The following is a 144179-nucleotide window of genomic DNA, read 5'->3' on the forward strand; positions in this document are numbered from 1 at the left end:
GGTGTCATTGAAGTGCCTTCTGATGAGGAATTAGCTCCGGGCTTGTGAATTTTTTTTTTCAAATGCACTCTTCCTTATCTTGCAATGGAATGTACTTTTCTTTTGGTTAAGTGTTGGTTGTTCTTTCTCCCGAACTGACATATTTGCCGAACTGACAATATGCCTGATCTGTTTCTTGCCCGGGTTATTGCACTTGCACGACCTGTTTCGGAGTTTGATACTTAGTCTGTGCTTCGCCTGAGTCTTTTGGCTGACTTTTCTTTGTTTGCCTATGTCGAGGTTCCTCCGTTAGCTCGACATCCTGGCCCTTAAGATTTTGTAGTGATTTCGTCCAGTTCGCTTGGCGGTCTATAGGTAGTATCGCCTTAAGCTAACGATGTTCCACGCTCGTGGTACTTGTTTGCCTTCTAAGGTTTCGAGCTCGTATGCCCCTTTGAGCACTCTCTTTACTATGTAGGGCCCTTCCCAATTTGGTCTGAGTTTTCCCATGCCAGGTTCGGGCACCATAATATTACGGATAACTAGGTCGTCGACTCGGAAGCTTCGCTTCTTTACTCTAGCGATGTAGTACTCAGCTACTTGCTGCTGGTAGGCCACTATCCGGATGTGCGTGAGGTCTCTTACCTCGCCCAGTAGGTTGAGGTTGGTACATACCTCGTCTTCGTTTGTCTGATCGTCATATGCTTCTAGTCATAGTATAGGTATTTCGGTTTTCGCTAGGATCACCGCTTCAGTGCCGTAGGTGAAATTAAAGGGGGTCTCTCTCATGGCGGTTTTTTCTGTAGTTTGGTGAGCCCATATAACACTTGGTAGTTCATCCGCCCACAACCCTTTAGCTCGGTCTAGTCATGCTTTCAGTCCGCGGAGGATGGCCCTATTCATTACTTCTGTCTGGCCGTTTGCCAGCGGGTGTGCGACTGGTGTGAAGTTCTGACGAATTTCCATATTTTGGCACCATTCTTGGAACTTGATGTCCTTGAACTGTTTGCCATTGTCGGAGATCAGTACCCGAGGTTGCCCGAAGCGACATACTATGTTCTTCCAAAAAAAGTTATGTATGTTTCGGGCAGTAACTATTGCTAGAGGTTCAAATTCTATCCATTTTGTGAAGTAATCTACTTCTACCACTAAGAACTTTCTCCCACATGTTGCTGGCGGGAATGGCCCCAGGAGGTCGATGCCCCATTGCGCAAATGACCATGGGTTGGTGAGATATTTGAGATCGGAAGCAGGCTGATGGTGGATATTGGTGTGCTTTTGACATTTGTTGCATTTTCTGACGAGCTCGACAGCTTCTGCCTTCATCGTTGGCCAGTAGTATCCTTGTCAAAGTGCCTTTTGGGCAAGGGCTCTGCCCCCCAGGTGTCCGCCGCATAAACCTTCATTAGTGTCACGGAGTACTAGCTCGGCTTCGACAGGTCGCAAGCAACGCAAGTAGGGGAGCGTGTAGGACCGTTGGTACAACTGTTCGTATATTACGACATATTTGGCTATCTGGCGCTGCACCCTCTTGGCTGCATTGCGGTCCACAGGGAGGGTTCCATCTAGCAAGAAGCTCACGAGTGGGTCGATCCAGCTCGGCTCTGCTTCAAGGACGGGAGTGACCTCCTCTGCCCCACTGAGAATACTAGGCCGAGGTAAGTCCTCTATGTACATGGTTCTCATGGTGTTGTGATTTGTGCTGGCTAATCAGGACAGGGCGTCGGCCTTAGTGTTCTCTGACCTCGGGATTTGCCTAATGAAGTGTGACTGGAAGTTGAGCAGAGCCTCTTTTACTTTTGCCAAGTATGCGATCATAGAGAGCTCGCGTGCTTCGTACTCGCCCGTAACCTGGTTGACCACGAGCTGGGAATCACTACAGATGACTATGTGCTTTGCTCTTACCTTTTGCGCAAGGTTCAGCCCGGCTATCAGTGCCTCGTTGTTGGATGCCGCGAACTCAAAGCATAGTGTGTATTCCGATTTTGTGCCACCCGGGCCGCACAAGACTATTCTAGCCCCGCTACCCTACTGATTCGAGAAGTCATCTACGTGAAGGATCCAGGGCTCCTCATCCCAGTTCGTGCTCAGCCTAACCAGGAGAGATGCCACACTAGCTGCTACTTCACGGGGTTCAGACTCTATTGGCTTGGGAGCTCTGGGTTCACCCGAACTGGGGATCTCGGGCTCAACCGGCCTAGGGGCTTCAAGGCTGAATGTGCACTCGATGATAAAATCTGCTAAGGCTTGGGCCTTAATGGAAGTCTATGGCTTGTACCGGAGGTCATACTCATTGAGCTCGATGGCCCACTTCGTCAGCCGACCTAAAACCTTGGGCTTGAGTAAGACTTGCCTCAAAGGTTTGTCAGTCAAAACGACGACGGTGCGAGCCTGGAAATATGGGCGGAGTTTCCGAGCTGCAATTACCGGTGCGTACGCTAGCTTTTCTATCTGCGGGTATCTCACCTCTGCTCCCTACAGAATTTTACTAACATAATAGACGGGCCGCTGGACCTGATCTACTTCCTTTATTAGTACCGATCTGACCACCTCGTCGCTCGCCGAGAGGTACAATTCTAAGACCTCGCCCTCCTCGGGTCTGGCTAAGGTTGGCACAGTGGTGAGGTAGGTCTTTAGCTCATCGAACGTGAGCTGGCAATCTCGGGTCCATTTGAACCCTTTGCCTTTGATTGCCTTAAAGAAAGGCAGACAACGGTCTGCCGATTTGGATATGAAGCGGCTGAGGGCGGCTATGCGACCGTTTAGCCTCTGAACGTCTTTTACTTTTCGGGGTGGTCTCATATCTAGGATGGATTTTATTTTGTCTGGATTGGCGTCAATACCTCGCCGGTTGACAATGTACCCTAGGAACTTACCCGAGGTGACACCGAAGACGCACTTGTTTGGGTTCAATCTCATGCTATATTGACGCAGAATTTGGAAGACAGAATCTAAGTCTTTTATTAATTCCTGCGAGAACTGCATCTTGACAACCATGTCGTCCACATAACATTCTATTTTCGTGCCAATTAAGGGCCGAAAAAGCTTATTTACAAGTCTTTGGAAGGTCACCCCAGCATTCTTTAGTCCGAAGGGCATGACCTTGTAATAGTACAGGCCGAACTCGGTTAAGAAGCTGGTTTTTTCCTCATCGGACTAGTCCATCTTGACTTGGTTGTAGCCTGAGTAGGCGTCCAAGAAGCTTAGCAGCTCATGTCCGGAGGTCGCATCCACTAGGCGGTCAATTCGGGGCAGGGGGAAGCAGTCCTTTGGGCAAGCTCAGTTCAGGTTGGTGTAGTCGATGCACATGCGCCACTTGCCGTTTGCTTTTTTCACCTGCACTGGGTTGGCTACCCAGCTCGGGTAATGAACTTTCCTTATGAAGTCCGCTGCGATGAGCTTTTCGACCTCTTCGTCGATCGCCCTCCAGCGCTCCGGGGCTAAGTTGTGTTTCTTATGTCTAATGGGTCTGACAGTTCAGTTCGTAGAGGCTCTTTGATGGAAGCACTGATCTGTAGTGTTCGAGCCGGATTTGTAGTTGAGGTCGGGATCGCGACTGTTTCCTCTGTGGGCCAAGCTCGTTCCTCGCCCTGCTCTGTAGGCCGCTCCAATTCGAGGTCGTCGGCCGCCTTGGTTTTTCCCTTTAGGGCGGCAACATAACACTTGCGGGACTCAAGCTGGTCGCCCCACGCTACCCCCACACCGAAGTCCGTGGGGAACTTCATTGCCAGATAGTAGGTGGAGACCACTGCCCACAGAATATGCGTGATTGGCCGCCCTATTATGGCATTGTATGGGGAGGGGGTCGTGACCACCAGGAAATCGTGGTTGAGTCTAACCGCACAAGGCCATGTGTCGACTTCCACATGTACTGTTATCTTCCCTAGGGGCCTGACTTCCTCTCCACTGAAGCCCACCAGAGGAGTGTTTGCAGGCTTCAACTCGCTTCTCTGCAACTGTAGTTGGTCAAATGCCGGTTTGAAGAGGATGTCCGCTGAACTACTTGAGTCCACAAGTACGCGCCGGATTTCAAAGTCGTTGATCCTTAGTTTTATGACGAGCGCGTCATCGTGGGGATAGTGGATACCTCGCGCGTCGTCTTCCGTGAAAAAGATCGATTCTTCCATCTTTGGCCTCTTTGGAGGGTTCTGCTCTTCTCGGGCTACCTCGTGAACTGACGTCCGTGCTGCTGCCGAAGTGCAACCTGCTACCACCAAACCACCCATTATCACATGGATGGTTCCCCAAATTGGCCTCTCTTCTGAAGGAGGTCGCTGCAAGACTTCGGCCGGTCTGCTGTTGGACTCGGGGGCATCCTTTCCGTGCTCCCCCTACCGACCTGCTTTATTATTATTGTCATTATGTTGTACAAAATTTCTCAAGTATCCCTGACGGATGAGTCCCTCTATCTCATCCTAGAGATTATTACATTGTTTAGTATTATGACGATGATCTCTATGAAAACTACAGTATAGGTTTTTATTTCTCTTGTTTGGATTACTCTTTAGGCGAGGTGGCCACTTTACGTAGGAGGCATCCTTGATCGTCATCAAGATCTCAGTCCACCTTGTGTTTAACGGTGTGTAATCCATCCGAACTACTAAGGGAGCTCAGGACGGCTGGCTCGGCTTTGCCTCTCGGGTCTGGTTTCTTCTATCGCCTGGATTGGAGGGCTCACCTTCTCTTTTTCTTTTCTCGACCCCGCCTTCGGGTTTTTGGTTGATTTCTTCCTCTGTTCTCATGAACTTGTCCGCGAGCTTGAGGAAATTGGCCACGGTTGTGGGCTGGCTGGCCACCATGTCCCATTTGAACTCTTTGTGCGTTACCCCTCTCTTGGCCGCCGCAAGCTGTACCGCGGGGTCTAAACGCGGTATCTGCAAGCATGCTTCATTGAACTGCTTGATGTAGCTCCGGATGGATTCCCCTTCCCTCTGGACTACCCCGAAGATACTTTCCTCGGTTCTTGGGCACCGTTTGCTGGTAACGAAGTGTGCGATGAAGATCTGCACGAACTGGGCCCATCTTCTTATTGACCCGGGGGCTAAGTTTCGGTACCAAGTGTGGGCCACCCCCTGAAGGTGGTGGTGAAGGCCATGCACATGCATGACTCGCTGGCCCTAGCGAGGTGCATTTGTGACTAGAAAGCGTCGACGTGGTCGTTGGGGTCAAAGGACCCATCATATTTGTCCAAAGATGGAAGCTTGAAGTCTCTGGGCATGGGGACTGCCAGAAATTTTGAGGCGAGGGGGGAAGGAACTGAGAGAATTGTGACAGTTTTTACCTCATCCGAGCTCGTCTCTTCCTTATCTCTGAGCCTGGGTAGGACATAGGTAGCAGTTCGGCGACTTCGTCGGCACCTTCGTTGAGCGGGCCTGGTGCTAGCGTTGCTGGCCTCCGTGTTGCCGAGCTTGATGGGCCCGGAATGTTGGTCTGCTGCTAGGGTGCTGAACCGGTTCTCCGTGAGTGGGAACTCAGGCTTGGAGCGCTGAGGTGACTTTGTGGGTGAGGTTCCCGACCCACCTGCGAGCTGTGAGGCGGGGGTAATTTTTCTTTGTTTTCGGCCTGGGGATGAGGCCTGACTATTAGGGGGGTTCTGGAATTGGGAAGCTTCTCATCGGTGAGGGTGTCCACCTTGAGGGGAGGCCTTAACCGGCTTCGGGACAAGGTGCCGGGGGCGGGGGAGCAATGACTGGTTTAGGGGTAGCTGAGGGAACTGTTGCTGATAATGGTGTTGGGAGAGGTGGTGTAGTACCTGGTGTTGCTGGAGTTGATGCTGCTGGAATTGTTGCATTTGGGTTTGCATTGCCCGCATGCATTGCATTAGGTCGTCTAACTGGTTCTGGCGGGTCGCCAGTGGGACAACAGTTGGTTCAGCGAGGGTTGTTTCGATAGGGAGTGGAAGAGAGGTGTTCAAGGCAAGAAGGTTCAGAGGCGCATTCAGGCTGGGGATCCCATCCACTAAAAGAGGGATGGTGAACTGCCCGATGCACACCACGGGAACCTGGGGTTGTTCCCCGGTGGTGTTCATTTCTGTGCCACGTCCGACATTGTTGGAGGAAGCCATGGGTGTTGGAGTTTTTTGGAAGAGAGTAGGTAAGAGAGATTTAGAGGGAGACTTTTAGAAGCATTCCCATAGACGGCGCCAATTGATGGTGCGCAATCCGGCCGGTCCTAGCTGTCAACGATTTTGCCTCTGACTGGAGCAACAGGGAGCCTAAAACGGAGAAGATGAGGGAACTCCGGGGGAACCCGGTAAGATAACTCTGAAGCTCAAGTTAGTATTCTCTCAAAGGCAAGATGAAGACCAGATGGCGCAAAGTTCACATACCTTGTTGTTGGGGGTAAGGGGCCTTTTATAACCACTTCGCGCACTCACTCTGAGGCCTCTGTCAGGTCGGGTATCATCCTTTCTGCTGGGACAGAACCACCACTACTTCTTGTCGGAGTCGTCTCTGTAACTGGAGATGGCGGTGTCAGGTGGCGGTGGTAGGTGGCTGTTTGAAGTGCTGCTGTCAAGCGTTAGATCCCAACTCAATTAGGTGCGTTGCCCCTGGATACGAACTTCCTCGGTGTCAGGCATGGTACGGTTTGTTCAGTTTTGCATCCTGGAGGCGAAGTACTGGAGTGGTGAGCGAGGTGAAATCTTGAGTTCGGAGGTATGTCCTGCTGCCATAGGGCAAGCCAGTTCGGTGAGGTGTGTCCCGAATTGCTATAAGGCAGGCCGGTTCTGTGGGATGTGTCCCGAACTGCTATAAGGCAGGCCAATTCGGTGAGGTGTGTCCCGAACTGCTATAAGACAGTCCAGTTCGGAGGTGCTCCGAACTGCCATAGGGCAGGCCAGTTCGGGTTTGGCTCGGGGCCTAAGGGAGTTTGATTTCCCAGTAGTGAGTTCGGGCTCCTAGTGGGGAGTTCGGATTGCTGGTAGGGAGTTCGGACCACTGGCTCCTCCCTTTGGTGCTCGCAGCTTAGGCGTGCTGTTGTGCCGAGCTGTTGCCTTTGCCACGTTTTGCGTAACTACGAGGTCGGACCAAATCTTCCTTCATCACAACTACTAAGAAAGGTAATGAATGATCAAATTTCTAAATATTGATACGAACTGATACATTGGTGTATCGGCCTATGTTAGTGATTTTTTATATGTTTTATTTATTTATTTATTTTTAAATCGGTTTAGAGGGATCAGTTTAAGGCTCAATTATCTTCTGAACTAGTGGCTGACCTGATACAACTCCTATAAGGGCATATCAGGAAGCCAATGGCACGATACTTATCAACCAATACATGTCGATACTTAGAATCTTGGTAATGATTATATTTTTATGGTGGTAAATAAGTTTAACAAGATGCAAATTATGGTTCCTTGTAGGAAGACTTTAGATGCCAATGGAGATGCTCATTTGTTATTATTGCATGTGTTTGTGCATTTTGAATTGCCTAGAAGTATTATTAGTGACTCGGATAAGTTTTTTGAGTAAAATTTGTAATGCTTTGTGGGGTATCCTAACCCAAAAGGGGGTGAACAAGTTACAATTGATCTCATTCTAGATAAGAAGACAAGAATAACTAGAAATGGGGAGTAGAAATTTTTGTGGATATGTCCCAAAGGGCAATTTCCCAATTGAGAAAAGTGGTATTCTATTAAACACGTAGGGACAAAAGATATGGTATGGAAAGACTTTTTATCAATCAAAATTTACTCATGTTTCAAATTTTTAAAGGAAAAATAAAAAAATCGTAGAGGAAGACACCTGCCCCCCCTGTCTAAATAAGAAATGCATCGCCACGTGTCAAATGGATATAGAAAAGAAAATTCACCTTGAAACCCGGTCGTACAACTATTCCTTTCGGTGGTTCATTGCTGAGAACCCCCGGCACACTGTCCTACTATTCATATACGCGCAAACGCATGCACATGTTCCTTTTCCCTTCCATTCTGGGGAAAACCAAACAGAGCAAAGCGAGAGAAAGCCGGAGTAGCAGCAGCAGCGACGATCTTGGCTTTTGTCCAAACCCACCTGCCCCAGTTGAAGGAAAAGCCTCATTCAGAAACAAACTAAAAAAGAGTTATAAATACAATGCATACAGAGATGATGAAGTTCAGTTGAGCTTGAATCCAGAAGTTACAGAAAGAGAAGAAGAAAGAGAAATGACGAAGGTGAAATCAAGAACATCGTTGGGTCTCTTGACCACATTAATGTTTATAGTCATCTTCGTCACGACAAAGCTCCAATACGAGCACGTGAAGGTAAACCCTCTCTCTCTCTGACTCTCTCCTCCCATGTGCACAGTATTCTCCAATTCCATGTATTCCTCCTGCCTGCATTGTTAATTTACCTATTTTCTTCTTTTTGAATTATAGATGGAGAATCGGTGGCACCCTTTTGTCTCAACCAGGGGGAGCTCAGGACTAGCAGTAATGATTAATTGATATTTGTGATTCTTTTGACGTCTCGATAAATTTGTTCTACTCGATTCTTTCATCTGTTAACTGCGCTTTGGATCTTCATTGAGGCATTGCATTTATTGGGCTGTTACTAATTTTTTATTTTAAGCAGTCAGGGGAGGATCGGTTCGAGTCATTAGACTCTCTACGTCAGGGCGTAGTTGAATGGGCATCGAACTTGGAACTGAAGCCTCTCTGGCAAAGCTCAAGGTTAAAAGTAACTGTTCCAGTTCCTTTCACCACATTGCCCCTTTCATTTTATTGTTCTTTTATTTATTTATCTATTATCTACTTTTCGGTGGTTGTCTTACAATTTGTGTTGCAAAGAAATGTTTCTACTCAAATGCTTATATGTTTAATTTTGTTCTTTCATTCCTTTCGCTTGCCATTGTTTCAGCTGCTCTTCTCAACTACTAGTACATGGGCAGCTCTGTGAACTTTTCGATTCAATTAGAAACTTATTTCATGAAAAGTAAACAACTTGCAGCTCCACATTTCTAAGCTTGTGCCATCAAAAGAAAAAAAAGCAATTTCACATTTTGGCTGCGTTTGGTGGATGTAAACTGAGGGAATATTGAATTGGCTTCCTTAGAAAATGATATTCAATAGGAAAATAAATCAAATTCCTAATTTTCATGCGTCTTTCTTTACTTATTCCATGCATAAGTTTCTTCCCAGTGCATGCAAGTTATTTCATTCTGAGTCATTTTGGTTGTTATTGGCAATGCGACCACTGAATTAGGAATTAGTTTGTGGTGAGAGAATTTTCAGTATGATTTGTTCAAATGGTTGTTATGTATGTTTTGTGCAAAGTGCCACCTTTGCATGGTTGTAAAAATTGTCATGTTGTACAATCTTTCTTGTCGGGCAGCAGTTTGAACTGCAATGCTCTCTTGGCAATTCCCGTTGGAATCAAGCAGAAGAAAAATGTTGACATTATGGTTCAGAAGGTACTTTCGTAATATTGCATTCCCAGTTCTTGTTTCCTTGAAATTAAGGGTTGATAAGTATTTAACCATTCCTTTTCTATTTCAGTTTCTCTCAGAGAATTGCTCCATATTACTGTTTCATTATGATGGGAGTGTTGATGGATGGAATGATCTTGAGTGGAGTAACAGGGCAGTTCACATACTTGCTCATAACCAAACAAAATGGTAATATTGAATTGATTGTAAATTTTGTTTCTGTATTATTTAGTTGCGAACTTACTTATTAGTACCATGAAATAATTCAAAATCTTTCTTAAGATTGTAATACAACATGGCTGAAATCATTATTAACATCAGTTTATGCAAAACATATTTGACATAGCTTGCTCCTTTAGAACTAATGGATCTTGACATGGCTTTTGCACCCTAACATATCCACCTAATCAAGGTTCAAAGTATCAATACACCCCGATATGATGGAAGGGGTGAAAAGGCAAAGGAAATAGTAGAGGATATCAGTTGTCGAATTTTCTGTTCATCCATAGATGTAGAAGGTTCACCCTTAGCAGAGGAATCACCCTTGGTAGAAGAGATATCAGTGGTTTGTCCCTCAGCCACTTGATATGCATGTGGCTGGTTCTTTTTCTAAATACCCTTAGATGATAACCATGCATTCTAGAATGATGTGACTGTTGTTTACAATAAGTACAAACATTCCTCTTGTAGTGAGAAGCAATGTGTCCAAATCCTTGCACTCGTAACACTGTGTTTTGGAGAAGTCCTTAGAACCAGATTTCTTACTTCCTTGAACAATAAAAGCAGTGTCAGCCCCTGAATCAATTGATTTCCCATCAATACTTGCAGTATCAGGAGTCTAGTCTCCTCCCTCAGAAGTTCACTCATCACTGAATCCAAATCCGGAAGATTTCCTCCACTCAGAATTTAGACCTGATTATCTCATATTGGGGTCTGAGTTTCATAAGAAATTGATTCACCTTCCTCTTCTCATATTCTGCCCACACATCAAGCAAGCCAACATAATATTCCTGAATCTTCCTATCTCCCTGGCAATAAGCAAAAATCTTAGACTCAATCTGATACTGTCTTGACATGTTGTATTGATGGAATACTTTCTTCAAGTATGCATACATCTCATAGGCAGTATGCATTCTTCTCATGGGTACTGCAATATGAGATACCATCAAACTGAGTATCCAGGAAACTATTTTCCATTCAAATATCCTTCCAGACCTTTTCCTTCAACAAAGAAGTCAAAGTGGAGCTTCCAGATGCTGTAGTTAGTTCCATCAAACTTTACGGGAATGATATCAGCCTTCTCAGCCATTCTGGATAATAACCACAGTTCAAAACAGGTTAACAATGCTGAAATCAATGCTAAAAGGAAGAAGAACCAGTGATTAACCCCCCCAACTTAAATAAAAAACAGTTCAATTACAATGCTGAAGTAATACTTCACTAAGTAGAATGAGATTACACTGCATAAATCTCACTACAGTAGATTTAGATCGATGACAGTCCAAAAAAGGAATGTTCCAGGACTGTTGATCACAAGATGGGATCAAAACCCTACCAAAATCAAACCAATCTTCAAATCAGATAAAACAAACAGTGAAAAGAGGCCAGGGAGAGGCCAACTCTAGAGTCTTAAGATGATTGGATCACCTGATTTGGAGAAATCAGGAAAATACTAACCTGCTGGGTGTCATTTTCAAAAAAACACACCTGTTCAGCACTTGTACGAAGGTGCTAATCTGAACTTGACTTCACAGCATCGAACAGAGGAGTCTGCACCAGCATCACCCTTCTCCGACTAGGGTTTTCTTGCTATTATGGCTAAGAAAAAGAAATCACAAAAGCTGCCGCCAGAAACTGCTAGGGTTTCCCAAAAAAAAACTACTGCCAGAAATTGCTAGGGTTTCTGTAGAAACAGCTGCTAGAAACCAGCTAGGGTTTCCGCAGAAACTGCCACGTCCAAACACTTTTTAAGAATAGGGCAGGAGGGATCATAGGTCTTTTTCAACCTGGAAAACCTGCTCTGATACCATGTGGTGATTTGTGGGGATTGGGGAGAGAGAGAGAGAGAGAGAGAGAGAGAGAGAGAGAGAGAGGTACGGTTGAGAGGAAAAAAGTAACTACTGGCTGCCACCAGTTTTCTATTTATATTAACTTCATAAAAGAATCCGAAATTACAAGTATGCCCCTGACGGCATATCCTAGAATTAGAATAATAAGAAAAAAGAAAGAAGAAAAAAGAAACAAGTAACTGTAATTGACCAACAGCCTACTAACAACAGCTATAAAGTAACAATTAAGTAAGTCTTACAACAATCTACACATCAGCCACATGAGTTCAGCCTAGCCTTTGTTATAAGGCCTGACCGAATTCACTGTTGAATACAGTGAACCCTTGAGTCCATCACTATGGGCTATTAATGGGCCCAACATTTACATTAAATGGTCCTTGGGTCCAGCCATCTTATGAAGGCCTAAGTACTGTGGGCAGATGCTAGATTAGCCCATCAGGTATAATCCTCAGTGGTCTTACACTTAACCTCTCAGCCCATAATGATCAAACACTGCCCGACAAGAGAGGACCTCTCCCTCGGTTGCAAGGTGCAGTGCTGCACTCTTTACTCACATGGATCCCGGGAATTAAAACATTTTGCAAACATTTTGAAACTATATATATATATATATATATATATATGTATATCTCTATATAAATATAATTTGCAAAACAAATTTCAACGGTTGAAATCAACTGTTGGCAGTTTAGGTTTCCATATGAGAGAGTGCATCCCCGATCATTCACTTTGCCCGACAAAGGGGTTGATCCTATCACTATGATTACTCACTCAGAAGAATTCTCGGATTGTCCCAACATACCCAGGTTTTGACCCCCTCTAAGGATCTCACTGATTGACATATCAAAGACAGTCCAATCCGACACCTAGTGCAGTATTATAATCGAGTATAGGGGTCAGGTGTAATATTCCAGTTTCGCCCATCTATCTCCAAGGTCCAGGGCAATATTGGAATTTTGGTCCAGTTCAGGGTTTCAAGAAAACCCAAACTGCATTTAGGTCTCACTCTGGTAGCTGAGACAAGCCACCCCAACCAACTTGGCGGTACATCAGTGTCAGCCTTGGTAGGATAAATATCCCCAAATCTATCCAACGGTTGTGAAGATTCTAAACTAACACGAGTCTCATATGTGTCCAGTTTAAGGGTATTACACAGAAACACACCATAATAACATGAATCAATTATGTACTTTATTTATTTACAATAAATGTCATAATGTACATCATGCTGATTGAAACTAAGGGCATACACTGTCTAACACATCATCCCTTGTTTTAGAATCTATATTTGTCATTTTAGATAACCGATGCCTACACAGAAGAAGCCAATAGTTATCAGTGTGCCAATATAGATGCTAAAATAACATACAATCACTATACTAACAAACATTTTGGTATTTGTCCATGTATTAGAAATAATCATAAAGCTTTATATTTGTGGATACAGGTGGTTTGCAAAACGCTTTCTACATCCAGATGTTGTATCTCCATATGATTTTATCTTCCTTTGGGATGAAGACCTAGGGGTGGAAAATTTTCACCCTGGAAGGTATGCTTTGGTCCCTTGCTTATGATTTGGTTGCACATTTTTGGTAGACAAAATTATTATTTGCATAGATACTCAAATATTTTGGACAAATTATTTTTAATTTTTCTCCTTTCCAACCTCAGCAGATCTGTTTGTTTTGTTTCTATATTATGCATGCACCAATGTTTTTTTTTTCTTTTTCTTTTCGAGAAAAGTTGACAATTTTATTGAAACAAGAAACAGGAGTACATGAGAGGATGTACAACCATTGAAGAGACTTCACCAAGGAGATTACAAGGGTAACATGAAATCACAAAACAAAAAATCCCTGCGAATCCCTGATTTTACTAGATTGTCAGCCACAGTATTTAGGGCCCTAGGGATCCATCTAAGGCTTACATTTAACTGAGCCATAATATCTCTTGCTTCGACCAGGTGGTGCATTAAGTGCCAAGGGCCACTATCCTTCTTCCCTATCCATTTAATGGTATTTGCAGAGTCTCCTTCAATGGTTAGGGATGAAACTTCTTAGCAATTTGAAGGCCTGTTAAGGCAGCCAAAACCTCAGCATTTGTAGAGTCTGCAACCTCTAAGGGTCCACTGAAAGCCCATTGTATATTCCCGTCTTCTAATCCCAACTTCCCCTGAATTGCTTACTGCACTACTGTCAAAGTTCATTCTTAGGTTCATCTCCTCCCTTGCCATGGGAATTCTAGAAGCTGAAGTAGTCAAGGGAGAGGAGAATAGTACTTCCACCAAACTCCTTTAAAGGTATGACAGGGTGACACTATGAAAATCACTGAACCTGTCATCCAACTATTGCATAAAAAAGTTATGTAGGAAATGAGATCTTCTGTTCTTCTTTCTTCCCACACTCCCCACATTACTGCATGAATTAAAGTGCTCCAATACGCTTTCCCTTTCTGACCCAATCCCCTTCAATGCCACTGTCTAATGAAATCCAGAACATGCTCAGGGGAAGCCCAACTATACCCTATCATATTCAGAAAGTGATTCCAAGTTTTCTTTGTCTCGGGTGCAATGAATCAGGATGTGCTCTATAGACTCACCATCATTGAGGCACGAGATACAAACATGCAGGGAGATACATAGTGTTTGCTGGAACACGGTAGCCGAAGAAGAAGAAGAGAAGAAGTAGAGGAGAAAGTTTAAGAATGGCGACTCAAAACCTTTCAGCCGACCCTACTATCTTATATATATGTTTACTACATAGTGTTACATGAAAGGACTAGAATGCCCCTAATTAGTGATGGGACACCTAGACAAATAAAACATTAAACAAGTTTAGGCCCAATAACTAATGACTTAAGACCCAACAATGACAAACATATACATTAAATCTACCGAACCAACACTCCCCCTCAAGCTAAGCATGGATGTCAGTCATGTTTAGCTTGCCAAGTTAGCCCAAGTATTTCGTTGAAGCTAGTCATTTTGTTAGCACATCTGCAATCTGCATCTCGGAAGGAGTATAAGGAATTCAGAGTTCCCCTGAGACTATTCTTTCTCTAATGAAGTGTCGGTCAATCTCAATATGTTTCGTCCTATCATGTTGCACTGGGTTATTTGCAATGTTGATGGCAGCCTTGTTGTCACAGTACAATTTGAGAGGACACTCGATCTTTATCCCGAGTTCACTAAGAAGGGTCCTAAGCCATAGAAGTTCAGCAACACCATGAGCCATAGCTCGATATTCAGCCTCTGCACTTGATCAACAACCACATTCTGCTTTTTACTCCGCCAAGTAACCTGATTCCCTCCAACAAACGTGCAATACCCAGAAGTTGACTTCCTGTCCCCAACAGAACCGACCCAATTTGCATCAGTATATGCTTCAAATTCAATTTTATTGTATTTTTTGAACAGAATTCCTTTTCCTGGGCAAGTCTTCAAGTACCTAAGAATCCTTTCCACTGCTCTCATATGAGGGATCTTTGGAGAGTGCATGAACTGGCTGACAAAATGTACAGCATAAGCAATGTCTGGTCGAGTGAGAGACAAATATATCAACTTTCCTACCAGCTTTTGGTACCTCTCTTTATCAAGGTAGTCCTCTCCTATTGATTCCTGTAGACTATGGTTCTGTTCTATTGGAGTATCTGCTGGCCTACACCCCATCATACCTGTCTCTTCTAGGAGGTCAAGGACATACTTCCGCTGACATATATAGATGCCCTCTTTTGACCTAGCAACTTCAATCCCAAGGAAGTATCTCAGATGGCCCAAGTCTTTGATCTCAAACTCAGAAGTCAAGAACTCCTTTAATCTTTTTATCTCTTCCAAATCATCCCCAGTAATCGCCATATCATCCACATAGACAATGAATGCTGTAAGTTTGCTATTTTGTTTCCTTATGAACAAGGTATGATCTGTCCCATTTTGAGTGTACCCCACTTTCTTCATGGCCCCACAAAGCTTCTCAAACCAAGCCTGAGGAGATTGCTTAAGACCATATAATGCTTTCCTTAGTTTACAAACTTTCCTATAAAAAACATAGCCTGGTGGAGGATCCATGAATACCTCTTCATGTAGATCACCATTTAGGAAAGCATTCTTCACATCCAGCTGATGTAGCTCCCATGAAAAGTTTGCAGCTATTGACAATAGAACCCGGATTTTGTTGACCTTCGCTACTGGAGCAAAGGTTTCTTTGTAGTCAACCCCTTCCTTTTGAGTAAACCCCTTTGCCACAAGTCTGGCCTTGTACCTTTCAATGGACCTGTCCTCCCTATGCTTTACAGTGAACACTCACTTGCATCCAACAGTGCTCTTCCCTTCTGGTAGATCCACTAATTCCCAAGTCCTTGTTTTCATTAAGCTTTTCATTTCTTCATTCAAAGCCTTTTTCCATCTTGGGTCAAACACTGCCTCTGAGTACCTAGTAGGGACATGCATGGAGGAGAGAGCTGACACAAAGGAATGATAACGAGGAGATAAACGTGAGTAAGAAACAAAATCAGCAATGGAGTGTCAGATAGTACAATAATGGGTAGAGTTACAAAGAGCAATAGGAAGATCCAAATCAGAAGTGTGTGTGATAAGATTACTGGAGTTGCTAAGACAGGTTGATCCGAGTCCGATTGGTTGCTGCCATGAGTTAGAGTGCCCTTTTTCCTTCTGTTGTAGGATTCTTATATCTTTTTGTTGCCTACTGGAGTCCTCAGAAACATCTACAACATCAAGAGTGGTAACAGGCACAATGGGAGCCTCACTAGGTTCACCCGGGATGCTACAACTAGGAGGAGAAGATGGGAGGCCCGAGGCAGAAAGAGGCACAAAAAAGGAGGGGGAAGAAGAATCATCTTCCATCCCACTAGTCTCCCCTTGAAGAGGATTCTGGGAAGAATGAAAATAGGATTGAGATTCAAAAAACACATCTTTTGTGACATATTTCTTCTTGGTGACTGGATCATAACACTTGTAACCCTTCTGTGTTGGAGAGTACCCTAAAAAGATTCCTTCAGTAGCCCTAGGATCCAACTTGGTCTTCTTTGGATCCTTTACATGTATAAAACATACACAACCAAAGACTCTAGGTGGAAGAGGAAAGTCTAGAAGATTAGGACAAAGGACAGAGAAAGGAGTTTTCATACCCAACACCTTGGATGGCATTCGATTTATCAGATATGATGCAGTAAGGACTGCTTGAGACCAGTAGTTCTTGGGAACCTTGTGCTAAAATAGTAAGGCTCGAGCGGTCTCTAATAGGTGTCTATTCTTGCGCTCAACAACCCCATTCTGTTGAGGGGTACTAGCACAAGATGACTGATGTAGCATGCTAGGAATAGCTTAATCTTCTTGTCAAATTGTGTTTCAATCATTTTACAAAATGCCATGGTTATCCGTGGCACTTCATCACGTCCTTTTAACAAGTAGATCCATGTGCATCGTGAGTAGTGATCAATAAAACTGATAAAGTAACGAAAGCCATCAACAGAAACAAGAGGTGAATGGGCCCAAACATTAGAATGAATCAAATCAAAAGGAGCTTGAATTTCATTACTAGAAACTGGATAAATAGTTCTACATTGTTTTGACAACTGACACACTTCACAAACTAATCTTTGACTTGAAATACCCTTAAATAGTTCAGGAAACAACCCTTCCAATGATGAAAAAGGTAAGTGACCTAGCCTAGCATGCCACAAATGTAACCTAGCTATTGACTCCACATTATTCTGACTACTAGCAGCAGATGTTTGTAAGGCCGAACTGGTGTCTGCATCAAAATAGTAGAGACCTCCATACTCATGAAAGACACAATGAGTAGGAAAAAAGGTTATGCTACAATTCAAATTCTTGGTAAGCTTTGAAACAGATAATAGATTGGAAGTAAGATTGGGAACATGCAGAACAGATTTAAGAAAGAGGTCTTTGCTTAGGTCAACCACTCATTTCCCAGAGATGGTTGAGGGAGAACCGTCAGCAACTCTCATCTTCTCTTGACCAGACAATAAGTGATAGGAAGAAAATAAAGAGGACATATGTGTCATGTGGTCAGTTGCACCGGAATTAATAATCCAAGAAGTAGAGTCAATAGAACTAGTTGCATTAACAGCAGAGACAATACCTGATCTGGTAAGAGAGGTGGAAGCAAGAGAGTTAGTCCCTAGACGGGTTAAAGCCCGGCTAAGGACCTCTACCTCATCAGCAGTGAAACCCAAGGACCCAGATACATAGGAATTAGCAATCTGTCCCATGGGAGAAGAAGCAACTGTTGATGTGTTCTATGTGCTATCACCAATGTGACTAGTAACAAGGTTCCCACTTGCTGCTTGACCCTTTTGGTGTTTCTTGTCTTTCCTCAAGGCAGCAGGTTTCAGATGAGGATAAAGAACCCAACACTTCTCTTTTACATGCCTTTCACCTCCACAATGAGTGCACTTAAGGTGCCTCTTGTCTGAATACTTGTTCCCCTTTTGATTTGAAGAAATCAGGGCTGAATGGTTGTATTAGAGTGTCAACTTGCATTTCTTTCCTCCTGACCTCTTCATTCCTTACTAGATAATAAACATGATGTAAATCTGGCATTTCATCCCTTCCCAAAATTTGAGACCTTATGCTCTCATACATTGGGTCTAAACCAGCCAAGAACTTAAAGGCTCTACCCTCTTCAATTTGTTTATCATGCCTCTCCTTGTCTCTGGCATTCTCCCAATCAAGAATAAGGTGGTGATCAAGCTCTTCCCACAGTCCTTCTAGGGTTGCAAAATATGTTGCAACTGCCATATCTCCTTGTTTCAAGGCAGCAATGTCTTGGTTTAGCCTATAAATTCTGGCATTGTTCTTTCTCTATCCATAAGTTTTAGACACTTTCTCCCAAATCTTAGCAGCAGTGGAAAAGTGTTGAACAGTCCTGGCTACTCTTGGAGTCATTGAAGCAAGCAGTCAGGACATAACAGTAGCATTCTCCTTACGCCAAACTGCGTACTCCACACTACCCACTTCAGGTTCCTTCTTCTACCCGTCTAAATAACCCGTGAGTTCCCGGGAAGTAATGAAGAGCATGGCAGAAACAGACCGTTCTCTGAAATTGTATTCATCCAACAACACACTGGTGATCTGCAAACTGTGCGGATTTGGATTCTCTAGATTAGGAGACCTCCCACCAGATCTATTATCCCTAGAAGACACTTCCGTGGATAATGAAGACATCTCCTCCCTCTTACAATGATCACGATTGCAAACTCAGTACAAAGAATACTGTTTCAGACATACCGAAGTTGTTACAGTCCTGAGAACACGTAACAGATCTGAAACCAAGAGCAACCCACCGCTGCACTGTGCTGACTTCTGCTGTCGCTGTAGTGACCCCTACGACCAGTACTAGGACTGCCGAAATCAGTCCTCCACCTGGATCTGTTCCACACAGATCTCTCTTAGCAGCCGAATGGCTACTACCTGCTGTAAGTAGTCTAGTAGGGCATCAGCTTCTGGGACAAACTCCCCTTGGGCCCAACAACCAAGGGAAACCCTAGGTACAGATTTTGCTGTGTTCTACGGCAACCCTAGGGTTTCTTCACAGCGACCAAGATAGGGAAGGAAAAAGAAGGAATAGATAAGAGTAGAAAAGGTGGCGGCAGCTGTAACCAGGAGATGGATTAAAGCTTTGATACCATGTTTGCTGGAACACAGTAGCTGAAGAAGAAGAGGAGAAAGTTTAAGAATGGCGGCTCAAAACCTTTTAGCCGACCCTACTATCCTATATATATGTTTATTACATAGTGTTACATGAAAGGACTAGAATGCCCCTGATTAGTGATGGGACACCTAGACAAATAAAACATTAAACAAGTTTAGGCCCAATAACTAATGACTTAAGACCCAGCAAAGACAAACATATACATTAAATCTGCCGAACCAACACATAGTTTCTCTTGTACTTGGGTAAGTCTGAACACTCAGGGAAAGGTTTCAGGTAGGGATTGGTTCCCTCACCAGAGATCGGTCCAGAACTTAATCTTGTTTCCATCTCCCATCTCATATCTAATAATAGAGATAAAATTAGTGTAACAAGAAGAAATACCTTTCCAAGGGTTTGGTGCATTCTCTCGGGTCAGGTGGACTTTGCTATCCCAACCATTGGTAATTAATCCATTTTTGCTTTTGATAAAATCTGTCCAAAGAGAGCTTGATTCTAGAGGGAACCTCCACAGCCATTTACCAAGAAGAGCTTGGTTTCTTTCCTTAAGATGCCCAAGGCCCGAACCCCCTTCCTCCCTTCGTTTGCAACCTTGCTTCCAGCTTACGAAGGGATCTGCTACCTTCCAGCTTGGTTTCTCAATTTGATCTGCTACCTTCGAAGGGATAAGGAACACAGAAAGGTAGTAAATGGGCATATTTTCTAGGGATGCTTTAATTAGGGTGAGTCTCCCCCCTTTCAAGAGGTAGATCGTCCAAGTGGCTAATCTCTTTCACAGTTCTCAATCACCGAGTCCCAAAATTGAATGTTCCTTGGGCTCCCTCCTAGAGGCATCCCTAAATAATTTATGGGCAAATTCTCCACTTTACAACCCAACACTTCCTGGATTCTGTCAATGAGTCTATCAGCAATATTTATCTGGTTATCCCGACCTGCTTTTGGAGAAGTTCATAGAGACTGGACACCATTTCAAAACAACACCCTTTTCAAATGTGTAATATTCTGTAAATCAGCTTCTAGGAAGACAATTACATTGTCAGCAAAAAGAAGATGAGAGACTTGTGTGGCTTGTCTTCCTACTTCGAATCCACTTATCAATCTTAAAGATTTGGCCTTCTCAAGGAATTGACTAAGAATATCTGCCACTAAGTTAAACAGAAAAGGGAAAAGAGGGTAGCCCAGTCTTAGACCTTGACTAGCTTTGAAATAACATTTGTGTTCTCTCTTTATTAACACCAAAAACCAAGCTGAACTAATACAGCCTTTTATCCAACACAGCCATTTGTCACCAAAACCTTTCAGCTTCAAGATACTCAGCAAGCAATCCCAATCAACATTGTCATAAGCTTTTTCAAGGTCAAATTTGATTACAACATTCGGCTGACCTTTTTTTTTTCCTGTCCTTGACACTTTCATTCACCACTAGAATGTTATCAACTATTTGGCTCCCTTTTATGAAAGCATATTGATTAGAGGTAACGATGTCCCCCACCACTTCCTTTAGTTTTCTTGCGTAGACTTTCGCCAAAATCTTATAGAAGCTTCCAATCAAACTGATGGGTCTGAAGTCCTTTGTTTCTAAAGTGCCATTTTTCTTGGTGATTAGTCAAAGGAAAGGTGAGTTATTACCTTTATGTTCAATGGCCAAGTGGTGAAAGTCCTTAAAAGCCTCCAACAAATCCTCTTTAATTATTTCCCAACGGGGCCCGGTCTCTGTCCAAACCAAACACCACTTGTTTAATTTACTCAAAGTCTCTTTCCAACCAATCTCTCTCTCTCTCTCTCTTTTTTTTTTCGATAAATAAATTCATCTTCCATTAAATTAATGATTGGTTACAAGAAAATCCCTTTAGAGGTGCGAGGTGCCGCCTTCCTAACAGCAAATACAAGAACTATAACAGAAATTACATGAATGTTGATGTTAAAACAAGAGTAACATTTGTGCCCAGAACAATGTTTCCCTCTTTATCCCTTGTTTATCCAAGACATCTGCAAATGCATTAGCTGATCTCCCAACTCACTGTAATGTTATAGACATATTTCTTGTCAGCCATTTGAATTTCTTTAACTCATTTTTGTAGCCCCAAGTGACATCCTTCGGATTATTTAACCAGTCCACCACTGTCTTAGAATCCCCTTCAATCAGAAGCTGCTCCACGCCCACTTCTTTTGCAAAAAGTATTCCTTGTATTGCAGCAAACAGTTCTGCCTGGATAGAGTTCCCAACACCTAAAGGGCCAGAGTGGAGTAAGACAACCTCTCCAGCCTCATTCCTTAGTACACCTCCCATCCCAGAGGGACCCGGGTTACCCTGGCTACTCCCATCAAAATTCAGCTTCAAAGAACCAAGAGGAGGGGGGACCCAGCTAGTCAATACCCTTACCTTGTAGGAGGAACAGCTTGCTACCAATTTTCAATCCTTCCAACAATCAGTAAAAGAGAAATGGTTAAATAATTCTAGAGTCTTTAACCAATGTATTGACCTGGACATAATGCAGTCCAATCTCTCTTCTCAATTGATAGAATGTAATTGCATCTATTTCACCCATCCCTAGGCCCTGGATAGCTGGAGTGGACCAACATTGGGTAATGGCCTTTATATCCATCTGTATATTTATTTATTTATAGACTTCTCTTGGGATCTTTAGGCCAAGGTAGAACTTTTTGATTGACTTTACTATCATGAATAAGTTATATGACTAACAGATTGCTTCAAGTTTATTAAGATTTAATTACAGATTTAAATACATTAAGTATAACATTTTTTGTTAGTGATTTTTTTTTTTGTATTAGTTGGTTCAGTAATAACTTAAAAGATAAGATATAAAAACATGCATATATACATATGCATGTATGTAGTATCTAAAAAGACAAAATTATATTATAAAAATGCATGATTTAAAATATATGATAAACGTATGAATTATGGTAAACATAGTTATATATAATTACAAAAACATATACCAAATGCGTATAATTACATATCTTGTCTTAAAAATATGTATACGCAATTTTTTTTTTCAAATTTAACATTATTTATGCTGTTTTCATATCTTGAGTACCAGAATCAACCTCAGAATTCTTACTAGAAGCAATGATGTATCAATAAGCAGAAACCAGCAATGTTCCATATCAGCAACCAAAAAATTTACTTGTAATACACCATAAATCTGTCTCTTATGTCTAGATGTATCTATGAATAAGTTGAAGCCTTGAACTAAAGGTTAACCAAAACAACTTCTACTAGACATTCCTCTCTGAAGTTTTTTTTATCAGTAAAGAAGAAAGTTTTATTAATTCAAAGAGAAAATTTTAGTACGTCTGATTAAGATATTACAACCACCCAAATACAAAAGATTTGCATTAGTGCCCATAATAGCTGATGTCCATTTACCCCTTGTTTTGATAATGAATCCACCATCCTATTCACAGATCTTCTGACCCTTAAGTAAGAAGTGTTTAACTCCCTTGATAAGCAATCAATCTCGTTGAAGACATGCCTATAAATCCATTGTGCTTGTGGCATATGCCTTTTGCCCAAGTTATGATTAACTTTGAGTCCCCCTCTACTTCCAGATTTCAAAAGTCTAATTACTTTGCTAGGCCTTGCAGTAAGGTCATCAACTTAGCTTTCAGGGAATCTCCACTTGCTGACCCTGGGTTATCCATAGAACTCCCATCAAAGTTCAACTTTAGTTTATTGTTTGGAGGAGATTGCCATTCTATAACCAACTTGTCTTTTTCCTTTGAGGTTTGTGCTACTTCTGCCCATTTTCTTATTATATCTTTCGTTGAAAAATCTTAGAAAATTTCCATAGTTTTTACCCAGTGTGCCACTTTGATTTTATAGAATCTACTAATTCCTTGGGCCTACTTATTTCATTGAACATTCTCCCATTTCTTTCTTCCCAAATAGTCCACACTACTGCTGCTGCTGTAACTACCTTAAACATCACTCTTCCTCTTTTCTTTGGCTGCCTTAGGAAAGTTGTGTGAAAGAGACAACATTTTGAGGAGGGAGTCACTTGCACCCAAAGAGAGAGCATACGTATACATAAAATACAAGCAGGAAGGAAAGTAGTAAGAAGGATCAAATTTCACTGCTTGCTTTTCATTGAGTCCCCCTCTTTGATGTTACATCATACAACGTGCAACTAACCACCCGAGGGACTGGGATTGATAGTCCAAAATGTGGAAAAAAGGGATTGGCAGTAAATATGGGAGAATAAAATTTTTAACAAATTAAAAACCCTTCTAGATCAGACAAGATAAAGTTTTTCTAATTAAGAAATATTCCATAGGTCAAATTCAACATGTCTTGGACAACTGAGCCACCTTGGGAAAAATCTAGGGCCAAATAACATTAAAGTTGATCTATTTTCACAGAAAGATCTCAAATTTGTTACTTATCTTCATCTTATAGGTATAAAATCTATATCAAAGACTCCTTGAATGAAGGGCTACCGACTGATAAATTTTTTGTGTTCCTAAGTGGGTGCCTTCGATTGTTGAGGTCACTTGTATGACAGGATGATGTCAGTAGGTCATTGATGTTCCAGGACCTCAGTTTGTAGATGTGATACTTTGAAACCAAGTTGAAGATTAGATGATGATTCTTGGTTGTATTTGAGTATTATTCAAGTGAGAAATAAGAGAGACAAGGAAGACTGAAAAAAAAAAGAATGGAGAGAGATTGGGCTAATCAGCTAAATCCTAGTAGCCCCACTAAACATAGTACATAGTTTTCAAGGTGCCAAGGTGAGGCTAGATGACAAGGGGCATCTTGTTGCTTACACACCTAGGCCTTTTTTTTTAAAGAAAAAACATGAATCCTATAGTAATTCCTCAGGTTCCATAGCAACCAACAGTCATCTTTCACTAGTAATTCTATAATCTTCACAAAAAAGGTATAGATTGTTGATCCTATGTGTTTTGATGATAGCAAACTCATTGAGAGTGCTAATGGTGTGTTAAGCATGCGGCTAACTTAAGTAAGCTTCTCAGAGACTCAATTGTTTTAAAGAAAAATTGCTACAAAAGATGAAGAAGTCGAAGCTTTGCTTGATTCAACTGCCTTAGTTTCATTTTCTCAGCACCATCTCCAAGTTTCTCCATTGAGGATGCTCCAAGCAAATTCAAGCATGATAAAGCTACTATAAGAACTCAAGGTTTTGGAGCTACTCAAGGGGTTGAATGCTACAACAACTCATCAAGGAGGAAGACTACGTTGAGCGATGTTTGAAATGTCATATCTTTAGGATCTTGATGTAATAAGTTGCATGAGATGCACTTTTTTTTATGCTCAAAAAAACTATTACTTTAGAGACCAATGGTTAGAATAGGCTTAGCTGATAAAAAAAAAATGGTTAGAATAAGCTTGGTTCCTAGGCTCTCTTGGGCTTAAACAAATTTTCACAATCTTATAAATCTATTTTAAAAGCCCAAAAGAAGAGTTCCCAAACCTTTGGATGAATATTTCCAAGGTTTTTAAGTGTTGGAGATGAGGCAAGATTGCTCAAGCTTTATAGTAGAGTCGATTACCCAGAATTGTATAGTTGACTAACTGTGACAGTCGAGGCATGATATGCCTGACTGTGAGACATAGTTGACTACCCCAAAAGGCATAGTCGACTAACTTTGACAGCTAAGCATGAAGTGCCTGATTACGAGGCCTAATCGATTACCCTAAAAGGTGTGGTTGACTACTTGTGACGGCCAGGGCGTAAAAAATGCACTATATGAGAAGAATAGTCAACTACCCAAAAATGCATTGTCAACTAACCCAGGCAAACCAAGTTTAAACTAGTATCAATCAACTGATAGGAGGAACTAGTGGATTAGAAGAGGAAAAAAGATTCCTCCATCTAGTAGGCGACTACCAAATTTGGTAGTCAACTACTTTGAATTTAATTTTGACCGTTTGAAGGCTTAAACGACTATTGCTATCTTTGGTAAGTCTACCATGTTGGAGCAAATTTGAATCATTACTAAGATTTGCAAGTCCCTTCAACAGCCAAAAAAACATTTGCTCTCCAGACCTTAATAAATAGAGGTCACCAGCTTGAATCAAACATGAAGAAGCACGCCAAGGGAAACAACCTGTGCTTTTAGTGTATGTAGTCTTTAGTTGTTTTAGTAGAGAGCACGGTAGCAAGAGCCTTTTATTTTTTGAAGAGATTTCTGAGCTTTAATTGTTTCAAGAGGTGAGAAAAGTTGAGAAACCTTATCTCAGTCTCACCTATCTATTGAGAGTATGCTCTTAGATCTAAGCATCTTGAGGCACTCTTGTAACTGAATAGTTTTAGTGTTGTATATTGTTTATATCTGCCTATTTTAGAGGCTTGTTGTATCTTAGGGGGAGGGCGTGACATGGCTTTTGAAGAATGAATTTAGGAGATTTAAATGGCTACCAAAGGACAGGTTAGTTCGAGTGAGATGGGTGAGGAGAACTGCCAACAGCTTTACAGATAGCTTATCTAAGCAAGGGGTACAAAGAACACATTTGTTTTGGGATCAAATGTAAATTTGGATTGGGTCAGCTTTCTAAAGCTGGTTTTTTCTTTTCACAACTTCTTGTTGTAACCTGTTTTTTTTTTTTTTTTCCTATTTAATGAAATCTTTTCTGTGTTGCTGATAAAAAAAGGCTTGTTGTATCCTACTACTATGCTTCATTTGTAATATCTTGAGTGCAAGAGCTGTTTTTGGTTGAACACCATCAAGGTTCGATTGGCACCCGAAAGCCCAATTAAAGGTTTGGTAGGCACTTGCAATCTCTACCAGTTGGGTCTTGTTGGCACCCATAAGTCCAACTGTTAAGGTCGTGTTGGCACCCATGAGTCCAACTGGAAAGGTATTGTAGGCACCTGCAAGTCTTGGTTGTTGTAAGGCTTTTGTTGGCACCTGGACGTTCAGTTGGTTAGTAGAAATCCTTAGAGCTGGTTTGAGGTAGAGGACGTAGGCAAGGGTTTCTGCCAAACCTCTATAAAATTTTGTGTGGCTTGTCTCTGTGCTTTTATTGCTTTATCTTTTGTTTACTTTTCAAGTTTCTGCGATTATCCTGCTTCTAACATCAATTTATCATTTAACTAATTGCTTAAATTTGCATATCTGAAGATGTTGCACTTTTTGCACAATATCTTGTCTATTTTCATTTGAATTGCAAAATACAGATATCTTGGTGCAGTTACTGTGAAACTAACTTCACTAACCCTACTAACTGCACTAACATCTTGGTTCAGCAGTTTGAGTGCTTCATCGCTTACTAGCCTTTACCATTACTAACCATTTACTTTTAACTGCTTTGCATTTACTTTATTACAATTGTTTACATTCAATGCTTTATCTATTATTTAATTGTATTATTTACTTTCAGCAGTTAACTTGTCCTTGAGATTCCGATAGCAGTCCTCCTACTGTTTGAATCTTAAGTTGATTATTCCAATATCTGGTCCTTCTCATAGTAATTGCTTTGTGGTTGGTCCTACATCTCCATCTACACAAATTGGCACACACTTCATGTGTAGCTGCTAGTTACATTTTTGTCTATTTACTTTTATTCTTTACACTTAAATTTACTGTATGTTTATTCTTTATATTAACTGCAACTCCACTAACACTTTATAGCAGCTCATTTACTTCATTGTTACATTTTCTTTCAGCTGCTATTTACATTCAAACAGTTACTTGAGCTTATTGTTTTATATCTATTTAACTGCTAACCCTGTAGTCTCTGTGTTTATATTGCTTATTTGTTTGAAGTTGTAGTTCTTTGTTTAGCAGTAAAGTTAATCACATTGAGAGATCTTCTGATTAACTATTGAACACACTGACTAAGCCTTTATTCTCCTGCTACTTGAATATTGAATTGAATCTTCAAGAAGGCTTAGGTTCAGTTTTGAGGGAAGGTATTTGAGGTTAATCTACTCAGTTTTAATCTATACCTAATTCACCCCCCTCTTGGGTAAGCCATCATTCCCAACATAGACATATGTTAAAACATAGAAAAATCAACATATTCATGAGAAGAAAAGGAAGAAAGAAAAGAAAATAAAGAAAATATAGGGGCTGAAATGAGAAGTCTCTCTATGGGTGCCTTTTTCCATTTGTGCCTGCTTGGGCATTGCCTTAAGAACTATGCCACTAAATATATTTTATTAGGTCTAACATAATTGGGTAGAAAGGCAAAAATACCCATCTGTGAAGAATATAATGACAAATCTGGATTTACATCATAAAATTGTCAATTCAGTTCAAATCAGAGAAGAAGAACTTGGAAATGAAAGGGTGTGTTCTCTTGAGTCACACGCCCAGAAATGATTATCTTATATATGAAAGTGTACAAGGTTATGGAAAGGACAGTTGTGTCCTTCTCTCACAAGAAAGAATAAAACAAAAGAATAGTATACACAAGTTACAACATAAAAGAGTGGTCCCAAGATCCAAAAAAGAAAAACACACTGCAAACGATGCCGAGGTACGAGCATCAGTTTGTCAACTAGAAACTGGTGGCGAGCACGGGTCATAGCCTTTGTGAATAAGTCAGCAAGTTGTAGGGCAGAAGACACGTGCGGCGAAGTAATGTGTCCAACAGAAAACTGATCTCTAATGAAGTGGCAATCAACCTCTATATGTTTGGTTCGCTCATGGAAGACAGGGTTGGTTGCAATCTTGATAGCAATCACATTATCAACATAAATAGGAGATGGAGATGACAAGGAGATGCCAAGGTCATCAAGGAGGGCTCTTAGCCATATAATCTCATTGCAAATGGATGACATAGCCCTATACTCAGCCTTGGTAGAGGACTTTGTTGAAATAATTTAGTTATTTGTGTTAGGGTCTGTTTGGCTAGTTAAAGCCTTTTTTTTTATTTTCTGTTATTGTACTCACTTACAGAAGGGGCACAAGAGTCTTTTCCCTTCTTATTTTTGCCGCCCTATATAATATAATAGAAGCTGGCACCGCTAGTACTGTTCCATTGCTCCAAACCTTTTCTTCATTTCTTTCTTCTTCTCTTCTCTCTTCTTCCCTTCTCTACTTCTTCATATTTCAATCGGATTTATTGCCAAGATGGTATCAGAGCAAGGCTGTTGAATCTGGGCGACCAAGTTTTCTCTTCAAGTTGCTGAATCTGGGCGGAACAGAGGATTGAATCTGAGCTGATCAAATCAGATCTGCAATTGGTACAACCCTAAAGTTTTCTTTCTTCTTTTATTTCTTTCCTTGGTCTTGTACCAAGTGGAGAATAAATGAATCCAAACCACTGAATGTCAGCAGACTTTTGTGAGGGTTATACCTCTTTTATTTGTTGGATCATGTGATCTTGTACCTGTGAAAAGGTGACTGTAGGTCACAGGTGACCTATTTTTCTTGCTCGTTAGTCTGATTTCATGTGTGTTAAGATCTTTCTTATTGATTAATGCTGTGGTGGAACTTACTGGAAAACCAGTAGGCTGGGACTGTTCTTCATGCAGATCTGAAAATCAATCTTGTCATAGTTCTTCTTTGGAAATTGGTGCTGTTTTTTGTGCTCAGATTAAGTCCAGAACTGAATTGCTGTGTGTAGAGCTTTTGTCGATATAAGGAGGGATCCTAAGTTGAGAGTTTAGATAAAAAAACATTGCGTTTACCATGTCTGAGAATTCTGCTACTTCAGAGATTTCAGGAAGATGCATGGCTGTTATTCCCTTTGATGGTCTGAACTACCTTGAGTGGTCTAGGGGAATAAAACTCTACATCACTGCTAGGGGGAAAATAGGATACATCAATGGGAGAGTGAAGGAACCGAAGAACGGAAGTGTTGAATATGATAGGTGGAACCAAGAGAATAGTATGGTGATGTCATGACCCTTGGTTTCCATTCTGCCACAGGTAAGGAAGACTTTTATGTGGGATGAAATTGCTTGTGAGATATGGGAACAAGCAAAGTCCACCTATTCAGAGCAGAGACACTATGCCAAGATATACCAATTGCAAGCTGAATCCTCTACTTGCAAGCAGGGGGAGAGGAGTCTCTCGATGTACTATTCTGATTTGACATTGATATGGAAAGAACTTGATCACTACCAGAATGTGAATTGGAAGTGTGATGAAGATGCAAAGGCATATAAGTCACTTGTATCTCAGCAACGGGTATTTGCCTTCCTCCTAGGGCTGAATCCTTCATATGAGTCCATTAGGGTGCAGATCTTGGGTAGTAAAGACTTGCCATCAGTTCAGGATGTGTATGCCTTAGTGCAGTCATAAGAGAGTAGAAGTGTGATGAATTGTGTAGAAGGGGTGTCAGTTGCTCTAGTTGTCTGCGGAAATTCAGATACAAATGTCGGATGTGCTTTTAAGAAAGGTGACTCTCAGAAGAGAACAGATGATAAGAGTAAACTTTGGTGCACTCATTGCCAGAAGACAAGACACACCAGAGTTACATGTTGGGATCTCCATGGAAAACCTAAATGGGCACAGGATTTGGGTAGGAAGTCAACACCTAATCAGGGCAAGAAACCAAGTCAGCAGAATCAGAAAAAGTATAACTTAGCTAATATGGCATCTCTAGAGACTAGTCCATTGGTAACTCAGGAGGGGCATCCTAGTTCTGACCCTAAGGAAGAAATTATCAACTCCTTTCGTGACCATTTGGAATTGTATGGTAGGACTCTCCGCCAGATGGATTCTGGTCCTACTCCCTCTACCACTTTCACGTCTACATCAGGTAACGCTGCCACTGCCTTCCATGTGTCATCTCATACCACTGATTCTCCTTGGGCTATTGACTCCAGAGCCTCAAACCACATGACCGGTAAGTCAAATTTATTTCAGACATATAACCTTCTCTCTGTGAGAGATAAGGTGAGACTAGATGATGGTTCTTTCTCTACCATAGTTGGCCAAGGTACCATACCTCTCCCACTCGGCCTTACCCTTTCTAATGTACTGCATGTTTCGAAATTACCTATAAATTTACTGTCCATTAGTAGTATAACTCACTCCTTGAACTGTTTAGTCACTTTCTTTCTGTCTTCATGTGTGTTTTAGGATTTGGCCTCGGGGAAGACGATTGGTAGAGGAAGCATGGTGGATGGTCTCTACGTGTTGAAGAATAAAGCTGGTCTTGTGGCTACAGAGTCCATGAGTTTGTTTAGTGAAAGTCAAGCCTATTTATGGCACAGTCGTCTTGGTCATCTCTCTTTTGAGTCATTAAAAGTTATGTTCCCAAAGTTGTTGAGTCCTTGTCAGTGAGTCAGTTATAGTGTTAGACATGTCAATTGAATAAACATTGTAAAAGTTCTTTTTCTTGGAGAAATAAAAGATATGAATTTCCATTCATATTGTTTATTCTGATGTTTGGGGCCCTGTTACTCTACCTACAGAGGCCGGATATAAGTACTTCATTTCCTTGATTGATGATTACTCTAGATACACTTGGGTTTACCCTATGCGATCTAGAGATGAAGTGCCAAAATTTGTGAGACTTTCAACGCATGGTGTTCATTCAGTTCCAAACTGAAATCCATATCTTCCAGTTAGACAATGTGAAGGAATACTTCCATAGTGATCTCACGGAGTTTTTTGCTTCGAGTGGGTCACTTCAATGAAGCTCTTGTGCTAGGATACCCCAACAATACGGTATTATTGAACAAAAGAACCATCACCTTCTCAAAGTAGCTCATGGTTTATTAGTTCATATGAATGTGCCAAAACATTTTTGGATGGATGCAGTTTTGTGTGCTACATACATCATCAACCGTATGCCATCTCGGTTACTGGAGTATAAGGCCCCACATCAGCTTCTGTTTCTTACAGCTCCGTTGTCCACCACTCCGATGCATGTTTTTGGGTGTCGTTGCTTTGTCCATAACTTGTCCCCTACTCGAGGTAAGCTTGATCCTCGGGCTATTCCTTGTGTTTTCCTTTGTTACCCTTTATCCCAAAAGGGGTATCGTTGCTATGATCCTACCTCTCGCAAGTACTATGTCTCCATTGATGTATCGTTCTTTGAGAATCAACCTTTCTTCTCGGTTTCTCCTCAGGGGGAGAGTAGGGTTGAGGAGAAACAGGCGGCTCAAACTCAACTGCCTCCTTTACCCGATCCTCCTCCATTCCGTGTCTTTCATCGTCACCATAAAATCCAACAGAGTTCAAGAGCCGTGGAACCTGACACTATGCAACCAACATCATCGGATTCGCCAGAGGTAGATCCTTCTCATCAGCCAGATACACTTGCTCCCATTGATATGCCTGTTCCTCTCAATGTTGATTCCCCTGTCATCAATGATCTTGATGTTCCTATTGCTAAGAGAAAGGGTGTTAGATCTTGTACCACTAATCATCCTAGCTCTAATTTTGTGTTCTATGATCACATTTCACCTTCATTCCGTGCATTCCTCTCTTCTATGGATAGTGTCCCCATTCCTAAGAATGTAGCAGAAGCTTTATCTAAACCTGAATGGGCAGATGCAATGCAGGAAGAAATTGATGCATTACACAAAAATGGCACTTGGGAGTTGGTTGATCTTCTTGAAGGGAAGGAACCAGTGGGTTGCAAGTGGGTGTTCACAGTGAAACACAAGGCTGATGGAACTATTGAAAGGTACAAGGCTAGACTGGTAGCAAGAGGTTTTACACAGGTATATGGAGTGGACTATGCAGAGACTTTTGCTCTAGTAGCCAAGATGAACTCTATCAGGATTCTTCTTTCATTGGCAACAAATCTTGATTGGGAACTTCACCAATTGGACATCAAAAATGCTTTCTTGAATGGTGACTTGGAATATGAAGTGTACATGACCCAACCTCCAGGTTTTTGTGCCAAAGGCGTGAATAAAAAGTGTGTAGGTTAAAAAATCTTTATATGGGTTAAAACAATCACCTCGGGCTTGGTTTGGTAAGTTCCACTTAGCAGTTCAACAGATGTGGTTCAAACAGTGCTAGTTAGATCACACTTTATTTGTGAAAAAAGGTGAAGGGAAAATTGCAACTCTAATTGTGTATGTGGATGACATAGTGATCACAAGAGATTGGGAGGCTGAAATACAGAGACTAAAAAATTTCTTAGCCACTCAATTTGAGGTGAAAGATCTAGGCCCCTTGCGTTATTTTCTTGGAATTGAAGTTGCCCGCTCTCACAAGGGCATCTTTATTTCCCTACGGAAATATGTACTAGATCTACTAGAAGATACAGACAAGTTGGGGGTAAAACCAATTGACTCACCAATTGAATCTAATCATCAACTGGGAGACAATCAGGGAGAGTTTTTGAAAGATGTGAAGAAGTTCAGAGACTCGTTGGGAGAATCAGTGGGTGTCCTTAGTTAGTTCATGCACAATCGTAGGACAACTCACTTTGAAGCTGCAGAGAGGATCCTTAGATACCTCAAGAAGTTTCCCGGAGCTGGTTTGTTCTAGAAACATGGACACTTAAAGGTGGAAGTATATATTGATGCTGATTGGGTAGGAGCAGTTGATGACCGAAAGTCTACCAATGGGTATTGTGCCTTTGTAGGAGGAAACCTGGTCACATGGAGAAGTAAAAAACAAAGTGTGGTGGCTAGATCTAGTGCTGAAGCAGAATATAGAGCGATGTCTCATGGGGTTGCTGAAATCATGTGGATAAGAAATCTGTTAGGTGAACTGGGTTTTACAATGAGCAACCCTATGTCACTCTACCGTGACAATAAAGTTGCCATCAATATTGCTGCTAATCCAGTCCTGCATGATAGGACGAAACACATTGAAGTGGACAAGCATTTTATTAGAGAGAAACTTGTAAATGGAGAAGTGTGTACTCCATATGTCAGCTCAGAAGAACAACTTGCAGATATCTTCACCAAAGGTCTTCATCATGTGCGACACAATGATTTGTGTGACAAGTTGGGCATGATTGACATCTATGCTCCAACTTGAGGGGGAGTGTTGAAATAATTTAGTTATTTGTGTTAGGGTCTGTTTGGCTAGTTAAACTTTTTTTTTTATTTTCTGTTATTGTACTCACTTATAGTAGGGGCACAAGAGTCTTTTCCCTTATTTTTGCCACCCTATATAATATAATAGAAGCTGGCGTCGCCAGTACTGTTCCATTGCTCCACACCTTTTCTTCTTCCTTTCTTTCTTCTTCTCTTCTCTCTTCTTCCCTTCTCTTCTCTACTTCCTCATATTTCAATCGGATTTATTGCCAAGAGACTTGGAAACAATCGGTTGCTTTTTACACTTCTAGGATATGAGAGAGTCACCAAGAAAAACACATCAACTAGCAGTGGAGTGTCTAGTATTTGGGCATCCTGCTCAATCAGCATCTGCATAGGCGGATAAGCCAACTAATGTCCAACACGCTTAAACAAGTCATGTTATATAGTAATGGAATACAATGTGCGAGAAAGGACCATTGTGCCGTTCTCTAGTTTAAGAAAGAATACAAAAATAAAGAGATACTCTCAAATAAGAGAAACAAGAGATGAGCCCTTCTCACAACACCTCATAGGTGGCTGAGGATAGGAATCAAATGTTACAACCAATGGACCGGTGTACGACACAAATAGCTTGTTTCATCATATGGATATGGGAGGTTTGGATGGAAAGGTGTAGACATAGAATGGAGGGAGCTATGAAGTGTACTCAACATATCATTGCTAGGGTGGAGAGATGGTTCAGGAATGTAATAGTTTGTTTAAAGAAACCTCCCCCTATCCTTGAGCTTAGAAAGCTCTCTAGAGTGTTTGGGGATTCGACTATTACCTAGGAAGGTGGACAGATGTAGGGTCAGCACATGAATCTAGTGTACCATGGTTTCTACAAACTCAACGTTAATGGATCCCCCCAAGAAAAGCCAGGTTCAAGTGGTGGAGTGGTCGAGGATGGGATAAATAATTTTATGGTTGCTTTTAGTATCCATTTTGGTACAGCCTATAACCTAATGGATGAGGCCCTGATTCTTTTACATGGACTCCGCCTAGCAAAATCTATGGGTATCTCTAAGGTGATGGTAGAATTTGATTTGAAGATTTTGATTGCTATCTTGCATGGTAGATGCCAAACACCTTGGTCTCTTTGGTACTAGACATTGTTTTACCTAGAGGTGTGACACATAGTTCAGAATGTAAGAGGCATAAACCTCTGTGCCTCCTTATGGGGAGGGGGAGGAGGAAGAAGAGGAAGAACAAGACCCTCCCCTAGCACAAAAAAACCAAATTGGGGTGCATCAAAAAAGGGGTTGGGGGGCCCAAACTTTCTTTTACCTTCTCTTTCCTTCCCTCCTTTTTTTTCTTTTATCATTTTTTTTCTTTTTCTTTTCCTTTCCTTTCCTTTCTTTTCTTTTTTACTTGTCTTTTTATGTGAGTTGTGTGTGGTGTGCATGTGGCGTGCTGTGCACGCCTCATGCAAAAGGTGTATGAGGTGTATGAGGCATACACCTCTTGCACTAAGGCATACACCTCTTGCACTAAGGCATACACCTTTGGGGGATCAATGTCTCTGGCATACACCATGGGGCATTTTGGGGGCACCTCACTTGGAGGTGTGCCTCTAGGCATTCGCCTCCCACAACTTTTAAAACACTAGTACTAGATGGTAGAAGTAGACTCTTTCCACGATACTGGTATTGGGCTGCCTTTTTTTTACATATATACCGAGAAGCCAACTAGGTTGTAGATTCACTCTCTAAGATCAAAAGTGTAGTGCAAGACAGTGTTATCTACAACACTATTCAAGATCTTCCGAGACACTCGAAATGGTTGTTCTCCAATGATAGTACAAACATTCTTTTTTTTTGTGTTTTTCTTGATTCTTGGGGTATAGAGGCCATCCTACATTTCTTCTTTTTTATTTTATATTCTTATTGTCTAATGGATGGCCTCCATGTATTTAGCTTTTTTTTAGAGGAGTAAGGCTTTTAAGTCCCCCCTCATGGGTTTTATTCTTTTGTAATTATTTAAGGGTAAAATATAAAAACCTCCCTTAAGGTTTCTGACAATCATAAAAACCTCCCCTGATGTTTCATCTGCACAAAACCTCCCCTATAGTATTAAAGAACCTGCACAAATGCATTAGTTTTTCAAAAGTACCTATTTTACCCTTATCTATCAATTCAGATGGAAATTTATTAAAATACCCTTAAACAAAATTTTCACTTTTAATTAAAAAAATTCCCCAAATTAGATTTAAAAGAATAAAGTAATTTTACTCTTTAAAAACGTTAGATCTAGTGAAGTCTAGATGGGCAAATGTGGCATTTGGAATCATATTGAAAGATGCCCTAATAAGCTGTAAGGGTAATTTTGTAACTTTGAAGTCTTCATTACTGGAACAAAGATGGAAGGGAGGTAACTGCAGGTTTTTGTGAAATTACAGGGGAGGTTTTTATATTTTACCCATTGTTTAATAAGAATTTTACTGTGGCAACCCCTCCACCTGGAGTGAAGTATGGGATAAAGAGAAGAAAAGAACCAAGGCCCATTCGGCCCAGTATCTCTACAATAACATTGTAATTCCCACTTATCTAGTGCAACATGTAAATATGTGAAATTGAGTGAAGATGGATATGTTCTCAATTAGAAATATGATCTCTAATTTTTGTGATCTTGTTTCTACTTGCGTTTTCAAAATACAGATATTGGAGATTTCTGTGTTCCTGACTTCACTGTACAGTTGAAGACTTGAAATTTGTTTTTTCCAGTTATCCTTCCTTCTGATGATATTATTACCTTGTTCATATTCTTGTAGTGTTTATTTTTTTCACCATAAATTTTTGCATCAATTTCTGCTAGAGTTCTCCATTGGTTAGCTTTTTCAGGTTCTTGGAGATAATGATATCTGAAGGTTTGGAGATTTCACAGCCTGCATTGGATCCTGAACTATCTGAGGTGCATCATCGTATTACCCTGCGAAATAAAACAGTGAAGGTCCACCGGTAAAGGGTTATTTTGTGATACTTTCCTTTTATGTACACCTAAAGCCTATTTTGATAATTCCATTTTAAATATCAATTTCATGTCATTTGATTTCCAGGCAAGTTTATGTATCTCGGGGGAGTTTTAATTGTTCAGACAATAGCACTGGACCTCCATGCACTGGGTAAACTCACTAAACTGGGAAAATTATCATTAAGTCCTAGCTTATAGTTTATGTCAAGTTTAGTTACGAGTCTTCCCTCAAAACAAGTTTTTACATGTTTTTTATGTTTAGATATGTTTCAGCTTTTACTTCACTTGAGGAAGAATCACAAAAAAAAAAAAAGAGAATAAAAAAACCAGAGCTTGGGAATACTCATTAGTACTGCCATATTGTTTAAATTTTCTTTGCAATTTGAATCCTAACTTTTGAATAACAAAATGGGTAACGTGAATCAAGGTTCATGGTAAGAGGTGGTAGCTCCAATCATGTGAAATGGCTTAGAAGCCCGATTTGTAACCTCAATTGTTTGGAATAAGAGGGTGAAATAAAACTGCTTCATCAAAACTAGGTCTGATTTGGATGAATAAAAAGAGAAAGTAGACTACCCTGGAGAGAGAAGTACATACTTGGAGAATCTCAAACCTTGTATTTTCTCCTTTTGCCAATGGATAAACACTTTATAAGGGAAAGGGTGACATCCGGAGAAGTTTGCTTGCCATATGTTGAATCTGACTTGTAGCTTACTGATGTTCTTAAAAAAGGAGCTGCAAGAAACAAGCTGGAGAATGATCTATGCAAGTTGGGAATGTGTAACATTTATTCCCAGCTTGAGGGGGAGTGTTGAGTTTTGGGCTGATATAACATGCTTTTTATTTACATAGCATAGTTAGGGAGTTATTGGGCCTTAGGCCCATTAGTTTATGTTTTTATGTTAAGAGTGTTTTTAAGTTCTCACAAGTAGCCGACCTACTAAGGGCATACTTGTCTTTGTACTCTTTTATTTATGAGTATATAGCTAGACCTTATTCTGAGCTTCTCCCATTCTCTTTTTTCTTTTGATTAGTAAATATGTATTTTATTAAAATTCAGATTGTAAGCAGTTTATACAACTTGATGATGGGACTGTTGATCCCCTTTAATCACTCTATTCACCCCTCATTACAGTGTAGCCCAAAATAATTGCTGTCTCAATGCCTCTTGTTTTGCTAATCCATCAGCTATTCCATTTGCACTTCTTCGGACCTATTTAAATTCAGCCTCAACCTCCTTTGCAATCTTCTCCACTTCCCTAATCACATGCTCAAACGTCCATGGGGTGTGGCTGCTATTTGTTGCCCATGAAATTACTACATTTGAGTCCCGTTCCACTTCAACATGTCTGCATCCTTGTTGTTTGTCTATCTTTAACCCTTGTAGTAATGCCAATAGTTCAGCCTTCAGCGAGTTTCCATTGCCAATCGGTCCTGAGAACATACCCAATATCCTCTTGTCAGAGTTTCTTAATACTCCTCCTATTCCTGAGATGCCTGGATTTCCATATGAGCACCCATCAAAATTCAGCTTTACTTCATTGCCTTCAAGTGTTTTCCACTCCAGCCTTACTTTATCTCTTACTCTCGAAGATTGTGCTACTTCGAACCATGTTCTTGGAATATCGGTGACTGAAAAGACTTGAAAGCAGTCCAAGGGTTTTACCCAATGGGCTACTTTCACCTTTATACTATCAATCACTTCCTCTATTGTTCTACTTTTCTCCAAGAAGATTCTGTTGTTTCTCTCTTCCCATGTTACCCAACAAATTGCAGCCTTTGTTTCTTTCCACATTATCATCCCTCTTTTCTTTCTTTGTCTCAAGAAATCATGATTGAAGAGTCCTGCACATCTTGAGGGGGAACTCACCTGCAGCCAAAAAGAGTACAAAAGAATTCCCAAATTCGATGCTCAAAAGAATAGGATATCATTAAATGAGAAAGGGTCTCACCACTTTCCTTGCACAGTGAACACACAAGAGGAGAAAGGCAAATATATAGCCTTCTTTTCTGCAGAATATCACAAGTGTTTACCTTACTAACAAATACTTCCCAGCAGAAAGCTTGGATCTTCGGGGGAATAGACTTGTACCAAATTTCTTTCATAGGAAAAATGCCACCTAGAGGGTTGGGGGAAACAAGTACTTTGAAGAAAGAGGAGCAAGAAAAGAGGCCATCTCGAGAGCCTATCCAGATTCTAGAGTCTTGCAATGAAGGGTCCAAGTGGATCTACCCTAAGAGGTCCAACAAACGGATCAAGGATTCACACTCATTCTCCCTTAGTCCCCTTCTAAAGTCCAAATTCCAGTTCACACCAGTTGGACATGGTGATCCCAACATGGACATAGCTTCCTCCTTAAGGTTAGATAGCGCAAAGAGATCAGGGAATTGGTCTTTTAGTGGGGTTTTCCCTACCCATAGATCTTCCCAAAACAGAATTCTATTACCTTGTCCCACATTGAACCAGATGGAATTGAGGAAAGTAGGGTAGATTTCATGAATTGCTTTCCAAGGAGAAGCTGAAGACCTGTGAGGGGAAACTATTGCATCTCAGCCATTTCCAGCCACCCTGTGAATGTTCTCAATCACTTTGTGCCACAATCTGTCACCCTCAAAGGGAAACCTCCAAAGATACTTACCTAGTAGAGCTGTGTTCCTTAAAAGGATGTTCCCAATTCCCAAACCCCCTTGTTCCTTGGGTTTACTAACTTGCTCTCACTTGATCAAGTGATCCTTCTCTTCCTCTCCTGGGCCCCATAGGAAATCTCTCATATACTTCTCTAAGCACTTTGCTACCTTAGAAAGGATTCTAAAAGTTGAAAGGAAATAGGTGGGGTGGTTTGCCAGAGTGGCTCTAATCAAGGTTATTCTTCCACCCAAAGAAATGTAATTCCTCTTACAAAGGGCTAACTTCCTATCAAACCTTTCTAACACTGGTTTCCAGAAACCAGCTGATTTGGGATTTCCTCCTAAGGGTAAACCTAGGTAACTAATAGGCCAGCTTCTGATCTTACACCCCAAAATGTCCGCAAATCTATTAGTTCTCCTTCTTTCAAATTTGCCCCTACAATTCCACTTTTGGTCCAATTTATCCTCAACCCTATTACTCCCACAAAATTATTTTGTAGCACCCTCAAATTTTCCACCAAGTCCTCATTGTTTTCTTTACAAAAAATATGGTGTCATCTGCAAATTTGAGATGGGTAACAATCACTCGGTTTCTACTTACTCTCCACCATTCTACTTAAAAAAGAATGGGGATAGGGGGTCACCTTGCTTAATTCCTCTCCTGGCCAGGAAGAAATCATTTATTGTACCATTGATTAGGATTGAGTAGTGATCTGAACTTAAACATCCTTTGATCCAAGCCCTCCATCTATCTCCAAATCCGAGTCTTTCTAAAACTTGTAGGACTTCCCAATTAACCAAGTCATAGGCTTTTTCTATATCTATCTTACAAACCGGCCCCTTTTCTCTACCCTTTCTTCTTTTCCCTACGCATTCATTAGCCACCAAGATTTGATCCACAATCTTCTTTCCTTCTACAAAAGCTCCTTGAAAAGGAGAGATGATTGAGGGTAACACCTTTTTTAGTCTTTCTGCTAAAACCTTTGACAGAATTTTGTAAACACTCCCAATGAGACTTATTGGTCTAAAGTCTTTAGGAGTTTTGTCCTCCTTCTTTGGAATCAAAGTGATAAATGTGGCATTTGCTCTTGGTGGTACCTCCCCTTTGGAGAAAAATTCATTAAAGACTTCCAGGATGTTTGATTGCACCATATCCCAACACTCTTGATAGAAGGCAATGGGGATGCCATCCGACCTAGGGGCTTTAGATCTGTCCATTGAAAAAATAGCTTCCTTGATTTCTTGCAGAGAAAATCTCCTTTCTAGGGCATGAGATTGTTCTTCTGATAGAACAGCCCCTTCCATCTCTAGCAATTCTGGCAACACTCTGTGTGGGATTGAGAAAATTTCTTTAAAATGATTTACAAAAATCCTTGTAATCCCTTGACTTTCTCTTACCACTTGTCCCTCTTCCTCCACACTCAGGATTAAGTTCTTCTTTCTCCTTCCAATTGCAAGAGAGTGAAAAAACTTAGTGTTTCCGTCCCCCTCTGCAAGCCACTTGCACATTGATTTCTGTCTCCAACAAATCTCCTCCTTTCGTACTATCTCTTCTAGTTTTTACTTTTGATTCCATCTTTCCCCTCTTTCATCTTCTGAAATGACTTTGAGAGCCTCTTTCCTATCTAGCTCCTCAATCCTTTTCACCAAGTTATCTTTTATTTCCTCTACCCTTCCGAAATGGGCGTTATTCCATTCTTTTATTTTTTCTTTTAGCCTCTTCAGTTTTCTGGAGAAACCTACCATTTTTAACCTTCCCAAAGGTCTGAGTGCCTCCCACCACTCCTTTAGCCTGGTCTTAAAAGTAGGGTCTTCAAACCACATGTTCTCATATCTAAAAAGAGAAGGGCCTCCCCCTGGGATTTCTTTCTCGATACAAATAGGGCAATGGTCTGAGGTAACTCTAGGTAAGCCTCTTGCTATCAAGGGTCCCCACATTTCTTCCCACTCAGGAAATCTGTCTAGTTTGGAGCAGGATGGGGGGGGGGATTGAAAGTTTGATCAAGTATAATCCACCTAAAGCAAGGGGGGGGGGGTCTCTTAATTCCAGAGAATCTATTAGGCTATTGAATTTCCTCATACTAGTAGTAAATCCCTGGTTCGGGTTGTTTGATTCCCTCGAATATCTGATGACGTTAAAATCACCCCTCCGTCTGACTTTCTTTTAATTTTTAGGGAGATTGAATACTGGCCAATCAATTCTTCCACACATTCCATTTCCTTATTCCTCTATATGGTCAGAATTCCCCCTGAAGCTCCCAACGAGGGTGTATATGACCAGCTCAAATCCCTGGCTCCCCAAATGCTCCTTATCCACCTTCTATTCAGCTCTAATAATTTGGTTTCTTGAATCATGCTCAAGTCTTTTTTTTCTTTCCTGAAAACATTCCTGATTAACCTTCTCTTCTTGGCACTTCCTAATCCTCTTTCATTCCAACTTATTATTTTCATCTTAGTGATTTGTGACACCTCTGGGTTGGTCCTTCTCAACACTCCCCTCTTCTTTTCTTCCCATTCTCCTCCTCCTCATAATTTATTCCACTCTTAAGCTTCTCAATCTCACTCATTTTCCTTTTCCTTTGCTTACTCTTTTTGTAAACTTTCTTTCCTTCTGCCTTTGTACCACCCATCCTATCTCCTTCTAACCCCTCCTTTCCTTCCTGCCCATCTTCCTTTGGCCCCTCTAGGGTCTTGTTCTGGGTTTGCTTTGTCTGGGTAATGAGTGGGTTTAGGCTAGCATTAGCACTATCCATACCTAGGGTTGGGTCAGCTAGAACTTCCAGGACTAATGATACAAACCTAGCCCTCTCCTCCTCTACTCTGTCTCCCAGCAGATTCTTTGGCTCCAAAATTGTGGCACTTCGGATTGAGAGTTCCATAGTAGGTGGGGTTATGACAGGACCTGCACAGGTAGCCAAGAACAAATTAGAGACCTCTTTAGAAGGAAGCAAAGGAAAGGAAGATGGAACAGGAGATAAAGGTGTAGGGGTTCCCTGGTTCGACAAGTCCAAATCCTTCCTTCGGTCGAAGCTGGCTGATTGAGAGTCCTTGGCAGGTAAAGCTGGGATAGCATCTAAGCTCTGTTCCTCTTGTGTATTTGTGCTTCGGATAGTGCTGATATCCGGTTCTCTATCTTGGATATCCTGAAGTTGTGTCTCCCTAAGTATTTCTCTTGGATCACTGTCGGCTACATCTAGGTCCACCTTAGGGAATGAGGCAAGTCTCACCTCTATTTCTTTTTCTGGTGACAACACAAAGGTTCTAGAGGGTTCTTCAAACAGTATTTGCGTCCCTATTATCTCATCATTCCACAGATTGTAAGTTTTAGTGGGTGAAACACTTCCAATGCTGCTTTCATCGTGCCAAACATCTTCTTGCCTTGGATCTTCCCAATCGTCTTCTTTCTTAGAGTCTTCACACCCAGACTGTTAAATTTCGGGTTCGGCTTGTCTGGGGTTGTGGAGTTTGTTTTCGCAACCGGCATCCATTTCCAGTTGCTCTCTGACCGGTCAGTTCCTACTCCAGCGTCGCCGGATGCTTTCAGAGTGGTTCTGAAAAAGTTTTTCACAACCGCTGCAATAGAGGAGGTTGCAGGGATCGATTTGAACGATGATAGACCCCAGCAACCGTCCCCAAACCTTTGGGCCGGCCTGTGCACATGTGATTTTAAGTGGTCATGTGACCTACTTAAAATGTCTGGTTTGACTGGTTTAGACCCTGGGTCCAATTTTGGCGCCCTTTCAAAAAATTTTCCCTTATTTCTGCCCCCTCCAGCTGCCATGTCAGCATAGGACTTTTTCTTAACTCCTTGATCTTAATTCTAATCCTTCTTTAGAATTCTGACCGTCCTCTTTCGAATCTACAGTGCCCGTTTCTCCTCCATGCTTCTCCCATTTTTGACGTTTGCCACGTCATCATCTTCTACCTCATGCAGGCTTCTACAGAGTCTCTCCTCCACCGACGACAGCAACCAGACTACCACCTCATGTGTGTCGCCTACCTCCAATCTCACTGTTCTCGGTATTGATTCTACTTTAACTCCCCCCAGTTTCATCGAAGCTGCACTCATATTGCATACGTCCACTTCCTCCAGGACTCCGCTGCACAGAGCTGCGATTTTCTTGAAGTTTACAAGGAACCAAAGATGAAATGGGAGCCCTAGCACTTTGATGCGGAAGATTTCTGTCTGATCTACACGATTCGCATTCGGACACCACCAATTACTCCTTCAGAAGTCTGAATGGGAAGCGCATGTATTTCTTCCATCCAATTGTCTGCTTCTAGTTCTAGTAGTGCCTTACGGTCGAAGAGCGAAGCTTCCATCCACTTTCAGTTTTCTTTTAATCTTCTCTGCAACACATCCTCAACTGCCTACTCTTTTGTCTGCAAGTATCACATATTTTTTACGCCAGTTCTGGTATGTTTGATCTTCCTTCCCTTTAACTTCCTTTTCACCGACTAAATGTGATTGATTTTCTGGTGCTTAGTTGGGTTGGATTTTCCTTGGTTTGTTTTCATTTCTCCGTAAGAACATCTGCAACTCCTTCACTAACGGCATCCACCCCTTACTCTGTTTTCCCATGGGGATACAAATCATTTGTCTTCTATTCGCTGAACCATTCTGAAACTGTTGCAAACCAGCCCTTCCTATTTAGTCGAAGTTCAGCTACAAACTCCTTTCCATTGATTTTGATTGAGTTCTTCCAGGCTTGCGTTTTCCTTGACACTAAAGCCACATCTTGGAAACCTTTCAGCCATGCTGCTACCTCCCTTTGGAGATACACTGTGGCTCTTTTTTCTTCTCTTATCTTCAGAAACACCTGAGACCTCATTTTCACTTCTTCTAGTTTGTATTGCTTTGCTTTGAACGAGACTTCCTTTCTCCACCTTCTCACTACTTCGAACTCTCCCTCCATATAATACCTTGTTATTCAGACAGGCGAAGACCGGCCAGCGAATCTCTCTGCTGCTACTCTGTTACCTGTTCTTAACCTTTAATCAGATTATAATAATGAAGAAACCTAACTGAGATTAAATAAAGTGTAGACTGTGACAAGAAAATTGTTGGAATATAAGAATAATCATCAAAGAGATTGGAAAATGATTTTGGTCATGTCATTGATAGACAGTCTTTTGGCATTATTAGTTGGGTTATGCTTATCATATGCTTCTTTTTTTTGGTGAGAAAGGTATTGTATTAATGTAAAAAAAGAATAGACCATACACATCCATATGATACCATGACTATACGGCTTGATAGCAATATATCTCTCCCATTCTCTTCTATCTCTCTTCTCTCTCTTTCTTAGCTGAAGCCTTTTCTTCTCTTTCTTTTACAGTTTTTATATCAAAACAGGTTTTCCAAACATTTCTACTAAATCAACTATTTCCCCCTTCATTTCCTCCTGCATAGTTGCCTTCTACTCAAGTTTAGAGAGACTCACCAGATGCACCAGAAACACCTCTTGATTGAATCACCCTCTATAAAAAACTCTAGGAAGCTGGAAAAAGACGTAACTGCCCCTCTCAAGGTGAAAAAAAGTTACCTATTGCAGTGGTATTCTTTCTTTCCTTCTCTAATCCTTCCTCTCTTTGGTCTTTTCTTCAAGAAACCTCCTTGGGCAGAAGATCTACCAAAAAATCTAAGTAGCTGGCTCATCTCAAGACTGCATCAAAGGCACTTCAAGAAACCTTAAGTGCCTTTGATACCAAGGTGAAAAATCAAAGACCAAGAATTATCAGTGGGGGATAAAAGAAATAACTGTTCTGGTGAAGAAGAAAAAGAAAGAAGGAAGGGAATATAATAGAAGAACGTTGAGGAGTGAGGCAAAAAGTTCTACAGCCGCCCTCTCTCTTATTATTGATACTTTATTATAAAGTGTACAAAGACATAAAATCCCTTAATAGGGCGGCTACTTCTAAAACAACTAACAACTATGGCCAAGGCCCAATAACTACTAAAAGAAAGAAAATAACAACTCACAAAGAAAAGAAACATAAAGCCCATAAAACCCAAGGCCCATTAAGGCCTATTTACACTGTTAACACATTGATATGAATTGTGGTGGAGCAGTGGTACTAGAATGTTTTATATTGTGGGGTTATTGATGGTTAGAGCAAGTATTAACTGCATTGTTGCACCACTATCATTACCAGATCCTTGGCTAGGTATTTTACAGAATGATCTATGCCTACATGTTTCTAATTGTCAAGGAAAAAAATATTCAGGGACTAAATGCAGGTTTCGTTTCACTTGATTTCATTTTGTTCTAGTAGGTACTAGTACCAACCATGGATCATATTAATTGAATAGCAGGAATGCTCTTTCTTGGCTCTTCTCCTTTTCTGTCTTGATTTGTTTGCTTCATATATTTAGTTATTTTTTCTGTTTTGACCTATAAATTAGAGGTTATTTTATGTACTCAGTTCAGCCTTAATCTCAGTTATTTGTGGTTGGCTACACATATCTTGTCTCTCCAATGTGCTCACTGACGTACCTTGAAACTTTTAGTTCCTGTAGAGAGACTGGGCCGAATGGGCCCTAGCCCATTACTATCTTATTGTTAGTTCTTCCTTGTTGTTTTGTTTGCTAATGGGCCTTTTTTCTATGGGCTTTTAATTCCTTTTTATGCTTCCTGTTATGTTGATGAGCTGGACGCCCACTTAACAGCAGACTTGTAATTTGTTCAATCTTAGTAAGATTAATAAAAGATAAGAGAGGTGGACTTACTCCTGTAGCCAACATTATTAGATCTATTTTCTTCCACCATCTTCTCAAATAAGTCAACCAAAGACCCTTCATATGGTTAAAAAACCCATCATCATTGGTTCTAGACCTGTAAGATTGTTCAGAAGATACCCTAGGCCCATAGAATCGGTCACATTGTGAGAGCATAGTGAATAAACCGTTAGCTACCAACTGATGTAGGACCAGCTCAGTTCTAGTCCTTAGAGAATGTTGAATGGTCTTCATGGATCAGAATTTTATGGCTGTTGATGGCTGTAATGGCTTCTTGAAGGAATAAGAGAGAAATAGGGAGAGAAAGAAGAGGGAAAATACCTGGAATCATTCACAGGGTGCCTAGAATCACTCTAGGACCAGCTCAGTTCTAGTCTTTAGAGAATGTTGAATGGTCTTCATGGATCAGAATTTTATGGCTGTTGATGGCTGTAATGGCTTCTTGAAGGAATAAGAGAGAAATAGGGAGAGGAAGAAGAGAAAATATCTGGAATCATTCACAGGGTGCCTAGAATCACTCTAGGGCATGGGAATCACTCACCATAGCTTGCATAAGCTGAAGAAAACTCAATATATTTCATTGCCTTTGTGTAAAACGTCCATACATATTTATAGACTCTAAACTCATAATAATCCTAACTGTTAGACTCAATAATCCTAGTAGGATTCAAACTAAGTTGTCATATCCTATTTCAATTCAAAGAAGACTCAATAACTCTAATCCTACTTAACTGTGAAATTTTAAACATAAACAAACTATAACTAGACAAATTAAACCGTATCATTGGACCCCACAAAAATTGCAAAATGACAAAAACACCCATACTGCCTAACAAATACAGAAATACATAAAATTTCATAAAATTCCAATTTTGCCTCTTCAGCTCCTGCATCAGGTGGACTCCCTTCTTCATCTTCTTCTTCTTTTTCTTCTACTTGCTATTTTCTTCTTCTTCTTTTTCTTCTACTTGCTATTTTTTTCTTCTCCTTTTCTCTCCTTGTTATAATCTGAAAATGTTTTACAGATTTTTATTGGACTGAACCACATCTGTTCCAAAGAATTTCTCCATTTTTCTACCTTTGCATTTAACCCATCTTTAGTCTTATCAATCAATTTATTTCATTAGCCAATGACATACAATATTGGGATCTCTTGTAAATGTCTAATTAGTTCATTCATAACTAATTCAAAAAGATACAGATTAAGCACAGATATTGGTGTTAACCCATTGCTATTAGGCCATATAAAGTAAATTCTATTAATTTTTGTACCATTTAAGTTATTAACTTATTTGTTATGAAGCGATTGTAAGCTGTACGTTTCACAACTCATTTTCTTACAGATGGGTGGAAGGCATGGCACCTGTATTTTCTCGAGCAGCGTGGCATTGTGTGTGGCATCTCATACAGGTTCACATAGATCATTGGCTTCTCTACCTTTTATCTGCCAGTCTAATAACTAAGTATTAGCATTGTATAGTTTTTACTTTGGAAGTTGAGCCTATATTTTGTATTATTTCTGTAGCTAATGTTGTATCATATTCTAGAAACTATTCTTTTCATGGATGGGTTTATGATGATGTCTTTTGAGCTACTGAGTTGTCTTTTCTCAATTTCTCATTTGCTTGCTTTTCTAGGATTTATATGAAGATTTCTACTTACTAATTGATTAATTTGATTATGGTCTTGTGAGATTAGAGCCAACAGTGGGCAATAATACTGTACTATTGCAGATTGATCTGATTAGGGCTTAAGAGATGATGTTCTCATTGTGATGTACTGATGTTAGGACATCTACAAGAAAGGAATTGAGATGGTTTTTTTCCTGGCTTTTTTTTTTGTCTTTTTTTCGTCTTCTTTAGTAAGAAAGAGAAGTCGTGATTTAAAAAAATGACCTGGAAACGGAACCATTCCGGCAAGCGGTTTCCGGGTCGACGGTTCAACTGCCCAGTTCGAACAGATGGCCTGTTCTGACAAAAAATTAAAAATAAAAAATGGCCAAAAACTGTTGAATGGGTTGACGGGTCGATGGTTTGACCGCCCTGGTCAACGGGTCGTTGACTGATTCAACGGTTTTTGGCCAGGGACCGAGTTTGGGGTAAAACGGAACCGGTTGCCTGGACGGTTCCCAGGCCAAACGGTCTGATCGTCTGGGTCAACGGCAGTTCGAAAACCATGAGAAAAGTAAAAGATTGATTAAGCATGTATGGTATATCTCACCTTTTACATACCTCTCAAGATAATTTACTTTGGGCATATTGATTTATCCTGAATAATATCAAACAATATACCAATCTATCTATCTATTTATTATTAGATAGATAAGGACCATTGTCCAGTGATAGTTCTGATTTCACTGAGCAATAGCCCCCATCTTCTATGAATAAATAAGCCGACTTAATAAGAAAATGGAATATAATCTTTTGTCACTGAAACCTATCCATCTTAAGTTGCAAATACACGATTCTAGTAACTTTCTGTTCAGCCATCTTCACTAGGCTCCTTTTTCTCTCACCCCCGATTGTCCAGATGTTAGAAAAATGGATGACATTCAAATTAGTAAAACATGTGGACAATAATTTTCTTTTAAGTTTAATTTTCCTCCATTAGGCCTGTTGATTAAGTTTCAACACTTTTGTAGTTTGAGAATGCTTAATTATTCATTCACTCTCTCTCTATCTCTCTCTCTCTGGTTAGACTTGGGCCTAATTCATTTTTGGGTAAATGGAGTGGTTAAGTTGGTCAGCATGAGAGTTGACCAATTTATCCATGCTCGTTTTTTGGTATTAGTGGGTTCCACGGAAAAGAACGATTCCTGAGTGCAGCAGTTACCTGGGTAAGTATTACCCTCTGCACACTTGGGTAAATTATTTTCCTACCAGTGGAGAAAATTGCTAACACGTGATGGGACAACATTGCCCCTTCAATAATGACATTGGTAAATGCACTTTACCTGGGTAAATGGCTTCCGAGAAACAAACGAGGCCTTAATTTCTGAATGGCAGGCAAGTTAACAAATTTCTAAAGAAACCAGGACTAGAAGGTGTTTATTTTCCATTTGAAGATTTGTGAATGACTCAATGGAACTCAAAAATCTATAGGAAAAATTTCACCCTTTAACTTGAGAATGACTGCTTATACTGTTACCATAACATTAAGTCTAAGATAACAAAACCATTGTTAGTGTTGACTGTGTAGGGGTAATTTAGTCTTTCTATTTATGTTTATAACTGATGTGTAATGTTTATGTTAAGTGATGTGTCCCATACTTAAGTAGGGACATAATAGTCTTTTGTTATTGAATAGAAACATATAAATATAACCTGGCCGACTAGAGAGATCAATTAAGCTCTCTAGTTCAAACCAAATTTCTCTTCTCTTCTTGTCTTCTTCTATTTTCTCTAGTATCCCTTCTAATACCAGTCTAATACTAATACTAATAGAATTCTAGTGCATATCAGAATTTTATCATGGTATCAGAGCCATTGTGACAAAATCAGATCTGCTCAGAATTCTGTTTTTCTCGCCATTCAGCCTAGGGTTTTTATTTTTTCTTCATCATCTGTTGGAGATAGGGAAAGGGGCTGAAAAGGAGTGGTCGCCCTTTCCTCTTGGAGGTTTTTATGCCTCCGGTTAGTAGGTTGGTGGGTGTTTGCAGTGGTTTGTAGGAAGCCCCCCTAATCGATGGTGAGAAGAGGGCTGTTTCAGGTGGTGCAGTGGACAGTTGAGTGCAGGTCGGTTTTTTGGTGATTAGATAGGTGGGTATTTCAGTGTGGATCGAGTTGTTGGTGAGTTGCAAGTGTTATGGTGTGTATTCAGGTAGTTGTATGGTAGTTTTGTGGTGTGCAGAGTGAAGAATTCAGTGACGGGTATTTGCTGAGTTTGTGACTATAGGTGTTTTCTTTACTAGTGTGCAGTGTGGTGAGAAGTGAATTAAAGAAAAAAAAATTCAGATATGAGAGATAACAGTGAAAACAAAACTAGTGTGATGGTTCTCACTGACTACCTGAATGTTCAGATGACTTCTATAAAATTGAATGGGGAGAACTATGTGCCTTGGGCGAAATCCGTAGAGGTCTTTCTTATAGGTAAGAAGAAAGTGAAGCATGTAAGGGAAGAAAAACCCTCCATTGAGTCTCATGAGTATAGTGATTGGGAACAAGAGGATGCACAGATTATGACCTGGTTATGGAATAGTATGGAACCCAAGATCAGTGTAAATTTCATGTTCCTGGATACAACCAAGGAGATTTGGGACCATGCCAAGAAGTTGCATTCGGAACAAAACAACACCACTAGAGTGTATTAGCTTTATCAGGAGTACTTTAATCTGCAACAGGGTAATCGAAGTCTTGAGGAGTACTATGCTAGCATGAGAAACCTTCATAGTGAGTTAAATGTGTACCATCCCCTCACTTTTGATGTTAAAATTCAGCAACAGTAGAGAAAACAACTAGTTGTGACCAGATTTTTAGGACTGAAATCTGAATATGAACCAGCGAGAGCACAAATACTAGGAGGGTCAGCTGTTCCGTCTCTAGAAGAGGTATTTTCCCGTCTTCGGAGGATCTCTATTGGGCCTACAGAGAATTATAATATATTTGACAGGTCTGCTTTGTAGTGTTAAGAGGGGGAGGCTGTGGTGTTAGAGGTGGAGCTTGGGGAGCTCAATCTGGTCATAGTGGTAGAAGTGGACCGGTGTAGTAATGGTACAAGAAGGTGTACACATTGTGGTATGGAAGGACATACCATCAACTTTTGTTATGATTTGCATGGCCCACCTTCAACTTGGGCAAATCATGCAGTGGCCAATGATAGTGGTTCTAGACAAGAGGGTCAACAAGCTGATCAGATGCCTTTCTATATCTATAGATGTTTTCGGGAAGGAGATGATGAGTATTTCACGTAATGAGTATGGGCGGTTTATTCAGGCTACATCTCAACTGAATACAACCACTCTTGCACATTCAGGTATGGCTTGTCTGGCATCCAAACCCAACCCCTGAATTATTAACTTTGGAGCCTCCGGTCACATGACTAGAACTACATGTGTTTTTTCCTCCCTTTCTCAGTGCCCCACATCACACTCTGTTACTCTTGCTAATGGTTCCACATCTTCCATTTGTGGTGTTGGTAATGTTGACATAGACCCTTCATCCCTATCCTCAGTTTCGTATGTTCCGAAATTTCCTTTTAATCTTATGCCTGTTAGTAAGTTGACCAAGTCCCTTAATTGCTCTATTACTTTTTACCCTTCTTCTTGTGTTTTTCAGGATCTCAAGACGATGACGAAGATTGGTGGAGGGCATGAAGCTGGTGGACTGTATTATCTTGATGGTGGTGGTAGTTCGTCAACAACCCTTCAGACATCCCTTTCTCCTCTTCAGTGGCATTGTAGACTTGGCCAACCATCGCTTAAAGTATTGAAGTCTCTTGTTCCGCCGTTGTGTCATCTTTCTATTTTGGATTGTGAGTCATGTCAGTTGGGGAAACATCATCGTATTCCCTTTAGTCCTAGGGTTGATAATCGTATGTCGAGTCCTTTTTCTTTAGTTCATTCAGATGTTTGGGGTCCAAATAAAATAATGCCATACAATGGTTACAAATACTTTGTTATTTTTGTTGATGATCATTCAAGGATGACGTGGCTTTACCTAATGAAAGAAAGGAGTGAATTGTTTTCCATTTTCCAAAAATTTTATGCTGAAATTCGCAACCAATTTGGTGTACACATTAAGATTCTTCGTTCTGATAATGGGCGGGAATACTTTTATACACCATTTCAGGAATATTTGGAACAACATGGCATTATCCATTAGACTTCATGTACCTACACCCCATAACAAAATGGGGTAGCTGAGAGAAAGAACCATCACCTTTTGGAAATTGCTCAATCCCTTATGGCACCATATGAATGTACCTAAACATTTTTGGAGTGATGCTGTACTTACATCTTGCTTTCTAATTAACCGGATGCCCATGCCCATCCTTGAAGGTCATTCCCCTTTCACCACTTTGTTTCCTACCTTGTCTTCGTTTCCCCTTACTCATCAGATTTTTGGGTGTGTATGTTTTGCTCATAATCTTGGATCGGGAAAGGACAAATTAGATGCACAATCCACTAAGTGTATCTTCCTTGGTTTGTTAGACAGTTTTGTATGCCCTTAGCTTCAATCAAAATTGATGTACTTTATGAGTTTATTGTAAATGAATAAAAGTGCATGTTTGATTCATGTTCCCTTGGTTGTGTAATACCCTTAAACTGGACACTTTTTGAAACTCGTGTTAGTTTAGAATGTTCACAGCCAGTGGGTCGGTCTGGGGAGACCTATCCTGACAAGGCTGACACTGTGGTGCCACCAAGTCGGTTGGGGTGGCTTGTCTCAGCTACCGGGGTGAGACCCTAGGCACATACAGTGTGGGATTAATTGAATCTTTGAACTGGACCAGATTTCCAGTATTGCCCTAGACCTTGGCGATTGATGGGCGAAACTGGAAAGTTACACCCGACCCCTAGACTTGATTATGATACTACACTAGGTGTCGGATCGAGCTGTCTTTGATGTACCAATCAGTGAGATCCTTAGCGGGGGTCAAAACCTGGGTATGTTGGGACAATTCGAGAATTCATCTGAGTGGGTGATCATAGTGACATGATCAGCCCCTTTGTCGGACAAAGGTAATGATCGGGGATGCACTCTCACTGTTGGAAACCAAGACTGCTGGCAACCGATTTCAACCATTGAAATTTGTTTTGCAAAATATATTTTATATGAGATATAAAAGTATATATATTATGGTTTCTAAAATGTTTGCAAAAGGTTTTAATTCCCGGGATCCATATAAGTGGAGAGTGCAACACTGTTCCTTGCAGCCGAGGGAGAGGTCCTCTCTTGTCGGGCAGTGTATGATCATTATGGGCTGAGAGGTTAAGTGTAAGACCATTGAGGATAATACCTGATGGGCTAATCTTGCATCTGCCCACAGTCCCTAGGTGTTACAAGGTGGCTTGGCCCAAGGACCACTTAGGGTAAGTGTTGGGCCCATAGAGCCCATTTGATGGGTTTCAGGGGGTGCACTGTCTTTAACAGTGTATTCGACCAGGCCTTGTAACAAAGGCTGGGCCGAACCCATGTGGCTGATGTGTAGATTAATGCTTGGGTCCCACGCCATACAAGGAAGCCCAACTGGGCAGCAACTAGGAAGGTTAAGTGAGCACATAAGCTTAATGGGCCTAAAGCCCATTTCAAACTGGGCTATTAATTTAGTTAATTAAAGGGGCGAATTCTGAGATGGATTAGCAGTTAGGATAGGGTCTTAATCCTATCCACTCAGAGAGTCCAGATCTGAATGTGATTCAGATCTAGAAACCTCCTAATAAGATTAGGATAAAGCTAATCTAATCTGTAGATAAGATAAGGGTTTATCCTTATCACTAGAAGAGAAGGCTGATCCAAATATGATTTGGACAAGCACCTCCTAATGGGATTAGGAGCTGATCTTTTCAAGTTAACAAAAAGAAGGAGGGGGCGGCAGCCTTGAGAGAGACCAAGAAACACATCAGATCCTCTTTAGTGCTGAAATCAAGAAGAGAGAATTCTGCACCCTGCAAATACTCTCTTGCCGCCTCCCTGCTCTTGCCGTCCTGTTTGCCAGTTCGATCTCCAGCTGTGGGAGAAGTCAAGATTGGATCTTGACATCAGTTCTTTGAGAAAGGATTGAAAAGGAAGCTGTGCTCACGTTCCATCCTACTGTTTCTTGCGAAGGACAGAGTTCTTGGGGAAGAACACTGCTGATTCTGCTCCATCCTGCACTGTGCCATCTTCAGTGGGAGCAGTCTTTGGATCCTTCCTTGGGCGTGAACACCTTCGTTGGGAGATATTACTTCTTCGTATCAGGTATTATTCTCTCCCATTCCTTTTGGTTCAGATCTGGTTCAGTTTAAGGTTCAAGATTGATCCTTGAAAATATGATTTTCTAAATAGGGAATGTGATTCCCAGTTGAAGGGAGAGAAAATTTTTTGAAATTCGCCCCTTATTCCGCAATCTTTGGGCGTCCATGGGATGGATCTCTCATTCCTTTCATGGTTATTCCCTGACCTAGAAAGGGTATAAGTGTTATAATCCTAGTTTCCGACATTTCTTTGTGTGTGCTGATGATACTTTCTTTGAGTCCTTTCCGTTTTCCTCAAGTTCAGGTGATGTTCCTTCTTTTTCTTCCTCACCTCCTTCTCCTCTTCCAGTTCCCTTTAAGGACCCCATTCCACTTGTTCCAGTTGTGACTAAGTCTTTGCCTTTGGTGCAATTTCCTATTGAACAACTACCTATTCGTCAAGTGTATACACATTGACAACATTTACCAGCTCCTCCTCTAGCTTCGTCACTGTCGACAAATCCGGTAGCTGTTCCCACACCATCCACAACCCTAGTTTCTGACCTTGATCTTCCTATTGCCTTGCGGAAAGGTAAACGTAGTTGCACAATTCATCCCATTTCTAATTATGTTTCTGTTACTCACCTTTTTGCTTCCCATCACCAGTTTATTTTTTTATTGTTTCTATTTCTGTTCCTATGGATGTCCAGGAAGCCCTTGCTTCTCCAGGGTGGCGCCATGCAATGGAAGAAGAACTCTCTGCCTTAACTCATAATCATACGTGAGATCTCACCACACTTCCTCCTGGTAAGCAGGTTGTCGGTTGTAAGTGGGTATACACTGTTAAGTATTTCCCTGATGGTAGTGTAGAGTGTTTAAAAGCGAGACTGGTCGCCAAAGGGTATTCCCAAACATATGGTATTGACTACATGGAGACCTTATCTCCTGTTGCTAAAATTGGTTCAGTCCTTGTTGTGATATCTCTAGCTGCTATGCATGATTGACCTCTCTTTTAGCTTGACATCAAGAGTGTTTTTTTACATGGTGATCTCCTTGAGGAAATCTATATGGAGCAACCATTGGGGTTTGTTGCTCAGGGGGAGGATAGTAAGGTGTGCAGACTAAAGAAGTCCATTTATGGATATAAACAGTCTCCTCGTGCATGGTTTGGTAGATTCAGTGTAGTGATAAAGAAATTTGGTATGAAACAGTGTCAGGTTGATCACTCAGTTTTCAGTCATAATTCGCATGTTGGGAAGATCTTATTGGTAGTATATGTAGATGATATTGTAATTTTCGACAATGATAGATTGGGAATTGATAGGTTGACGACCTTCCTGTAGGAGTACTTTCAAACAAAGGACCTTGGTAAATTAAAATACTTCTTGTGGATAGAAGTAGTAAGGTCTAAGCATGGTATTAATTTGTGTAAGAGGAAATATGTTCTTGATTTGTTGGAGGAGATAGGATTGTTAGGTGCCAAACCAGCTGGAACACCTATGGAACCAAATACCAAGTTGAGCAATGATTTAGGTGAAGAGTTTGAAGATCCTAGAAGGTATAGACGGTTGGTGGGTAAGCTAAACTACCTAACCATTACTTGGCCAGATATTTCATTTGCAGTTAGTGTGGTGAGTTAGCTTATGCAGAAACCTCGAGTTCCACATTGGGATGCAGTTCTAAGGATTGTAAGGTATTTGAAGGGAGCTCTTGGTTGTGGATTAATATATAAGAGTGGAGGAAAAATGTGAAATAGAGGGATCGACCGCTGCTGATTGGGCTAGTTCTGTATTTGACAGAAGATCCACTATAGGTTATTGTACTTTCCTTAGGGGTAGTCTGGTGACATGGAAAAGTAAGAAACAAACAATTGTGGCAAGAAACAGTGCAGAAGCTGAATATAGAGCCATGACACATACCACTTGTGAATTAGTATGGTTGAGAAATCTTCTACAAGAGATGGGATATTCGATTGACACTCCAATGAAGCTTTATTTGACAACCAAGCTACAATCCACATCTCTTCTAATCCAGTGTTTCATGAGAGAACAAAGCATATAGAAGTTGACTGTCACTTTGTGAGAGAGAAGGTGCTTAGTGGAGTGATAGATACTGCATATGTTAACATAGGGAGTCAATGGGCAGACTTGTTCACCAAAGGGTTGAGTCAGGGAAGAGTGACTACATATGTAACAAGCTGGGACTATATGATATATACTCACCAGCTTGAGGGGGAGTGTATAGTCGACTATATTGGGGTAATTTAGTTTTTCTATTTATGTTTAAAGCTGATGTGTAATGTTTATGTTATGTGATGTGTCCCATACTTAAGTAGGGAAATAATAGTCTTTTGTTTATTGGATAGAAACATATAAATATAACCTAGCCGACTAGAGAGATAGATTAAGCTCTCTAGTTCGAACCAGATTTCTCTTCTCTTTTCTTCTTCTTCTTCTATTCTCTCTAGTATCCCTTCTAGTATCCCTAGTCGACTAGAGAGATAGATTAAGCTCTCTATGTCTGGTTTCTCTCTTCTTAGTAAGTCTTTAATTGCCCTTATCTTTCTTTCACTTCCCAATCCTCTCACATTCCAACTGATGATTTTCATTGAACACTTCTTTCAAAAAACTCTTCCCAAAAGACTCCACCTTATAGCAGAATCTTTCTTCTTTCCCCTCTCCCACTAAATTCAATATCACCCTCAATATCTAAAATTAATTCTCCACTTCTGATCTCTTTTTCTTTTTCCTTTTATTATTACCCCTAGTCTTCCTAGATAATGCATTAGCTTCAGCCACCTCTCACCCCAAATTGGAACTTCTGTACTAGTCCTTCTCTTGAGAAATTACTGCTCTCTCCATTTGATCTAATTCCTCCTCTTTATACTCCTCCAACAATGCGCAGATCCTCTCCCATATTCTCTCTAATTCCTCCTCCTGTCTCTCTCTAGGTGCCACTTCTCCCTCTCTCAGTTCACTCTCAGAGTTGCCATTCTCTCTTCTCTTCCCTCCAACTGGAACCTCCGCTCGGGATGCTGGAGTATCTGTTTCAAGCATAGAAGGTACATTAGTAACCAAAACCGAATGGATAGTCATACCTTTGTTGTTGGGGATCGATGGGACATCATTCAAGGGAGGGGGACTCGCATAAGGAGGTAGGCCTAAATCTGTTCCCTGTGATTGAGCTTGCCTTAGAGAGTTTACAGTAGGATTCATACCCTGTCAGCTTTAACAGTTAAACTATTCTTCCCGTGCTGCCTTTGTTTTGGTGTTACATTACAGATCAAAGTGTTAGCATTTTCCCTACCGACCTCAAATCCTGTTTTTCCTGAGATATTGGATTGACTTCCCTTGCGAGTGCAGGCAGCACCTTCCTCAACTATTTGTGAATCATCTTCTTCCTTGTTTTCCTTAAAGAGTACATCTGTGCCCAAACTATCTTCATAAAAAATATTCCTCGAGCTGCTCAGGTTGATGCTCCCTAAGCTTACTGTGTCGTCTGAATCAGTATCACTGGAATCTTCCTCCTCAGAGCGATCATACTGCTTCTGCTCCTCTAATTAACTTTGCTTGAAACTCCTCGGGTTGGGTTTTTTCCGGCAACATCCTGTTTAATCTCTCTGATGCAACCCAATGTAATGAGTTTCCAGGATGGGCGAAGTTCGATCTTCGTGGTTTTCGGGCCGTTGTGCTCAACGAAGAAGAAGATAGATAGTGCTTACAATCTATCGACGCCACCCCCTGGTCACGTTACTTTTTAAAATTGTCTTGGGTCCCTTTGATGGGCTGGTAAGGTTCGGCCCATAATTTGTTTTATCATATTGTTACCCCTGTCCCAGCTTAGATAAGGCCCACAATGGTTGGCCCACTATGAGTTTTGTCCCTTCTATTAGTTGGCCCAATTTTTAGAACCTGGGGCCCACCTATTTGAGAAGGCTACCTGGCCTGATTGGGTAGAGATTCCCTATTTATTTTTAAAGGACCCAACGTTTCAGCTCCCCTACTCTCTTTTGACTTCAGCTCAAAGGATTTTACTGCCCCCTTCTCACCTTTTCTCAGTCGAACAGGTGTGTTTAAGGAAGAAGCTTTAATGCCATTTTTACAGCTAGTGCATATGATCTGTTAGATACCCAGCTAATGCCTTGTTGATCACATTTATGACTTCTCATCTTCGGCAAACCTTTTGAATTTCCAAAAGCTTGCTTGCCCTTTTTTGTGTAACTGTATCTTCCTTGCAGGTTTACCAACCCCTTGCTGCCACGTAAGGTTTCTTCTTCAACCTTACCATCTTCCTCCCTTCGAGCTTCCCTCCACATTTCAGCTTCAATGGAGGAAGTCAACCAGACTGCCATGAAAGCTCCTTCAATTCTCAGGTTCACTTTCCTGGGAATCTCCTCAGGCTTGACTCCATTTAGTAAGATTGCTGCAGACCTGAGATCTCCCCAAAAAACACCAGCCAGTCTTGCTCCACACAGTTCTGCGATAGCTTCTGCTACTTCTTCCTTCCAAAGATGGAAAGGTAGACCAACCACGCGCACTTCTACTCCATCCATTACTGAGAGTTCTTTTGAGTTTGATGAAGGAGACCACCTGAATATTTTCACCAACCCAGTTTATCTTGCAAATACACAGCCTCAACTTCTGGTTTGTTATCCAGAGGATCAAGCAAATCTTTGCACCCATCAAAAGGCATTAATACAAATGTGGTTGTCATCGTCAGCTGTTTTGTCACCAAATCAGCAATCTCCTCCCAACTTCTACCTGGTTTGTCTACTTCAACAATCAGTTTATTGGACCACTCTCCTTTTTTTGCCGAGATCAATAATGCCGCTCTATTCCCATCTTGCACGAAGGTAGGGGCCATTTGGTTGAGGGTTCAAGGTTCACTACTGTCTTCGAGAGATCCTCTTTTACCTTGTTTTCCAAACTTTTTTCCTTTTTCATTTTCATTCTAGACATAAAGTCTCTCAGAGCCTTGACTATTTCATTCCACCCTTGGCTCTTTCTTCCTTCTGGGAAACAGACCATTTGCTTCCTAGCATTGTCATAATGCTCTGAAAGTGTTATGAAGAATCCTTTATGATTTTTCCTGCATTCCACCACAAACCCCCTTCCCACCTCTGTTAGGAATTCTTTCCAGCATCTGTCCTTTCTTTTTGCACTCGCTGCAACTACAAAATCTATGAACCACGCTACCACATTCAGTCCTACCAACAGCACCGTAGCCAGCTTAGCTTCCTTGATTTTCAAGCTAATCTGCCCTCTGATTCTTAGTTCTTCCAACAGAAAGTTCTTCGCCTCCACCTTGAAATACTTTGTCCATCAATTGGCCTCCACAAAGTTATTCTCCTCCATCTTCAATCTACTATGGTAGTAGTGATATTTTCTGCATTTGTACATCTCCTTCCTTTCCACATTTTTTTTTTCAGGGATGGATATCAACGTTTCCATACAATAGATGGGTCTTGCAATCTTAAATCTCCTCACCTCGCTGACTGCCGCCTTGAGGTTCGGAACTAGCAAAAAATTGGGACCCATTCCCATCTCCATCATCTAAAATCAGCCCATCTTTCTTCACACCTTTTCTCTTGTACACCTTCTTGAAGTTTTTGGTGGGCCCTGCCCCCACCAGACCGAGTTTCAGCTGAGAGAAAACTTTGGTAACATGAATGAGTTGGGAATTTCTGGAACAACGAGGTTTCTTGGCAACCTCGGTATCTGGGCTACCGATTTCCTTGTAGCCATAATCTCTGCCTCATCCAAGTTCTTCCTGACTACCTTTCTTCTTCAACCTAGGTCCACCCCTAACCTTCCAATCATCACTTATTCAAGAACAAGAAGGTCAGCATTTGATCTCCCTAATTGGTTACTGTCCTTGCAAAACACATTATCTAACAACCTCCTTCTTTTTCACCACTCTTCCCTCCTCCCCATCTTTAATCCCCTTTGCAGCTTCCTCCTCCTCCCTCAAAACAACTCCCAAGTTCTCACAAATTTCCCCTATGGCCTTACCAGACTGCTCACTAGACTTGCAGGTGCCTTCTTGTATAGATACGTCTTCAAACCCCTTGACTTCCTCTGCTTTGGAGGCCACCACCAAGTCTTCCACCAAGCGACCACTGCAAACCAAAGCACAACTAGCATTCAAATCATTTTGTGAAGCCTCCTCATCACAAGTCCTCTAAACCTATGAACTTTTTTATTTTAATCTCCACCATTTTTATTTGAAATTACAGACGTTAATTAATGAGAGCACCTAATGTGGTCAGCCATGGGACAATATGAGTAATCTACACATAGTAAAACCTCGAATTTGGCTAAGTAATTTCAGTGCTTCTCTATTCAATTTACTGAGTTACTATATTTTTATGGATCTAGGGTCTATATTTTGTTAAGGTTGTTTCCTTTATGGATTTAACAAAAGTAGGTGCAAGTGGAGCCCCTTGCACATAATAAAACCTCTGATCTGATATAATCTTTTATTCAGGACTATGCTTTCTCTTGCTTCTCTAGTGCTGCATTTGGTTTTCTAATCTGATGCTCTGTATACATCTTCTTAATGAACAAACTGCACTGAAGAACTCAAAGACTGGTGATCATATTTGTTAGTTGGTGATCTCTTTCTTTTTTGTGCAGAATGATCTGATTCATGGATGGGGTTTGGACATGAAACTTGGATATTGTGCTCAGGTGAGAGTTTTATTTTAGATTGGTTGGACTGCACAAATACACATTAAGACAAATATATAATTTCTATTGATGTACGTTGTGACTCAACTGGACTTTCTCACCAGTATTCTGCTGGTCTTTGTGGCAACTGAGTAATAGAGTGTTCACATTCTTGTCATTTTTCACTTTGAAAGTTAAATTCATGTTATTCTTCGATAGTCAGTTCTATATACTACCTAAATTTAGATTTGCATTGAAGTATGCTTGATGTTGGCTGTTCCATTTTTGTTTCAATGCTTCGTGGACCTCCAGATGTAAAAGAACTCTTATTATTGTGGTTATTTCATGTTCTTGGTTGCAATGTCACTAAATTTATTTGGTGCCAGTTTGGGACTCAAGGCAAGGTCACAAGGAGGGAGGGAGAAGTTTAATTAAATTCACAATAAAATGGAGAAGCTGAATGAAATAAATAAAATCATACTTTTGATGTTTCTTGTTCATTAGTCATACAAACAAAGTTCCCTGTGGCTTTGTTTTGCTGTTATCCTTATTTTGTTCTATATTTTAATTGTGTGCCTAATTCAGCTTTTGATAAACATTTTTGCTTCCTGACTTATTTCTTGATTTTCTTTTATTTTCTCTTCCTCCTTGCATCTTGGATGTGCGCTTTCTGCAACATTTGGAGAAGCTTAATTAAATTCACAATAAAATGGAGGAGGTGAATGAAAGAAAAAAAATCATACTTTAGAACTTCCTCATTCATTTGTCATACAAATGAAAGTTCCTCATGTTTTGTTGTGATGTAATTCTGCCTACTGTCTTATTTCTTTATTTGCTTTTATTTTCTCTTCCTCCTTGCATCTTTGGATGTGTGCTTTGTTTAACATTTGGATTCAGGATATGATATGCCTGATTCACATTATCGTTGAGATGCTGTAGGGTCATCACTGAAAGGAAAACCAGAAACCCGAAAGGAGAAGGCCTCACTGTACTTGCAAAACACATTATCTAACAACCTCCTTTCACCACTCTTCCCTCCTCCCCATATAACGCTGATAGTTTTCACTGAGGAATATGTTGATTACAATAATGTTTCATGTGGGTATCCATGAAAGTGAAATATTAGGAAATATGTCTACATTTAAACTATGGTATATCATGTCAAATCCAGTGTTCCAGAAAAGAACAAAACATATTTAAGTCACTTTTCACTTATGAAAGATAAAGTTGTTCATGAATAGGGTTGATTTAATTTAGAACAAACTTGGGTTATATATATACTTGAGCTTGAGGTTGAGTGTTCAAAATGCTGTATTATGCAATATATATCGGTTGGTCTGTAAATCTACAAAACATTAATTCCATGGTCTTTGTGACTGTTTAATAGAGGGACGTGAATGGTAACTAATCAATAATACTTTATTATCTTGTTTCTTTCTCTTAGTCTTTTAACCTTATCTCTTTGTTCTTCGTTCTTTTTCTAGTTGGTAACAAAATAACATTGTTTTAATATTTAATGTGTAAGGTGTGGTGTAAAAGAAAGGAGGAAGAGATATCGGCAAAGAGAGTTATTTTGCAATGATTTAAGAAAAACCAAGAAGAAAAGAAACATTTAATGTGTAACTAGCTCCTTCAACTTGGTATCAGAATCTGCTCTTCTTATCCCCTTGAACTCCTTATGTGCCGATGCCAAATCCATTATAAAAGAGTTGATTTCCATATTTTGTATAAAGAATTTGATGTTCCTCCAAAACGTCTTTGGCTCCTCTCCTTCTAGATATCCTGTGCAGTTGCAAAGCTCCATAAAGCACCTTTTGATTCAAAAGACATTTATAGCCTGATCTCAACCCAGAAAACTGAAAAGATAGAGAGAAGAGAAGAGAGAAGAGAAGAGAAGTTCAAAGGGCCCAAAAGTAGCTTGGTGGCCTCCTTTTTATTATTTATAGTGGGACAAGTCAAAACAATAAAAAGAGGATAGAAAGACATGTATACCCCTGCAATGTAACATAAAGAGAAAACAAGAAATAACAACAATCTACTAACACCAATCTAACAATACTCCCCCTCAAGTTGGGTTGTGTATGTCAATCATGCCCAATTTGTCATATAACTCATTGTGCCGCAAGTAGTGGAGTTCCTTAGTAAGAACATCTACAAGTTGATCCTTGGTGTTGACATGAGAAGTGCACACTTCACCTTTCTCAATTTTCTCTTATAAAATGCTTGTCTACTTCTATATGCTTTGTTCTGTCATGGAGGGCAGGATTAGACCCTTTACCTAAACCACTTTAGCAACCCCATGTGCCATATAGCCTTGTATTCGGTTTCAACACTCGACCTTGCTACTATGCTTTGCTTCTAGTCTACCATGTCACTAAATTTCCATCCACAAAGGTACAATACTCACTGGTGGACTTCTTGTCATCCACTACACTTGCCCAATGAACATTTGTATACACCACTTTTAGATGACCTTAAACAACAACCCAATTCTCAAGTACTTTTTCAAGTATCTAACAACCCTCTCAACAATTTCCATGTGTGGCACTTTAGGTGGATGCATGAATTGGCTCAAAACTTTGAAAGCGTAGGCAATATCAAGAAGAAGAAGAAGAAGAAGAAGAATCAAACATAGTAGGCTAAACCCTACAATTCAACTATAATATGGATTAGGGGTTTAATTTAGTACAAGGACTAAACTGCCCCCACTTAAGTATGAGATAGGAAGTCTAATTAGAACTGCCACATAAGCACATTGTTAGACAGTTATGCTCTTAGCTCCAATCAGATTGATGTATCTTTTGACATTTATTTTAAATGAATAAAGTACATAATTGATTCATGTCATTGTGGTGTATTTCTGTGTAATACCCTTAAATTGGATACTTATGAGACTCGTGTTAGTTTAGAATCTTCACAACCGTTGGATAGATTTGGAGAGATTTATCCTGCCAAGGCTGACACTGATGTGCCACCAAGTTGGTTGGGGTGGCTTGTCTCAGTTGCCAGGGTGAGACCTGAGGTACATGCAGTGTGGTTTTTCTTGAAACCCTGAATTGGACCAAATTCTAGTATTGCCTTAGACTTTGGAGATAAATGGGAAAAACTGGAATGTTACACCTAACCCTTAGATTCGATTATGGTACTGCACTAGGTGTTAGATTGGGCTGTCTTTGATATGCCAATCAGCGAGATCCGTAGAAGGGGTCAAAACCTGGGTATGTTGGGACAGTCCGAGAATTCACTTGAGTGGGTGATCATAGTGACAGGATCAGCCCCTTTGTCGGACAAAGTGAATAATCGGGGAATGCGTTCTCTTTGATGGAAACTTAAACTGCCAGCAATGGATTTCTAATATGTTTGAAATTTGGTTTTGCAAAATATATTTATATATTATGATTTCAAAATGTTTGCAAAAGGTTTTAATTCCTGGGGTCCATGTGAGTAGAGAGTGTAGTGTTGTACCTTGCAGCCGAGAGAGAGATCCTCTCTTGTCGGGTAGTGTTTGATCATTATGGGCTGAGAGGTTAAGTTTAAGACCATTGAGGGTAATACCTAATGGGCTAATCTTGCGTCTGCCCACAGTTTTTGGGTTTTCATAAGGTGGCTGGATCCAAGAACCATTTAGTGTAAATGTTGGGCCCATTAAGAGCCCATGGTGATGGACTCAGGGGTTCACTATCTCCTATAGTGAATTCGGCCAGGCCTTGTAACAAAGAGAATCAACTGGGCAACAAGTTAAAGAGTAAGTGAATACATAAGCTTAATGAGCCTAAGGCCCAATTCGAACTGGGCTTAAGTTAGTTAATTAAAAGGGGGTGAGTTCAGTTTTGAACTGATTAGGATTAGCTGAAGGATAAGATAAGTCTTATCCATTTAAGAGTCCAGATCCAAATATAAGATTTGGATTAGGAAACTCTCTCCTAATTAGATTAGGAGGCTGATCCAGAGAAGGCTATAAATAGGGGGCGCATTCTTCAGATTAAACACACAACAACAAAGTGCAAAATTCTTCCCAGTTATTGCCGCCACTACCTAGTTCGATCTCCACTTGTGGATCTGATCAATAAGTGTTTTTGATATTGTTTCTTGGTAGAAGAAACAATCTGAAGTCGTGCTCACCAGCCCTTATCCAATTCTTGTTGAAGAATTCAAGTTCTTGTTGGAGAACCATCCTACTGATCCTGCTTCACTATACTTTGTGTCATCTTCAGTGGAGACGGGTTTTGGTCTTCTCTTTGGGCGTAAACACCTGTGTTGGGAGTTACTGTTACTTCGTATCAGGTATTTCCATCACTTTCTATTGGTTTTAGATCTGGTCCGGTTTTGGATTTAAGAATAAATGTTGAAAATGTGGTTTTCTAAATTAGGGAATATGATTCCCGGGTGGGAGAGAAATTTTTGAAATTTCGCCCAACCTTCTTGTAGGGTTCGACCATCCATATGATGAATCTCCCATCCTTTCACACATAATATAAACTGATTAAAAAAGACTAATCTACCCCTCATTCGGATTACTCTAACACTCCTTCAAGCTGGAGAATATATCCCTCATTTGGCTAACTCTAGCACTCCCCCTTAAGCTGGAGAATATATGTCATATAATCCCAACTTGTTACATATATAGTTCACTTTCCCTGAGTTTAAACATTTTGTAGACAGATCTGCCCACTGATCACCTGAGCCCACATGTTCTATGCTTATCTCTCCAATAAGGACCTTTTCCCTCACAAAGTGGCAATCAATCTTTATGTGCTTTGTTCTCTCATGAAAAACAGGACTAAATGAGATGTGAATTGCAGTTTATTATCACAGTACAATCTCATAGGTTTGTCCATTGTGAATCCAATTTCTTGTAGGAGGTTTCTTAGCCATACTAATTCACATGTAGTGTGTGCCATGGCTCTATATTCAGCTTCAACACTATTTGCCACAACAGTCTGCTTCTTACTCTTCTATGTCACTAGATTGCCTCAAAGGAATGTGTAATAACCTGTAGTAGATCTTCTATCCGACACAGAGCCTGCCCAATATGCATCTGTATACCCAACTACCTCAAGTCTTCCTCCTGGTTTGTACAATTACCCACGGCTTGGAGCTCCCTTTAGGCACCTTACAACTCTAAGAATTGCCTCCCATTGAGGTATCCGGGGATTCTACATAAATTGGCTCACCACGTTGACTGCAAAGGAGATGTCTGGTCTTGTGATAGTTAGATAGTTCAGCTTTTCCACTAACCGTCTGTATCTTCTAGGATCATCAAATATTTCACCTGTATCACTACTCAACTTAGCATTTGGTTCCATGGGAGTTTCGACCGGTTTCGCACCTAACAATCATGTTTCTTCCAGCAGATCAAGAACATATTTTCTTTGGCATAGATTTACACCTTGTTTTGATCTGGCAACTTCTATACCGAAGAAGTACTTCAACTTCCCAAGATCTTTTGTTTTAAAATGTTCTTGCAGGAAGACCTTTAGTTTATCAATCCCCAATTTGTCACTGTCAGTTATGACAATGTCATCCACATAGACTACTAAAATCTTCCTGGCTTGTGAATCATAGCTGAACACTGAGTGGTCAACCTGACATTGTTTCATCCCAAAATTCTTCACTTCACTAAACTTCTCAAACCAAGCACGAGGAGATTGTTTCAACCCATAAATTGCCTTTTTCAATCTACACACCTTACTATCCTCCCCCTGAGCAACAAACCCAGGCAGTTGCTCCATATATACCTCCTCCATGAGGTCACCATGAAGGAAGGCGTTTTTAATGTCGTTGAAACAAGGGCCAACCATACATAACTGTTAGGAAAATTAAGACACAAACTGAGCTAATCTTTTCCACTAGAGAGGTCTCCATATAGTCTACCCCATATAGTTGAGAATAACCTTTAGCAACAAGTCGGGCCTTCAAATGCTCCAGACTACCATTCGACAAGCATTTAACAGTATACACCCATTTACAACCCACAACATACTTACCTGGAGGAAGAGTAGTGAGTTCCCACGTATGAGTATGCTGAAGAGCTAAGAGCTCCTCCTCCATTGCTTGACGTCATCTGGGTGAAGTAAGGGCCTCTTGGACATCCTTAGGTATAGAGATAGATGACAAGAGAGAAACAAACCAGCAATGTGAAGTGGAAAGGTGAGGGACCGAAACAAAATTGGAAATGGGATGGAGGGTACAACTATGTTTACCTTTTCGTAAAGCAATGGGAAGATCAAGCTCTGAAGGTTCTGGGACAGGGGCAACAACAGGATCCTCAGATGAGGTAGAAGTCGGAGGAGGTGCTGGTGTCTGTCGATGAGTATACACGTGCTGGATTGGTGGTTGTTCAGTAGTAATCTGCACTGGCCCAATTGGAACACCCGGAACGGGATCACAAACTAGAAGAGGGAGAGGAAGCAAAGGTGGAGATAACGAAACTTTAGGTCCAGAGAAGAATGGAATAGACTCAAAAAACGTGACATCAGGGCAGACATAGAATTTCCGAGTAATGGGATTGTAACACTTATAACCTTTCTGGGTCCGAGAGTAGCCAAAAAAGATACGCTTAATAGAGCGTGCGTCTAGCTTGTTCTAACCCAGGACTCATATTGTGAAAAAAGCACATAGACAAAGACCTGGGGTGTTAATGGAAAGGAAGACAAGGCAGGGAACAAAATAGAAATGGGAGACTAACCATGAAGGATGAAGGACGGCATCCGATTAATAAGGAAACAAGTAGTAAGCACAACTGTCACAAGTGACTCCTTCACTGCGCCATCAAGCACCTATTGTTGTGCCATCAAAGTGCCTACAGCGTGCCTTCATGGTGTCATCATGTGTGTCATGGATGGGCTATGCATGTATCTTGTAAGGGGGGACCACCATTGGCGTTATCGTAATTACTTAGTTTGATTTTCTATTCTTTTGATGTTTTCTTGTCACTCCCCTAAAAGCTTAACGTACTCTTTGAGGGGAGGTAGGTAGTCGAGTGAGTCATAAGCATGTAAAGGTTAAGCACAAGATCCCTTTGACACTGAACTGTGTGCTTGTGCTTACCACTGATTAATGCAATGCAAGTTGCCTTTTGTATAATTTGTGTGCCTTGTTGCCTTTTGTGTGTTGTTGCTTGCATTTGTAGGCCTTCTTGACCCCATCAAGCGCCGCACGGGGCCTCGTCGATTAGCCCCGTGACACAACGTCACTCCAAAAATGTTTAGGAACACTCATATGATGAAGAATAGATCGAACAATTTCAAGGAAATGACAGTTCTTTCGTTCAGCCATCCCATTTTGCCGAGGGGTGGATGCACATGAAGTTTGATGAATGATGCCATATTGTTCTAAATACCGTTGAAAAGAAGTGAGGAAGTATTCACGACCATTATCTGAACTAAGAACTTTGATTGGAACACCAAATTGCGTACGTATTTCAGCATGAAGTTTTTGAAAAATGGAAAATAATTCACTCATTTCTTTCAATAATTAAATCCATATCATCTTTGAACAATCATCAATAAAAGTAACAAAATACTTGTAACCATTATAAGACTATTTTAATCGGACCACCCCAAACATCTGAATGAACTAAAGCAAATGGACTCAACATACAACTATCAACTCTAGGACTGAAGGAAACCCGATGGTGTTTCCCATATTGACACAACTCACACTGTAAAGACGACAAATGACTCAAATATGGAACTAGTATCTTGAGTGCCTTGAGGGATGGATGTTTCAGTCAACAATGCCATTGTAGAAGAGTGAGGGAAGTCTGAAATGCAACTGATGATCCACCACCATCAAGATAATACAATCCATCGGCTTCATGCCCCCCACCAATTTTCTTCCTAGTCTTGAGATCCTGAAAAACACAAAACGAAGGGAAGAATGTAATAGAGCAATTAAGGGCCTTAGTTAATTTACTAACTGACATAAGATGGAATGGAAATTTAGGTACATATAGAACAAATGATACAGAAAGAGAAGCTGTGCCAACATTACCAACACCACAGATGGGAGAAGAGGAACCGTTGTTAAGGGTAACAGCATAGTTGTCAAGGTGATGCCTAGGTGGGAGCCTAAGCGACAAGGCGCCCTTGGAGGCTTGCCTCGCCCAGTCGCCTAGTAGTTTTGTGCACTGGGTTATAAAATACTTTTATATTTTTAATTTTTTGACATTATAATTATAAAATAGACATTATTAAACTAGAATATTCATTTTGTGTTTATATTACTAATTTCTTTTTATTATTTTCTTATTTTCTTAGGGTTTAATCAATGCAACATTGCTAATTGCTGTATTGAATCCATGGTTCACAGTATTGATACACCTCAGTGTATTGGCTAAGGTGTATCGGTACTTATAACAATACTCCCCCTATTTTTTTTTTATTTCTTTGGTTTTCAATTTCATTTTTAAATATATATTATTTAAAAAATGGGCCCCCCAAAACACCTGTAAATAGGTATTGGGACCCCAAAGATACAATACAATACACCCGATATGGGGTGTATCGTATCGAAATTTTGATCCTTGATTGAACCCTCAAAAATTTCAAAACCTAAACGTATAAGCAAAGGAAGAACTTAAAATTTTGTCTAATCAACACATTTTCTTCTTCTTATTCTTCCACATTTTCTTTTCTTCTTTTCTATAACAAAAGTAGGGGTTCAGCCCCTATATTTTTTGAATTTTCTTTACTTTGTTCTTTTTCTTCTCATAAAATGTTGATTTTCTAGACTTGAACATGAAACTTATACATTTCTTATGAAAATTATGAATAATTATTAATTAAAGATGGTTATGGAACCTAGGGAACTACCCTAGGATATATGGTTTTACTTAAAAAAAAATTCATTGCCTAGGCGACTAGGCGACTCGGCACCCCCTATCGCCTAGCCTCGCTTTGGCACCTTGAAAACTATGGGTAACAATTTGAGATGTGGAAGTTTCAGAGAGGGAAGAGAACACACTTGGAGTCCTGGTCATGTGATCAGAGGCTCTAGATTCAATAATCCAGGGAGAGGGTTTAGATGCTAGACAAGCAATATCTAAGTGAGAAAGGGCGGCAGTAGTATGTTGTGAGGTAGCCCGGAGGAAGCTCTCATACTCATTGCGCGGTACACTCATCATCTCCTTCCCAGAAACAAATGTAGATGTGGAAGGTGTGAGATCTGGTTGTTGGTTATCACTAACATCAACCCGATCAGCAACTGCATGATTTGCCCATGTAAAAGGTGGGCCATGGATATCATAACAAAAATGAACCGAATGTCCTTCCTTGCCACAATGGGTACACTTCCTAGTAGAGGTACCTTTTCCTTTACCACGGCCTCCCCCTGAGTCACGACCACCACCACGACCAAATATGGAACCACCATGACCTCCTCGAGATCCATGTCCTCCCCCTCTATTACCATGTCCACCTCCTCTGGCTGCCACAAATCCTGATTTGTCAGATGGTGTGGTACTCTCTATAGAACCCAAGGAGATTCTGCGGAGCCTTGCAAATACTTCCTCAAGGGTAGGAAGAATAGAGCTTTCCAAAATTTGGGCTCGAACTGGTTCGTACTCTGATTTCAGCCCCACTAAGAACCCAGTGACATCCAGTTGCTCCCTTTGTTGTTGCTGAACCTTAACATCCGGAGTTAGGGGATGATAGACATTTGGTTCATTTATGAGGTTTTTCATGTTGGCATAGTACTCTTGTAGGGTTTTATTCCTTTGTTGTAGATCAAAATACTCCTGATGGAGCTGATATACCCTTGTAGTATTATCCTGCCCAGAATAAAGCTTCTTGGCATGTTCCCATATGTCCTTAGCTGTATCTAAGAACATAAAGTTGGCACTTATTTTGGGTTCCATACTATTCCATAACCATGCCATGATTTGGGCATCTTCCTGTTCCTAGTCATCAAACCCTGAAGAGTCAGCTGATAGTTTATCTTCCTTCACATGCTTCACTTTCCTCTTTGCCTTGAGAAAAACTTCCACTGACTTGGCCCATGGCACATAGTTCTCACCATTAAGTTTAATTGAAGTCATCTGCACACCCAGATAGTCAGAGGGAATCACCACACTAGGTTTTTGATCACTACAACCATCTCCAGTTGCTGCCATGATGCCCTCTCAATGCTACTTCTAATCTAAATCCCCAGTCACCACCTAAGTACTGCTGTCAGGAGTTTGATGTTCCAGACACTACAGCAGTCCCCAAACACAGATGATAGGTTCACAACCAGTCACAATCAATCAGTCCCCAAACACATGATAGGTACACAAACTTTTGTTCTTGTTCACACTACTACTGATTTCACAGAACCATAAATCACAATGACAATAATTCAGCAATTCGCTAACCACATACAAGCCCTCTTGAAGCTTCTCAATAGAGGTTGAGCATCACAAGCACCACCACACAACCATAGCTGTCACACATGGTACAGATCTGTCTGACCTTTTCAGAGGGCACTACAAGTCCAAAAAAACACCAACTACTACCACTGCAGTAGTAGTTGTGACCAATCAAGCACCGCCACACAATCATTCGATTCAGGTCACTTGTGACCAACAAAGGCTTCAAAACAAACTACAGACCCACACAAAAGGGTCAAACACCATTCGGCCATTGTAAACACAGCCTATTCTTAGACTTTTTTTTTCATGAACCAAGGCTGCAAACAACCTAGTTCTCTAGGTTCTGATCAGTCCGAGCAGAATTTGAAGGCTTTCAACCGAGAAATACCAACAACACAAAAAAAAGGTAACCAACCTCTGATGGAGAGCTTCAGTCGACCATCCACTTACTTCTGTAGTTATTTTTCTTGAAAGACAATCAAGTTCTGAGTAGAGGAAGAAGGACCGAAGTGTTCTCAGACCTAGGTCGAATTTGTGTTCTCCATTTTCAGCCCAGAAAGAAGAAAAAAAATGAAGTCACGATTAGAGAGGAGATTTAGAGAACAACGTTCTATTCTGATACCATGTTTGTTCAGTAGCTACAGCAGTTCGAACCAGGAGAAGAGCAGAAGAGGAAGAATTCAGTACATAATAGGCTAAACCCTACCATTTAACCATAATATGGATTAGGGGTTTAATTTAGTACAAAGACTAAACTCCCCCCACTTAAGTATGGGCCAGGAAGTCTAATTAGAACTACCACATAAGCACATAAATTAAACTGATTGGAAAAGACTAATCTACCCCTCATTCAGCTAACTCTAACATCCTGTAAGAGTTCTGGGATGTATTTCCTTTTGAGAAACAAAGACACCTTTTTGTGAGTGAGCAACCTCGATTCCAAGGAAATACTGTAGGGGTCCTAAATACTTCACTTTAAATTGGGCAGCCAAAAACTCCTTCAACTTTTGTATCTTAGAAATCCAATTTCGTATAACTATGATGTCATCCACATAAACTATCAACATTGCCACATTCTCTTGACACCTCTTGATCAAGAGAGTGATTCACACTGCTTGAACCCTACCCACTAAATTGCCATATGAAACCTACTAAACTAGGCTCTAGGAGATTGTTTCAACCCATACAAGGACTTCTTTAACTTACACACCTCATCTTCATTCCCTTTAGCACAAAAACTTGATGATTAGATCATATACACTTCCTCTAGATCCCCATTCAAGAATGCATTTTTGATATCAAGTTGGTGCAACTCTCAATCAAAGTTAGTAGCCAATGAAAGGATCCGATGGGAATTCATCTTTACTACCGGGGCAAATTCTCAACACAATTAATATTGTATACTTGAGTGTACCTTTCGCCACCAACTTTGCCTTATACCTTACTATTCTTCCATCCACCTTGCGCATCATTGAAAACACCCATTTACACCCAATTGGATCTTTCCCTTCCAGAAGGTCCAACTCCTAAGTGTTATTTTTATGTTGGGCATTTATCTCCTCCTTTCATAGCATCTTTCCATTAAGGAAATGAAAAAGCCTTTGCAACATTTTTGGGTAATGGGGATATTGTCAACAGTAGACAAAAAAGGCACGATAAGAGGGAGAAAGATGCTCATAAGATATATAGTGGGTAATGGAGTGTTTAATGGTGCATGATCTAATAGCCTTTTTGTGAGCAATAGGAATGTCAAGGTTATCCACCCGTTCAAAAACAGAATTAGGAATGGATGAATCAATTGGGACAAGAGTACTTGGTTGAGATGGACTTTACCTCCTGGTGTTTGGGAGCTCTACATCCTTAGAACATTGCTGATCTCTACAACACTTATGTAAGAAGACACAAAAAGGTGCAAGATCCAGATTAGAAGGTGGACCTAATGAACTTGCTTCTCCTCCACACCACTCTCCCCCTAAGGAGAAGCAAGGAAGAAGGGTTCGGACTCAAAGAAAGAGACATCCATAGAAGTGAAGTACTTCTAGGTGATTGGATCAAAGCAATGGTAACCTTTCTGAGTGGAGGGTGTCCCAAGGAAGATTCACGGAATGAACTTAGGGTCTAGCTTGCCATGAGAAGGAGACAAATGATGAACAAAGGACTAGCACCCAAAAACCCTCATAAGTATGGAGAACAAGGGAGACTATGGGAACAGGAGATGATGAGGGGCCTTGTAATTCAATGATCTAGAGGGCATACGGTTGATTACATACACAACAGTAAGCACAACATCCATCCAAAAACACTTTGGTATATTCATTTGCAACATCATTCCATGAGTCACTTCAAGAAGATGCCTATTTTTCCTTTCTGCAACACTGTTTTGTTGTGGTAGTGTTTTAGCACATGAACTACGGTGAATAGAACCATGGGATGCAAAGATTTCATTTAGGTCACCATGGAAGTATTCTTTGGCATTATTTGACTGAAATATTTGCACTTATACATGAAATTGAGTGAACCATCTGCTAAAAGTCCTTCACTATTTTAGGAACTCCATCTCTAGTGTGCGTAGGAAATATCCAAGTGTAGCGAGAATAGTCATCACTCAAACTTATAAAATATTTGTAATCACCCTCAAATGTTACAATGGTAGGTCCCCAAATAATAAAATACACAATATGAAAATTTCTATTTCTTTAGGCTGAGTTTGGAAGGAGTACAAACACAAATATGTAGAGTGCAAAGTCTTATATTCTATATTATTTTGTATGTATTTACGCTGTACATATTTGCTTTGTACTCTTTCCGAACTGAGTCTTAAGGAAAAGATGTTCTACATTGTTTGCTTAGCTGATGTGTTTGGCATTGGAAATCAGACATTGAACAAGACTTGAATAGAAACAGAAACAAAAACTCCAGTAACGCGAAGGACATATAACCCGGGCGATTATGCCACACAAAACTTGACTCTTATTTGATTGACTAAATTGGCTACTTGACTCCAATGTTGATGCCATAAAACCAGCTTTATTCTACTGTCCACCATGTTTCCTCTACCAATCGTCTTTCCGGAGGTTAGGTCCTGAAAAGCACAATAATGCAGGAAGAAACTTACCACACTTAAATAAAAAAGGATTATCAGACGGCTGGAACTCCAAGAAACAAGGTGAAGGACCACCTACAGCAACTATGCTACCTCAGAAAACTCCGATCACCCTCACCACACATACTACATGTAGTGATAGAGAACCTCCTCTACTTAAGAAGGGATCAGACAACCCCTTGACAGTACATACACAATGGCATAAGCGCCCTCCCCCCTAAAAGAAAAGCAAACTGTCACAGCATCTAACTATCACCAAAAAACTCTTCTTGGTATTACGACCAAGGGATAAGAATAAAAGGGAGGGGCAATAAGATTCTAATCAGTCCGATCAAGCTGTTCTTCCATTCACAGTTTAAGAAACAAGACTTCTGGGTGCTGGAAAAGAAAATGTCTGCAATCTGAGTGCTGCTATCTCCCACAATTATGCTCCGTTACCATGATCTCAACCCAGAAAACTGAAAAGATAGAGAAGAGGAGAAGAGAAGAGAGAAGAGAAGAAAGAGAAGTTCGAAGGGACAAAAAGAATAGCTTGGTGGCCTCCTTTTTATTATTTATAGTGGAACAAGTCAAAACAATAAAAAGAGGATAAAAAGACGTACCTCTGCAACATAACATAAAGAAAAAAAAAACAATAAAAAGACTAACAGCAATCTAACAACATGGCCAATGCCATAATAGAAGCTACACTTGTGCTGTGATCCTCCAATTCTTCTCTAAATAAGACAGAAGTTCCATCTTTTTTACTTTGCATGAAAGGAAGATGTGGTTTATACTTTCCTTTTCCTTTATGCAAAGGACACACCTTCCAGCATGATCTTCATGGCTTTGAGTTTATCTTGTAAGAGGATCTTCAAGGCTACCAATTGCACAAAACCTTCCATCCTTGGAGGCATAGACTGCTTTATTTTGCATGATGACGATTCTGAAAATGAAAAGAAGAATAGATGTATTATGTGAGATTTTGAGAACAATTTATTTTGTTGGATATAAAAGTGATATGGCTTAGCTGTAAATGAATGTCTAACCTAATTTTGGATTCAAAATATTTTATGATTTATATTTGAATTATTTCTAATTAAGTAGGATATTTGTTGCACTAATTGATCTAAGCATGGAGTTTCAGGGGGATCCTACCAAGACAGTTGGAGTGATTGACAGTGAATATATTGTTCACCGTGGAATACCAACCTTGGGAGGCGCATCTGCCACTAAGGTTTGAATACTACCACTAGCATTATCTTTTGTTCTTTTTCTGTATTGCTTTTTTATTTTTTAAGGATGGGGAAGGATGGTGTGATCAGACCTGAAACTGAAACAAACAAGTAAAATCCAGCAAAAAAGTCTAGAAAATATTCAGGATTAAGAAAGAAGAAGAGAAGACGTGGAGAAGAAGAGGAGAAGTAGGGCTGAAAGCAGAAGAGATTGAACAGAGCCACTCACCTCTAACTGCTTCCCTCTTTTATTAATGATATGATAATCTGTAAAGTTACAGTTATGCCCCTACTAAAGTAAATAAAGAGAAAACTAAAAGAAGAGAAAAATAACCCTTCTGACTCATCTAACTTCAAACACTCCCCTTTAAGTTGGAGACTTGGAATGTATATGTCATAAAGCTCCAACTTGTCACATATATGATCTATTCAAGCCCTGCTTAAACCTTTGGTGAAGAGATCGGCCAACTGATATTTTGACGTAACATATGTGGTAATAATTTCTCCACTTGTGACCTCCTTATTCAGATGCTCAACACTACACTTTTTTAGTCTTAACTATTGTACCACATTACTAAACTAATGAAACCAGACTTGTGGTGACTGTTTCAGTTTGTAAATTGCCTTTTTTAACTTGCATATCTTTCCTACCTTCCCTTCAGCAACATACGCAGGAGGTATGATTAAACTCAAAGAGCATGAAATTCCTCATTCACCGCCTTCTTCCATTTCAAGGAGAAAAGGGCTTCCTGGAGAGACCTAGGAACAGAAACAGAAGAGACAATAGACACAAAATTGCGATAGGAAAGAGATAAATGAGCAACGGAGACATAACATGAAATAGGATGGTCAGTACAAGAATATTTACCTTTTGCAATACATAAATCTAAGTCGGATGGATCTGCCAACGATGAAACTGATGGTTGCACAGTAGAGGCCGGAGCTTGTAGGAAGCATTAGTCCACATACTCCCTTCATGTACACTCTGTGAATTGGTGGCTGTGTAGGTGCCTCAACAGTAGGAGTTGATAGGGGTAGTAGGAATAGGAATATGAAGTAAAGGAGATAGAGACTCAACGACAAAGAAGAAAGGAACATTTTCAAAGAAGGAAATGTCTAGAACAACAAAGAATTGATAGAGAGTGGAACAATGGAATTTATAACCTTTCTGGGTTTGAGAATATCCCAAAAAGACACACTTGAGAGCACAAAAATCAAGCTTATTCAACCCAGGGCCAAGTCTATGAACAAAGAAAATACAGCCAGAAACACGAGGAGGAAGAAGAAATAAAGACATGGAAGGAAAGAGGAGACAAAAAGGAGATTCGCCATTAAGGATAGAAGAGGCTTTTATTAAATATTATATATTTTTTGGGAGTGCTTAAAAATAAGTGCTTATTCGAATAAGCACTTATTTTGGGCTAGGACCACACCAATAAGCACTTATTTATGTTTGGGAAATAAGCCCAAATAAGTGCTTATTCCTCAGAATAAGTTTTTATTTGAGAAGCTTAAATTATGGGCTTATTTTTAAGTGCTTATTTCCTTTCTGGCCTGCCATGTCATTTTGAAAATACTTCTACTACCCCTGTTTGAAATAAGTGCTTTTTCACCAAATGCTCATGAATGCTTATTAGAATAATCACTTATTTTTCAAATAAACACTACCAAACTCTGCCGTAAACCCATTATATGATTTTAATCCCAAACATTGGAATGAACAAGAACAAAAGGACCTGGCACTCTTTTATTTTCTTTTGGAACGAAAGACACTCAACCATGCTTGCTAAGTTGACACAAATGGCCCAATTGACAGTGCCACCACCATCTAGATAGTGCAATCCTCTAGCCTCATTCTTGCCACCAATCATCTTCCCTATCTTGAGATCCTAAAATACAATGGAAAGAGAAGAATGAAATAGAGAAATTAAGAGTTTTAGTAAGTTTACTAAAAGACAAGAGGCTAAGAGGAAATTTAGGCAAAAAGTTAATTCAGAATTAGGAGACATTTCCTTTAGTAGACATAGGAGAGTTAGTACCATCAGATAAGCTGCTAAAGTAAAGTTTAGGAAGAGGAGGGAGGGGATAAAGAAACAAAATAATTTGGAGACCTAGTTATATGGTCTAAGGCTCCAGAATCTATAACCCAAGACCTAGAATTAGATGCAAGACAAGTTATACCTGATTTTACAAGGGTAGCGAGGAAGAAGATAGACGAAGTTTTTCATACTCCTAATGTGTGATAGAAGTCATCTCCTCCTTCCTAGAAACTAAGGTGATAGAACTCATCACCAACTATACAATAAAGAAGTCATCTCCTCCTTCCTAGAAACTAAGGTGATAGAACTCATCACCAACTATACCATAGTTTCCTCCAACTGAAACATGATTGGCTCGTGTACATGGTGGGCCATGCAAGTTGTAATAAAAGCTCACGGTATATCCTTCATGCCCACGATGAGTACATTCACATACTGTACCATGTTTTCCAATGCCTTGTCCTCTAATAGACCTGCTTCCCTACGACCTCCACATCCACCGCCATGACCACTTTTACCATGCATACAACGTCTACCTCCCCTGGTTGCAACTAAAGCAGAGTTCTCAGAAATTGGAGACCTATCAGTCTTTGGATTAGAAATTCTTCTTACTATAGAAAAGACTTCTGACAATGTAGGGATCTCGCTACTACCCAGGATTTGTGCATGGACTGATTTATACTCTGTTCTTAGTTATGAAAGAAACTGGACAATATCTAACTGATCCCTCTATCGTTGCTGTACCTTATATCATTAGACAGCGGTTCATAGGAATTCAACTCATCATCAGACTCTTGAGACTGCATAATACTTTTCCATAGTTTTATCACCTTGTTGGAGCTGAAAATATTCCTGATGAAGTTGATAAATCCTTGTAACATTATCTTGTCACTCCAAAGTATGGCTGTTTAGCATGGCCCCATATTTCCTTTGCATTTATAGGAACATCAGATTTACACTAATATAAGGTTCCATGCTATTCCAAAGACATATCATAATTTGTGCATTTTCTTGCACCAGACTCAGGTTCTCATTACTCTTCAAAAAAAAAAAAAAAGATCACTATATCCAACAGAACCTGAATCTGGTTTTTCATCCTAATGCATTTCAATTTTCCTCTAGCAGTTGGATTCACCTCTACATATTTTGCCCAGGGAATGTTGTTTGCACCATTGAGTTTTGCATACGTCAACTGGACAACCTTGACGTCACCACACTAGACTTGGTCTCACAACCCATAGATGTCAAAACTCATATACAGAATGTAGATACACTATTTCAGCAACCTTCACCAAAAAACTCACCCCAAGATAATAAAAACCACCAAACAACAATTTTCACTAGTCTGAAAGCAACAAAAACTATAGCCAGAACTTGGGAAAACACCAAACAACTTTCCTAACTGCTAGCCAACTTCAAGAACATAGATTGGGCAAATAAACACTTGTGTCACCACACTGTTTTCACACATCACACAATAGAAAACCCATGGAGAAGAAACTAGCCTGTACCATCCAAAACCAGCCCCTCTTTGAATCGCCAATTAGAGGGAATCTAGAAAACCACCAACAACTCGACAAAACTGCAACCTGAGGCATGGAAGTGTCTTTTTTCTAGTGGTCGATCTGTCCTTTTTAGTCCTCTTTCCTTTCTCCAATGTCGAGAGAGAATTATTTGTAGACAGAGGGCTGTATGGCATCTGGAACAGACTGGATCGATCCTTTTGACTCTGAAATCATGTGATCGGACGTGAAACAAATAAGTCCAGCAAAAAACTCTAGAAGATATTCAGGATTAAGAGAGAGAAGAGAAGATGTGAAGAAGAAGAGAAGGAGAACTAGGGCTGAAAGCAAAATAGATCGAACAGAACCATCGACCTCTAAATGCTGCCCACTTTTATTAATGATATAAAGCTGTAAAATTACAGTTGTGCCACTACTTAAGTAATAAAGAGAAAACTAAAAGAAGAAAGACAAAAATAACCCTGCTGACACTAACATAAAACAGAATATATACCTTCTAACAGAGGGAAAGTATAATCTCCATTCATATAAGATATTGGCTTGATTTATTCTAGCATGTTGCTATTTATAATGTAATCTGTATATGTGAATTACCAGGGCCAATTTATGTAACTGTTATTGTTGTATTACTTGCATTCTCTAAGTGTGATGCCTAGATGGTGCTATCTTCCTCCATTACACTTCTCCCATTAGATTCACTCTATTCTTTTTTCTGCATTTACCTTGGATTACCTTATGGAAAAGAAAGGTTATAATACCTGAAAATGGATTACATTGTTTTATATTGTATCATGTAAGTTGTAACCAAGGAATTCACTATTATTTAAGGGAAAGTTAATAGGAACTTTATTGAGTTATCTCAATCATACTATTTCTCCCTCAGCTATTCTAGTTCCTATTTATGGTCAGGTAATTTGGATGTCTCGCTAAATACTCCACTTCCACTTTTGTTTCCCCTTCGTTTCATGTTTGGTCTTTCATGAAAATATTCTAAGATGAGGCATTTGTGGCATTTCAAAAAACTATGGATGTTTGTCACATATCCATTGGTGGGCCCGCCTATCTAGGTATTAGGGAGAGAATAAATAGTTGTTAGTTGACATCTTTACACACAAGTATTTACTCGAGTCAGTTAGAGTCCATGTAAGTCCACGTAATGCATTCACATCGAGTTTTGTGGGGTCCATGTTGGTAGTTACGTAGAGATTGGTTGCATTGAGTGGTATACGTGGGTGGCTTATGGTGGAGATCAAGTCTCTTTGAGTTGGTTATAGTTCAAGAATCTATTTAAGTTGTAATTCTCCTCTTAATTAAATTATTATGAGAATTATCCCTTGTTAATTGAGAGTTATCTCATGGAGTTCTTTGTCTCCCCAAAGTAGGCGGAATTTACATTACATCCCATTTTAGAATGTAATAGATGGTATCAGAGCCAGTCATGAATCTCGGTTTTGAATGCCGGCTTTCACAATTGAAAGGAAATATTCGATCGTTGGCCATCGGCCAAGAGTGGATGATGGAAAAGACTTTTGCAGATGTTCGAATCCCTCATGGCTCATTTTGCTAAACTCAAAGTGTCTTACTCTTCTCAAAGAGTAAGTGCACCACTAACAAAGGACCCCAATAGCAGGTAGAGACAAGGTTCAAAGTATCGGCACAATATGCCCAATACGGGGCGTATCATATCGTATCTTTGAACCCCGATACACCTGTTTACATGTGTTTTTTCAAAACCCTTTTTATATTAAATAATATATAATTATACTTAAATCTGAAATTTAAATCTAGGATGTATTTTCTTTAAGAAATGAAGATCCCCTTTTTCAAACGGGCCCCTTCAATTCCAAGAAAATACTTCAAGGGACGTACATCCTTCACCTCAAACTGAGTGGCTAGGAACTCCCTTAGTCTCTGAATTTCCACCTTCTAGTCGCTTGTGATAACTATGTCATCAACATACACTATCAAGGCTGCAATTTTTTCCTCCTTTTTTCACAAATAATGTATGATCAATCTGACATTGTTTATAACCAATCTGCTATATAGCTAGATGAAACTTGTTGAACCAAGCTCTCGATGATTGTTTTAGTCCGTACAAGGACTTCTTTAACCTACACCTTTTTTTTGGTCTTGAGCATAGAAAGCACGAGGTCGCACCATGTACATCTCTTCTTCAAGATCACCATTCAGGAAGACATTTTTAATATCTAACTGGTGGAGATCCCAATCAAGGTTAGCAGCAAGAGAAAAAAGAACTCTAGTGGAGTTCATCTTAGCAACAGGAGCAAATGTCTCTGCATAGTTTACTCCATACACCTGAGTAAACCCTTTTGCCACCAACCGAACTTTGTACCTTTCTACTATACCATCAGCCCTATTCTTTATTGCAAAAACCCACTTGCACTCTATTGGTTCCTTTCCCACAAGAAGATCCACTAATTCCCATGTACCATTTTTATGTAATGCATCTATCTCTTCTTTCATTGCATTTGTCCATTCAAGTACTAAAAGAGCTTCTACCACATTTTTGGGGATAAGGACACTATCAATGGAAGAGAGAAAAGCATGAAAGGAGGATGAGATGTTATCATATAAGATAAAGTGGGAGATAGGATGTTTGGTGGTACATGACCTAACTCCCTTCCTTTGTGCAATAGGGATGTTGAGGTCATTGGCAGAAGAAGAATCAATAGCAATAGGATCAGGAATGTCAACAAGAATAATAGTACCTAGTGGGACGGGATCTGTCCCCAATAAATCTGATGATGTTGGCGGTACAGTTTCAAGTTGCTCACGAACCTAGCTGGCCCTTGTGACGATGGATAAGACATGGAACGGAGGAGGGTCAAGTAGAGGAGGTAACACTTGAAATTGTTTCTCCTTCACCTTATTCTCTCCCTGAGGAGAAACTGGAAAGAAAGGATCATTCTCAAAGAAAGACATCCATAGAAACATAGTATTACCGAGAAACAGGATCGGAACAACGGTAACCCTTTTGAGAAGAAGGATAGCCCAAGAAGACACAAGGGAGAGCACGAGGGTCAAGCTTACCACAAGTAGGAGACAATTTTTAAACAAAACGACGACAACCAAACACATGAAGGGAATAGAAAAAAGGGGGCCAAGCTTACCCCATTTTTTTTAATAATAAAAAGCATGCTAAAAGCTTCCCAAAAAACCAAAATGTGAAAAAAAAAACTAAAACAAAGTAAAGTTTCGGCCGTTTCTAAGTACCGATACGATACGATCGAAACTCATATCGTATCGATACTTCGAACCTTACATCCAACCAAAAACATTTTGGAACACTCATATGAATGAGTAACCCACGAGCCACTTCAAGTAGATGGCGGTTTTTTCTTTTTGCAACACCATTTTGTTGAGGAGTTTCGGCACAAGAATTTCGACACACCATTTTGAGCTCATACACTGACACTAATTTAAATAAATTCGGAAGTAAGACCTTTAGCTCCTCAAAAGATAAATGACCCAAACGACTATTCCATAAGTAAACTTGACTCATACTAGACTAACTCATAGATTCAATGACCGCAAGACTAGCTTTGTTCTCCAACATGTAGTGATCATCCACCATACGGCCTCTACCAATCATCTTCCCCGAGTCCAAATCCTGTAGAACACAAGAAGAAGGGAAAAAGGTCACTGAACAATTTAATGAATTTGTAATGCTATTGACAGAAAACAAGTTTATAGGTAATTTCAGAACATGTAATGCATTAGAAAGGGTAAGTCCAAAGGAAGGGTTATGGTTCCTTCACCAGCTATGGTGGAAAAAGAACCATCAGCTAATCTCACTTTGTCCCTACCAGATAAAAGTTGATAGGGCTGAAAACAATTTGACTTACCTGTCATATGGTTTGAGGATTCAGAGTCAATTATCTAAGGGGAATCAGGTGAATGAGAAGACACATGGAAGGTTGTGGCAAGATTACCTTTACCTGAAGCAGATGTAAAAGAAGTCAAGGCAGGAGGAGCAGAATACATTTGATGGATTGCTCTCGCATACAGATCCAAGTGGTCACGGAAAGAACTAATGATATCTTCTCAGGAATCAGCAGCGGATGGGCAGTCTTGGTGAATAGCAGCAGTAGATGACTGAGGCTCTTGGGTGTCCAAGTTTGCTGTATTGAGACTTTTTTGACTCTGCTGTACGGTTTCATATTCTGATCTGATTTCTTACTCAACTCTTGGGCCCACTTTGCTTTCCATGGTGGTCCCCGCAAGTATCTTGGGTGTATGGCCTTCTGGCAATGAGTACACCATAACTTATCCTTATCATCCACTCTCTTTTGGAAGTCACCCTTCTTAAAGGAATTATTGCTTCCTACACCTATACTCCCTTAGCCACTAAGGCAATCTGCTCCCCCTCGGAGCTATTCATCACACTTCACCTACTCTCTTCAGATTGTACTAGAGCATACACTTTTTGCACTGAAGGAAGATCTTTACTTCCTAATATCTGAACTCTGAGGGGCTCATGTACAGGGTTCAGCCCCAAGAGGAAGGCAAAGACCCGTTGTTGGGAAAACAGAGACTTGTAGGCCTTAAACTTTTAGGTTAATCTTCTTGTCTGTTAGGATACTGCCAAAAACACTAAATTTGCATTTCTCCTCTGCCATATCCGCTTACTGAACACCTCCACTTTGGCATCCTCATTTATAATATTACCGTTCTCATCCTCTTGTTCTTTTTTGGCCATTAGGTTTCAGAGACTCCTGCTCTTGTCTCACTGTTCCTGCATAAACACTGGTAAAAAGCACCCTTCTTCACACAGACTTCATGCTCTCCCTACAGAGCACTTCATGCTCTCCCCACAGAGCAGTCCTCAGCTGTGGTTTACTTGAGTCAGTTAGAGTCCGTGTAGAGAGTGGGTGGTAGTTATGTAGAGAGTGGTTGCATTTAGCAGGATATGCGGATTATGGTGGAGATCAAAGTCTTTAAGAGTCAATTATTGTTCAAGAGTCTATTTAAGTTGTAATTCTCCTCTTAATTAAATTATTATGAGAATTATCCCTTGTTATTTGAGATTTATCTCTCAGAGGTCTTTGTCTCCCTTGAGGTAGACAGAATTTACATTACGTCCCATTTTAGAACATAACAGTTTTTCTGATGTGGCTAGTCTTTAATAAAAGAATTTGAAATATTAGAACCATGAAAGAGAAAGAAGAGAATGAGAAAAATATTTTATAAAAGATTTTGATGTAGTAAGTTGATTGTATGACTTCCCCAGATACTTTAACACCACCACAATATATTTTAGAGAAGAGCAAATGATTACATCCATAGATCTTTCATGAAACATCTACTGATGGAGGGGCATGTCAACATCTTAACAAAGTTGGAAATCACGTACTTAAAGTTGTAGTCTTCTAGGTAAAATAATTAGGGGGTAGTAATTTTTAAGGCTAGTGTCCTTGCACTTCTACAAATTGCGGTTCAGTTTAATATGAAATTTGATTCAAGAATAAATCTGTATCAGATTGTGTGAATCATGATTCAAATGTGAAACAATCCCTTTGGGGAGTTATGGGAACTAATTGATGTTATTTAGAAGGATGCATAAAAGGAGAGATGATCTTAACTGGGAATTATTTCCAAAATTATAAGCAACAAAAGAATTTCTTGAAATTCCAATGATTCTAATAAGTTAATTGTAAGGGGGGATAAATACATACAACATATAAGAATGCTTTCATGGCGGTGGGTAGTTTCCTTAGGTAAGAGGTGGAAGGTGAAAGCTTTTCTTGTGAACTGATTTGGAGATCCCCATCCCACGAAGATTCATTTCATGTTGCATGTAGCATCCATTTTAGATTCTCACAAGAGAATTTGGTGAGAGACTTGACCTATTGCGTCCTTTGCTTGAATGATGATATTGATGAAACAAACATTCACCAATTGTAAATTCACTGCAGATCTTTAAACCAATTTTTTTGGCATATTTGTTGTGAGCCACAGGCCTAAGTAAAAGGGCAAGGCCCTGGGGAATAAAATACCCCAGCCATTATGTGGTCAGTTTGGAGAGTTTTCAAAAACAAAAATTGCCTCTGTGAAGTTGCATAGAAAAATGGTTAGGACAGTGCATGCATGTCTCCTTAAGGAGTTCAGGAAGTTGACCTTATAAGACTCCATGACAATAGTTGGATGATGTTTACCCATGAGGTGTTGCACTCTTCCTGACATAAAAATGTTTACATTGAGTACCTAGAAAGCTAAGTTGATTGTGTTTATACAATTGGATCTATTTTCAGATACATCCTTGGTAAGGACCAAATGAATGCTAGATTTCAATGTGTTGCATCTAGTTGTATGTGATGATGTCTTCATGTTCTTGTGTTCCTATCTGACTATCCCTCTTTTATTATTTTCCATTTTTTTCTTTCCTTTCTCTCCTTACTCTTCTCATACAATGAGGATTAACTTATCCTTGATCTTATTTTTGATATTTATACAGCCACCTCCAGATCGTAAATCACCAGAACATTCACCTGTGAAGGTAGTTTCTTTGATACTGCTTTTACTGTTTCAATGTACTACCAATTACCAAATTCTCAGTCAGGAGAATATTATGATTCTTTGTTTTTTATCTGTGTGTGCAGAGTGACAGATCAATTGATTTAAGAACCCATGTAAGAAACCAACAGTTGCTTTTTGTTTTATCATTTTCTGAATAGATTTTATGCATATCTTTGATATTTTCACTCTTTAGCCTGCTTTGCCACAACTTTCTTTTGGGTAATGATAAGACTGCTTTTATATGACTTAAATATCATGTATTTTGTATTTCATCTGAGTCACAGATCCGTAGGCAGTCAACAGCCGAGCTTGAAATATTCAAGCAGCGATGGGACCAAGCTGTGAGGGAAGATGATCGCTGGATCGATCCATTTGATCACTTAAGACAGAATGGAGAGCTACATGAGAAACATGCTACTGAGTGAAAAAATAAGATCTGCCTAATATTATCTCATTATTTTTATTATTCTTTACGCTATGCAATACATAACAGGATATTCGGTTGTCTCCAATGTCAGTTGATTAGCCAACAAATCCCTTGAAACAAAGTGAGGTATTTGCTGGGAAACGGCCATACTTTTGTGCAGTGATACACACGTACACGATTGCCTACTATAATCAATTGTTAGAATTATATTCCATTCTGTCAGTCATTAGTTTTATGGTTCATTTCGTGTGCTATAGTGCGGTTGTGCAGTTGAATGAAGTGAGTGCAATCCAGAATGTTAACAAAGATTTTGGGTCTTGTCCATTACTGGTAGGCTGAAGTATTTCTCTTTCTAAATATTGTAGTCTTTCATTGAACTGGAAGTAGAAAAGGCTAAATTCCTGAACAATCATATGATCCATTTCTGTAATCAAAAGATACAAAACCTCTGAATCCTCTTAATCCATCATACTCAGCCCCTGTTATCAGTTTGTTATGTATACTAAATAATTAAGATCTTGATCCTGTGCACTAAAATTTCTATGAGCCCTCTTAATTACTAAGGTTGAGTTTGGTAAGAGTGCAAATGCAAATACGTTTTCTGACTTGGTTTGGTTTTGTATTGATAAATTCTGTATTGTGTTTGGTTGTGATGGATACAAGTATGGATTCAAGACCAGAAACTACTTTTTTGACATTGACCAAATTTTTATCTTGATGGATTTACATTGACCAACTGAGTGCAAAAGAAAAATGCCAGAAAAAACAAATCTGTTTTTATTTCTAATAAAAAATGCAATCCTACCAAATGCCTGCAAAGCTTAACTAGAGTGCAAATTCACTTTGATTCACCATTCACTCCAAGTTCTTACAAAACGCAGCTAAATAGACAGCTAAACAGATTAGGTACAAATAGGTATGTGCTTGTTCAATGTCAACAGAATAGTGTAGGAAACTTTGCAAGATTAATTAAGTCTTGATTAGGACTAGCTTTCCTAGCAGGATTAATTAAGTTTTGATTAGGATTAATAGAATAGAATACTCGTGGGACAGCATATATTTAATCAAGTCTTGATTAGGATTAGCTTTCCTAGTAGGATTAGTTTTAATCTTATCTAATCTTATCTTATCTTATTTTTCCATGTAAACATTAAGTTCTATTACAATTATGAAAGCATGTATATAAATTCAAAGGGTGGTGTGGCTGTTTAAGATAATCAACCACACTCTTCTCCTAAAACCCTTTCACGTGTTCTTCTCCATCTCTCTTCTTTTCTTCTCTTATCTTCTAATTTTCTTTTATTTTTTGTTCAAATCTGTAGTCTTGTACGACTACTTGGTATCAGAGCTTGGATTAGGGATTCTCATGTGTGTTTGATCCAGAGCCAATCACATGAGAGTTGCCTAGGGTTGGAAGAATAGAGAAATCTCTCTTAAGCTGATTCTTGGAGGTTATCTATAGCAGCAGTCCAAAGATTGGATCATATCTTTGATAACCAGGAAGAATTAGAGGAAGAAAAAAGGATCAAGATCAATCCTTGATCAGTACTGGAGGTGGTGATCAGAATTTCGAAGGATTTCTATTCGATCGGTGCTAAAGGTTGTGATCAGAATTTCAGAGGATTTTTGTTCAAGATCAGAATTTCCCTTTCAAGATTAGAGGATCAAGATCAGTTCTTGATCAAGACCAGAGGTGGCAATCAGAATTTTAGAAGATTTTGGTTCGATATTAGTTTTTTCTCTTCAAGAATAAGAGAGACAATCAAAACCCCAGAAGTTTTTCATCAAGATCAGAGCTTTTTAGATTTTTCTGGTAAGTTTTCAATATTTCTTAAGATTGGTAGCAATAATACCTTGATATAAGAGGTACGAAAAAAACTCCAGAAGATTCCTATAGTCCATTTTAAAGTTTCAAGGTTTTTATTGCTTCAGGACTTGTCTCCCTCTATTTCTTTGATCTCTGGAAGATCCAGTAGAGCTGTTTCAACAGGACTGTTATAACAAAACTATTACTTCTTTTTTTACTACTATCAATCTCAATAGGCTGATCGTCACAAAAATTAGGGCTTCTTTTATTGCTATTACCTACTACACACCTAGTAGGTCGACTGGTACAATAATTAGGAAGTTTTTTTTTTTTTTTTTATTGATCATTAATGGAGTTTAAAAGCCAAGGGGAGGGTGTTTTGGGGACCGGTTTAGGTAGCATGTCTAAAAACACTTTACAGATTACAATTGTAAAGTTTGATGGTTTAAACCACTTAGAGTGGGCCGACTTAGCCATGATAGCCATATGGGGAAAAGGAAAGCTGAACTACTTGTGGGGGGATTGTGAAGGAATCAACTAAGAAGGATCTCACTTATGCTAGGTGGATTCAGGAAAATTATTTGGTAATGACATGGTTGTGCAACTTCATGCAGCCACACATCAACCAAAATTACTTATGAGCAAAAACAGCTAAAGAAATATAAGATGTTGTGAAAGAAACTTACTCTTATCTCCTTAATGTTGTTAGGGCTTATGAGCTGAAATGGGAAGTTAGAAATCTCAAACGAGAGAAACATGTCTCTGTTTATTTTTCAACCCTAAAATCTCTATGGCATGAAATTCATCATCTTGAGACAATAGGATGGGAAAGTCGGAGAGATGCACATACTTACAGAAGATAAGTTGAAACTAACAGAGTATTTGAGTTCCTAGATGGTCTAAATTTTGAGTATGATATTATAAGACAATAGTTGTTGATAAGAGAGAGTGTGACTCTATCTCAAGCCTATTACCTAGTGCAAGAAAACTAAATACACTAAAGACACTTGTTGGAAGTTACGTCCACATCTGGTTCCAGTAAAGCTCAGAAACAAAAAGATGAATGCCAATATAGTTGTTAACATTGATAGTACAACCTCAATAGCCTCAAGAGGCACTCCTCTAGACACCCTAGTTATTGTCCGAGCTGCTCTAACACAATTGGAAAGTGAAGTTAGTAACTTAGTACCATCTCCTTAGCCACTATTAGTTCCTTCAATCTCATCTTTTGCTTGATCAGGTAATCGGGTCTTAGCTTATCATGCTTCAACTTTAGGTAATACAAAACATTCTTGGATAATAGATTCAGGAGCATCCAACCATCTGACTGGCTTGCCATCACTTTTTTCTACCTATCATTTATCTTCTGGTAAAGATAAAATGTCAATTGCTAATGGATCCCTTGTCCCTATTTCTAGCAAAGGAGACATCAAGTTGTTTTATGCCATTTCCCTATCCTCTGTTTTGCATGTTCCTAAGCTTAATACTATTTTGCTTTTAGTAGCATTACAAAAAACAAAAAACAAAATTGCTCAGTAACATTTTTTCTTAATCGATGTGTTTTTCAAGATATGGAGACAATGAAGGTGATTGGGACTGGTCGTGAGACGAATTAAATCTACATGCTTGGAGTAGGTGCTCATTTCTTAATCGATGTATTTTTTAGGATATTGAGACAATGAAGGTGATTGGGACTGGTCGTGAGACGAATGAAATCTACATGCTTGGAGGAAGTGCTCATCAAGAAGATAGTGAAACTAAGAAATCCTTCGTTTATCAGTCTGTTGATCAGATGACGCTTTGGCATAATAGGATGGGTCATTTATCCTTTCAGGCCTTGAAAAGTTTGTTTCCTAGTTTATTTGAATTTGTCCAGATGTCTAGTTTGAAATGTTAGAGTTGTGAGCTTGTAAAACATTGTAGGACAACATATTCATTAAGTAATAACAAGAGCAATATTCCTTTTGAAATTATGCATATTGATGTTTGAGGACCCTATCATACCACTACCATGGGGGTACATATATTTTCTGTTATTTGTTGATGATTATACTCAGTTTTTCCGAGTTTACTTTATGCGTTCTCGAGATGAGGTTCCAGCATTAACCCGAATTTTTCATCAAATGATTTTAACCCAATTTGGGGTCAAAATTAAAATTTTTAAATCTGATATTTCAAAAGAATATTTTGCAAACCCATTAGCCTCCTACCTGCTTGACCATGTGATTATCCATCAGAGTACCTGCCCACATACACCAAAACAAAATGGGGTTACTGAAAGAAAGAATAAACACATATTGGAAGTAGCCAAAGGCATTATGTTTACCTCAAATGTGCCTATATGTTTTTAGGGGGATGCTGTTCTTACAGCAGTATATCTTATCAATCGGATTCCCTCACCAGTTCTTGACATGAAATCTTCATTTACCCTTATATACCTTGATAGAGAATTGTTCACCATTCCACTTAAAACCTTTGGTTGCACTTGCTTCATTCAAATCTTTGGTCCTCATCATTCCAAATTTGATCCTAAAGCTTCCAAATGCATTTTTTTTGTTATGCACAAACTCAAAAATGATATTTCTATTATGAACTCATTTTTGGAAAAAGATTTGTCTCATTGGATGTCACATTTTTTTAGGATAAATTTTATTATCCATGAGTTTCTCCTTAGGGGGAGAATAGTGAGGCTGAGATTAGCACATCAGAAGTTCCTTCACCAATCCCATTAAGTGAAGAAGGGTGCAGTGGGGGAGGTTGTCAAAGGTGCAGGGATGTGAGAGTTTATCACAGACAATGGAAACAGGTTGATTTCGAACATTAGTAGTCCAGGCCAGTCCTAGCCCCCTCTACAGATCTAGATCCCGGTACCATAATAGCCTCCATTCCTTCTACAGATCCAGATCCAAGTACCACAGATACTACAGATGAAAGACATCCCATCATGGAGCCTTCACCTTCATTAGATGATCTTGACCTTCCCATAGCAACCCGTAAGGGCAAGCACTATTGCACCACATCCATAGCTCACTGCATTTCTCAATTCTTGTCCTGTGATCATTTGTCTTCCTCCTACAAGTCTTTTCTTGCATCCATTGTGGATATTCCCATTCCTAGAACAATACAGGAAGCATTGGCAGTACTAGAATGAAAAGATGCAATAAAAGTAGAAATGAATGCCCTCATCAGAAACAATACCTAGGAAATAGTTGATCAGCTCAAAGGAAAGAAACCGGTTGGATGTAGATGGGTATTCACTGTGAAACATAATATTGATGGTTCTGTTGAAAGGTATAAGGCCTAATTAGTTTTCAAAGGATTTACTCAGACATATGGTATTGACTACTTAGAAACTTTTGCACCAGTAGAAAAGGTGACCACTATAAAAGTCCTATTATCTCTTGCAGCTAGTTACTCTTGGCCATTGTATCAGATGGATGTTAAAAATGCCATCCTCAATGGAAACTTGCAGGAAGATGTTTACATGTAGTTGCCTCCTGGATTTTATGGTACAGAGACAGGAAAAAAGATTTGTCGATTGAACAAAGCCTTATATGGATTAAAACTGTTCCCCAGAGTTTGGTTTGACAGATTCAGACGAGCCCTTGAAAGGTTTGGATATATGCAGGCCCAATCAGACCACACCTTGCTTATTAAGAGAGTGGCTTCTTCCGTAACTTTGCTTGCTATGTATGTGGACGATATTGTAATGACAGGAAGTAATGCTAGTGAAATCGAGTCTCTTAAGAAACTCCTTCATCAAGAGTTTGAGGTAAAAGATCTAGGGGAACTACGATACTTCTTGGGCATTGAGGTAGCTAGATCCAAGCATAGGATTTTTGTCTCTCAGCGAAAGTATGTTTTTGATTTGCTAGAAGAAACAGGAAAGTTGGGAGTTAAGTTTGCAAACACACCTATTGAACAGAACCACAAGATCAATGCAGAAGGGGGAGAGCCTCTTGAAGATAAAGCTAGGTCCCAACGGTTAGTTGGAAAACTTCTCTACCTTTGCATGACATGACCCGACATCAGTTATGCAGTCAGTGTAGTTAGTCAGTATATGCACTCTTCTAGAACTATTCATCTCCTTGCAGTTGAAAGGATATTAGCATATCTGAAGAGGTCCTCAGGTAGAGAGGCATTTTGCTAAAAAATAATGACTACATGAAGATAGAAGTATGCACAGATGCTGATTGGGCTGGGTGTATTGATGATCGAAGATCTACCTTTGGATATTGTGCCTTTGAAGGAGGTAATCTGGTTTCCTGGAAGAGTAAGAAACAAAGTGTTGTTTCTCGCTCCAGTGTTGAAGCTAAATATAGGTCCATGGCAAATGGTGTAGTTGAGATTCTATGGTTAAGATCATTACTTGAGGAATTGGATATTGTTTATGAGAAACCCCTAATGTTGTACTGTGATAATCGGACTGCCATTAATATAGCTTATTATCCAGTATAACATGACATAACTAAGCATATTGAAATGGACCGGCACTTCATCAGAGAATGGGTTGCATCTCAAGAAGTATCCCTTCCCTATATCACCTCCAACATGCAGCTTGTAGATCTTCTCACCAAGGCTGTTTCAAGGAAGAAGTTAGAGGAAGATCTATGCAAGTTGGGAATGACAAACATCTACTCCCAACTTGAGGGAGAGTGTAGGAAATTGTGGACTCCACATTAATGTACTTGTGGGACAGCATAGATTTAATTAAGTCTTGATTAGGATTAGCTTTCCTAGTAGGATTAGTTTTAATCTTATCTTATCATATCTTATCTTGCCATGTAAACATTAAGTCCTATTACAATTATGAATGCATGTATATAAATTCAAAGGGTGGGGCGACTGTTTAAGATAACTAACCACTCTCTTCTCCTAAAACCTTTCCACGAGTTCATCTTCTCCATCTCTCTTCTTCTCTTCTCCTCTTATCTTTTAATTTTCTTTTATTTTTTGTTCAGATCTGTAGTCTTGTACGACTACTAATAGAAAGGTTTGGCATGAGGAGTTCGGCTTCAGTCAGGGCAAAGCCCATTCGAGTAGCTTTTACTGCCTTGCATTGAGAATATCTCCATACTTGTGTGCTTTATTTCATAGGGAGATATTCCCAATGTAAGGTTGCAAAAGGCTGTTAGAATGGTGTGGGCATAGGTTTTCCCTGATAGAAGCCGATATCTGGCATGAGCCTCCATTGATAAAATATATTAGAAACCAAGGTTTAAATTATCAATACATGTTATACCATTGGAATAGCATAATTGTGGTGCCATTCCACTCATATACATAGTATCAGTCCATATATTGATTCGGTCAATTCCATTTAGCTTGGTAAATATCTTGAATTTGTCTATGATACCCTTATAACAGAAAAAATTATAACCAATCAACTGGTATCATAAAAGTGGTAACCAATCAATGGATTTTGATTGGTCAATGCTGTTTATCATACCTTTCTAGCACCATAGATTTTCTCTATTTTAAAACAAAAGCTTTATGCTTGAAGGTTTTGAACTTGGGGTAGCTATAATAACTCTTACCACTAGACCATTTAAAGGCAACTTCCTGAATACGTAATTAAGTATAGCTAAAATCCATTTCCATTTAATGGGCCTGACTTATCATATGCACAGTAAACCTGTAAGTCTTTTTCAGAGTAACCCAGGGGCTATTCATTGGGATTGGGCAACTATTAAGAATATTAAGATAGTTGCAACTAACAAAGAATTATAAAAATTAATAGGCTATTGTGATGCTGATTTGCAAGGATGTATAGAATAGAAAATCCACATCTGATTCCATTTTACTTCTAGATAGCATAGCTAAGTATACAATGGAAACATAATACATTATCTGCAACTTAGCAGCCACTGAAGCCATTAGAATTTAAGAATTGAGTTGACGATGCACCCCAAGGAGCTGTCATGATTTTTGAAAAAACAAAAACGGGGGACATTGGACTCTAAGAAATATACATTGATCTTCGGTACAAATACTTGTTAGATGTCTACCGCAAAATACGTGCCAACAAAAGATATGGTAGCCAAAGTGACGCTTGTCTCAACCAGGAGGTCTAGGAGTAGTTAAAGCGGAGCCTAGAATGTAGAAGAGAAAAGGAAGAATGAGTGTTCAGTACATTTTAAGAATTGTTAGCCCTACAGTACAATTAGAGTAGATGTCAGTTCGAAATTGATGTCAATACATAGGTGGGTATTTGTCATTTTGAATTACGTAAGGTTGTTCAGAATTCTACATTGTATACTTTTCTGAAAAAAAGAATCACTCTTTTAAACTTTGAAAAATTTTGGAATATAAATAAAGAAGACCTGATTCGGTTTTCTAGTGCAAGTAAAAAGTTGAGACTGAATTCTGGTTCTATCCCAGTGGCAAACCTGTCAACAGGGTAGAAGTCCATGTCTTTCATGCGTGTTCAACGGTCCATATCAGAGAGGATCTTCAATTTGTCAATGCAATTTCTATGTATTCTTTAAATTTGATAATTTGATCTGGGTTTCAGATTCTTATGCTCTGCCCGGTCCTTCGAACCTTCGAAGGCCCATCTACTTTTGCATGCAGGTTGTGGATCATCAGTTCAACTGTTTAGGTTGAACGGTCAGGTACATATTTATGTATATATGTATGTGTGAATATAAATACAAAATATATATTAAAAATTGAAAATTGATGCATAAATTTCGAACAATTATGTATATATGTATGTGTGAATATAATCATTTGCTTATATAACTTGAAGAACAAAATTAGCAAAACAAAGCAGAAAATATTTGATGTTGAGTGTGAAGAACATGTGGCCAATTAATTGGGTGCAGTGTGAACAGTATGTACGTTAATGTTAGTCATCAGCTTTTCAATCAATTGAAGTTATGATCTTTTGACCCGGATCACTCACTATATCGGACCTGGCCCTTTCATCAAAGAGGTTCACTATTGAACACTTCAATGCATCTTGTTTGTGGTCAGATGCTGTCATCATCTGACCAAACATTCATTGATTGATCCTTGGTTAAACTGTATTTATTTATTCATTAATTTATTGTTGTTTTGTTCTTTTGCAACAGATATGATAACTTAGAAAGATGGTCAACAATCGGTCCTTTTAGGTTGTATTTGGTAATGTTTCTAGAAACCTCAAATTCATATTTAAACAATAGATAGATATCATCATTCTCATGCAAGCCTTATCCCAATTATACAACATCACTCTTATTTCACCATTTCATTCTATTTAATCTCATATACATTGTTGGTTTTCTATGTATACGATCAAATTGATGCAGGGATATTCGGCAGGCCTTAGATCGTGCCATGTGGCATTGGTTAGATCAAATCCTGATTGCATATCACCAACTGCTTCCAACTACTCATAAGACGAGGTTAGCTATAAAAGGGGGTATTCATCTCAAGATAAACATATTCAAAATCCCAAGAAAATCATTCTTAACTATCAAGGACTAAACTTTGAGCTTTCATTTTTTATTTAGTCCAACCCCTCTTAAGCATTTGACTAACTTGAACGTCGGAGTTTCCACCCCTGAAATAACACTCAGGGCCTCTGACGTGTGCTCTTCTCTTATTTACAAATCGAACCTGTCAGCCTCGAACACCAGTGAAATCTCCTTATTGCCCTCGGCCTCATATCTAGCAGCAACATAAGTCATTTTAATCTACTTTTCATTTTATCACCTATTGGACCTGCCCTAATTTCTTTCGAATGACTTAATTTCTCAATCTATCCTTTTTAATGACTTAATTGCACTCTACATATTTGCATTTATACTCCTCCCAAACTGAGCCTTTATAATCGTTGGCATGTACTGGTCTGTTTTTGAGAACTTTAATCGTTGCGTGCATGTAGCCACTAACTATAACTAGTAAAGTGACTGAAGTAGTACAATATGAAGTATTAGGGAGACTGCAAAGTTTAATTCATCAAGACCTATACGAGCAACAACTCAATTAATTCTCTGAACACCATGAATGTAAGAACAGTCTGCAGTCTCTCTTCTTCAGTCAATAAAATCTTAAGATCTCTCAGTTGATCATTATAGTATTCTGTGTTTAATCAAAGACATGATCCATATATTGATTAAGCCTCAGCTTCTTTCCCAGTGAAAATCTTTATTGTATCCTGCTGCTTTTGCCAGATTTTTGTATATGTAGTCAGAATATGTACAGTCTCTCTGCAGTATTTTCTTCAATTAAAACTTTTATGATCTCTCACTTGATCATTATGATGTTCTGTGTTTAATCAAAGACACATTGGACCATATATTGATTAGCTCCATCAGTCCAGCTTCTTCATCTTTTATTGTATCCTGTTGTTTTTGCCAGAATTTTGTATCTACAGCCAGAACATGTTCAGATTCTCTCTCCCTCTCTCTTCAAAATTAAATCAAATCAGTTGGGGTCCTTCAGCTAATAGGGCTCTTCCATGTGGCAAATGTATTAATTTCTCACACCCTTGTTTATTTAAATATACTCCATAAATGCATTATTATCTTGCAAAATCCTGAAGGTTCAGTGTCAGATGGAGTGATGATTTGATGTACAGTCCCAATCTATTATCAACATAGGATGTTGCAGAAAACCCTGTTAACTGCAGGGATTCAAAGCATAGATTACATGCCTACAATGACATTGCCTTCTCTTCCCATCAAAAGGAGTTTTTTTTTTTTTTTTTTGTTTTTTTCTTGTACAGCCAACAGGGAGTTCACATCTGCACCCCACAGCACATCCCGACTTTGTATTGGGAACATCTCCCAGTGACAAGTATGGGAGATGATAAGATATCATCAAGAGATATTATATTCCCAATATAAGGTCGGGATGTGTTATGGGGCATTGTGGGGTGCCCCCTTGTGAGGCACAGATGTAAACTCGCAAGACAACCATAATTTGTTGTTGTTGATAAGAGGATGGTGCCAAGATTCAAACCATCGGTATCAAGTATCATATCGGTGAGCTTGGATATGGATATAAATGCAAACACGTTTAAAACATATAAATACAATGGAAAGATATAGATACACTTGGATATATGAGGGAAGCTGTTATAAATCCTATCAATACATTAATAATACTAAATTTAAGTTGGAATAATCATAAATAAGGTATACATATATATAAAAAATATATATTTCAATGGTACATATGAAGAAATATATTATAATTAATATAGCGCGGTACATCAATATCATACAATTTTATTGTAATGCATCAAGTAAAAGTTCAAAATACTTTATATAGATTTTTACAAATTATTAAATGCATGGAGCCATTATTATGTCATTATCTATTTAAGTCCATGACAAAAATTATAAGCAACTATTATATTGTCATTACCAAACCAATTGTTTTCTATTTTATTAGTTTCACTTTTAATATTAACAAAAAAAGTCAACTTAATAATAAATTTGCAAATATTTTTTAAATATTATTTTCATTTTTGTAAATAATAAATATGTTGTTATTTAGTATAAATTAAAATATTAATTAATCAATTATAAAAATATACAATTTCAACTTAAAAACATATCAGACCTACTAAAATTTCTAAGTAAATATCATATACAAATTCAAAAATTTTAATTACTAAATGCGGATTAGTTTGATAGGTTCAACTTAATATTAAATTCTCAAATAGTTTATAAACAATATTTTTGCCTTTATAAATTAAACATAAATATAAATATTATTTAATTGGGTTACACGTAGGTACTAAATTAAATGAAACCTATTGTGTTTCATTTTGTAGCACAAAATAGGAAGTTGGCTAGTGGTCTAAGATCTCCTTTAGATTTTTGGCAACCTGGTTTTGAATCTAGCCATATTAGGCTTATCATGTCGATATTAGCATGGGTTTGAAAATCGGACCAGACTGAATATGGTTGGACCGGTTGACCCAGGAATTACTCAAGTAACAGATTCCATTTCACCCTACATTGATTTGATCAGGGGCCTTTTGACCTGAGTGATCGACCCAAACAAAAATTTTAACCATTTTTTATTTTCTTTATTTTTTTAATTCAAAATGAACCATTCATTTGAACCGGACAATGGTATCATTCGACCCGGGAACCAGTTCCTAAAACGGTTCCATGTCCGGACCAGTTTATAAAACCTTGATATTTAGAACCTCGCATGACCTTATACACCACACCAGACCTGTAGTTTCCAATATCAAGGTTCATCCCATGGGAGCTAAGTTGTGCTACAAACAAGACGTGTACAATGGGGCACGTAATTCAAACAAGAGTGAACACCAATCACCCGTAAATAAGGTATCAATAGTTGTATGGTAACACTGACGTATTCATTTCTTATTGGATTAGATAGCCCGTTGTACATGACTTGTTTGCAGCAGATTGGATGTGTCATTGATCCCACCTTTCCATGCACCTTTGGGAGTGATACCAAGTGACCATCACAGAAGTCTTTAATACATGTTGGGCTATGGTACATGTTGGGCTTTGATCTTAACCTTAACAAAACTCTGAGCTTAAGTAACCGAAATTGAATCTAGCTGTAAGCTAGCTCGAACACCTTTAGGAGTGATGAGGGATTTCGGGCCTGTTTTAGTTTGGGACGTCTGAGCTGAAGATTCAGCTACTACTACTACTATTAGGGATAACCCTTCAACTAACTGACTGACAGAGTGACAGCCCATTTGGGCTCTCCTGATTTTTTCACCAAACAAGTTTAGAGACTGTTCTGTAGAGTCCACCTCAAAAAATCAGAACCATTGTGAAGTGCTCTAAATAAGGAAACTGGATTCTGTCAATGCAGAACCCGTTCCAACAGCCTTTATAGCCTTGTATTGGGAATATCTCTCCATGAAATTAAACATAAAAGTATGGAGTTGTTCCCGATGCAAGGCTATATATATATATATATATATATATATATATATAGTAAGTATGAACGTGCTTGATTTGCACATAGCAATTCTAGATTATGATAATGATAGTAATAATGTATCCACAAATTTTTATAAATATATATTTTTCATTTTTCTATTATTAATTGGAAGCAAATTACAAAATTGAAATCTAATTACATAAACACCTCATCCAAATACGTGATAATTGGATCGAATTATAAAGTTTCAAGTATCATTAATAGCCGTGCTTGCTTCACTAGATTCTTCTTTTTGTAATATTTTATCTTTTTTTGTTCAATTATAAAAAAAAATGTAAGATTTAAATAAAAGGGAATGATGTGAACAATAGTAGTTCAATTTATAATTTAAATATCACAATTAAATAGGGACTACATCAAAAAATATGTATTTTAGCCAAAAGAAAGTTCTACAATCTTATTCATCTTAATGGTAGTGTAATATAAAATTATAGATGTGTTCAATTTTTTCTATATATGTATATATATATATATATATATATATATATATATATATATATATATATATATATATATATATATATATATATATATATATACATACATACATACATATTTGTATTTCTATGTGTAGAAATAATTTTGATGTGTCATACTTACTTTTTGTTTAATATGATAATCATATGATATTATACATGTGCTTGGATATTTTTTCTTTTTGCAAAATTTATGTATTTTTATATTTATTATTTATTTATGAAATTAGATGTTAACACATTTGACCCAAAAGTTGAATTATTGATTTTTGCCAAATCGTAAAATAATTTCATTTTTGGTCAATTCTAAATTATGTATTTCATTTTCATTATCAATGAAAACAGTTATTATTTATTACACTTATTCTTTTAATTTGATTAATAAAAATATCATAAATGTGTCTACTTTTTTCTATATTTTTGTAATTTTGTATATTTATTCCCAATTTAAAAATTTTACTACCTAACCATGACTTCCTAGGTTGACCAATTTGATTCAGATGGTTGAATTTCTTAGCCACCACTTAGACAAAGAATGGTTTTGTTTTTTAGTCGGTTTTAGAATATATGGGTTTATGTTGTTAATGTTGACATAGATCTAATTAGTAGCATTTATTAGTAAAAAATAATTTAAATATAGGATTTAATAAAAGAAATGTGAGTTAATAATTTAAGTATAAGACTTAATGAGAGGGGATTAAATGAGGTGGGAAGTAATAATTGAAGTTACATTTTCAAATATTACCATTAAAAGACTAAATACACAATTATGGGTGATGGAGGGTGATTTGACCCGACCTCCTAAGCAGGTGACATGTGGACTTGATTCGACATAAGTGACAACACATCTCAATAGCCTAGCTACTCGATGTAGCGAGCTCGCTAAAGCCTTTGCGGGCCAGCTCACTACATGAAAACTTGCTACGGAACAAGTTTGCTACGACACGAGCTCGAACAAGTCGGTATGACAAAGGGGACACTCCAAGCTAAGTCTATCCCAGATTGTGAGCTAGGACAATCAGCTCGCTCCAATCCTTAGGCAAAAGAGTCGTCTCAAGGACCTGACGGAATCACCTCGAGATGCCTCTAGTAGCTAGCTACAAGGCAACTCGCTATGGGACAGCTCGCTGCAAGGCAACTCACTATTAAACGACGAGGCGTTTTCAGGAAGCTTCTTATCTAGCAAGACCGTATCCACCAGACTGCACCCACGTCTCCTGACTGACAGTGTAGTCTCTGCCAGCACCAGTGGTCTGCGCCCACGTCTCTCGACAGGTGGCGGCGTGCCTGTCCTTTCCGGACCGTGCATTTCACTTGATTAGGCAGTACCCTACAACGGTTACCTACGCAGCCCTGGCGAATAACGGCTGCGACAGAGGGCCACAGACGGTTACGTCCGATTTGACAGGGCATCAGTATAAAAGGACCCCGATCCCCAAGGAGCAAAGGTACTGAACTTGCGCCATCTGCACTCTTAGCTCTCTCTTTGCATTCTCTATAGTTCTCTCAGAGTTCTAACTTAAGCATCGGAGTGTTCCTGCCGAGCAAGCTCCCTGGGAATTCTTTACTTTCATCTTCGTCTCAGGTACCACCCATCACCAACTAGGAGCCAGGTTTTCGCCAGCTAGGAATGTCCTGATCGCGCAACATCATTTGGCGCCGTTTGTGGGAATGCTTCAAAAATCCTTCCTCCAATCTATGCAACTCTCAGAACTCAACATCCATGGCTTCCTCCAACAATGTCGATGCCTCTGAGGAGCAACCCCAGCTTCCCACTGTCTGCATTGGACAGTTCACCATCCCCCTCTCTGCGGACCAAATTCCTAGCCCGAATGTGCCTCAGATAGTGGCACCTGTGAACACTCTACTTCCTTGCATGATTGGAACAACCTTAGCTGAACCCTTCATCGTTCCTTCGTTGACCAGCCAAAACCAGCTTGAAGGCTTGATAGCAGCCGCTTCCTCCTTGGCATCCGGCCACGCAGTAGGCCAAGCCTCGCCGTCAGAACGAACATCCTTCTCACTGGGGAGAGACCTCGGTATCGTCTCACGGTAGGAAGGAGAGACCAGCTACCCCAGCCTCGCAGCCTGCAATCAGGCCGGGGGCCTCCCAGCCAATTAGGCCCGTGTCGCCTCAACATTCGCAATTCGAGCTCCCGCTCGCTGAAAACCAGTTCGAGGTACTAGCCGTAGACTTCAGGCAAGGCCCCTCAGTTCACAGCTACCAGCAGCAGTCCGAGCCCCTCCCTGTGCCCATCGAGCTCGGTAATACAGAAGCCAACAGTACTAACACTGAGCCAGCAAAGAAGTAGTGGAGATGTCGCTGAGCTCGTCGAGCTACCACTCACGACCTGCCCGAGCTCAAGGGTAAGGAAGAGGTAAGCTCGGGTGAAGTAAAAGCTACTCCACTTCTCTTAGTTCCATCCCCCCTATCTCTAGAACTCCTTGTTGTTCCTATGTCCAAGGACTTTAAAGTTCCCACGTTGGATAAGTATAACGGATCCTTCGATCCGAATGACCATGTTGATGCCTTCCAATCCCATATGCACTTGGCGAGGGCCAGCGAGTCCTGCATGTGCGTGGCTTTCTCCACCACCTTCAAAGGGGTGGCCTGTATATGGTACCGAAACCTTGCGCCCAGATCAATAAGAAGCTATGGGCAGTTCGTGCAAGTCTTCACTTCTCATTTTGTCACCAGTAAATGGTGCCCCAGAACCCAAGAGAGCCTCCTTGGCATAGTCCAGAGGGAGGGAGAGTCCATCCGGTGTTATGTCAAGCGGTTCAATGACGCTTGTCTCCGTATACCCAACATGGACCCTGTAGTTCGGCTCACTGCAGCCAAGAGGGGCATCACACACAAGGAATTCAAGTGGCATGCAGTTGTTAATCAGCCCAAGACTGTGACCGAGTTCCTCAAGCTCGCGAATCAGTTTATAAGGACGAAGGAGGAGATCAACCAGAAAGGTGAACAGGCCCTTGAGAAAAGAAAAAGGGAGACAGAGCCCTCAACTCAGGGCGATAGCAAGAAGAAGAAGGACCAAGCTCGGGGGCAAGGCCAGGATAGCCTTTCTAAGCTCCAGCGGCAGAGAGGATGGACTACACGCCCCTGAATGCGAAGTGGGTCCAGATCCTTATGGCAATCAAGGACGTCCTGTATGTGAAGTGGCCACCTCGGCTGAAGGCGGATCCTAGTGCCAGAAATAAAAATTTGTATTGTAATTTCCATAAAGACCACGGTCATAGTCCGAAAATTGTAAAAATCTCCAGGACGAGATAGAGGAGCTCATCCATCGCGGATACTTAAGAAATTTTGTACAGAATAATAATAATAATAAAGCAGGTCGGTAGGGGGAGCATAGTAGAGATGCTCCTGAATCCAACAGGTAAGCAGAGTAGCCGCAGAGATAGCCCCTTGAAGAAAGACCAGTTCGGGGAACTATTTATGTGATTGTCAGAGGTTCAATCGTCGCGGGCTGCACCTCGGCTGCAGCTCGAACATCAGCTCACGAGGCCGCCAGGGACGAGTAGAATCCCCCGAAGCGGTCAAGGACGGAAGACCCAATCTTCTTCATAGAGGATGATGCGCACGGGGTCCACTACCCCCACGATGACGCATTCATCATAAAGATAAAGATCAATGGCTTTGAAGTCAGGCGTGTCCTTGTTGACTTTTCCAGCTCAACAGATATCATTTTCAAAGCAGCATTCGACAAACTTCAGCTCCAGGAGAGCGATCTCAAGCTTGCAAGCACTCCATTGGTAGGTTTCAGCAGAGAGGAAGTCAGGTCCTTGAGAAGAGTCACCGTACCTGTGGAGGTCAGCACCTGGCCTAGCATGGTAAGGCTCAACCATGATTTCTTGGTGATCGCAACTCCCTCCCTGTACAATGCCATAGTAGGTCAGCCCATCACCCACGCCTTACGTGCGGTAGTCTCCACCTACTATCTAGCGATGAAGTTCCCTACAGACTTTGGAGTCGAGGGTGGCGCAAGGTGATCAGCTTAAGTCCCGTAAGTGCTATGTTGTTGCCCTCAAAGGAAAAGCCAAGGTGGTAGATGACCTCGAGCTGGAGCGACCTGTGGAATAGTGCGAGGAGCAAGCTGCACCCACAGAAGAGATTGTCTCCATCCCGACGTTAACAGAGGATCCAACCCAGACACTTCAGATCGGAGCTTCTATCGAGGAGCCTCTGCGATCCCAACTGGTAAGTTTCTTTTTTAAAAATTTGGATGTTCCTGCATGGTCTGCGGTAGAGATGCCTAGCATAGACCCTAGCATCATAACTCACAAGCTTAATACTGATCTATAGTTAGGCCCGTTAGACAGAAGAAACGCAACTTAGCCCAGAGCGATGGAGAGTAGTTGACGAGTAGGTCGGGAAGCTCCTCGCAGCTGACTTTATAAGAGAAGTCCATTACCCGAGCTATGTGCCTACCCCGTTCTGGTAAAAAAGGCTAATGGTAAATGGCACATGTGCGTCGATTATACCGACCTGAATCGAGCTTGCCCAAAGGACTTCTTCCCACTCCCCAGAATTGACCGTCTGGTGGACGCGACCTCAGGGCATGAGTTGCTGAGTTTCTTAGATGCCTATTTGGGCTACAACCAGATCAGGATGGACCCAGCTGACGAAGAAAAAACTACCTTCATAACCGAGCTCAGCCTGTATTGTTACAAGGTCATGCCCTTTGGGTTAAAAAATGTCAGGGCAACCTTTTAGAGACTTGTAAATAAATTATTTGAAACATTGATTGGCAGGAAAGTAGAATGTTATGTAGACGACATGGTCGTCAAAACCCAATTTTAACATGATTTAGTACAAGACTTGCATTCAGTTTTTGGAATTCTGTGTAAATTTAAATGAAATTGAACCCGAATAAGTGTGTCTTTGGTGTCACCTCGGGTAAATTCCTAGGGTACATCATTAACCGACATGGCATTAAGGCTAACCCGGACAAAATTAAGGCTATCTTAGAAATGAGACCACCCCGAAAGTTGAAGGAGGTTCAGAAATTGAATGACCGTATAGCCGCTCTGAGTCGTTTCATGTCCAAATCGGCAGATCGCTGCCTACCTTTCTTTAAGGCAATAAAAAGCAAAGGCTTTGAATGGACCGAAGAGTGCCAAATCGCGTTTGACGAGCTAAAAAAATACCTCACCAGCATCCCAGTCTTAACCCGACCCGAAGAGGGTGATGTTTTAGAGCTGTACCTCTCAGCAAGTGACGAGGTGTTCAGCTTGGTAGTAATAAGAGAAGTAGATCGGGTCCAACGACCCGTCTACTATGTTAGTAAAGTGTTGCAGGGAGCAGAGATGAGGTATCCAGAGATAGAAAAGCTGGCCTACACACTAGTCATTGCAGCCCGGAAGCTCTGTCCGTACTTTCAAGCTCACACTGTCATCGTCCTTACCAACAAACCTCTTGAAGCAAGTCCTACTCAAGCCCGAGTTCTCCAGAAGGTTGACGAAGTGGGCCATCGAGCTTAGCGAGTCTGATCTCCAATACAAGCCGTGAACTGCTATCAAGGCCCAAGCCTTAGCAGATTTTGTCGTAGAATGCACCTTTAGCTCCGAAGTCACCAGGCCGGTCGAACACAAGGCCCCCAGCTCGGGCGAGTCTGAGGTTCCCAGGCCGATTAAGCTTGAGCACCGTGAAGTAGCAACCAGCGACATTTCTCCTAGTTAGACCAAGTGCGAACTAGGATGAGGAGCCCTGGAGTATGCACTACGCTTCGAGTTTGTGGCATCCAACAATGAAGCGAAGTACGAGGTGTTACTAGCCGGGCTGGCTCTAACAAATGATGTGAAAGCCAAACACATTGTCATCTGTAGTGATTCTCAGCTTGTGGTCAACCAGGTTGCGGGTGAGTATGAAGCTCGCGAGCCAACCATGATCGCTTACTTAATGAAAGGCTCTGCTCAACTTCCAGTCACACTTCATCTGGTAGATCCCGAGATCAGAGAACGCTGAAGCCGATACCTTATCTCGGTTAGCCAGCACCAGTGATAACACCATGAGAACCGTGTATATAGAGAATTTACCTCGGCCTAGCATTCTCGGAGGGGCAGTGGAGGTCGCTCCCGTTGTTCAAGCAAAGTCGAGCTGAATTGATCTGCTCGCGAGCTTCCTATTGCATGGGACCCTCCCTGCAAATCATAATGTCGCTAGAAGGGTAGAGAGTCAAGCAGCCAAATACGTCATAATAGATGAACAGTTGTACCGGAAGTCTTACATGCTCCCCTATTTGCGGTGCATGCGACCTTCCAAGGCCGAGCTCATGCTCCATGACACTCATGAGGGCCTGTGCGATGGACACTTGGGGGGTAGGGCCCTCACCCAGAAAGCGCTACGGCAGGGGTATTATTGGCCACCGATGAAGGAAGATGCGATCGAGCTCGTCAGAAGATGTGACAAGTGCCAGAAGCACGCTTAGCATCCACCATCAGCCTACTACCGACCTCAAGTATCTCACCTGTCTGTGGCCTTTCGCACAATGGGAGATCGATATACTCGGACTGTTTCCACCAGTGACAAGCCAGAGGAGGTTCTTAGTGGTGGCAGTTGATTATTTCACTAAGTGGGTAGAAGTTGAACCTCTCATAACAATCACGACGCGAAATGTGTGGAATTTTTTTTGGAAGAACATAGTGTGTCATTTCGGACTACCTTGGGTACTGATCTCTAACAACGGTAAGCAGTTCGAGGACATTAAATTCCAGAACTGGTGCCAAGACACGAGAATTCAACAGAGCTTCACCTCAGTGGCACGCCTCAAGAAAACGGTCAAGCGGAAGTCACGAACAGAGCTATCCTCCGCAGACTAAAGACATGCCTGGACCGAGCTAAGGGACTATGGGCAGACGATCTGCCCATTGTATTATGGGCTTATCAGACCATAGTAAAGACCGCAACAAGTGAGACTCCCTTCAACCTCATTTACGGCACTGAAGCAGTCATCCCAGCTGAGATCGAGGTCCCCACGCTATGACTAGAAGCGTATGATGACAAGGCAAATGAAGATGAACTATGCACCAACCTTGACCTACTTGATGAGGTACGGTACCTTGCATATATCTGGACCGCGGCCTACCAGTAGAGAGTAGTTCGGTACTATAACGCCAATGTCAAAAAGCGGAACTTCCACATCGGAGATCTGGTTCTTCATAAAGTTATGATGCTTGAGTTTGGCATTGGTAAGCTTGGGCCAAATTGGGAAGGACCCTACCGAGTAAAGCGGGTGCTAGGGGAAGGTACATACGAGCTCGAAACCCTAGAAGGGAAACAAGTACCTCGGGCATGGAATATTGTCAACTTAAGGCAATATTACCCATGATCGCCGAGTTGAGTGGACTATAAGTCGCTCCCAGAGCCGAAGGGCTAAAACACCGAGCTAACAAGGACCTTGGTGCCAAATAAAACCTAACCGTCTCATCGGCATAGGCTAAGTATTAATACCAAAAGCGCAAGCAACTCGGGTGTGAACCCTATGATGCATAGCTTGCCTCGATACACAAGTTGAACCCATTAAGGGACAACCTACGCCAACTTAACCCAGGTGCATGTAGGTCGAGCATATGCTTGCTATGTTGACCACCTCGAGGTGCATTATAAAATCCCCCCAAGTGTTGGGAAGTAGTTCGAGGTAACAATGACCGAGAGACCCCACTTCGGGTGTTCAGCTTTAACAGTTCGAGTGATAAAGTCACTTCGGCAAAAAGTAAAGGGCATAGCACTTAGCAAAAAAAAAAGGGGGAATACTTCATTTTTTAGTTTCAAAAAATAAAAACCGGGCCTAATAGCCCGAGAGAGGGTCCATCAAGAGAAAGAAAAAAGGAGATGCATAAAACCAGGTCCAGATGCCCGGGGACAACCATTCAGAATATCCAGCCAAAGAGAAAATAAGAGCAACTGGCTTCAAGGTTCCACCGCCTCCTCGTCGTCCTCCGGAGAGTCGGGCTCCTCCTCCTCTGCAATGTCTTCCGTCTCCGGGTCCAGGCCCTTCATCGTTATGCCTTCAAGGTTGAGCCCAGAGAACTTCTTCCGGACAAGCCACCGGTAGAGCTTGAAACCCGAACGGTAAGACCTCGAGCCGTACTCGACCTGAAAGTCCAGGAACTGTAGGGATCCCTTGAAGTCCTCCACCGCCTTAGCTCGCTCTTCCTCCATCACGGCGTCAAGGTTTCGGGTTCGATCATGGAGCGTGGACTCCAAGCTCTGGACCTGCTGGCGAAGCAACTCCCTCTCCGCTGCCACCCTCGAAGACTCCTCCCTGTAGTGGGCGCTCTCTTCAGACAATCGGGAGATTCGTGTCTCCTGGTCCTTGATGAGGAGATCCTGGGCCCCGCTCCCCTTCCAAGCCTGGAGGACCTCGTTCTGGGCCCGGTCGAGCTCGCGTCGAAGCTTCCGCACTTTGATCTTCTAATTGATGGCGTCCTGGGAATGGACAACAGACTAGCAGGCATGGCGTGGATGGCGGAGTTCAGCTGCCAATAACAAAGCCGAGGTGAGTAAAAAAAAAAAGAAGAAGAAAAGAAAAGAAGGGAAAGGCGACCTAAAAGTAACCTACCAGGGCTCAGACCGGCCTGTGCGAGCTTCTCCTCGATCAAATAGTTCGAGCAGAGGAGGTCAACTCTCGCCCAGCTGCAGCGTTTCTCGAACCTTTCGGTCCAAAGTAACACCCGGATCCTGAATGGCCCCCATCCAATGGGTCAAGAAGGGCCGCTCTTCGGGATTATGAACCACGAAGTAACCCCACTTCTAGGCAGGGATCCTGTTTGGCAGCTCATGCAAGAGCTTAAAGCCTAGGCGGGGGGAAAAGTAATAAGAGTGCCTTTCTGGAGGAGGTCTAGGGGAAGCATTCTTAATAAATAGGATAGAAGCAAAAATATCTAGAGAGAGGGGAAGATAGTACTCGAAACACAAAGAGATTGTCCCAACCACGTTCCGTATTGCGTTGGGGTGAAGCTGGTCTATAGTGACATTAAAGTGGGAAAGAATCTCCACTACTAGAGGATGAAGAGAGAGCTGGAGGCCAGCCACAAGGTGCTCCTCAAAGATCATGACTTCTTCGTGATCATGCTCCCAGGGATAGTCGCTAGAGGTAAGACTGTAGATAAGATCCCCGGGGAGGTTAAAGTAAGAAACTAGAGCTTGGAGCCTTTCCATCATCATGGTGGAAGGGTCGAAGGTGTCCGGTTCCCGCCCTCAGGAAGTAGAAGCCTGATTCCCAGAGGCTTCTCGAGCCTCCACATATTGACCCTCAGGAAGCCCCCAAGCTCCCCCTGAGCTTAAAGGGATGTCATCTTGATTATCGTCCCGGGGGAAGACACCGCCGTGTGGGTACCAAGACATGGTTGATGGAACAGAAGACTCACTAGGAAGAAACTAAAACCGGAAGAACGGTGTGAGCAAAAGAAGAGCTCGAACAACTAGACAAAGGCACGACCTCAAATCCAAAAGCAGGGCAAGTTGGTGTAAAAGAAATGAGGCCTGGGCCCCCCTCTATTTATAGCCTCAGTACTCGAAGACCAACGGCTCAGATTAAGGCAAATCCAACGATTCGCAATCAACCTGGTCACACGTCTTCCAGGACTGAAGTAACGCCGGCTGCACGTCTTCCAAAACTGAAAGCCGCTTGGCGCACTTTTTGGTGCCCAAGAAATCCAAAAATCGCCTGACATCCGCGCATGTATTTAATGCAGCCAATCAACCCAGTTTGAATTATGGGTCAAATCAACCCGTCACTTTATGAACTCCTCGCGCTAAGTAAGACCCTTAGCCCGAGGAGGGGGGGGGGGGAATTGATGGAGGGTGACTTGACCCGACCTCCTGAGCAGGTGACAGGTGGACTTGATTCGACATAAGTGAAAACACAGCGTGACAGCCTGGCCACTTGGTGCAGCGAGCTCGCTACATGACAACTAACTATGGAACAAGTTCGCTACGACACGAGCTCGAACACGTCGGTATGACAAAGGGGACACTCCAAGCTAAGTTTATCCCAGCTCGCAAGCTAGGACAATCAGCTTGCTCCAATCCTTAGGCAAAAGGGCCGTCTCAAGGACCTGACGGATTCACCTCGGGACGCCTCCAGTAGCTCGCTACAAGGCAACTCGCTATTAAGTGATGCGGCATTTTCAGGAAGCTTCTTATCTAGCAAGATCGTACCTGCCAGACTGCACCCACATCTTCTGACTGACAGCGCAATCTCTACCAGCACCAACGGTCTGCACCCACGTCTCTCGACAGGTGGCGGTGTGTCTGTCCTTTCTGGGTCATGCCTTTCACTTGATTGGGTAGTAACCTATAACGGTTACCTGTGCAGCCCTGGCGAATAACGACTGCGATAGAGGGCCAGAGACGGTTACGTCCGATTTAACATGGCATCAGTATAAAAGGACCCCGATCCCCAAGGAGCAAAGGTATTGAAATTGCGCCATCTGCACTCTTAGCTCTCTCTTTGCATTCTCTATGGTTCTCTCAGATTTATAACTTGAGCATCGGAGTGTTCCCGTCGGGCGAGCTCCTTGGGAATTCTTCACTTTCCTCTTCGTCTCAGGTACTGTCCGTCACCAGTTAGGAGTCAGGTTTCTGCCAGTTAAAAGTGTCTGGATCACGCAACATCAATGGGCATTTAGTAACCACAAAAGTTGACATTAAAATTATAATAAAATGACTTTTATACCATTTCTTAAACAAAGAAATAAATGATAATTTTAATCCAAAAAAGTTTCACATTGCATTCCCACTTATATATATATAAACAAGGCTAAAATCCCTAGCAAAGCATTTTCTTGGAGACCAACCCAAGACCCATTTATGGTTCGATCCTTGGCAGCCTGGTCGTATATTGGACTGTAAACAGAGACGAGCCCAAAACCTTATATAGGTTTCCTTGTCTTTTCCTTCCTTTCCCTACCTTTTCCTTTGAACCAAACATAGCCTAATTTTAATGGGTTAGTCTTAGACTTGTTCATGGGACAGGTAGCCTGATGGGCCAGCCCAGCCTTGCCTAAGCCCAATAGTTGGGCCGGGTTCGGGTTCAGGCTTAAACGTTTTCTGTTAATTTAGGACAAAGCTCAGCCCATGAACATGTCTACTTAATCTCAACTCTCCTTCACTTTGTACCATTTCACTTAAATTTATCCCGACTTTTCAAAGAGGGAATCCAGATTTACTCCTCTTGGAGTGTGCCTCACACCAACTTTAAAGAAGCGTACCTCACACCAACTTTAAAGTGCTTCCAGCTGTGTAATAGGAACATCTTCCATACTTGTATGTCATCGTTGATAGGAAGATGTTCCCAATGCATGGTTGTGATGTGCTGTGAGGTTGGTGTTAGCCTGTCTGGCTTACTCTATGAGAAGCAAATTCCATTCCTCCAAGAGGCACCCTTATCATAAATCTAAAGTTAAGAGATGAACTGATGAAGGGTCTTGTAAATTTACTATACCATGCATCCCTTCTTTGGGTATGTTATGAACAAAAAATTGTGCAATAATGAAATCTATTATACTACCCCTCCATATGAGATTTGGGGTTTTATCTCTTCATCCAAATGGGCTTGGGACATTTGGGTTGGAGAAAAAAGAATATTTTACATATTTTCTTCTTTAAACAATTATTTATACTAGTAAGTAAACCCATGCAAATGTGTGGACTTGAATAAAAATTTAGTTAGGTTTGGGTTGGCAAATTTGAGTTGGCCTCGTGTTGGTTTTGGTCCATTTGGAGACACTGATTTTCCTTCCTATGGAGCATCTATGTTTGTAAGTCTCAATCACGATATCCTACTTGTGTGGGTAGGTGTGGATAGGAGATCAAATTACAACACCAATCCTGATCTTCTACAACCTTCCTACTAATGGTAACATGTATACAAATATGGGAGATGTTCTCAATGTGCCTATGTAATGATGTGGATAGGAGATAATTACAACACATCAATCCTACCCATAGGGCACTACAGCTGTACAACAGGGACATCTTCCCTGAATGCAAATAAGGGAGATATTCTCAATGGGCGGACAGTAAAAATGTATGGGTAAGTGTGGATAGGATTATTGTGGGGGGTTTCGGATCTATTACTAACAGTAAGCTACCAAGATGTACCAACTGAGACTGGATATCTGCTCCTCACACAGGGCGCCTCACACACACATCCTACCATTCATTGGGAGCACCTCCTGTACTCATAAGTTATTATTCACCGGAGATGCTTCCACTGCACGGTAGATATGCCTGTGAGGCGCCCATGTGTAAGTAGCAGATCCCATTCCGTCCCAACTGGCAATATTGGGAACATCTCCCCATGTATAGCTGTAGTGGCATGTTGGGACATTTGTTGATAACATTGTATTGGTAGCATATCCCAGACCTTAATGTGAGCTAAAAAAGCCTTCTGGTTGGGACGCTGTTGGTAGCCTTTTGGATCTTGATACAAAAGGCTCTTAGTTCATAAATTTTATTTCTGTTCCATTGAAAGATGAAGTAGAAATCGCAATTTCATTTCTGCAGGCAGTAGTCATTGGTCTGCGACTCTGCAATCACGGCAAGTCGGCAACTACTACCAATAACCAATTTTCATTCATTCTTTCTTCCTCTTCATCATTCAGTCGTCCCCACTACAACTCACACTTGATTTGGAAGCAAAGAGTGTGAATAGAGGAGCCCAAGGTTGAAAACTCCGTACGTAGCTGCGTCTTCACCCTTGACAACAGGATTTACTGCCTTCCATTCCATTTGAATGTATAGACCGGGCACTTTCCTGTAAAATCAACTCCATTAATGGCGGTCTGCCAATCCTAGCTAGTTTGTAGCATGATCCGTTCAGTTTTGCCCATCTTAATTACATGCTGTCCCTATAGGCTATAGCAGACACCTGGGTCTAAGAGTTATAGCTCTAGGTCTAGGGTTAGTACATAATCCATTCTCTCTCGTCTCGGCTGCCATCTTGGCCAAGTATCAACCCCTCCGATTAATGTCTTACTCAGTCCCAACCAATCGGCTTTCGGCTATTACATTTACATTTACGCCCTGTTCGCTTTTCAGTAAATCCGGGTAAATGCATTAGGTGGTGGGTAACTGTTTCCCACTTGTGCATTAAATCATATTCTTTTATTTTTCATATAAATAAGACAATGGTCATTTTAATCGTAAAAATTTTATTATAAAAATGGGCATTTTTGTTCCATTCAAGTATTAACAATTTTCTCATGAATGAAAAAGTTTATTTATCAATTTAAGAGTTGGGTATCATTTAACTGGGTACCCATACCCATACCCAAAAATAAACTTTCACCGATCCTCACATAAATCTGAAAAATGAACGTGGGTTTTTTCGCCAATGAGATTTTGATTCTCGACCAACTTTTTCCCCTCTCAAAGTCCAAAAAAAGAGCATCCCCTTAGAGTTTCAACCTAAAATTTTCATTTCTTTCTTTAGGTGCCACACATCTCCAGGGTAGCACGTCCCCACAGAATTATTATGGGTCTGATTTACAAATCAATCTACAGCTTTGTTGGCTTCTCTTTAGACATGTTAATACTTTATTTCTCCGTTCAAGCTTTGGTGAATCATCTTGCAGTCGTCGATGATAGTCTTCAATCTCCATCTCCATGGTGGGTTGGCCATGTTATTAAGGCAATGAATGACAAGTTTGAAATCCCCTTCAATTGAAATGCATCCGTCATTGAAATTTATAGTTAAATTATGGGCTTTCCAAGCAGCCCAATCTTCAACTAAGCTAATGTGGTTGATCCTATTTTATAGGTTTTTAGATCAATGATTTTTCTCAAATGGTCTCTTCTGAACAATTTCCATTCACACAAAGGCACCAAAAACATAAAATTTTCATTTCAGGATTCAAATGGATTGATGTGCTGAACTTGTTATTAGCAAAAGAGAAAATTTAACTAGTCAAACTTAACATATATATAATATATAATTTGTACATATTACAAGAGAGTAGAATTAGCTAGTTCTTTTTATTTTTCTTATTTTGCCACTGTAAATAGGCCTGGCAATCGGGTCGGGTTGGGTCATCAAGTCTAATCAGGTTTTCGGGTTCAGACAGCAAAGGCTAGATAGACCCGAGCTCTAAATATACAAGTTAGAATTGGCCCAAAAATCAGATGAGTCAATTGTTCAACCGCCCAAGTCAGTTGGACTTTGACCAAGACAGGAGTTTTTTGCCAAAAATATGGGTTTAACCATCCAATTCAAATAGTTCAAATCAATGGTTTTAAAAACCAATCGGGAGGTGGAACCGTTTTTGCCTCTGGGTCGCGGGTCACTAGTTCAACTAACCGGGTCGAACGGTTTAGACCATTCTACGTATATATGTGTATAAATATATATTTTATCAATAAATAATGTATAAATATGTTTTAAATATATTATATGTATTTTTTATATTTAATTTATATTTTTAACTCAGTTTTTAAATGTTTATTTATAAAAAATATTAAAAATTGTAATTTGAAGCCAAAAAGGGGGTTTTTTGAAAAATGCCTACAATGCCTTGGGAGGAATAGATCTTGAAAAGTTACAAAAAAAAAATCACCCCCAATCGGACATTGAAGTGCAAAGTTATGGCCTCTAAAAGTTTGCATACATTGAGTGTGCAACCCGCGATCTGGTGATCGGGTCGAACGGGTCAACGGTTGAACTGGCTAGGTTGAGCAGTTCTTGACCAAGTCAATGGTTTTTGACTGTCTAACAGGTCTTGACTAAACTGGACCCGAAATCTTAGCTAGGTGATGGGTCAAGTGGTTCGACCGATCGACTGGGTCAACGAAAAGTTGAAAAGACTGGTTCAAATAATTCAATTGCCTGGATAACACCGGCTTGAAAATGTTGGTGTGAAAAGAGGTGACCCAATGGTGATCTGTAACCCAATCCAATCCATCGCAAATTCTTTTTAAATATCAAGTAGGGTCATGTTGCCTTCTAGTTCAGGTCATTAGATAGTGGATCCTAACCCACTTTTTCTAGGTTGGGTTAAGTTGGGTTCAATGGTTGGATCAACTTCATGTGAGCTCATATCAAATTCATATATGGTATAGACCTACTATAAACTCTTATATATAGTATTAGTGGAGACCTGTGCGATGTACAGACTTTGTTAAGCGAAAGTTAAATAATAGAAATACATAACAGTAGACAATTGTTTTATAATTTAATTTTTAAATCGTGAAAATTTATTTATATTTTATACACTATTTTTAATAAATTTTTGCAATACAAAAAAAAAAAACAACAATTAATTTCATCTAGGGATGCTCATCAAACTGATGAAACTGATGAAACAGATCACCCAACCAATTAATTTCATCTAGAGTAGACAATTGGTCACTTTCTAGTATTTTCGGTCAGCTTCAGTTCAAAAGTTTCCCAACCCAACCAAATCAGGTTAGTTTCGTTTTGGCCATTTGTAAACTAACCAAAATTAAATTGACTTGATTATAAATATATATTAATATTTTATATTTCAAATATAATTTTTAACACAAGAAAGTGGGAAAATTCCCATTTTTCTTACTCTAAAATATTTTATATTATAAACTTAAATTTTTAAATTTATTCTTTTAATAATATCGTTGTATTTTTTAAATGTAATTTAAGTTTTCAAGTTTAAATCTTTTGAACCAACCAACCAAACTGAAAGTCAGTCCAAATCGATACAATTATTTTGAACCCACCATAGACCATATCAATTGAACCATTTAAACCTTCACCGACCTTGATTCTGGCTCTAGTTCTATTGAAACCCGCCCTTCGGTCAAAAACTGTTGACTTGGTAAAAGACCACCTGATTTTGAGGGTTCAACAATTGATCCATTCAAACCGATCACAGGGTTACAAGTTGCATACTTAATGCATGTGCAAAATTTCGGAGGCCATAACTTTTGCACTCCAATGTTCGACTGAAGTGGTCTTTCTTTATTTTGGGTAAGTTTTCAAGATCTATGCATCCTAAGGTGTCATGGGTGCATTACCCCACTATTTTTGCTAAAAAAAAAACCCTTTTTGTCCTCAAATCGCAAATGTTAACATTTTTTTATAAACAAAAAATTTGAATTAAAAATATAATAAAATATAAAATAATACATATATTATATGTAAAACATAATTATACACTATTTATCGATAAAATATTTATTTGCACACATAAATGCATATATATATATATATATATATATATGCACATTTATATATGTATATATACATATATATTTAAATATATAGAGTGATGACGTGGAACGACCTGACTTGTTCAACCAAGATGGTTGAACCGGTGACTGCAACCCATATGCAAAAGCAGGTTGGTCTTGGGTTGGTTTTTCAAACATTGACCGATACAACTCGAGTTTGTCGGTTTTCACTAACAGTTGGTTAGTTTCGAGTGATCAACTCCCCAACCAGACCATATCAATTTGAATAGCCAAACAATTTGTAACCGAATTAAACTGCCTAGTGAAAACTCTTAATTTCAGCTAAATTGGTAGTCTAATCTCTTACAAATAACAATAGTTTAATCTCCAATAATTATTGAAAATTATAGTGAAAATACAATAAATAATTAATAAAGCTTCAATACCTCTAAGTTATTTGATCTACTTTCACTATTTCAATAATATTTAAAAATGTTCAATTATTTATGTTCTATATTCTTATTATCGAATATTATTTAATCTATTATAATTAATTTTGTCTTTGATAAATTTTTAAAGTTATTACATAAGTATGATTCAATATTAATTTTTTATATTTAAATCATTTAAAATTAGTTATTTATAATATTACTTATTTTTTTAAATTATTTATATTTTATATTCTTATTATCAATTATTATTAAATCTACTATAATTATTTTTATGTTTTTGATAAAATTTGTAAGGTTATTACATAATTTCTTTATTTAATCTGTTTTATTTTTTTAAATGATATTTAAAATATCATAAAGTTATTAATTGTTTTAATATTTAAAATTAATTATTTACAATATTACTTATTTTTTGAATTTCATAATCCATTAAATTATAAGTTATACTATTATTACATAATTTCATTATTAGTTTTGTAAAATATAAAATTATTATTAATTCAAATATTATGAAATATTTAAAACAAATTTCTACTTTTAATAAATTTTTAACTTTATTACATAATTTCGTTATTTTAACTATTTAAAATTTAGTTATGTTAAATATTTCCTAATTTAAAATATTTAGTTATTTAAATATTTAAATAAAATGTAAATATTTAAAACTTTTCATTATTTAAATTTTATTTAGTTTGAAGTTATTACATAATATTAAATATTTTGTTATATAATATTTATCTATTTTTAATATTTTGTTATTTATAATATTTAGTTATTGAATTTTTTGAATAATATTTTAAAATTTTTTATTTTATTATTTGAATAATATTTGAATTGAATATTTCATACTATTATAATTTATATTGTTAGTATATAATTTCGTTATGAATTTCATAAAAGTTTAAAATTATTAATAATATGAATATTATTAAATATATGACATTTTTTTTGTATTTTTAATAAATATTTTAACGTTACTACATAATTTAATTATATTATTTAAATAATTCTTAATTTTTTTAATTCAAACAGCCTCTCTGTTGAGGACCGGGGATGCAAGATAAAAATTTTGACAAGAGTTAATTTAAAACTCGAGGTCGGGATGGGGAGTATGATCCCTGTCCCAAACCCGTCCATTGCGATTCATACCCTAGGGTCATCCCCTAAACCTATAACACCCCCAAACACATAGATATAGTTCCATTAATTATGGTAATTGTAAATGTAGTATCCATAATTATGGAAATTATTAAAACTTTTCAATTATTTATTTAAAAAATTGGAAGTTTATAATTTAAGTTTCACTAAATTAACAAAATCACTAATTATTAATACAAAAATGTATTTAATATCAAAATTACTGAAAATATAAAAAATTAATTTATATTTATTGAAATTAATTTTCCACTAAAAAATTACTGAAATTTTTTAATTATTGTTTGATAATATCACTAAATATTAATAAATTGACAAAAATTACTGAAAATATAAAAAATTAATTTATATTTATTGAAATTAATTTTCCACTAAAAAATTACTGAAAATATCAATAACTACATATTGATAAAAATTATTGATAATTTTTAATTATTAAATTTATATTTATTAATATTTTAATTAATTGTTAATTATTTAGTAATTATTGATTTTAATAATTAATTTTCAAAAAATCTGAAATTAAATTACAAAAATCAGTAATTTTCAGCAAGTAATTATTAGTAATTACATTTTTTTATTTACCAAAATTACAAAAAAGAATATAGTTTAGTAATTAATTTAACTACCCAACTTAATTTAATTATAAGAGGTATTTTGGGAGGAATTTTAGATGAGAGAGATTGTTTAGGAGAAGTTTTAAGAGGGGGTTGAGCAGATTGGTAACATGAGAGAGAGAGATAGAGAGAGAGAGGGCTGCCACATGGCAATATAGATTAAGAGGTGTTTTAGGAAGAATTTTAGGAGAATTGGCTAAGTGATTGAGAACATGAGAGAGAGATTTGGAGAAAAGAGAAGGGGGAATGGGAGAATGAGAAGGCTGGTGACGTGGGCCCTAATCACTTTAATATATAGTATAAAAGTATAGATTAGTCTGTAAATATTAATGGCACTATCTACTTGGCTGTGTGGAAGGGCAGAAACTTTAGTTTAGCTTAGGGATGGTAATTTCCCTCGTCCTTGTCAGATATCCAATGGGGTCAAGGAATGGAGATTGCCTTGGTCAGAACGGGGACAGAGACGGGGAATGAGAGTGATACCCAACTGGGGACAAAGACAGAGATGGAGAGTGAGTAATTTTAACTTAAAATTTTTCTTAAACAAATCTTAAGCAAATTTGTTTTCTAAAAAAATAATTTTAATATAAAAATTTCAAGGGTCCGGGTCCTTAATGGAGAACTTGTCCTCTTTGAAGATCAGGGAATGGAGGGTCATTTTTAACCCTAACAGGGATTAGGATTGTGGACGAGCCAACAAGAAATTTATTTCAAAGTTGGGGTCAGGATCCCCGCTCCAAGTCACTCTGTTGTCTTTCGTAGTTAAGCTGCTTTCGAGGAGAACCCAAGGAGCGGAGCTTCATGAGAATGAAACACAATTAATCTAGGCCTTCCGGGTTTTCCATCACAGCGCTTAGAGACTATTCTGGGTTCCAGCTAGGATGAATTTTGGTCTTGTTTTCTTGTATTTGAAATTCCCACACCCAAAAGGGGGGAGGTGTTGTTTCCATTTGCATGGTTATGAAATCCTCCCATCTATTCATATGAAATTGCCTAATACCAGTCAATAGATAGAGGCACCAATTCCATTTTTTCCAATAAAAGAAAACTTCATTATTACATTTGGAGCGTCTCTGATTTAGATCTTATTACAACAATCTGCATACATGCTCTTGTGCTCATGCATTTTATTTTTTTATTTTTATTTTTTTGATAGATAACTGGAAAAGAATTCATTCAAGAAAAGAGTGAAGAACATACTGTCACAAGACTGACAGCATGGACAATACATCAACAGCATAAAACTGACCAACAAATACAAGATCTTTCCTCAAAACACCTGCTTTTGATAAGGAATCAGCCAAACTATTCACATTCCTAGGAGCCCACTGGAATGAGCAATTCAAATGGGATTGTTGATGTTTTGTTTCTCCCGGAAATCAGAATTTCCAAGGGGGTTCAACTTCTGTTGAAAGCCAAGAAATGATAACTTCACAGCCCCCTTCTATAATTAAATCCCTCCAATTGTTCTGCTGCCCATGCTTGCACTGCACAGATTCTTGAATTTTCCAGTAAATTGATAAGCATGCCTTCTACCTGGATGGGTCAAGAAGGACCCTACTAGATATGACCCTTTCTCATGAAGTCATGCCCCGTTATTCTTTAGAAGCCAAAACAAAATGTTTTCCCCTAGCTTTCACTGTTCCATCCTTTCTTCAACTTCTTTGGAGAAAGTTAACAGTATGTAGTCATTGTTAAAAAATGAGTGCAACATGAGAGGATGTAAATAAAATACTAAAAATAAGGGAAAATTCTCGATTAGTACCCTGTACTTTGGGCCTAGTGCCATTTTGGTCCCCAAACTTTAAAATGCAACAATCCAATACCCGAACTTTCAAGACGTGCCAATTTAGTACCTACCATTAGTAGCCCATCAATTATTCATATCACATGATGACATGTGCGATTTTAAACTTTTAAAATGTCAAAAATATCCTTCTAAAAACACTGTTCATTGTCTTCTACCTTGAGACTAAAACAGTGCTAAATGACCCAAATCAGATCTTGAAGAGAGACTGCTGGAGAGAGACAAGATGGGAGAGAGAGAGAGAGAGGTGAAGGGTGTTTGCAGAGATTATCGATTCCGTTCTTGATGTCTTGAAGAAGGAGGCTGAGAACTGTGACTGTCTTCAAGGATTTCAAGTTTGTCACTCTCTAGGTGGAGGAACTGGTTCTGGTATGGGTACTTTGCTCATTTCAAAGATAAGGGAAGAGTACCCTGACGGGATGATGCTCGCATTTTCTGTCTTCCCCTCCCCAAAGGTTTTCAGGTATGGTGGTTGAGCCATACAATGCAACCCTTTCTGTTCATTAGCTTGTAGAAAACACAAATGAGTGTATGGTTGTTGATAATGAAGCTTTATATGATATTTGCTTCAGGACTCTCAAGCTTACTACCACCGGCTTTTGCGATCTGAACCATTTGATCTCTACAACCATGAGTGGTGTCACCCGTTGTCTCATGTTCCTTGGGCAGCTGAACTCTGATCTGAGGAAGTTTTCATGAACCTAATTCCATTCCCCCGTCTCCACTTCTTTATGGTTGGATTTGCTCCCATGACCTCAAGTGGTTCTCAACAATATCAGGCTCTGACTGTCCCAGAGTTGACTAGCAGTTGTGGGATGCCAAAGAACATGATGTGTGCTGATGACCCTCGCCATGGACGCTATCTTACTACCTCAACTCTGTTCAGAGGTAAGATGAGCACTAAGTGGACGAGCAGTTGATCAATTTGCAAAACAAGAACTCGTCCTACTTTGTCGAGTGGATTCCAAAAATTTATACCCCTGTTTCATCTTCTTGAGGAAGAAGATAATGAACAGTGTGTTAGTTTTGAGAAGGACATTTGGATGGTTGATAAAGAAAATTAGAATGACACCTGGAGGGCATTTGTGTCTTTTTACATACCACTTAATGGTTGATTAACAGTGGGTACCGGATTGTCGCATTTCGAAAGTTTAGGTAATGGATTGTTGCGTTTTAAAGTCCGAGGACCAAATTGGCACTAGACCCAAAGTAAAGGTACTAATTGGGAATTTTCCCTAAAAATAATAAACCCCATTTCTCATCAAGAAAAAGCCAGGTAGACATAGAGCTAACACTGTACAAAAAGTCCATTCTGTTTAATGACACATCCATTGTTAAATTATGAGTGTTTAAATCATTTCTTATACTCCAACCCATGTACTTTTTGGTCAGCCCCTAGCCCTTCTAGACCCATCAACTTATAACAGATCACTTTTTACAGGTGTTGTAGATAGTCTTCTATGCATGTGACCAAACCATCTTAGTCAGGTTAATTAATAAACAACAGAAGATACGAGACATAATAATTTTGTGATAATTGACATTTGTGAATGGCATCATACAAACCCACATGTTGAGCCAAAATGAGCCAAGTTTCCAAAGATGAACCAGAAAAGTGTTGGAAGTTTCACATCAATTTAAGTACCAGTTCTCTTTTTTTTTTTTTTTTTTGAGAGAGAAAGGTAAACTTTTTATTGAAGAAAGAAAGAGTACATGAGGTGATGTACAATGGAAGATACAAACAGGTTAAAATGGCATAATTCTATCACTATACAAGTTATCCCTGTGTATTCCAGATTTAGCTAAACTATCTGCTACATGGTTTAATTCCCTAGGAATCCAGCATATGCTAATAGATAAGGATTTCAGCAGATCTCTAACCTCATCCAAATACTGAGCCAATCTCCAAGGACCTCCTTCCTTCTCCCCAAGCCACTTTACTGTATTGCTGGAGTCTCATTTGATTGCTAGGTCAGTCAAGCCTAGATCTCTTGTAATAAGAAGCCCCATTAAAGCAGCAACTATTTCAGCTGATGTGGAGTCTGCAGTCCCAATTGGTCCACTAAAAGCCCATATAGGGTATCCATCCCTGTTGTTCCCGTGCTTCCGATTTCACTTCCATCAAAGTACAGAGTCACATCTTTCTCTTCTCCTAGGCGGGGGAGGCTTTTCATTCTTGAAGGGCTGGGTGAGGAGAAAAGCACTTCCACCACATTCTGCTAAAGCACATTCATGGTAATTCCTTTAAAACTTTCTGAATTCAGCACCCACAAATTGCATGAGTAAGTTATATGAGAAAGCAGGTCTCCAAAGGTTCTAGCTTTGTTGTAAAAAATGCAATTGTTTCGTTCATCCCAAACACCCCACTAGACTGCTTGAGCCACTGTGTGCCAGTACATTCTCCCCTTTTACCTAATCCTCTCCCTTGCCATTGCCTTAAGGAATCTTCAATATGTCCCAGGAAAACCCAGCTGTAACTGACTAGGTTAAGAAAGTACAGCCAGATCTTCTACTGAGCAATCTATATATCATATTACATTTGCATTGATTAACAGTGCAATATCAAATAGAACCTTGGACTTGGGAAAAAAAAAACATAGCCAAACGGATAAAAGAACAAACACACTATACTTTTTAAAAGTCAATAATACATCAAAAAGGTACATAGCGCTCTTAACAAATAACAAATAAATCCACAATTCCACATTAAAACTCTAGTTCCAAGAATATCATCAAGACTTCCAAACAACACTCCATATAACAAATGGATGAAAATAGAAAGAAATGTGTGGTGTAAGTGGATCAATTACACATATAAACTCCACTTGAATACCTATGATTAACTTCATAGAAGTCCATCTTACCCTCAGATGCTGGTCGTAAGGAAAACCCAGATAGTGTCCTGGTCCCTTGTACAGAAAACTGCACCAGACCAACAACTTCAATTTCTTCCCCAACTTCTTCTGCATTAGAATCAACAGGCATCCGAGCCCTAAGCCTACCAGGAGGGCCTTTTAAAGGAACCTCTGCAATATGCCATCTCAGTTCCTTCTCTGATCTGTTTAGAACAGCTCTCGGTGACACCTTCAACAGTGATGGTTCTACTGGTAATTTCAGTACAAATGTAACATCACTTAAGGGCACAGCTAGCTCTGGGTTGGACACATATTGTATCATCACAGAGAGTAGAGTCCCACTATGACGCTTTACTAGGCGAACCCTCAAAGGAATTGGAGTTAGACGAGGTAGAAGACTATACTTCAAGATTGGAATTGGCTCCTCGGAAGACGATGTCCTCACATGAAACATTCCATTTCCCAGGCTGCTGACACGAGAACTTTGCATCACAACTCTCTTAATTCCAGTTGTACCCTCAACACGGAAGGAAAACTCAGTTTCTTTATCACCTGATGTTTTGGGAGGTAAGGTTTTCAAATAGACAACACCCATTAAACCCACCCTAGCAAGCAGTGATTCTCTGAACTCCACACTAATCTCTTCAGAAATATACATCTCAGGACCCTTCATTTCTGTTTTCTTCACCAAAATGTTTTCAAGAGGAGTGCCTGTGTCAGCTCCAGTTGCAACAGTTGGCGCAGCATCACTTTGACCAGATTGTAGAGCTTCCAGTCCACCCAGCCCGTCTTTCTTTGGCACCTTTGTTGGCCCCACAAACTCTGATGCATCAAGACCTCCACCAAAAGCATTATCAAAGCCTTCAAAAGCTTCACGAAGACTCGCCTCCTCGTTACTGAATTCTACGCCACCATAGTCCCCTTCAAACCCTTCAACACTAATGAAAGTGGATTGTGTGGCAGCAGCAGGTGGAAGAGTTGTAATTTCAAGCCCTGCAAGAGCCTTCGTAAGATCAGTAGCTGATGTATCCTTGTTCTTCTTAAACCCACCCACAAGCTCTTCCGGCTTACTCAAAGCATCACTAGCAGCGAAAGGATCCTTCTCTTCCTGAGCCTCCTCCTGCTTCTGCTGTTGTTGATCTTGTTGTTCAGAGCTTTGTGCTACAGGGGCAAGCGTTGCAGCAACCTCATCACCAGCTGCCAACGTCTCCGGAGGTAGTTCAAACCTCGCATTGGAGAAAAGCTCCACATTGGCCTCATGCTCAACGGATGTAACCTCAAGACTAATCCAACTATCGGCTCCCCGTATCTTATTCTCGGCATCAATGGCCGAATGCACCATCTTGGCAATCCCCTCACCATGCATAGACGCCAACATAGCAGCAAGCCTAATACTACTAACACCCTTGAGAACAATATCCAAAGCCATGTAAATCTCCGCATACTTCCTGTGCAGCTTCTCCGGCGTCACATCGACGCCACGACATGCAGCAACGATAACGCTTACCGCCTGATTAACAATCCCAATGCATTCAAACACATTATTCACACAATCATCCCGATCCACGGTCGTGATCCCCAAAACATATATCCCATTCACGAGCCGATAAACAACACGATACTTACTCTCGACACCCACGATTACCTGCCCGCTCGACGCAGCAAGTGGATCGTCTCCTAACGAAAAATCGCCATCCTCAGCCGAGTTCTGCTTGCCGCTGGCGAAGGCGAGACGTGTCTGGCGGAAAGCGGAGAGGGCGACCAGAGCTCTTGCAGGTGGGAACCACTCGCGAGTCTGAAGAAGGATATCTGATCCGTTCGCGGGTTGCAGAGAGAGGGCTAAGCAAGCCATTGCCCTCCTATTCCTCCAAGAACTAGAAGAGATCTATGGTATGGTCCCTCGGATCAATTAGGGTTTCCTAATCTCCTTTTCTTGTCACTATGTTTTTGACCTTGTTTATGCAGAGATCTGAGAGGCTTTCGATCGATTGGCGAGTAGATCCAATTCGAGGGGAGAAATGGCGAGGGACATGTGATTGGTAGGTGTTGTCTGCAATCTGCATCAGAGAGAGAGAGAATTTGGGTTTCGGGAGACGCCAGACCCACGCTGACTCGATTTTAAAACATAACTCGGCTGTTTTAACTTTTAAGACGAGTCCAAGTTCTCAACCCGGATCATAGAGTTGACTCAATTACATACGAGCGGCTTTTAGGGTAGGACTATCAATCATACCCGAAAATCTGATGCTCGATCCGACATCGGTTCCATCATCTCGAATTTTGGTATACATTCTATTAATATATAAAACATATGGTATGGGAAGAGTTTTGATGAATCAAAATCCACTCATTAATTTTGATAAATAATACTTGATTGGCTATCATGTTTATGATTCTAATTGATTAATTAGAAGATTTTTAGATATTATATCTTTTTCATATCATAATCGAACCCAAATTTTATATAATTACATTTAAAATTATAAAAATAGGAAAATCTATGACGAGTAAAGATATGAAATGGAAAAAGTTTTGACCAATCAAAAACCACCTATGAATTTTGATAAATAACACCTTATTTGCTACCACTTCTAAGATTTCAGTTTATTGATAAGTTATTTTTCAGATATCATAACTTTTCCATATCATAGTCGAACCCAAACTATAAAAATATATGTTTTATATTATATTATATATGAATGTATATATAATAAATTCACTATGTTATATTTACATTAATTTATTATATATAAAAGTTGAAAAGTAATTAACATTTTCATTTTTTCTATTTTTAAAGATTAAAGTAGAGTTAGATTAAATCCAAACCTTATTCGAGTATGCTCGAATTCGAATTCATATACGAGGCTATCAAATATGATTGAATTCGGATGTAAGGTTTTCATAATTGGATTAGATTTAGATTTTGTTGAATTTGATCCGATTACAACCCTATCTAGGGCGTCAATGCACTGGGTTCAGGTTGGACTAATCTGATTCAAAATCAATAAAATTGAGTTGAATCATAAATATGTTGTGTCAAAGTTGGACCAGTTTACACTTATTTTAAACCATTTACACTTATTTTAAATACAAAAGGGTCCATTTGGTTTATGGGAATGGTCCATTCTGATTCCAATTGTTTGGTTGGTTGGGATTTAATATGGATGAGTGCTTAGGGGATTTCGGGAAAATTTTAGACCTGAAACACAGATGGTGGTTTTGAAGTTTAAGGTTCAAATATGTAGGGGTTTCTCATGAATGGAAGTTTTACAGAGGTTAAGAGTTCTTCTAAGATTTCTCATCTTCAAATCCACACCCAAAGTCTCCCGAAAGCCCCCCTCAGGTTTTCTCCCCTTTAACTTGACTTGGGTCAATATTTATAGAAAAGAAGAGGGAAAGAATTATGATATTCGTCCAATCAGAGAGCCTATACTTGGAGACAACTTTTTAATAAAAATGGGTAAAGATTTTTCAAAGGAAATGGTGTTCAGTCAAGTTTTCTTCTTTGGTGAAAGGTTTTCTTTGGTTTGGGAGTGATTTTCAAGGTTTTTGTGCATCCAATGGTATCTTGGGGCGTGCCTGTCATGGTAGTCTCATATTTAGGGTTACCAGTGGTAGCAAAAATAAATTCGATGAACTTTTAAAAGCTATTTGTCTTTTCTTAGTCTTAAGTGGAAGTATCTTTGGGTTTTTGGGCTTTTTGGGTCCATTAGGCTCAGTTTCATTGGTCCAAGTGTTTGAACATGTCAAGACTGGGTTTGACATCATCCGTCACCTTTTTGAGGTTTCAAGTTGGGACAGATGAGGTGGCAATTCAATATAGCACGTTGAAATGGCATCTTCCTAGTTTAATAGTCAAACGAGTGAATTAGGATGTGAAATTTGACATGATGGGGTTTTTTGGATCTTTGTACATAGTGGTGAGGTCTGATTGGCCAAAAAAGGTCAGGATGATAGGTATCTATGGTTGACAAGTTCGGATCAATGAGATTTATTGAAATTGAATCTTTATTTATGAAGGGTTAAACAGGGGAATTTTGGGCTGAAATTTAGTGGGTAGGCATTTTTTAATATTTTGAATTTAACGGAAGTAATGGACCTTTGATCAGAGGTGTAGATTGGCATATTTAGTTTGAGCCAATGGTTTATCAGTTAACGAAATGACCTAGAATAGAATCTCACTTCTTTAACGGTCAAATGGAGGAGTTTGGTCCAGGTTCAAAGTATTGATACGTATCATGTCAATGGCTTCCTGATATGCCCATCCAGGGGTTGTATTAGATTAGACACTAGTTCATAGGGTAGTTTTGGGCCTTAAAACAACCCCTCTGAACTGATTTCGAAAAATAAATAAATAAAACTTAAAAAAAGTATCGATCGGTGTATCGACTTGTGTCGATACTTTAAACCTTGAGTTTAGTCATGAAATTTGACGTGCTAGGGTATTTTAGGTTTCCAAACATAGTGATGAGGTCTGATTGGTTAAATGAAGTTGGGAAGATGGATAATAAGATTTGTTGAAATAGCACTCAGGCTTGATGGTGGGTCAAACAGGGGAATTTTGAGCTAAATTTTGGTGGGTATGTGCAAATTATGGTGAGGAGTCAAGTGGATGGTTATGATTTGAGAAAGAAATGGTCAATCTTGATAATTGTTCGAGGCCATCAAAATTAGACCTTGGTGTTTTTACAATTGATTGTCAAAGATTTGTGGTGAGATTTGCTTGTTGATTGTATCATAGTGATCTTGACGTGATGGATGCATTGGATTAGGGCTATTAGAAAAAGGGATTTGGCGTGATGGACGGTGGATGTGTGACTAATTTATAATTTCCTAAGTTTGAGGGCCATGTCTAATTAGATGTCAATGTTAATCTATTGGTTTCGAGGTTTTTTACTTGCTCGTGGATTGTGTCAAAAGAGGGAATTTTGGCTTCATAAAGCCTTAACTTGATCTAGTTATGATTTGGGGTTTAAAAGGAGGGTACAACTGAATGAAAGCTGACCCTCCTACCTTGGTTATTTTGCTTCTTCTTTCTAATTGGGGAAACATGTTTGATGAGCTGCTTTCAAAGGGAGGGGAAAGGTTTGGGGGGGTCAAACGAGCTTGGAAGTTGGTCAAACAAACTCTAATCCACTATGGAAGGTTCTTTGGTAACACAAAGGTTATTCCAATGAGCTGAAGACTCCCAACTACTTAGATGCATTGAAAAATCTGTTGTAAGAGAGTCCTTGGAAGTCTTTATGTGCAGTCAGCCATGAGCACATCATGTCTTTAACTCTAACTAAAATCTTTTACTAGGTAGAAGATGTGTCTTTAAACACCTGTGCATTCCTTTCAAACCTTACATACCAAAGTTATGCTAGTAGGAACTAGGCCCCAAACTATCTGCCCTCTTTTTCTTAAGTCCTTGAACTCCCAACTTAACAAAAAGACATGAATGGATTATGGGAAACAACCCAGTCGACTAAAAGTTGCTAGGAAAATGCTCTACACTCTTGTTGGGGGGGGGGGGGGGAGGAATGCAAAAATAGGGGATTTATGGTCTCCAAAACAGAACATAATGCATAGTTCATATTGTCCAAATTCAGACCCCTGATCTAAAGTTTGCCACAAGTCAGACACTTCTATAGGGTTATTCTACACACTAAGAACTTCACTTTGGAAGGAGCTACTATTTTTGCAACTTTTGTAGTCGGAAAATTCACTTATGTCTAGAATAAAAGAGAATTTATGATTAGAATTCAAAAGTATGTAAATTAATGATGCAAATAAATGGAAACAATATGGTAATCATAATTCAAAAGTATGATAATCTTCAAGAGTTAATGACTTTTGAACGTTTAGGAACATACTTGAAGAGGTGAACTAATGATATGATAGATAAAGAGTGTGAGAAATAAACTTTCTGTTCATGAATGAACTGATTCCTATACAGTAAAAGTAAGAAGAGTGTGACTTGAAGTATAAATTGAGATTAGAATTCCTACCAAAACAGTGACATAAGGAGAAAGAAACATAATAGATATAGAAGGTTATATAGTCATAATACTTATAATTCGGGCAGAGAGGATAAAACTATTATCTAGAAGGACATGTGTTCATGTATTATATTAACAAGTATAATTGGAAGCAACAATTGTAAGAAAAATAAGAGAATAAAGTTAATAAGAATACAATTGTTTCATGGTTTATATATTTTATATTAGAGAAAACATATTTCAGCCACTTGTGTCTCAGCATGACAAGTATATTATGATTTATCTATTTTAAGAAAAACAAAAAAAAGTCAAGAATACTTACTAAAAATATTATCTAAAAGGACAGGCGGTCATGTATTATATTAACAAGTACAATTGGAATAAACACTTGTATTACATTTGGTCATGTATTATATTATCACCATTATGAAATTACATGTGTTCTATAGATTATCATTCACAAAAGACTAGTGCAAAAGTACCAATAGTATTTGGAATAAAAAATTAGTTATGAAGCAAAATGTGTAATTGTGTAACCATGAACTGTATTATTCTCATTTTAGAAGACTGGTGCAAAAATACCAACAATAACATTAGCAAACTTTCTAATGGCAAAAAAAGGATCAAAGGCCAGATATTAATGGCTTGAAGAAAGGGTTTTTTTTTTTAACAATTAAAGGATATTGACTTGTCTTAAGCCTTCTAAGCCTAGTTGTCCAACATTCCAACTTCTTTTGGGGAGCAAGCCTTCTCCCAATTGATGAACTATATTACTTGGACATTGATTCAAGCTCTGGAATCCGACATGGACACAGGGTTCAGCAATCTTGAGAAAAAAAAAAGATTTGGAGACATTGGATAATGGTTCTATCCAATACAACAAGAAGTTGTGAAAGAAACCACAGGTTGTGAGCTGCCACTTCGTGCAAAAAAAATGCTAAAGCTTAGGTCCATATGTAGTCCATCCCTTCCAAGACCCAGATAGCTAGGGGCAACATTGGATAATGGTTCTATCCAACATTCCAAAAAGTGAATCTTCATTTACATTTGGTTCTTAGATTGATTTGTAAATAGATCCTATCCTCCAAAGGCAGCCCCGTGTTTTATAATGGCAGTGGTGTTGCATAATTATCAAAAACAAATGGCAGTGGTGTTGCATGGACTCTCCTAGACAATTGCAGACTCTAAGTTACAATTTGAACAACTCATTTATATGGACCTTTAGATCTACAAATTCTTTGGCAGATTTCTTAGCTAAGACAAATAACATAAGAAAATCTTGTATGAAGAATACTCAGACCAAGGAGTAACTTGTAATATTTACCTTACAAACCTCTGCTGCTTTTGGGCTATTTTTTGTCCCATTCTATCCAACATTTTTGGGTAGTATGGTGTTGTTTTGAATGGAATCAAGACTGTTAATCATAAAAAATGTTTCTCCTAAACAAATGAAATTTCTGTGTCAAAGATGTATTGGATACCAATACTCCATGGATTCTTGAAGGATGCTTGGATGTGACATTTTTTCTTTTTTTTTTCCTTGCTTATTCAACATAAATGAATAATGAATAAATGCTGATGGAGCGCGATCTGGCTGGTCTTAGCTGTCCGCTGCCTTGCTTCTGAACGGGGTAGCAGGGAACCTGAAACGGAAGAGATGGGAAAGCTCCGGGGGGAACCCGGTGTAGAGGCTCCGAAGCTCAAGTTAGAATCCTTCAAAAGTAAGGTAATACCAGATAGCGCAAAGTTTGCATACCTCCGTTGTCGAGGGGCAGGGGGCTCTTACAGTCACTTCGTGTACTCGTCCCGAGGCCCTTGTCAGATCGGGTATGATTACCCTTGTGCTTGTCAACTCGGCCGTCGTCCTTTCTACTGAGATAGAACCGTCACTGCCTAACCGTCTAACTGGAGATGGCGGCGTCAGTGGCGGTGGCAGGTGGCCGTTTAGAGTGCTGCTGCCAAACGTCAGATCCCAAGTCAGTTAGGCGTGGCGCCCTCGGGCACGGACTTCCCTAGTGTCAGGCATGGTACGACTTGTTTGGCTTTGGTGCCCAGAAGATGATGCTAAGTGCTGAGCGAGGCGGTCTTGAGCTCGGAGGTATCCCGAACTGTTACAAGGTGGGTCAGTTCGGCGAAGTGTATCCCGAGCTGTTGCAAAGTGAGTCAGTTCGGCGAAGTGTATCCCGAGCTGTTACAAGGTGGGTCAATTCGGCGGTGTGTCCCCTTGTTCCCGCCTAGGCTTGGCCCCTTTTTCCGAGCTGTCATTTCTGCCACGTGTCACATAATGAAGAGGTCAGGCCAAATCTTCCTTCATCAATTGCCCCCCACTCCTTGCGCCGAGGGTCTTGCCATGGTGCGGAGAGTTTTCGCGAGGTAGCTGGTGGATTTGTCCCGTCCTTCAAACCTTCACTGTACGAGACGCTTTTGCTAGGGTTCTTTCGGTTTCCGAGGAGGCTGGGAACATGCTTACTCAAGAACGCTGGTGGTTGTGACCACGCGTTTTAAATTTCAAACCAACTCGCGCCGCTGGGACGTGACAGCGGGTCATTTCAAAAAGGCACGCCACTGCTGTACGTGCGTGGTCGACTGTCAGGGAGACGTGCGGCGCGTCAGTTTCGAAAAGACGCGTGTCGAAGCGACGTCGGTTTCAAAAGACGTGCTGACGTTTCGCTTTTCTCGAAAAGACGTGCGCCCGTCACGCCTCGACCTTAAGGGTTGTGCGGTTGGTAAGAACGTGGGCCGTCGGATCGTCTCCGGTTTGCACGGTCGATTCTTGGTTACTGTAGATATAAATAGTGGGGGACCCTGGTTGTTGTCACTTCTGCGGTTTGTCTATTGAGTTCGCGTCCAACCCTTCAGCTCGCGTCCAAGTCTTTTCCAGCTGGCGTCAAGGCTGGTTATACAGTTCACGGTTCTTTGGTATTTCTTCAAACCTTCCGGTGAGTACTTTCTTGAATTCTTTTCCCCAATGTCTAGCTTTGATAGCTCAGACGATTCTTCGAGTGGGGCCGATGTAGGTTCCACCAACCGAGCTGTGTCCCCAGACTGCCTCAGTGATCCTGAGGTGGGGTTTGAGGACTACGAACCAGTAGTTCGAGTCGCTTCGGGCAGTTTGGCGTCTACCTCCCGCCGAGGTCGGATGCTAGACCGGTTTGGTCCTTCGACCATGACGCCTGAGGGGCTTCAATCCATACTTCTGTCTTATAATCTTCCTGGGGGGTACACATATTTTATTCCTTCGGGTAGCTTTCCTTGGGAACACGGTCCCGACGAGATCGTGATTTTTCGAGAGCAGCTTGCTGCAGGGTTGCGACTTCCTTTCCATCCCCTTCTCGTCGAAGTCATAAACCACTTCGGTGTCACCATTGGCCAGCTTCATCCGAACTCTATTCGGAACCTGGTGGGGACAATTTCCCTTTTTTGCGAGCAGAACTTTCCCTTAGACTTAGAGATATTCTCCTCTATCTTGATGCTCAAGAGACAGGCGGGTTCTCTTCCCGGGGGGAGACGGGCGTATTACCTTTCTCCTCGCCAGGGTTTCAAGCTTCTGCACGATCTTCCTAATAAGGTCCCGGCTTGGAAGCGGGACTACTTCGGCGTGCGAAGTGCACAAGGATGGCCCTTTTAGACCGGGTGGGGTGAGGCCGCTCCCGATTTGGGCGTAATTCTTGATAAAGAGACGGTGAAGGGTCTCCGGCAATGGGCACGACAAGGCTTAAAGTGCCACCACTACTTAACGGAGGCTAAGCTTTTTGCAGCCAGCCTGAGTTCGGGTAGGTTTCTGGCTATGCGGCTTTTTTTTTTTTTTTGATGTCGAACTCGTTTCTGTAGGTGTGATGGATGCGGAGAGAACTCGTGGGGGGCGTTTGTTCCAAGGTATGAAGAGGAGGAAGCGGGTCGCCAAGCAAACTCGTAACGAGCTGCCCCTGGATGAGGAGCCCCAAGCTCCAGACCATACGCCAGAGGATCTGCCCAGGGAGCCCGAAGTGACTCCACCGGTGCACGAGACTGCCGGGGCACCTTACGCTGAAACCACTCATACGGGCGCTCCTGCGTACTCAAGTGCTCCTGCTCACTCTGGGTCTGCTCATATGCGGGCTGGGCCCTTAGGCTCGGGAGATCAAGGGGAGTTTAGGAGCGTGTTGACGCCGAACTACGCTCTTCAGAAGAGTAGGGACGCTACTTTCCCCGAGGAGGTCGCAACATGGACCGATCTTCCCTTGAATCAGGTCGCTTGCCGCGCCGTAACACATGTCATGGTGGTAAGTTAGATTCTGTCTTCCTTTTTTATTCTGTTGCTTCTGCTGTCATTTTGCTCACTTGTTTCTTTTGGTAGGTGAATTCTTCGATTCATGCCTTGGCGGCCCAAGTGGAGAGGAGCTCGCGACAGGCGCGAGCTGGTGAGGCTGCCGCTCATGCTGCTGAAGAAGCCTTTCGTGCTACAGAGGCAAATACCCGGGCTGCTGAGGCGGCTGCTTATGCTGCTGAAAATCCTGCTCGCGTCGCGGTGGCCAGACAGGTGAGGTCTCAGCGTGACGCCGAGGCCATGGGGGTAGTTGTCAAGCATATGGCAGACTTGAAGTTGGATTTGCAGCATCAAGTCGAGTATCTTCAGGAGGACATTAGGGAGAGAACACAGATTTTTTCCCAAGGCATTGAAGACGCCAAGAAGAAGGCAGTTAAAGACTACATTGCCTCCCCGCGTTTTGACGATCTAATGGTGGACTCTTATAGGAGGGGGTTCAAGTTGAGCCGGTGGATGATCCGGAATACATACCCCAACCTCGATGTAAGTGCCATAACCACTTCGCGTATAACTCAGGAGATGGCCAATGCTGCCGATGGCGAGCCAGACTCTGAAGGAGAGGCAGGGCCTTCGAGTGTTGTTGAAGTGCCTTCCGATGGCGAAGAAGTGGCTCCGGGCATGTAATTTTTTTTTTTTGCCAGTGTACTGTTTCTTGCAATGGAGTGTCTTTTTCCCCTTGCTCATCTTCCCCGAGCTGTTTCTTTGTCGGGTTTTTAAATTTCCATGGCCTTTTATGCCGCGAACTGATTTTTGCCGAGCTGATAATGTGCTGAAGTTCCTCGGCTTGCCTTGTGGCACATGGCCTGATTTCGTCCACTTCGCTAGGTGGTTTATAGGTAGTATCGCCTCAAGTTCACGATGTTCCACGTTCGGGGTACTCATTTTCCTTCCAAGGTTTCGAGTTCGTATGCGCCCCCGAGCGCTGTTTTTACTTTATAGGGCCCTTCCCAATTAGGTCCAAGCTTGCCAACGCTGGGTTCGGGCACCATAATCTTACGGAGGACCAGGTCGCCGACTCGGAAGCTTCGTTGCTTTACTCTGCTATTGTAGTAGCGAGCTACCTGCTGCTGGTATGCCGCTGTTCGGATGTGCGCGAGGTCCCTTACCTCATCCAGTAGGTCGAGGTTGGTGCGTAACTCGTCTCCGTTCGTCCGATCGTCGTATGTTTCTAATCGCAACATTGGTATTTCGATTTCCGCCGGGATCACCGCTTCAGTGTCGTAGGTGAGGTTGAAGGGGGTTTCTCCCGTGGCTGCTTTTTCGGTCGTTCGGTGAGCCCATAAGACACTTGGTAGCTCTTCGGCCCACAATCCCTTAGCACGATCCAGACGTGCTTTCAGTCCGCGCAGGATGGCTCTGTTCATCACTTCCGTTTGGCCGTTTGCCTGTGGGTGCGCGACTGACGTGAAATTTTGCCGAATCCCCATGTCCTGGCACCACTCTTGGAATTTGATATCCTCGAACTGTTTGCCGTTGTCGGAGATTAGAACCCGAGGTAATCCGAGCCGACATACTATGTTCTTCCAAAAGAAGTTCTGTATGTTTCGGGCCGTAACAGTTGCTAGAGGTTCGGCTTCTATCCACTTCGTAAAGTAATCTACTGCAACAACTAAGAATTTTCTTCCGCCTGTTGCTGGTGGGAATGGCCCTAGGAGGTCGATGCCCCATTGTGCAAAGGGCCACGGGCTGGCGAGGTATTTGAGGTCGGAGGCAGGTTGATGGTGGATGTTAGCATGCTTCTGACACTTGTCGCATTTTCTGACGAGCTCGACAGCTTCTGCCTTCATCGTTGGCCAATAGTATCATTGTCGAAGTGCCTTTTGGGCGAGTGCTCTACCCCCCAAGTGTCCACCGCACAGGCCTTCATGAGTGTCGCGGAGTACAAACTCGGCTTCGTTAGGTCGCAGGCACCGCAAATAGGGGAGCGTGTATGATCGTCGGTATAACCGTTCGTCTATTATGACATATTTGGCCGCTTGGTGCTGCACCCTCTTGGCCGCATTGCGTTCTGCAGGGAGGGTTCCGTCTATCAGGAAGCTCGCGAGTGGATCGATCCAGCTCGGCTCTGCTTCTAAGATGGGAGCGACCTCCTCTGTCCCCCCGAAAATACTAGGCCGAGGTAAGTCCTCTATGTACACAGTTCTCATATTGTTGTGACTCGTGCTGACTAACTGGGACAGGGCGTCGGCCTCAGTGTTTTCGGACCTCGGGATTTGCCTGATGATGTGTGACCGGAAGTTGAGCAGGGCTTCTTTTACTTTGGCCAAATATGCGATCATGGAGAGATCGCGTGCTTCGTATTCGCCGGTAACTTGGTTTACCACGAACTGAGAATCGCTGCAGATGACCAAGTGTTTTGCCTTAACCTTTTGCGCTAGGTCCAGCCCGGCGATCAGTGCTTCGTACTCTGCCTCGTTGTTGGATGCCGCGAACTCAAAGCGTAGTGCATACTCTACTTTTGTGCCGCTCGGGCCGCACAAGACTATTCCAGCTCCGCTGCCCTGCCGGTTCGAGGAACCATCCACGTGAAGGATCCAGGGCTCCTCATCCCAATTTGCTCTTCGCTTGATCAGGAGAGATGCCACACTGGGTGCTACTTCACGGGGTTCGAACTCTATGGGCTCAGGAGCTCCGGGTTCGCCGGAAATGAGGACCTCGAGCTCGACCTATGGGGCTTCGTGGCTGAAAGTGCACTCGGCGATAAAATCTGCCAAAGCTTGGGCCTTGATAGCGGTTCTCAGTTTGTACTAGAGGTCGTACTCGTTGAGTTCGATGGCCCATTTCGTCAGTTGACCGGAGACTTCGGGTTTGAATAAAACTTGTCTAAGAGGTTTGTTAGTTAGGACGATGACGGTGTGAGCCTGGAAGTACGGGCGGAGTTTCCGATCTGCTATTACTAGGGCGTATGCTAGTTTTTCTATTTCCGGGTACCTTGCCTCTGCTCCCTGCAAAATTTTACTAACATAATATATGGACCCAGTCTGTTTCCTTTATTAGTACCGATCTGACCGCCTCGTCGCTCGCCGAGAGGTACAGTTGTAAGACCTCGCCCACCTCGGGCAGGGCTAAGGTTGGCACACTAGCGAGGTAACCTTTTAGTTCGTCGAACGCGAACTGGCAGTCCTGGGTCCATTCGAACCCTTTGCCTTTGACTGCCTTGAAGAAGGGTAGGCAGCGGTCTGCTGACTTAGATAAGAAGCGGCTTGGAGCGGCTATGCGGCCGTTTAGCCTCTGAACCTCTTTTACTTTTCGAGGTGGTTTCATATCTAGAATGGCTTTTATTTTGTCCAGGTTGGCCTCAATACCGCGCCGGTTGACAATGTAGCCTAGGAACTTGCCCGAGGTGACGCCGAAGACACACTTGTTGGGATTCAACTTCATGCTAAAGTGACGCAGGATTTGGAAAACAGAATCTAAGTCTTGTATTAACTCTTGTGAAAACTGAGTCTTGACGACCATGTCATCTACATAGCACTCTATCTTGTATTAACTCTCGGGGGGAAGGAACGGAGAGAGCCGGGGTAGCCCCTACCTCGTCCGAGCTCGTGGCTTTGCCTCTGAATTCCGACAAGGCGCGGGTGGCAGTTTGGCGACTTCACCGGCGCCTTCGCCGTTGAGCGGGCCTTGTGCTGGCGCTGCTGGCCTCCGTGTTACCGAGCTCGATGGGCCCGGAGTGCTGGTAGTCTGCCACCAGGGTGCTGAATCGGTTTTCGGTGAGCGGGAGCTTGGGCTTGGAGCGCCGGGGTGCCGACCTCGCGGGCGAGGTTCCCGACCCACCCGCGGGTTGCGAGGCAGGGATGACATTTTTCTCTCTTCGGCCTGGGGACGAGGCCTGGCTGTTGGGGTGGTTCTGGGGCCGAGAGGCCTTCGCCTGGCGGGGGTGCCCATCCTGCGGGGAGGCGTTGACCGGCCTCGGAGCGGGGTGGCGAGGTGGAAGTAGTGGTTGGTTCAATGGCAGTTGGGGGAACTGCTGTTGATAGTGATACTGGGAGATGTTGTGCAGCACTTGGTGCTGGTGAAGCTGGTGTTGCTGGAACTGTTGCATTTGGGCTTGCATTGCCCGCATGCACTGCATCAGGTCCTCCAATCGGTCTTGGCTAGCTGCCAGGGGGACGGCAGTTGGTTCAGTGAAGGTTGTCTCAATGGGGAGAGGAAAGGGGACGTTTGTGGTAGGAGGGTTTACGGGTGCCACTGCTTGTGGCGTGTTTAGGATGGGGATCCCATCCGCCGAAAGGGGGATGGTGAATTGTCCAACGCACACTACGTGGACCTGAAGTTGCTGCCCAGTGGCGTTTGTCTCCGTGCCACGTCCGGTGTTGCTGGAGGAGGCCATGAGTGTTGGGTTTTTTGAAGAAAAAAGGGGGTATCGAAGTTTGGAGGGAGGCTTTTTGAAGCGTGTTCCCACAGATGGCGCCAATTGATGGAGCGCGATCCGGCTGGTCTTAGCTGTCCGCTGCCTTGCTTCTGAACGGGGTAGCAGGGAACCTAAAACGGAAGAGATGGGAAAGCTCCGGGGGGAACCCGGTGTAGCGGCTCCGAAGCTCAAATTAGAATCCTTCAAAAGCAAGGTAATACCAGATAGCGCAAAGTTTGCATACCTCCATTGTCGGGGGGTAGGGGGCTCTTATAGTCACTTCGTGTACTCGTCCCGAGGCCCTTGTCAGATCGGGTATGATTACCCTTGTGCTTGTCAACTCGGCCGTCGTCCTTTCTGCTGAGACAGAACTGTCACTGCCTAACCGTCTAACTGGAGATGGCGGCGTCAGTGGCGGTGGCAGGTGGCTGTTTAGAGTGCTGCTGCCAAACGTCAGATCCCAAGTCAGTTAGGCGTGGCGCCCTCGGGCACGGACTTCCCTAGTGTCAGGCATGGTACGACTTGTTTGGCTTTGGTGCCCAGAAGATGATGCGAAGTGCTGAGCGAGGCGGTCTTGAGCTCGGAGGTATCCCGAACTGTTACAAGGTGGGTCAGTTCGGCGAAGTGTATCCCGAACTGTTACAAGGTGGGTCAGTTCAGCGAAGTGTATCCCGAACTGTTACAAGGTGGGTCAGTTCGGTGAAGTGTTTCCTGAACTGTTACAAGGTGGGTCAGTTCGGCGAAGTGTATCCCGAACTGTTACAAGGTGGGTCAGTTCGACGAAGTGTATCCCGAGCTGTTGCAAGGTGAGTCAGTTCGGCGAAGTGTATCCCAAGCTGTTACAAGGTGGGTCAGTTCGGCGGTGTGTCCCCTTGTTCCCGCCTAGGCTTGGCCCCTTTTGCCGAGCTGTCATTTCTGCCACGTGTCACATAATGAAGAGGTCGGGCCAAATCTTCCTTCATCAAATACAAAATGCCATTTTCCCAATAAAATGTTATAAAATAAAAAACACAATGCTTAATTCCTTTTCTATAGGTTTATATTGTTAAAATTCAATAAAATATGTATAATTTTAATAGTTTATTACTTTTAATCATTTCTACCACAAATTTTATAACAGCATCCTCTGGATTTTCCTTCTGCTATTTTTTAGGATAATTTTGTTTCTTCTTTTTGTCCATATTGCCTAATATTCCCTCTCTTTGACATTCCTTTAACCTACTACGCTGGTAGCAGATCTTTAACATTTGTTGGGCAACACCATAGCACATGGATGATTTTGCAAAAGTGAATAAAGTGAATCCATATTCTATAAAAGAATTTGCATAAAAAATAGGTAATTAGAGGATTCGATCTCCTTGTCACATAAAGGGCATCTTATATCCAGCATGTTAACTCCTTTTCTAGTAAGTATCTCCTTTGTTAGATATCTCTCCTTTGCCACCAACCACCAAATGCAAAGTAATAATGCTGATAATGTCCCCAAACTATATCACTTTGAAAGAGAGATCGATGAGATCCTAGAACATATGTTTGTCACCCATGTTGGATATTTCAATGGTGTGGATGATGATCTGCATAATGTTGCTCTTTGGTTTCGATTACTCAGAGAACATAGCTATAATATACCATCTGGTAGTCAATACCATCCCTTATTTTTCTTTATAAGTTTTTGTTTGATTTCTATGTTTATTATGCATATCCATAAGGGAAATTAAATCATGGTATACATTAACCAATGCTAAAAGAAATATTGATATTAAAGGGTAGTGAATTGGACTGAATTGATAATTGCCAAACCATAACGATCAACTTTGTTAGCTCTTCCTTTTCAATTTATTTGGGTAGATCCCTCTCCCTCTCCTACCCTCCCCCTGACATTGGAAATACTAACTCAATCTATAGCCCATACAAATATATGTTAGTTTGTATTAGGAAGATTAAATACTGTATCCAATGTACTAAATATGATTCTAACCTGTTTTATTAATTAGATTTTGCTTTATCTATTTTTAGCACATTCAGCATTTCCAACTACTAAACTTGTATATTGGACTGTTTGGAGATGGCTGAGAATGTCATCATTTTATTATGTCTACCCCCTAAAAAAAGATTTGGTTATCCTCTTTGTTAGCTCTTGTTTTTTAATTTATTTGGGTAGATCCCTCTCTCTCTCCCTCTCCTACCCTTCTACAGAAAATGTCTTTGCTACTAATGTTTGGCATGGGTAGTGTAGAACATAAAACTAATTCAATCCCCACACATTGTAAAGAAACAAAAAGAAAAGGAGACACAACAAAAAAGAAGAGAAATATCTATACAATCATATTTTCCTTTACATTTATATACGCAAAAACATCAAAATACAGTTTCTAAAGTATTACTCTTTTCACATGCAAAAGGGATAAGCAAAACATGTAATTACACTTTTCAAGTACTGCTCTTTCAACATTCACTAGACCTAACTTTAAAAGTAGTAAATTACATTTCTTCACACTACTCTTTCTAAGTATTTGATAAAGTTAAATTGTAGATTTTAAGAGTGCTTTTCATTTTCTCCCTCATCTGCACTATGTTCATTCTCTTCTATTGTATTAATAAGAGCTCCTTTTGCTTGTGTCACATACCAACTTTGCATTATTTCTTTGTAACCTCTTAATAAAGATTTTGGTTGAGAATTTTGAAAATCTATCTGCACCTGCATACACTGTTTAGAAATGTTAGTGAAATTTAAAAGGACATCTGTACTCTCCCATAAAAACCAACCTCTACTAGAATATTCATCAGGTTCAAGTATATGACAATTATTGATTTGCAATTGTTCAATGATACTTTCATATTTTTGGCCCTTGTTTCAACAAGAATAATCACAGTAGGTCTGTAATCTTGAATAAGACCATTCGTAATCTCTGTGAACATATAATCTTTAACTCCACGAACATTCCACCAAAGTATCTTGATTGATGGACAACTTGCAATTTGAATCTTATTTTGAATAATGTTTGACTAATTCATTTTTCTTGCACTTGGTAGCCATGCCTTCCATAGTGATCCTTCATCAAATTCATTAATCATAGATCTTATTGAGAGAGAATGTCTCCACATTTCTGAATGAAACTTAAATCGGTGAAAGATGTTAATAGTTATGACACTTATATTCTTAAGATGTTGCATCATTATTTTTTGCCAACGTTGTGGGCCGAAGTCAAATTTTAAAGGATATTCATTAAGAGAAATTTTCCTACTAAATAGTAGGAGCATATGTGCATGTAGGAGTCATCTTTTATAGCAGCATACAAATTTTTCCAAAGAGAAACTTCTGCACATATAAACAAAAAAAAGAAGCATCTAAGAGGCTTTATATTATTTGTAATTTGTAATTTGCTATATATTATTTTATTCAAAACAAAAAAGACATCAACCTAAATTAAATATCGAGATGTTAAAAACAACATGAACGAATAAAGCAAAAAACAAAATTAATTTGTAAAGAAAATTCAACACAGTTATTCATTATCTATAGCATGTGGCAGATATTTAAAACCTCATTTGTTTTTGTTCAGAGGGGAGGAGGTTATGTTTGTTTTTAGTAGAGATCCATATGTTTGGTATGTTTAGAGGGGAAGGTCAAGAAAGTTATTCTTGATGGGCACCATGAAGTTGCACCCATCAGTGATGAACTCAAATCCCAAAGTTATTAAGCATGGTTTGGAAACAAGAAATCGACCAAGGTATATGGTTTAAAAGGTTTTGGAGTAAGAGAAGCCGATTGATGGAAACAAAAAGTTTAGTTGGGTTTTTGGACTTATAGAAGAGACCTTCCTTGCGGATTATGTGCACAAGTATTTGCACAAGGTCCCAATAATGTTGATACTAATAGTCCCAAAGTAAGAAGACCTTTACAAAAGATTCAAAAACTAAAGATGGAGTTTGGAAATACTAACTCAGTCCATAGTTCATACAAATACATGTTATTCTGTAATAGGACGATTAAATACTGTATCCAGTATGCTGAATACGATTCTAAACTGTTTAATTAATTAGGTTTTGCTTTATCTGTTTTCAACACATTCAGCTTTATCTGTTCAAGAAGTAGAGTAGTTTGTTGATTAGTGGTTTAAAACAGAAGAAATTATTAATACCAGGCACACAAGTATAGTAGTTTATGGAAATGAATATTACATTGGAGGAGGAATCCAACATTCACCAGTTGAAACTACAACGTATGGGACTCCAATTCGAGTAGTGGAGTTGGGTGTCACACATGTGCCCATGGAGCTCTTTGAGGAATCATTCCTTACACAGCTGAAACTTACAGTTTGCCTGACTCACAACTGCAATAACTTCAACAAAGAGGTTGGCCGGTTTTTAGTGGGTGTTACCATCCCTGACTACATATTGCAGCTCCCTAATGAAGTCATGAGCAGCCTAATGGGTGCTCTTATAAGATCATGAGTGACTTCTATAGGAGCATAGAGAATCTAAGAGGGATCATATGTTGGATTGGTGGAGAACTGTGTGCACCAGAAAGGCTCAAGGGGGGGTCTAGGAATGGCAAACTTAGAAGCAGAATTTCAAATTGGAGGGTGGTTCCCTTCTCAGGTTAGCTTAGAATTAGGATTAGAATACACCATATCAATTTGAACAAGGAGGTTAGCTCAGAATTAGGATTGTCAGTTGAGATAAAGATTGGGGTCAATTTATATTTATTTGTGAATTTTCTATTGATATCATTTGTTATCACTCATTTCAGCTGAATGCAATCTTTTACTTCTCTGAAACGTTGCAAACATGAATAGACTTGAAACATTATTTCAAACTTAAGTCATAAAAGGAAGACTACCAAAAACACAAAATACAGGTGCCCACTAACCCAATGAAAGTACCTTTGCACCAAAATTCAAGCTTTCAGTTTATCACAAATAAAATTTAGCACAAGTACATCAATCTTTGGATAAAACAATACCCAAAGAAATTAAGGAGATTGTGCAAAACCAAATGAAATTATTGACTTACAAAAAAAAAAAAAAAGAATTGGTGTTCCTAACATATTTAGTAGAAAATCCTATACATAGTGAAAACAAAATGAACAAAAAAAAAAGCAAAAAACAAAATTAATAATACACACTTGAACACAAAGACAAAATAATACTAGTTACATATTTATAAGAATGCATTTGTACAGTGATATTAATTGTCCATAGCATGCAAGTGGCAGATTTTCAAAACGTTATTCAGCTTACAACGACAATTTCATTAAAACAACACTTTAAGCTTTAATCATGCTTCAGCTAACCTCGCGGTCGAGTTGAGGTTATTTTTGAAATTTTACAAATGTTAGGGTCTCGAGGATCTAAGACCATAAATACGTAGAGCCTAGAAACCCAAACCCAATGATGCCAAGATCATCCAAATCCAACATCATTTACCCTTTCATCCTGATACCCGAAGCTGAAACCGATTTTGATCGTCTAATCAAAGTCATTTTAATCCTAATCCTTATTTCACATCAAATCCAAAATTCAAGACCATAGATACGTAGAGCCCAAAATTCCAAATCCAACGACACCAAGATCACCCAAGTCTGACACCGTTTACCCCTTCATCCTGAGACCCGAAGCCAAAACCGATTATGATCGTTCGATCAGAGTCATTTTAATCATAATCCTCATTTCACATCAAATCCAAAATCTGATACCATAGGTGCGTAGAGCCTGAAAATCCAAATCCAACGACACCAAGATCACCCAAATCCAACACCATTTACCCCTTCATCCTGAGACCTGAAGCCGAAATCGATACCGACCGTCCGATTGGAGTCATTTTAAACATAATCCTCATTTCATATCAAATCCAAATCTGAGATCGTAGGTACATAGAGCCCAAAAATCTGAATCCAATGGCACTAAGGTCATCCGAATCCGACACCACTTACCCCTTCATCTCAAGACCCGAAGCCAGAACCGGTTCCGATTGTCCGATCGGAATCATCTCTGATCCTAAATCCTAAATCCCCACAAAATCTGAAATCCAACTTTAGAGATAGAGCTCAAAATTCTGAGTCTAACGGTACCAAGATCATCCAATTCCGACACCGTTAGCCCTTCCATCTTGAGACCTGAAGCTAGATTCAATCTAGGCCCTCCGTTTAGAAACCTCTTAACAATAACTTCAAACCTAGGGCATTCCACGACCCAAACCTCCCCTCAGCCTCTAGAAACATCTTAAAAATCTCCAATCAATCAAGCCAATCACCTAAACTTGGAATGTCCAAGTTAGGTAAATTGGTGAAATCTTTTAATCTTTGTCTTGATTGATTGAGAGAATCTCTCACAAATGTTTAAACCATTAGCCATTAATTTCCCTTATCACCCATCTCAACCATCCATTCCCCTCTCAAAAAACCTATAAATACCCCCCTCCCCCTTCTCACATCCAAAACAAACAATCTAACCTAAAAACAAACTAGCTTAGGGGGAGAGCTCAACTCCCACAGCTATTACCCATATCCCAAAGCCTCCCCACTTACTCTCCAACATCCCTATAGTCCCTCCATATCAGTTTGAAGCCAAAGAATACCCTTGGGTCGTGCCTCTATTCAAGAGAAGAAGTACTAAGCTTTCTTGAAGCAAAGACCATATTGCGGAAAATTAGTCATCCAACATGTTTCTACACATCTTGGGCTACATATCCAACGTATTTGATCTCCTAAATGACTGGGAATTTCACAAAGTTTTCAAAGGAATCATGAAGAAACCTATGTTGTTGATAGAAAAATTGGCGAGAGGTGATTCCTATCCGTAAGGTTTGGCGTTCCCTTGTTTTTTTTTTTTTTTTCTTCTTCTATTGTAGGCTTATCCTAGTTACGCTTTCATCCCAACCATTAGTTTGTTTGATGCTGATTTAGTCATCATTCTATTAGTTCTTCATTAAGGTGCATGCTAATCATCTAGGATCGATTATTATCTCATTTCATTAAAATAGTTCTACATTATAAGCATTTGAACTTGAATCTTGTAGCGTCCATAGGGTAACTAACCTACATACCCATACCTGTTTTTCTTTTCTTTTAAATTTCAATGCAGCTTCAGTTTCTTTTCTTGTTGCCATTTTCAAAATAGCATCATGCAATTGTACCACGACACTTCATTGTTTTTACATCTCATGTCCCCTTCGAAATTCCACCGTTTTTTTTATTAACAACTCATTTCAGTTTTACACCCTTTATTGTCTTATGTGGCACTAATTTGTAGCAAAAGAAAAGAAAAAAAGGAACTTCACAATCCTCATGTTAGCATCAGATTAAGTTAGAAATCCCATACCTGTTCACAATAATCATCTTTTTATATTAACGTCTTTAGGTCATTGTCTATGAAATTGCATCTTAGGTTGCACGCATGCAATTGGGAGCTCCTTTAATTCTTGTTTCTTTTTTTTTTTTAAGCTAGGTCTTAGCCTTTTTCTTTAATCATTTACTCATCAATTTTGATAGCCATATTTTATATTTTATTGATTAATTGATCAATTTTTATCCATTTGTTTAGTGTTCTATTGTTTTATTAATTGATAGTTAGACTTCTTTTGTCAATTAATCTAGTGTAATGTTGATCTCTTTTAAGTCCAAAAAAAATTTAAATTTCCCTTGGAACTTTGGTGAAGTAGAGGCCGGTTTAACCGGGCGTGTGTGGGGTGCCTAATACCTTCTCGCACCGTACCTTGGTTCTCGGACCCAAAGAATCTCATCCTCATTGGGTAATGAGTCACTAAGAAAACCAAAATATTTTTCTTGAAAAATCTTGGGTTTTCCTAAATTCTCAATTCCAAAAATTTAGGTGGCGACTCCAAAATCCATATCCATTTAATCCGTCCCCTCCCTCCAAGTCGGGTAACCACAAGACCAATAGTCAATGTACTCGAATAAGGGATTGGCGTACAACCTCTAATGGCAAGCTCGGTGACCCCTGAAAGAAAACACTATGGAATGTGTTGGTCACGGTGGAATACAAAATGACTTTTTCATATGAAATGGGTCATCTCTGTTTTTCTCTCTATCTCTTCTACTGCTCTTGTTGGCTTCTCCTGTCATCTCGCTCGTCTCTTTCTCTTCCTTCTTTGTGTTAGT

At 40.2% G+C, this 144179-nt stretch overlaps 2 protein-coding genes and 1 pseudogene across 9 annotated transcripts; 2 read left to right on the forward strand and 1 right to left on the reverse strand.

The window, feature by feature from the left end:
- The first annotated feature begins 7814 nt into the window (after positions 1-7814).
- Positions 7815-85378, forward strand: LOC148860676 (uncharacterized). 8 transcript variants are annotated; one of them, XM_088983468.1, is made up of 14 exons: positions 7815-8224; positions 8339-8392; positions 8535-8632; positions 9294-9372; positions 9458-9576; positions 12904-13005; positions 35925-36041; positions 36140-36205; positions 46765-46831; positions 59930-59983; positions 74543-74632; positions 84668-84709; positions 84813-84842; positions 85014-85378. In XM_088983468.1, exons 1-14 carry the CDS (start codon positions 7886-7888, stop codon positions 85152-85154), a joined length of 1398 nt encoding a protein of 465 aa, XP_088839594.1. In that variant the 5' UTR covers positions 7815-7885; the 3' UTR covers positions 85155-85378. The 8 variants fall into 8 exon arrangements, with proteins under 8 accessions (XP_088839594.1, XP_088839595.1, XP_088839600.1 ...); XM_088983469.1 differs by having other exon boundaries at positions 9297-9372; XM_088983474.1 differs by having other exon boundaries at positions 7829-8224; positions 8535-8639.
- A 31806-nt stretch (positions 85379-117184) lies between these two features.
- On the forward strand, positions 117185-119558 carry LOC148860677 (tubulin beta-1 chain pseudogene; annotated as a pseudogene).
- Positions 119559-121170: 1612 nt separating this feature from the next.
- LOC148860678 (muniscin carboxy-terminal mu-like domain protein) lies at positions 121171-123547 on the reverse strand. The gene has a single exon (XM_088986412.1). It carries the CDS (start codon positions 123266-123268, stop codon positions 121364-121366), a length of 1905 nt encoding a protein of 634 aa, XP_088842538.1. The 5' UTR covers positions 123269-123547; the 3' UTR covers positions 121171-121363.
- Between the last annotated feature and the right edge of the window lie 20632 nt (positions 123548-144179).

This window comes from Nelumbo lutea, chromosome 4 (assembly GCF_056320005.1).
Source record: "Nelumbo lutea isolate HS-2025 chromosome 4, American lotus-T2T, whole genome shotgun sequence".
Classification (NCBI taxonomy): Eukaryota; Viridiplantae; Streptophyta; class Magnoliopsida; order Proteales; family Nelumbonaceae; genus Nelumbo; species Nelumbo lutea.

Excerpts from the sequence above, each read along its gene's own strand:
- LOC148860678 (XM_088986412.1), bottom strand. The coding sequence starts at position 123,268 with ATGGCTTGCTTAGCCCTCTCTCTGCAACCCGCGAACGGATCAGATATC.
- LOC148860676 (XM_088983466.1), top strand. The coding sequence starts at position 7,886 with ATGCACATGTTCCTTTTCCCTTCCATTCTGGGGAAAACCAAACAGAGC. Across the intron at positions 74,633-84,667 it reads GAGGCGCATCTGCCACTAAG|CCACCTCCAGATCGTAAATC; the intron begins GTTTGAATACTA and ends ATATTTATACAG. Across the intron at positions 84,843-85,013 it reads CAATTGATTTAAGAACCCAT|ATCCGTAGGCAGTCAACAGC; the intron begins GTAAGAAACCAA and ends TCTGAGTCACAG.